Genomic DNA, 128,753 nt, shown 5'->3' with positions numbered 1-128,753 from the left:
CGCTATCATTCTCGAGTCTGAGTTATCGCACACAACCGCACTTACTATGGCTTCCATACGCGGATTTCGATAATTAAGTGTACACCCATAATTATTTAGATCGTCGTATAGTCCCACATAGTTCGTTTCGTTGTGTGGTTTAAAAGACATATTTATTTTGAAATCTTAAACATTAGAAGCGTAAATAAAATCTGTTAAATGTTAACAATATTGACAAACCGATACTAGTGGTTGAACATTTTGTGGTTGACTTTTAAATCGGTAGGAAAAATGGGATAAATAATTAAGGCAACTAAAAATCTTAAGATATAAACCAAGGTGAAAATAATAATTCGGTCTAAAAAAAATAGAGACGATCGAATAAAAATTATTTAGGGCAAACAATATGAAAAGAGACTTGGAGCCGAAAGTCATTAAAGTGAAAGAATAAATAAATAAATAAATTCCATGGTTGAGTCGGGACACTAAATTAGTATAAAATCTGAGAAGTGAAAAATGAGAAAAAATTTCACTTAAATAAGTGAGTACATACGGTTGGGATAAACAAAGATACCATTACAATAACATCGTATGATGAGTTTCACACGTGAACAAACTTGAGGTTTTAAGAAATTGAGAATACTATTGCGTGAAATAACATGAGAAATGAGGTGAGTTCTTTGGGGTGACGCATACATGTATCAAACATAAATAAGATTTGATTTAACTTGACAAAACAATCGATGAATTGCGATAAAACGTGTATACGACCACTATTTTGAATATTTAATCAATCGATGGCGTATTAGAAATTCATATGATAAAATTTGAGTTTATAAATAGTCTTAATGAACAAAGATGGCATATTAGAAATCAGTATATATAGCTCAAAATATATATTATTATTATCATTTTTTTAACTTACATTGAAGAGATCGTATTAAATGAATTTTTTTGTAACAAAATCGCGGTGAAATCAAAGAGAAAATTTGTATAAAAATTTTACCATGTGAAATCCAAAACATACAAGAATGAATCATAACGGTCAAATAGGATTATATAAATGAGAATTTATGTGACAAAGTAAAAGGGAAAAATTGTTTAAATCTTTGAAATTTGTAATAATGTCTTAAGATTTAAAGGCGGAAAAATCGTGCATGAAACACCATGACTCGATATTGCGACACTAAAAACCTTTATAAAAATACCTTGTTGGAGTCTAAACATGTGCACGTACCACCGCGTCTTTTTCATGTTTTCGACTCAAATAACGATTGTAAAAAAATAATAAATTGGAATACAACGTCATGTCAAAACACTAGTCCACGAACCACCGTGGTTCTATTGTTTCAACACCGAAAATTAGGATGGCGACCGGAACGCTCGCGTTCGACGACTTAAAGTGGTTGTCTTATATGAGATAATCTTTTAAGGAGATTTGAAACAACAGGATCCAAGTTAAGCTCGTGATCCATAAAACATAATAAAAACTAATGTTTTTCGCGGTAAGGTAAGGATACCTTAGATTATTATGAAAGTATGTGTATGTATAAAATTAAACGAAAGGTAAGGTAAGGATACCTTAGAAAGTTTCAAGTGTTTGTGTATATTCACGATTTAATGAGATAAATGAGCATATAAATAAATAAGTGCAATAAACAATCGAGTAGGGTAAACACGTATAGACAACATGTATAAGGACCCTAAAGCATAGACTATACTAGGTTGTTACGTCTAACAACCTATCCTATAGTCTCGTGGCTCTGATACCAATCTGTCACACCCCGAATAAAGGCGGCGGAACATGCCGGGGTGCAACGTGATTGGACAAATACACAAGACGCTATTAAAAGCGACAATATTTAATAAACTCATTTTATTACATAAAATCAATAAACAACACATCTTGTTCATACAAAACAAATCGAATACAGGTAAACAATATATATTGTTCGTTTTGCTAATATCTTAAAAGTCTTGATACATTTTTTCGACAAGTCCTCGAGTCAACAAAAGTCAAACCTGTAACATTGCATAAAATAAGATTTGTCAACACAAAGGTTGGTGAGCAATTCATAGTTTTTGAACAAATATGTATATAATAAGAAATGCCACAACTTGTATACGAAACAATAAATAAACGCAATAATTTGGATAATAAAATGAGGTCGCTAATAAGAATACATTAGCGGCACCGTCTATAAGAGAATACCAAATAAATTCGGATTTCATGAGTTCGTTAATAAGAATACATTAACGGCACCGTGCTATTACCAGATAGTTCACGGATTTATGAATCAACCAACCAAAAGCGGTAAACACGTAAGCATAGAACACTAAATCGAGCATTTATTTAAGTAAGGTATACATTGATGCTTGTGGTTTAAGACTCGAGTAAAAATCATTTAGTTTGAAATAAGTATACAATATCACCCCCAAAACGAAAGATGGAAAGCGGGGTATGAAAGTACTCACATTCAAATATAAACTTGGTCGGTAAAAGTCGGGAAATCGGGAGGATGGAGTCTAATGAGCAAGGCCTAAATAAATATAAAAGCCTTGTATTAGAAAGGTTGTTTTATGAAAACTTTAAAATAAAAGTTAAGAAACGTAAGTATTTAAAGTTTAAGGTTTAAAAAGTAACTATTCAAGAAACTGTAATAATAACCCTTTAAAATGTAAGTTTGCTCGAAACCGGGTTAAAGTATCTAACCTTAATATTTACTCAACCTATGTTAAGTAATAAGGTGGGTAAAAAATGCGAGAATGCAAGTCCCTTTGTAATATAGATACTAAAACGGGTTTTAACGAGTGTTTCGGGTTGTTGGTTCGGGTCTTGATAATTGGTTAAACCCAAAGTCAACTTTCCAAAATAATAGATGTTATGAGATAACTCAATAAAATTTAATAAGACTTAACCAAGTATGTAGTTCTATTGTTTTAGAACTAACAACGTCCATTAAGCGAGTGTTCGGTTTTGTCGGTCCAAACTTTGTTATGAGATCAAGTTGCATCCAACATTCCCAAGTGCTTAAGAAGTTAATTAAAATCAGTTTATAAAGTATTTTTAAATATTTATAAAAGTCTTGATAGCTACACTTGTGTGTCTTAAGCGAGTGAAAATCGGTTTAGTTCATTTTGGTTCGGTTTCCATCTCACAATAATTTCATAGATGGTTTCCACATGCCCAAATATCAAAGAACGTGTATGATAGTTTATAAATGAAGAAACTTAAGTTTTACAACCAAAAAGTTAACAATAAAGTCTTTAAACGAAAGTTTGGTTTGGTTCGGTTTCCATCTCACAATAAGTTCATAGATGGTTTCCACATGCCCAATATCTAAGAACTTGTATAATAATGATTTTTAAAACTTAAATCTAACATAAAGCATGTTTAAACAATTGTTTAACAAAATCTAGTAAACAAAGTTCGGTTTACGGTCTAGAGCTATTTATGGTTAAACCGAGGCTAGACTCTTAGAACCCTTAAACATGGAACTTGTAAATATGACAAACAAACTAAAATGAGCAGAAGTTAGTAAGCAATAATAGAGTTAAATGGTTAGATGCAGAAAATATATAACAAGGACCACGAAAGTCCTTCATGTAGCCTTGTCTTACGAGGCCTGAAACTTAACCAACCGGGGCCGGATTAGTAACTACCGAAGGTAACTGTTACACCCCAACCTACGGCGGAAATGCCGGGGTGTGGACTGATTGTCATAGCTCGCAAGGTTACTATCATGCAAATATTAAAATTCAATTATCGATTTATTTAATTCAAATAACACCATTATTCATTACAAAAAGAAATTCAAAGTAAACAAAACATCAAACAATTTAAATGAAAATTCATAGTCTCAAAATAAACTCTTCTATCATAACTCCTTAAAACAATTTTTCTAAGTCCACACTTCACATCAAACGGTGACCTGCATATGCGTTGAAAATAATAAAGTTTGTCAACACGAGGTTGAGTGAGCAACACACCAGTTCAGTTATACATATATAATAAAATACGTAGCTGCAACGAGTCATATGAGATTAACAAATCAACCAATGAGCAAATAAAATGAGATGTCGAAAAGCACAAGGTTGTAATGACTAGCGTATGATCATACTATTTTCTGAGATTATGCTGGATCTCTCCGAATGCGGTTCACATTGAGCACATAAACATATAACAAGTATGGCATGAGATTAGTTAACACATAAGACAACAATTGCAGTTTTGTGTATAGTTAAAGTGTGAAAATATACTAAGTTATGCATATGTCCCCAAAAGTATGTCCCCAAAAGTGATAAAACGAGTAAAAAGAGGGAATGTGGTAATCACCTCAAAGATGAACGAGGATGACTAAGATGATGAAAATGAGGAAAGAGGATCACGCGGCGAACAACATTAAAGCCTAAGAGAATAAAGAATATATTTGAAATGAGGATCTTAATCACGATACGAGTTAAACGATAACCATTTAATATCATAATAATGTTATATTTATAAGGATTTATTATTAACTATTATTTTTTATTTAAGAAAACATAATAACATATTACTTTTAGTTTTATAACGAAAATTGTAACAACTCGGTTTTCCAAAATAATATTTTTATTCATTGACCCGACTCGTTTTACGTTCGGAAAATTTTATCGATAAACGTATCGCGTTATTCAAGTTAATATTGTTTTATTAATATTGTTTATCATATTTAATTAATATAAATATAATTACTTTGATTTATATGCAAATTCAACCCAAACTTAAACTTTTACCCAATTTTGTTTCCACCTTAAACCCTAAGGGACTAAACTGCAATTTTGTTGTAACCCATATACCTTAAACGGGTTATCAAGACCCAAACCCAATCCATTATCCGTTTTTCAAACCCGATTACCAATTTGTTAAGTCTTGTACCTCAATCTTCGCATCTAACATGGTAACTGAATCAAGGACGTATTATACCGTCCATAAACGGCCAAACCGACACTCATAATATGTTAATTGGATCTAATATAATCTGCAGATCGTATACACATAGCCGACCCTAACCCTAACTTCTTATACATACAAAAGATTGTAAAAACTCAATTAAACTTGCAGATCCTATCTATAAACCAACGCCATTCAAACCCCCTTAGCGAATCGGAGTTGTAAGACCTGCTGTATCACATCTTGATCGCGTTTGAGCCGTCCCTAATCCTCTGTCGTTCGCTGGACATCCTTCGTCTATTAAGGTAAATTTTTGGTGGCTTCTGGTCGTCATTGATCAAGGATCGTAAGCCCTAACTTTAATTAATCAACAACTTAACCGATTTCACGATTTGAATAATTAGGGTTCTTGATTTGAAACTGGTTCTTATAACTACTGGTTATTTCTTTTTCTGGTTGTAGTTTGTTACAACTAAATTGATAGAACAGTTGGTTTATGCGTGGGTTTAGTGGTTGCGGGGATGGAGGCGCAGGTTCGATTCCCCTCCAGCCCGTTTTTTATCACATTATTATTTTTTAATTGAATGTAATATTATATACATTATTTAATTAATCATATAAACATTAATTAAGGTTATTAAATCAATAACACATTTATATTTTTCTTAAAAACCGACATTAACTCGTTGCTTTTCCAAGATTTTATTAAAAGTCATTTATATGTATAAATATATATACATATGTATAAGATTCAATTGACTTTTATAAATATCGTAAATATATATATTGTATGCATATATTTTAAATGATTTAAATCAACCTTTTTATATATTATAAATATATAACTTTTACAAAATAATTTTATTTATAATATTGATGATATTAGTTGAAATAGATTTAAAATATATTAAAAGATCTATAAACATAATAAATGTTTTATCAAATTAAGTAATATATATTTATTATTAAAATGATAGTAACGACTCATCAATTCCCAACTTTCTTTCAATCTGTCAATTCCTTATGTTTCCGCACTTATCCTTTTATTAGGCTTTATCGTCAACGCGTGATTTCCACAAATCGTCATCCTTATTGTTATCTATTGCCTTTTTGTTCGTCTACTGAGGTGAGTATCACATTCCCCTATTTTACTTCTTTTTCCACATTTTGGGGACATATGCTTAAATATACTTTCTCATATATACTTATACACAAAACTGCAACTATTGTCTTATGTGTTAACAACTTGTACCTTACTTGTTTATGTGCTTATTTGCTTTGTATGCTTCCGCATTCGGAGAGGTCCAACATAATCGCAGTCTAGTATGATCATACGCCAGTCGTTAGCCTTGTGATTCTCGACATCTCAGTTATACTTGCTCATTTGGTTATTTTGTTATTCACATATGACTTGTTGCAGCTATATATTTTGTTAAATATACTATATTGTACAACTAAACCGGTGTGTTGTTCACTCAACATGTGTTGTTGACAAAATTCTATTTTATACGCTAATTTAGGTTTTCGTAGAAATTTAATGCAGATTGGTGAAGACTTAGTGAAGAATTTAAGTTAGGAAAGATAAAATCAAGAATTTAATTTGTAATTGTTGTTTGTTTAATAAGTTGTATTTTGTACTTGAAGTATTTGTATTATTAAATCGAATTAAATAGATATTGTCATTTAAATAATGTTGTATGATAGTAACCTTGAGAGCTGTGACAATCAGTTCGCGCCCCGGCATTTCCACCGTAGATTGGGTTGTGACAAAAATTACTTGATTTATATATTTTTAAGGTGCTAGTTTTTAAGTTATAATCTCCTTTATTTATACATGTATCTTTATATATATATACGAAAAACGTGCATTAGAAAAGTATATATGAAAACGTGAATTAATGAATATATAAAGGTCGGTTTTTAGTGTTGCAATCTTGTTTAAACATTATCATTATTATTACCATTAATTATTTGAAAATAATAACACCCTATTTAAAAAGAAAGAAGGAAACGGGTGCAGGGAGGATCGAACCCGCGACCCGAGTCTGTTACAGACACAACCCAACCATTTGATATGCGAGATCATATTGTTTATAACCCTGCTCGATTAATTATAAACAACAATCCGATTATGCCCCCATTAGCCAAGAACCCTAGAAGATTCGATTATTCCCCATTAGCCAAGAACCCTATAAACAACAATCTGATTATGCCGGACTTGGTAACGTGAGTCTGTGACCTAAGTTGGGGCATTAAGATGGATTTTGAAGGATTACTTGATATGAGCCTGCTAGTCATTGATGTATTTGCATTGCATTTGCAAGATGTAGAAGGTCGGCCGGTAAATTACTGAGAAATCGATCTCCATCTTACTCCATGACTTAACCAGAGCATAAAACCAACGCGTTTTGGGCTTAACGGTAGTGGACGAGAGGAGAGCTCCACAGTTAAGCGTGCTTAGGTGAAAGCAGTACTAGGATGGGTGACCACCTGGGAAGTCTCTACCTGGGCAACCAAAAACAAAGCCATGAGTTCCCGGTATGGGCAACCCATCGGAGGCAAAGCGGACAATATTAGTGGTACGAGATGTCGGAATGTTACATTAACAAGGGGTGTATATTATATATATGTTGTGTCATATGCTTCAATTATTAATTTAGACTAAGATATTCAAATAAAAAACGAAGAACTAACTTAGTTTGACTTTGGAAGTCGAACTTGACATAAACATGAAAAACAACCTTGAATGTTTCTTCAATATGAGTGAGAAAAGAGTTTATGAGTAGGGAATTATGTTGGAAATGGTTGGGGTATTTATAGGATAAGCTTAAATGGGTTAATCAAGAGGTTTAATGGTTAAAATTCGGATTCGTTTGACAATAGAACAAGCAAGGGAACACAAAAAGCAAATTTGCAGGTCTGAGGCTGCGCTACGCGACCAGCCTAGCCTTCTTGGCCGTGCGAAGCGGCGTGATAGGGAGGTTGGGTTGGTCAGCTCGTCTTGCGTGGTTCGTTTTGCGTCCTGGAAGTTCATTTTTGATGTAATTTGAGCGTTTTAAAGGCGTTTTCGAATCCGTAAAAGGGATTTTTCAAATTGAACAAGTGGGAATGATTTAGTAACAAAAAATCCAATATTTTATATATTTGAAAATGTTCGGGATATAAATCGGTTCGGTTTACAACATAAAAACAAATACAAGATAACCCGAAATTGACGAATGTCACACTACGAGTTATATAAGTGTGATAACCAATATTAGTACCTGAAATAACCTTTACTTTGATAAACGCCTGCCAAAGTTAATTACATGTAATCTAGTTCCACTGCACAAATCGTTCTTCTGATCAATATTTCTTAATAACATTATTGGCACACCAACTTTTAGAACCAATCTATGGTTAGGCATTCCAGACATTTTTAAACCATTTAATAAATCTGGTTAGTGTAATGTTGGATCGAAACCTGGGCCAACACTATCTGACTAATCTATGTTATCATAACTGAGGTATTCAACATCTTCTCCGGAAAATAATGCCAAAAATTTGTCATTAATATCTTAGACAACCTCATTTAAAGGTGCAAGTATGGCCATTTCTTGAAAATATGTAATATCATTACAATTTTCCAATGATGATGGATATACAAAATCAATCAAATCAGAAATCGGATCAAATGAATCAACAATCAAAGATCATCTGGTATATCGATAATGCCTTGACCGTCATTTTGACTACCAAGTTTTTCCTTCACCAAGTTCCAACAACCATTTTGCAAATCTTCTGGTAGCTTTCATATCTGATGATTGACACCCAACAGTTAACCTCATGTTTTTTTGTTAACCTAAGCACCTTGCATTTGGACCAAATGTGGGACGAACTAAGTGAAGCATTAACAATGTCACTCTGTGATCCATTTTGTACTACTGGTAGGATTTGTCTAAAATCACCCCAAAAACAATACCCCCCCCCCAATATATTGGCAAGTGTTACGGCTACCACATTTTAAAACATCTTTTAAAGTCTTATCCAAAGCTTCAAAAGCATGTTTATATGTCATAGGAGCCTCGTCCCTGATAATCAGATCTGTTTTCTTCATTAAATTGCAAATATCTGGATTTCTTGTTATTAAACAGGTAGAATCCTTAGTTAGATTTATAGGAATTAAAAATATATAGTGAGCGGTTCTACCTTCCTCAAGTAACAAAAATGATATACCGCTAGAAACAACGCGTAAAATGATTTTAGCTTTAGATCTTATGAAGCCGATAATGTGTTCCATAAAAAAGTTTTTCCCGTCCCACCATAACCATACATAAAGAAAACATCGCCCTTATTTTCATGAACTGCTTCCATTATTTTGTTATACGCATTACGTTGCTATCTGTTAATGAAAGAAAAAGTTGTTCAAACTTACCTGCCATAACTTGTGTATCATGCGCTAGCTCCTCGTTCATAAACCGATTCGTGATGCATATACAAAAATAAACAAGACTTCATTCAGTTCATTTACAGCCCTGCATACACTTCTACCTATTTTATTAATTTATAGTTTCAACATTTCAGAAAATACATGATTATACATTAAATGTTTAAATAAGTATATATTAGCAAAAGAAAATTTGAGAAAATTGATGGTAACTAAAAGGTACAAGTAAATTGGTATTGGAAGCCTAATAAAGAAAATACATCTTAAGTCTCGATGTTAGATTATTGGGCCGACTAAATTTGAAGTATCTATGCCTAAGTCCTAACAAATTTGTAGTTTAGTTTGACGATATGGCCCGTTTCATATCTGATATATATGAGTTGTTTGTTAGATAATAGAATTAATTACATGGTAATGTTCATATACCGCATATTTGGTTAATTTTTTAAATTACAGATATATCTTGTAAGGAGTGTTAATTATGTTGGGTTAATGATTGAATCATTGATGTGTTGAATCGTTTAACCTAACATCATATATATTTTTATCCGTGTAAAAGATATCAATCCTAACATGCAATCATGCACACTTAAAATCATGTAACCTGAACACGACTTATTTAAATTGTTTATCTAAACATGTCAAACAATTTGACATGCTATTTTTAAGTTGTAAGCGCATTAATCATGTGGATAGGTTGTAAAAAAGATTGGTTAAACAGGTTATTTAGAATATTGACAAGTTGATCGGTTAACTAGATGAGTTAGACAGGTCAATCCGAAAAAGACATGTTTTTAAATGGCTTAATATGAGAACACAAGCCTATTTTTTTTTTAAACATGTTCGTGTTATTATCACTTTTTAGACCGTGTGTATTTAATCCCTCTAGATTATAGGCTATATCTACAATTTTGAAAAAAAAATGTTGTTATTGAACACTTATTATTTTTTTATTGTTCACACATTGTTTTAACATGTGTCTCAAATAAATTTAAATAAACAGAAAATTTAAATTATAATCACCCCTTGACCCCTAGTGAAAAAAGGATTTGGTTTTACACGTTTGATATTCCTTTAAAATAGATGCATTCATTTTGTAAGTTGCAGCAATGGAATATTAGCCTATTAAGGTTGATTCGAGCTTCAAGCATCTAAATTTTATTCATAATTTAACACATGAATATTAGAAGTATTATACTTTTGATATAAAACGTGATGCATTTCTTTGCTCAAGTATATTTTCTTTGATTAGTTAATTTTTATTGACAACGTTTTTCATGATCAATTTCTTAACACTTATCTTCATTTAGTAATATTGCACTTTATAAAAAAACGGGATATAATATTTCTTAATCCAAAAGGACGAAAGCATATTTAGACATTTGTCTTTGTTAAAAAGCAGTTCTTATTAAATAACATAAAATCTCAATTTTATCAACATATCCAAACCTAAGAATAACTTTATTGGCGGGCTACCTAGCCAATTTCTCGCATTTTCCCCCTTCATAATAGTCTATTTGTGGTTTTTAATCCTGTACTTTAAGCGACGAGATATCATATCGTACACAATTAGGCCTGACAAAAAGGCTAGACCAGATCAACCAATTGCGGGTAAAAAATGAGTTATTTAAAAATGTATCGATTTTGTTCATGTCAAAAGGTAAGACCCAAAATGATCTTTAATTACAATAAGTCGTATTAAAGAAATAAAAAACAGAACAAGTATATCCATTATTTTTTATGGCAGCTATTTGGTGACGTGTGACAAGGTTTGTGGTGGAGGTGACGGCGATAGTTGTGTTGGCAGCGGAAAAGGTAATCGACAAGTAGTGGCAGCAAGGAGCGGGCACATTTAAATATTTGTTTAAGTTAACAAACTAAATATATTTTGACTTAGTTGTATAACTTAAATAACTTAAATCAATCCATTTAGCAAACAAAAAATACTCAACTTAGATTTTAATTCACTCACACTCTCCTCTAAACATACTTCTAAAGTTACATCTTGTTAATCATTGGACTAGAATCTTTAATCACTTTGACAAAGAACACCACCTCACACGCATTAGTACAACTAGGTTAGAAGCCCTTTAGTCATAGACTTTGTACTTGTTCTACATAAAGCCACTTCGCCTCTTTTTTATCAAGATCTTAAAACGTATTTTCAGCATCGAGTTTTTAATTAATATTTCTCTGCATAATCGAAATGAACTTGTAGTTACACTTATTGTAATACCTATTAATATTGCAATTTAGGAGATTCTATCATTGTCACAACTAGTTTTTTACGTATATAAATATGAAAACTAATACTCCCTCCGTCCTATTTTAAGTGTCCTAGTTTGATTTTCCAAGTCTTTCTTGTTTAACTTTGACCAACAATATTTTTGTTTGTGTTATATAATACTTGATGTAAAATATATGAATGGATTGGGTTTTAAATGTATTTTACATTGATATAATTTTCATCAATTATTATATGACACGAACAAAAATATTGTCGGTCAAAGTTAAACAAGAAAGACTTGGAAAATCAAACTAGGACACTTAAAATGGGACGGATGGAGTAAATAACAAACGAAATAAGTTGGTGTAGTGGTTAGGTATAATGTAGTTAAAACTTAACAAAGTTGGACCTGGGTTTGATTCACCCATTGCCGATTTAATCCCCCTTTTTTTGTTTCTTTACAACTTTGCTTATTTGGCAATTTCAGTCACTTAAGTTAAACAGTTTAGTTAAATCCTTACCAAACATGAATTAAGTATTTAATAAGGATAATAATTAAATTTGATTCTTAAACAAATTAATACTAATAGTTAAGTTCAACAAGAATTATCATAACTGAAGAAACACTAGGTGAACCCACGGGCAGATTATAGATAATCTGGGGGTTAAGTAATGTTTCCCACGAGGATGAGGTCCAGCAGAGAAGGTTGTTCTTCTGGAGACCTGCAAAACAGACACCGTAAGCTCGTCACTGAGAAGGGGGGGTTCCTCCTTGTGACCACCCTCCGGCGTGAGAATCAGACTAGATTGCTCTGAATATAAGTGTATATTAAGAGATTGCTAGATAAGATTGAGATATCAGATGATGTCCTTACCATTCCAAGGTTTTGGAGTATTTATAGCCGAAGGTAGGTTTCCTAGAAGGTACAGCCGGCTAAATAGTATTCCTGTTCCACCAACAGTGGACTACGCACAGGCCATGCTGGTTGGTGGATAGGCTACGGCCAACAGTAAAGGTCGGCTGTATACTGTTCCTTTACTGCCGGCTACGCACTGTTCCACCAACTGTAGGCTGCGCACGTCCCATCGTAAGGGTTGGTGAGTAGGCAGCGGCTAATAGTGACAAACAGTACTAGAGGGTGCTCCTCCTCGTATTGTTGTCGGTGAGCTGTCACCCTGTGATTGGTTCATGGGCTGCTCTGGTCAAATTGTCTGTTCCGCCCATACCTTAGTAGGTATAGTACGAAAGACCTTCCAGAAGCATACGGACTGGCTCATTTAGGCGGGAGTATTCCCGCCTTGCTCATTCCTTCATGTGACTACTGAAGTGGCTAATGCCTTGTGCGTGTAGCCTTGCTGTTAGTGCGGGTAGCCTTCCCTGATGGCTTGTATCCGCAGCTGCGGGAACAGGCTGGGTACTTCACCATTGGGAGGCTTTCCCTGCGGGTACAGCTGGCGTACTGCGCGTAAGGTTCTTTGAGCATGGTGGGTCCTGCTGGAGCAGTTGGTCATTGCGCAGACGTCCCTGTTCAAGGTGAGTCTTGCGGGTCCAACTGGGCTCTGCTGGGACCTACCTCTTCAAGTCCCCCCAGTCCAATGTTCTTCTCATGAATTATTAATAAGTGAGGTGAACTTTTGGACTTAGCAAGGGGTTTTGAAAAGGGTTTAGTTTTTAGGTTTTCCGTGGTGATTCTTCCCACGGTTTTCCTGATGTCACGCAGAAATTCCTGACTTTTCTGCTTGATCTTTGGGTGTGAAGCGGGTAGGTTTGTAACCTCCTCGCACGTCAGGAGCGTTGAGTCCCACTTGTGTGGATTCTCCATGGGGTCTTGGTAGTTTTCAACATAGTGATCAATTATGCTAAAACCACCAATTCCATCTTGGAGTTTCAAACAATATAGTTCTCGACGTTCCCATCATGCGGGGATGTTATTCCCGTTTTCGCAAGCATGGCCCAGAAGATCCTTCTTGGTTTGAATTCCCTGCAGAGTGCTAAGTATGTGAAGGGTTTTGCCTTAACACTGTACCCGCACTCGTCTTACGGTTACTTTACTTCCAAGGTATTCCTGGCGTCAATTCCCTGCGGGTGCTAAGTATGTGAAGGGTTTTGCCTTGACACTGTACCCGCACTCGTCTTACGGTTACTTGGTTGCCAAGGTAAGGGGTATTTTCCCGCTTACTTTTGAATCTTTTTGAATTTTGAATTTTGAAATTCGAAGGGTTGGTGGAAGGATAAGAACAGTCCAAACCTCTGAAACGTCGTGCGACGGTTTCTTCTGACTGTGTCAGGACGTGCAGGAAGTTATGGCGACGTGACAGTACATGGTCATTCCAGACGCTTTTTCAGGCGCGTGGGCGCGATTTTTCGGGCGCGTGGCCGCGAAATTAATGGTATGCGTCCTGTCAACAGCTGTTGCCAGCTTGCTTTTTGCCACGTGTCATAGTTTCATTGCACCTTCGTTTTCTCTCTCTTCCGCATTAATTGCGATTAGTATATAAAGGGGGAGAGGGTTCTTTGTAATCCACACTTTCACTCTTCTCTTCATCTTCTTTGCGATTTCCGGCGAATACTCATCTTTTCAGGCAAGCATTCTCCCGAAATCGTTTTCTTCTTCTTTTACAAGATGTCTCGTGATCTCGAATCTACAGCTGACGACAAGAGTACTGCTGGCGAGTGCCAGTGTGCTCTGCCTGGCGATCTGTATCGGTACGTCGTCAGGAAGTTTATGCTCGAGTCTCTCGAGCCTGAGTTTCCTGAACCCCACCAGACGGTGTACGATGCCCCCAGAGGCAAGATCGGGGTTTATGCTACATTCTTTGTTTATGGGAATCTTAGGTTCCCATTGACAAAGTTTGTTTACCGTGTCCTTGAGAGGCACGGTGTTCATTTGACCGAGTTGCACCCCATGGCGATCGCCAAGATTCGCCACTTTGAGTGGGTGTGCCGGATTTTGGGCATTGAGCCCTATGTTGACCGCCTGATGACCTTCTACATTTGGAGGTGCATCCAGGGGTGGTATACCCTGATAACCCGAATCAAGGGTTTGAAGATTTGCGCGACCGAGCGCAGTCTTCGCGCGTGGAAGCGGGAGTTCTTCTTCATATCCGCTCGCGCCATCCCCCTTGCCATGAAGTTTAAGAACGGGCAAGCTCTTCCCAGCCTTCACGCCTCCAACTACGAGGAGGCGGAATGGTTTTCGAGGATTTCCCGGGTCCAATCTCCAGTTTACCGGTTTGCGGAGTCTGGGATGGTGATGTTGGGGATGAGCCGGGTGTGGAAGGCGGCGGATGCGCAAAAGGTTCCGATCGTCCTCGAATACGGTTCGAACTCTGTTCCTTACGGTATGCTTTGTTTCTTTTTGTTGATTCTGAATTTCTTCTAACTTTTTTCCTGTTTATTTCAGAGGGGAACGACTTGCAGTCGCTCCTGAACCCGCGGGAGGCTGACGGTCCCGCACGGATGGGTACTCGCGCTCTAGATGAGAACGAGTTGCCCATCCTAGAACAAACGGCGGATCGGTTCGTGGAGGTCTATCCGCTAGGCCATGAGATCCTTAGCGCCCGTCGGCCAGGTAAGGCGCTATTCGATCCTCGACCCCTCAATGTTGAAACCTCTGCTGGAATTCCTTTAATCGTATGCTCTGATGAGGAATCCGCAGATGGTCCTCCGTTGGTGCGGAAGAAGAAGGCTGTCGGCGGGAAGGGGAAGGAGAAGGCCTCCACTGCCGATCCAGCGCCTCGGTCTGATTCGGAGATCGAGAGCGAAGAGGTGGCGGGGAATCCCGGTGGTGATAAGACCACCACTCCGGAGGTTGCGACTGTCACCTCCGGAGAGCCAAAGAAGACGACGGTGACCGGCGCAAAGAGGCCGGCTCCATCGGGTTCGTCCCCGCCTCTCCGTACCTTTAGGCTCAAGAAAACCCGTAAGTACAAACTTCCTTTATCTTTATCTTCATAGCTTATCATTTAACACTTATCTTCTTTGTGCAGGCGTGGATGTTGACGCATTCCAGGGTGGAGCGCAGAGGAGTACCTCCCCGCCAATGACGGTAGGCCCGGTCAGCCTACCTGAGGCGACGACCCAGGCGCCTGCGCCTGCTTCCGCTGGTTCAGTTGCTCACTCCTTTGAGCCGACTGTTCCAGCTGAGATGACGTCACCGCCGGCTGTGAGTGCTATTTTTACAGCATCTTTCACCGAGCCGGCGGTTACTATTGCTGCGGATTCCGCGGCGGCGACCGCGGCGGCTGCCACCATGCCCCCGCCATCTGCAACGACGGCTGATCCATCAGGTACGCATGGGGCTTCTCGCCAATCTCTGCCACCTTCCCATCTGCCTGACCTCTTGGATGGATTTCCCTTGGGTTCAGGTGATGGGTTCGGCGGCTATCGGCATGTTATTGACCCTACAGGTGCGTAGGGTTCTTTTGGCCCTTTTCATATATATATATATATATATATATATTTTTATCATATTTTCCTAACTGCTTTATGTTTTTTGCAGTGTCGGATTCCAATGAAGTGTATGTTCCACGATGGAACATTCGCCGAGGAACAACCCTTCGCACCCCTGTAGAGTGCGTGGAATGGGCTCGTCACGCTGCTCCCAGTGGTGCGTTGGGGGAAGCCATGGCTAGCTACCAGGAGGGTAGGCTAACCAATGAGCTTCGGGTTCTCCTGGCCCGGATGCAGCCGCGCGTCGAGCTGCTTTGTCGTGAAAACGACAAGTTAAAAGCAGCTCGCCTTAAAGAAGTGGCTCAGGCGCGGGCTGTCCGGGAGGAGAACCAAAGGCTTTCCGCAGTGGCTGCGGAAAAGGAGAAGGCCTTCAAGGCCCTCGAGGTTGAAGTTCAGGCTCGACTCGAGGCCCGTTCCAAGGCTGCCCAAGCTGTTAATGAACAGCTTCGGCTGGCTAAGGAGACTGCAAGGAACGCAACCGAGAGGGCCACCAAGGCTGAAGCTGTTGCTGAGCCTCTACGCGTGGAGAATGAAGAGCTTAAAGCCAAATTAGAGGCTCTCCAGCAAGCTCATGATGCCTTGGCGATGGAAGACGCCAAAAAGCTCCAGGAGATCTTGGACCAGAGGGGGGTGCTTGACCATACTGAGCGGAAGCTAAAGGGCGTCGAAGAGGCTGCGGCTAAAGAAGTGTTGCTTGCCAACCTCAACAAAAGTGAAGCCGAACGCGCCCGTAACGAAGCTCAAGCTGCCCTCCAAGAAGCTCTGGTTGCCAAGGAATGGCTTCTTCGAGAAGCGTTGTCTCAGGTATGTTTAGCTTTATGTCTTCACGCTTTTCTTTGTAAAATAGAAAAGGTTCTGATACTTGTATTTTTTTTTCTTTGTAGGTTGTGCATCGGGTCTTCTCAGAGACGTCTTATAACGATGCTATGAGCGCAGCCCTCAACGCTTCTCATGAGGATGGGGAAAAGGCCGGCTTCCTGCTTGGTCTAGGGTTCGTTGAGAAAGGCATCCCGCCTTCCAACTTCCCTTTGTTTGATGTGGATACTGAAGCTGTTTATGACCAAGCAGTGAACCAGTATGCCGCCTTCCCGCATCCGGTGGTGGAAAAGGTGAACGAAGTCGCTGCTGCTGATGATGGGCTAGCTATTCTTAAAGCCTTCCTTGAACCACCACGCTCTACTGATGGAGCGGGTCCAAGTGGAAGTGGTCCTGAAGCCTGATTCTGAAGATCCCTTTCCACCATTAGCGTAGATTTTTGCTTTTGTATAGCTATCTTTGTAATATTTGAATTTGATGAAATAAAGATTGTGTTTGTTCTTTGCCTTGTTTATTTTACGCATGTTTTGATCTAACTTAGTAATTTCTTTTGTACTTAGATAAGTTAACTTTTTAACGTGGTAAATTATAAGTTTGTTTCGCTTCCTCTTTCATGATTGTGCGGGTATGACCGTCACACTTAGTAGGATGGCTTAACTTTACTTATATCTGACCTGCGTGGAAGTTTTCCTCATATTTTCCTTTGAAATTTTCTAAGTGTTCAGAATAAGTTAACCTTTGAACGTGGTAGATGATAGGTTGAAGTTTTGCTTCCTTGTTCGTGATTGTGCGGGTAAGACCGTCACTTGCACTTACAAGGATGGCTAAACTTTACTTACATCTGACCTGCGTGTAGGTTTTCCTTAAAACTTGAGATTTTTAGCGTTGTGTTTATGCGGGTTTTGCCGCCTTCCACACGTAACGACTTACTTCTTCCCCCATTTATGCGGTGAATACCGGCACATCAGTGTGGGAAGTTCATAAGTATAAAGGTAAGGCTATCAACACATTGTGAAAGGAGAATCATTTCCATTAGAAGTGGCTCTAGGCCTTTTCTTTACATGTTTGGAATTGATCTACATATAACATTTGCGTAATTGAGCTCCATTCCATGTTCTTGGGATGGGAGTGCCATCGAGCCTTTCGAGCCGGTATGCGCCCTTTCCCAGGACTTCTTTGATAATGTATGGCCCCTCCCAGACCGGGGCCAGCTTTCCCGGGCGTTCTTGGTTCGAAGCCTCGTTGTTACGCAGTATGTAGTCACCTACATTGAAGTTGCAGAGTTTTACCCGCGTGTTGTAGTACTTTTGCATTTGTCGCTTGTAGTTCTCTTCACGCACTGCGGCTAAGTCTCTGCGTTCCTCGGTTAGCATAAGGTCTAACCGTCTTTCCGCATCATTGTCTTCTGGCTGAATCAAGACCCTTGGTGAGGGTAAACCAATTTCGACCGGGACCATGGCTTCAGTGCCATAAGTGAGACTGAACGGTGTTTCTCCCGTACTGGCCTTCTTCAGCGTTCTGTTTGCCCAAAGGACGTGCGGAAGCTCGTCCACCCAGCCGGATCTGTGTTCCAAGAGTCTTTTCTTTATGCCTTCGACGATGCTCTTATTTGCTCTTTCCACCTCACCATTACCTTGCGGGTGTGCCACTGAGGTAAAGGTGTGGGTGATTTGAAGTTCCTTCAGCCACTGTTGTAGCTTCTTGTCAGCAAAGTTGGTGCCGTTATCGCTCACCAAATTCTGTGGAAGTCCAAAACGACAAATAATAAATTCCCAAATAAATTTTTTGATATGTTTTGCGGTTGTTTGGGCTAAGGGTTTTGCTTCTATCCACTTGGTGAAGTAGTCGATGGCTACCACTAGGAACTGAACATTTCCTGCTGCTATAGGAAATGGGCCTGTCACATCGATGGCCCACTTCTGAAATGGCCATGAAGAAGTGACTGGAACAAGTTCATTCTTCGGGCGGTGCGTGTTGGGTGCGTAAAGCTGGCAAGACCTGCATTTTCTGATGTATGCCAGTGCATCCGTATGCATCCCCGGCCAAAAGTATCCCGCGTTGTTTAGCTTAGCTACAACAGCGCGGGGACCTGCGTGTACTCCACAGATGCCTTCGTGTACTTCCGTTAGGAGGTAGTCAGCATCTTGGTTGTCCACGCATCTTAAGAGTGGGCCAAGAAAGTTACGTCTGTAAAGGATGTCATCGATGAGTTGATAATTCAGTGCTTTACAGCGTAGTTTTCTTGCCTGTGTTTTGGATTCTGGTAGTGTACCTGCCGCAAGGTATTTTATTATTGGTGTCATCCACGTTTCCGTGCCGGTTTGGATGACACAAATTTCCTTGTGCGGGACCGAAGGTGTCTCGAGGAGTTCAATGCGGATATCCTTTCCTAAGTGGGTGAAGGCTAATGATGCAAGCTTGCTTAACGCATCCGCAGATTTGTTTTCACTTCGCTTGACGTGTATGACTTTGCAGTCATTGAAATCGCGCATAAGGGATTTTGCTTGTGCGAGGTACAGAGCCATTGTGTCGTTCACGGCCGTGTACGTCCCGTTGATTTGATTGACTACTAACATGGAATCCACGTGGGCTTCCAAGTTTTTCACTCCCATCTTACGCGCAATTCTCAGCCCAGCCAAGAATGCCTCATACTCGGCTTCGTTATTCGTACTTGGAAAATCCAGTCGAATAGCGTAAGTGTATTCTTGGCCTGCTGGGTTGGTTAGTTTCAGCCCTGCGCCTGAACCCTCGTTATTGGCTGCCCCATCAGTGTAGAGTCGCCAGACATCATTGATGTCTTGTGCTGGAGAGGGTTGAGCCTCTTCCTGGCACTCTTTTTCCCGCGATGCAGGCACTTCTGCAATAAAGTCGGCCAGAACCTGGCCTTTTATGGCTGGTCTTGGCTTATACTTTATCGCGTATTCTCCCAACTCAATTGCCCATTTGGCTAGGCGTCCCGATAACTCGGGTTTGCCTAGAACGTTTGCAAGTTTGAAGTTGGAGAGAATGGTGATTGGGTGACCCTGGAAATATCGTCTTAACCTGCGTGAAGCGTGTATAAGTGCTAAGACTAATTTTTCGAGGGTAGAGTACCGGGTTTCTACGTCTGTTAGGATACGGCTGACATAATAGATTGGCATCTGGATGCCTTTTCGCTCTACTAGCAGGGCTGCCCCGGTTGCTCTATCTGTTGCGGAAAGGTATAGGATTAACTCCTCTCCCGCTTCTGGTGCTGTGAGTGTTGGGAGTTCGATCAAGCGTGACCGAATCTCCTGAAAAGCTGCTTCCGCTTCTGGTGTCCAGCGGAAGTGCGTTTTCTTTAAACAGTTTCTCAACGTTGACACGAAGGGAAACGACTTATCCGCGTGGTTTGCCAAAAAGCGATTAAGTGCCACTAGTCGTCCATTCAGTGTCTGAGCCTGTTTGATGGTAGTAGGTGATTCCATTTTGATAATGGCTTCGACCTTTTCAGGGTTCGCTCTGAAGCCATCTTTAGTGACGATGACCCCCAAGAACTTCCCTTCTTCCATTCCAAAGGCACACTTGCTCGGGTTGAGCTTCATGAATTAAGTATTTAATAAGGATAATAATTAAATTTGATTCTTAAACAAATTAATACTAATAGTTAAGTTCAACAAGAATTATCATAACGAATCGAATCCACCCTGACAATTCCAATCATTTTCCACTTGCAACGTGCGTGTTTAACAGCACCTGGTTACACATAAATCTATATTGTTAAACATATGTGTGTGTGTTTTCTAATAGGTTTGCACCGATTCATGAATATAAAGTTAGGTAGACATAATAAACAAGATTTCCATATATGTATATTGATAGGGGACTATGTTAGTGTACAAGAAGACCATTTTCCGTTTTTCTTGTTTATTAGTTATTACTCGAGAGGCAGTCTGAATTTCCGAATGTGAATCACATGGGATGATTCATAGCCATCTAATTTTATGTTATTAGTGGTTCCAGCCGGCCAAGTTGATGTGGGGTCACTGGGTGCGATTTTGACCCATGACGGTCCATGTGAACTGAATTTGGTGGTGGACCGGGTCCTACACTTGCTAATACTTAAATAAATGCCAACCAAATCACAAGCCTGGTTCCTTGATTCCGCCAAATTAACCGCGTATGGTATGGCTTGTGAATATTAATTGGCTCCTACATAACATGTTACGCGCTAATTATTAATTAATTAACACTAAACCCCTTAAAATATTGACTGTTTACATTTATAACAAAAGAATTTTTTTATTGATAAAAGATTTGTACCTAAATATTGAGTTCGGGTTCGTGTTTCTTGAGTGCGGTTAAACGAGTGTTTAAATGTTTACGATGCCCTAAATCTTTTATCTAAAGACAACTATCAGGGTAACGTAATTGTTTATGATGATTTCAAATATGTGGGATGATAAAAAAAAATGTACACGTATGAACTTTTATATGGATTATGCGAAAAAAGAAAACGACAAAAGATAAGTACACGTTTTAATTTATTAAACTCAAGTAAAAAATGAAATATGCATGGTGTATTTCATCTGGCCTTCACCTTATTATGTTGTTATGTTTGAAAGTGACTTATCTATAGAGAAAGTTTGATTCCCCTCTTCGACTTTTATGACTTGTGAGGTTTTTAGCATTTTCAACCTTTTTTGCAATTTTCAGATTTTTTTTCATTTTTGTCTTCATTATTCTATCTTTTGTTTTCACTTATTTTGTAGATCTATAATCATACAACATAAAATCTCTTTGATATGTTATTATTATATTAAAAATAAGCAGGAATATCAAAAATATGTTATGACAAATGTTTAAAATATATATATATATATATATATATATATATATATATATATATATATATATATATATATAAAATTATTGGCTACCCAAGGTCTAGAAGAGTCAAACTCAACCTTAATCAGGGTTTCAATGAACAACATTCAACAACGCTAGGAATAATGATTATTGAATGTCTAATCACTGATTATTGTTCGTTACAACATAATATTTAATATTTAAGTACATTTTTAAGAGATTCATGAATGATTGATGGTCTCGGTCACTAGTTTGTTTGTTAACCTTCACACTATTAACTTTATTAAGTAGGGTAAGAAAATAAATTGAAAACGACTTAATCAAAACAAAATTAAAAGTATGTACAGGTAGAACCACGACTTGAAACGAATGATGTGATGGTTTTATTTGAATCTTGAACCGGACCCACCCATTGGGGTCTACTTTCATAAGTTTGCTATCTTGCAAGTGTTTTGTGATACATGTTCATTAAATGATGAGTTTAGGATGTTTTGTGATGTATATTCATTGAAGCTACTAATTTAGAATATTTGTTTGTATATCTTGTTTATGGTGTCGACCATGAGAAAAAAATACTGTCATTTTATATACTTGTAACTATTTGTGCCATATAGTCTACACCAAGTATCACTTTAGACATTTTGCTTCATGGTCCTTTGACAACATCTTAATCCCGTCCTACACTCTTACCTGGGAACACCATCTGACATTGTCCAACCAATGATGCAGTTGTTAGGTTTGTGAAAGTCTTTGGACCTATTTTAGTTGACATTTAGAAGGCAAATGGGGGCAGTCCATTTACTTGGGCATTAATAAGAAAACCCTAGTTGCAACCTATGAACGTAGATTACCTTGATGACCCATGTAAAACTTGTGTCTTGTTTACCTTGATCTTTCATATATTTGTTTGAGGTTTAGCAATTGTTATCTTTCCTTTTTTAATTTGGTTATTGAAAATTGTTTCTCATAAAGTTGTTCTGTTTCATATCTTATAGTGTTGAGTAAACTTGTGTTAAGAATTGATTTTATAAATGACACAAAAGGTAAATAAATAATAAAATAAAGACCAGGAACATGCGTAGTTGTGAAGGGTTGTTGATATTTTGGATGGCTACTTATCGGTGTTGCTGTCTCTCGTATCTTTCAATAAATGCACATGCATGCTTAGCTTCTACATGACATCCTATCAAGTATTAATATGAGGCTATGAGCCCCAATCTTTTACCATCCCATTTTTCCCACATGACTTTGGTTACACGCAATCTCCAATCTTAACCTCTAGACGCATCGCATCTTACTTTAATCGTAGAGCACGAGTAATAGTTAATGTTCTTTTTAAGGGTTATTTTTCGTCAAGTCATCATCGTCACTCTTTTTAGCCAAAAACATGTGAAATGAATGCCCCTTAACACATCTTTAATCATTGTCACTTCAAAACACATATGGACGTAATTATAGAAATGATCATGCCCTATAATGCTTCGGAGGTGGCGTGGGGATTTATTCGCTCCTATAATGCTCATATAATGTCTTCTTACACATGGTCTTATGCTTATGAAATTTGATATGTTTATGTGTGCATGCTGATTACTTGTTGACGGGATCTTAGACCCTCTATAGTAGGCGCTTCCAACAAAGCGTTGGATGAAGTGGATGGTGACTGGTGGATTTTTTTGACTGGAAAATTTCTAAAAGAGTCATTTTATAGAAAGAGATTTTAAATCCGTCCCTCCTAATTAAACTTCCGTTCATGAATTTGAGGAAATTGTTTGCTTTCTTCCCAAAATAAATATAATATATTTTATTTTTCACAATATCAAGTTTCAATAACGGTCACCTACTCTTTATTTATTTATTTATATCCCGAGTAGTATCTTAATTCTTAAGTGCAAATTGATGTTTCTATCCAAAAAGGAATTGTATGGCCTTATATACTATATAGTATGGTAAACATGGAAAAGTAGAAAACTGAATTGAGAAAAATTCAAAGGGTAAATAGTGGCAAGTTGAACAAGTTGTGTCCTCGGGAGTTGGGTTGTTATTTGTTATCCAATATTCCTATCATATTCTATGTTGCATCGTACAAAATGGAAATACCCTTAAAATATTTATAAATAAAGGCAAAAATATATTTAAAAAACAAACAAAAAAAACAGAAACTTGTGATCCAAATGAAAACGTACTAATTTTTTTTGAGTGAATAAACAATTAAAAACATAAAACCGTCTAAACATACTTAAATTGATCAGTTTAGGAGATTTAAAAATTATACACATAAAAAATTTAAACAAACCTTATTTTATACTAGCTAAATTCTACAATTAAAATGAGCGCTAAATGGTATGCGGACGCTACCTTTATCTATAATGTGACATTACAAACATAAAACTAAGACGGAAACACCAAACAAAATGTCCCCTCACCTTTAATAAGTTGAGTATATTGTATATCACCACTTTATATCTTTGATCATATGAATCAACTACGAATGTTAACTGATTTTGTGATTATGTGTATCTCTGGTACGTAATTATCAAGAGTCGTGTTGTTCTTTCCACTCAAATATATGTAAAGCGGATAATTTTCGAGTTGATTTAACATATGTTTTCAATTTATGTAGTAACCGCCACCGAATACATGCGTTTTAATGACATACAAGTGAAATTTGGCTTGTAAATGATGTTTTGTGCACGCCACTACTTTAAACAACATTAATGGGGGTTGAGTATGGTAGGTGAGTAAACTACACAAGCAATCAAAATTTCATAACAAAATAACCACCTTGACAATATTGTTTAAATTTGACGTGAGGGGAATCATGTTAGCTTGTAAGGAGAAGGCTAGTGGTGTAGTAGGCATGTGTGGTTCCTAGTTGGTGGGACCATAACCGCAATTTGGTTGCAAATTGCACATGTATTACCCCTATCTTTTGGGCATTTATCAACCAGATTCCTCGCTTTTTGTGACGACTATTATATATATATTATTATGCAAAAAGTCATTACAATTACCAACAGAAATTCACATGACAAGCGACGAGGTTGATGCATTCATATCACACAATTCCGTGCTTCGTTCGTCGTATTTATATATCCTTTTCTTCCAGTTTTAGTTTCGGTTTCACACCCTGTTTTCATAGTGCACTTGCATCATATTATATTTCATATATATATCAGGGCCGGCCCTACAGCCTTGCGGCTAAAACTAAGGCTTGAGGCCTCCTAAAATATAAGGCATCCGTTTAAAACGTTTAAATGCTTGTATATATATCGAAATGCATATTAAAATCATATAGTTGATATTTTTAACAATTTTAGAGATTGGCTTGGTGGGTAAGATGCATGTGTTTCACTTCAAAAAACATTTTTCATTACCCACGTTCGATTCTTCTAAGCTACCTTCTTCTTTTATCTTTTTTTTTTCTATTATAGTAGTTTCTTATTTTCTATTTATTTTGCCCAATATGTCACAAGTCTTTACTTATACTTAGTTGTGTATAAAACGACTCTCCTAAACATATGTATCATTTTTCTTTCTGGCATGAGAAGTTATGGCTAAACACAATTTCTGTTTGTTAATTAATATATATATATATATATATATATATATATATATATATATATATATATAAAATAGATGGGCAAGATGACATGGCGTGACCATATACAGATAAAATTTAGGTGCCGTTCAATTTGAAACAACTATATAGTAATAAATGTTGGTAAGTTTCATTTTAATAGTTATGTCATGTGGATATGATAAGGTTAAATCTATTTGAGTTTGTGTCATTTATTAATGATATATAATGAGTTTTTGTAGTTGCAAAGTTTTATTATATTTGGTGTTACTTTTTGACAAAGTCGTATTACCCTTATAAATACATAACCGTGAATAGCGTTATTGTATAACGGATTATTGAAATCGAGTTTTGAGCTAGCTACTTTCTTGATAATATAATAATACGAGAATTCATCCTAAATTGGGTGTTTGTTTGTGTATTTGATTATCAATTCGTTCTTGAATATAGTTGAAAGAAAGAATCAATATACTAACTAAGCTCATCCTTAAAAGTTAAAACTTTTAGGCCAAAAATGAAAATCATATTCAATGGGTACATTTGAGTTCAAACGATTCATATTTGATGATTATACATGTAAAGAGAACAAATTTGCGAAGTAATTAACGTTTAGGCCAGCCTGTTCGACATGTTTAACTTACGTGTTTGTCCCATTTTCATGAACCCGTTTTACTTGCATATCCTCACTTTTTTCAGAGAACTAATATTGATAAAATTGGTTTAGAATTTCAGATAAAACATGTCCACCCTCACTCACACTTGCCAACACATCCCAACTCCGAGCAAACCTGACAACCACCCTATCAATATATGTCTGCAAACTTATAACAATTAGATAGGTTGGGGAGTAATGTTCCCCATCTTGTGTATCCAATTGTGATTTGTAAAGATGAGTAGTCGCATCTTTTGTTTGGGATTTTATTGGCACATGCATCATGAAGGTTGTAAAACGAGAAAATTCGCTAAAAAATTATGTGGCTTTGGTGATGGGATTTTTTTGTGTTAGCCCTGAAGTCATGAGAATGCGACTACGAGGCATAGACGATTGAAGGAGGGTTTTTGTTTCATTTATTAGCGGTGAAATCTTGTGGCGTGTCGCATTGCGAGTCATTAAAGAGCGAGCGAATAATATTGGAAGCAGGGGCGGACCTACATAGGTCCCATCGGGGTCCCGGGACACCAATGTTTTTTAAAAAATACTTAGAGACGGTATACTAAATTTTGTAAGGACCCCATAAAAATTAATACTTGGAACCCATACTATTAAGGCTAAACTGGTCTAGTGGAAATTCCCTTGTTTTTCTTTGAGAGGTTGCAGGTTCAAGCCTCTCCATACTCAGTTTTTGTTGTTTTTTTATATCATAGTCAATATTAGTTATTTAGTTGGGGTATTTGTGTTTTTTTTAGTTTCTCTCATATAGTCATTATCACCATCCAGCATATATAATAACAACATGGGTTTTACATATTCTTTTATTAATTATCTTATGTATGTATATTATAATTAATAATTTATTTGTGTAAGAGTTAGTTTTTCATGTCTTGATTATTTATGTAAGACCATATATATATATATAGCTTATGTTTATGTTTTTCGAGTATGAATAAAATGAATTAAAAATGTATGTTCTATCTAGTTTCTAATCTAGATTCTTTTTACTTACTCGTTTCCAATGACACCATATTTCCGTGTTTTATTATGTTACTCGTCTCGACCCGACCCGAATAACGACCGACCTGAAAATTTTGTAAACCGAAAAAGTTGGGACCCCGTCGACAAAAAATCCTGGGTCCGCCACTGATTGGAAGAGCTAAAGGATTGCCCAGATATTATCAAATGCTACGGAGACTCAGTTACAGTCAAAAACGGCGTTAAATTATATAATGTTGCGTTAGAGTACGCCTCCGGCGGGGCATTATCGGAAAGAGTGAAGTTGCCGGAAAATGAAGTCCGGCGGTACACGAAGTCTGTTTTAAACGGGCTTCAGTTTATTCACGGGAAAGGGTTTATGCACTGTGATATTAAGCTTCAGAACATATTATTATTCTCGGATAACGGAAACGACGTCGTTAAGATTGCGGATTTCGGGTTGGCGAAAAGGTCAACGGGGGAGTTGACCAAGGGTGAGATTAGGGGTACGCCGATGTACATGGCGCCGGAGACTGTCACCGGCGGCGAACAAGAGTCGGCGTCGGATATATGGGCGGTCGGGTGCTTGGTGTCGGAGATGATCACCGGCGAACCGGTTTGGAAGTGTTCGGAAATTGGCGCGCTTTTGATGAAAATCGGAAATGGCGGGGAAACTCCGGAGATCGCTGGGAAGTTGTCGGATGAGGGAAAGGATTTTTTGGAAAAATGTTTTTTGAAAAATCCGAGGGAGAGATGGACGGCTGAGATGCTGTTACAGCATCCGTTTGTTATGAATAGTGTTTTATGTGAAGACGCGGAGAATCAAATCTCTCCGAGAGATCCATTTGATTTCCCTGATTGGGAATCAGAGGCATCTTTGTCAGTGTTGTTGCCGGAATCTCTCGGAAAAGATGTTGGATTCCGATCTGGGTTGCCGCCGGCGACGAGGTTAGGGCAGTTGCTGACAGCTAAGGAACCCAATTGGTCTGATTCAAACTGTTGGGTGAAAGTAAGATGACGTGGCGGAGATAGATTCAAGAGTTAATTTGTTTTTTAAATTTTGACACGGATTCTTTTATTGATTTAAAAGGTGGATATTTTTTTTCCATCATCAAATTGTAAGTACAGATAGATATGTGGAAGATGGTACATACACATCACTGTCAAAATATGACTTCTGTCACAATATATTATTATTGGGTTTATACTTTATAGTAAATTTCATCATTCGCTATTAATATTTAAGATGTTTTGTATGGTTCTGGTAACGGGTATGTTTCTTTTGGTTAACTGTTTCGGGTATCACGTGATATCATCGGTCTCATACTCAGTGGCGGACCCAGGATTTTTTGTCGATGGGGTCCCAATTTTTCGGTTTACAAAATTTTTCGGGTCGGTCGTTATTCGGGTCGGGTCGAGGCGAGGAACATAATAAAACACGGAACTATGGTGTCATTGGAAACGAGTAAGTAGAAAGAATCTAAATTAGAAACTAGATGAAACATACACTTTTAATTCATACCCGAAAAACATGAACGTAATCTGATGGAAGGTCTTCCAAATCAATTTTCTTAGATGTATTACTTGAAGAAGACGAGGGCTCAAACTTCCTTTTCAATGATTCTTGCATAATTAACCCTAAAGTTCAAGTTTTTAAGAAAACTAAGTCACAATCTAACAACAATATACAACATACAATAACCAACATGAGTATAAATATATAATTATATATAAAATCAATCAACTAATTAGCCCTAAAATTACCTTTAGTTTGAGATAAAATCAGAGGAAACAAAGACTTATAAGACCAAAGAGGGGTGAACGGTGGCTGGAGTGAGGCGGAGGCTGGCGGATATGGGCGGAGATGGGCGGAGGCTGGCCGGAAAAACTGAGAGAGGCGTGAGTTAGGGATAAGCAGTGGGGTTGAGATGTGTGTGGAGGGTGTTACGTTTGATGAGTTGGGTTGGGATATGTTAAAACCCATGGGCCAAAAGTCAAAACTAAAACTAATATAAAGTAAATTTTTAAAAAACGAAATACATAAAAAAACGGGAAAGAGCAAGGCTCGAACTCGGGTCATTCGTGTGGTATTGGAAGGGGGTTTCCACCAGACTAGAATGGTAATATTGATATGGGGTCCAAGTATTAATTTATATGGGGTCCTTCAAAAATTTTCTATATCGCTTCTAAATAAATTTTAAAAAACATTGGTGTCCCGGGACCCCGACGGCTACTATGTAGGTCCGCCCCTGCTCATACTAATGAAATAAGCTAAACTTATATCAAATATTCACCCCAAATGCTTTGAATTTACATGTTAGATTCATATTCTTTGCCACTTGCCAATATGCATGTGATAAGTGAAATTATGTAACCAAAAAAGAAACCAGTTTTAATTAGGAAAATCCTAGCCAATGAGCTTGAGCTCAGCCAACATTGAAGGGAAGTGAAGACTTGGCTACAGACAGCAAGTTTGAATTAGATTTCAACTGGGTATTGTCGCAGTGAGTCATCAAGAGACGGGTTTTCCTGAGAACAAGAAATGGTGGGTTTGGACTAACTAGCGTTGTCTGTGATCGTGGGCGTACATGGTTGCCTTTTAGCATTGGGTTACTCTAAGTAGCTAGGCTTTATTCATTGGTCGTTCAAAATAACAATAAAAATAAATTCTAGAAAGTTTTTTCGTGATTACGTAGAAGATAACTCATGAGAATTATGCGATAACACATGATTAGCAAATCATTATAAGATAACCCAATCATTTGGAAACATGAATCAGGGTTTTAATTACAACTAATTATATTATAATTATTCATTAAAAAAGGGAGATGCATGTAACTTGCAAGAATCATTTTAGGTTTCTAAAGCAAAGCAAAGGCTGAAAACAAAGATCTTTCGGTCACGAAATTTGCTGTCTTTTGCAGGCTTAGATCTTATTACCTCTTTAAATTCTTTTTATTATTATATTTATATTCTTTTTATGATTAAACCATATTCCGAGCACCATGCTTGCTTTACCACCCAATTAGGTGTCTTCCCTATATAAAGTATATAGATTTCAATTTATTTTTCTCATAATAAGATGAAATAGGTAATTTACTATATCTCAAACTATAATTTTGAATTTCATTTATTACCTTTTATTTTTTAATTAATATTCTATTTAGAAAATAAAATGACTGCATCTAATAGAGATGTATATGCATTGTTGCAAAAAACGGTGGTCGGGCGGTGGGGTGAGGACTAGCGATTAATCGGGATTAGTCGGGATTAATCGGGATTAATCGGATCGAACTTTAATGTATGTTTCTCAGTTTTATACACACACACATTTTTATATGTAATTTTCAGTTTTATATATACACAAACATATTTTGGCCGGAAATTGGCTGGAATCTCGCTGGAAACAACTAGTTTTTGCTGTAATCTCGCCGAAAATAGTTGATATGGGTCGGAATCTTGCCGGAAACCACTGATTTTGGTCGGAATCTCGCTGAAAGTCGTCGATTTTGGCCGGATTTGACCGTTAACCGATTAATTGACTGATTAGCCCAAAATTAATCAGTGAAGTGGGGACTAGCGATTAATCAGGGATTAATCGGTGACTAGTCGGGATTTTTGCAACACTGTGTATATGGGTTAGTTTCAGGATTAAACCGAAACTAAACTAAAATTTCCATTTTTAGAAATAGATTAGTTTGGTTATGTTATGAGTTGATTTTTAGTTTTATAATTGGGCTTAAAATAATTTGGTTTAAAAAATGAATATGAAGTTTAGTTCAGTGTGGTTCAGTTTTAAAATGGTGTATGACCGAAACTGAACCATTAAATTTCGTTGCAATTTTGTGTTTCGGTTCGATTAATTGATTTTTTTTACTCACCCTGCTGCATTAGATTGTCAATATAAGTGTTTAAATGGCACACACAAAAGTAACTATATTTGTATCTGAAATACGCTATAACAAAATATCAAATAAAACTATATTTCAATTTTGGGCTTTTCTAAATCATTTTTTTCTAAAAGTTTGGTGTTGCTATTTGCTGGTTAAATTCCCTCTCTCACAGACACATAAAATGTAGCTTTTGAGTATCCCTGATAGGGACAGGGGTGAGCAAATTCAGTAATGGTATCAATTGGTGCCGGTACCGAATCGGTACCAAAGTTTTGAGTTTCGTTATCGGTACCGGTACTGGTATTTCCCGATATTTTACCTTCAATACCGGTACCGTCCTAGTACTGATAAAAATTTGCGATTTTCGGGACCGGGACCAGTCGGTACCATTACCGTACCGATCTCATCCCTAATCCCTGACAAAAAACAATTTCTGATGATGGCTCAATTTGAAGGTTTAGTGGCCTAATATGGACAAAAAATGCACGAGTGACTTAATTGTGATAGAATCATAACAAAGAGAGAGAGAGGAAGGTTTCAACCAAATCAAGCGTAATCCATTATGACCGTTCTATTCGTTATTATACAAACTCATTTGTTAACGACCTAACGACTAACAGCTAACAACCCAACTAACTCTTTTACAAACAGACACCAACTAGTCGGCAATTACCAAAATGACCCCTGTCATAACTATCACGAAATTACAAAGTGACCCCTGTACATTCTATACTCGTAACCAATTGAAACAGTTACATTTTTTATTTTTCTTGAACTAAAACACGAAAATTATCAATACATAAATAAATTTCATGGAACCTTCAAAATTCGGTATGTTTACGGCCCATTACTCTGGACTACAAATGGGCCTGGTAGAAGCAACTCAGCAAGCATGAAGCACTCAGTTAAGATAAATAAAATAACAATAATAAAACGTTAAAAGTAATAGAGGAAATGTGTAATCTTTATACTAGTTGTAGTGTATGGCTGTATATGCCATCTGTTTTTTCAAAATATGTTATTTGTCATAATTTAATTTAAAGTTTTCACTAAAGTTGAAAGGATCAAATCATTAAAATAAAATGGAAAAAAGTGGCTCAACAAAATATAATTAAGTTCATTACCGTTGCTACAACAATTATAAGACCAATGATAGTGAATATACTTGTTAGGCTAACAGGCTTCAAAAGTTCCGGTTAACCTAACGCAGGTTGTCGGGTCCCTCTACATTTGCAAAACGTAAAGAGAGGTTCACTAGTTTAGTTGTTATTTGTTATGGTTCACTAAGGATCCAAGACCGAGATGCAAGAGCCGGTTCTTGGATGTAGATTCTTAGTGAAGTTATGTTATTTTTGAAGTAAGAAAGAAACATTCAAAGTGCAAGCTCTCAAGGAAGAAAAGAAGATCAAAGAGTGTAAGTTAACTCCCAGATCTGGTGTGTTTGTATGACTGAGTTACATTCCTTTTATAGAGAAGGAATGTAAGGCTTTTGTCCAGTGGTTATACTAGTGAATTTCTGTTGCAGTTGAGGACTGACCCTTTTAGGCGCATGAGGTTATCGACCTGTGGTTAATAGTATGTTTTCTGAGCATGTTTCCTTTTTTCGGCTGAGAGACAACTAAACAGTGATAAATTTTATAGCTACTAAGTAACGCATTTTCCACATACTCCATGTGTTCGATACCCGCTTACCGCTATCTAATTAGTTGTAATCGGTTTATTTTTGAGTGAGTCTTCGACCTCACGTCATCTACAAACCTAATTAGTTAATTTATTGTGTCCGTTCCAAATCCAATAAGGCATCTGATGTCGTCCGACTCAATCCAACTTGGCATAGATTCATCGTTTAGCTCAATTTCTCTACAATACAACCAAACAGAACAAGTATTGTATAATATTTGAGAACGTACCAGAAACCTCAAACCGATTCCTGCTTTCTCTCTATATTATCGCTTTCTCTCTTTGACTCTCATTTTAACTCTCTTTAACCATCTTTGACGGGAAAGAACCTGCTATAACTAAAATAAACTCAACCAATGGATCTGGAATCATCAGTTTTGTTCTTGAAAACAACATTTAAGAAATGGAGCAGCAAATCAAGAAGAATAAATCAAACCTGGGTCCTTTGAACCATTAAATCAAACATTAGAAGTTAGAACCAAGCCAACGAATACCTGATTTTGATTTAGGAGAGAGAGAGTGAGAGAGAGAGAGGATAAACTTTCTTAAGGTCTGAATTTCAAAACTTCGTTGCGATGCTTTTATGTTATTCATGGTTTTTTGAATTTTGAATTAGCCACAAATGGGATGCGCGAGATATAATGATTTTTATGCTTTATGCATTACAAACTTGTATATTATGTATCAGGAGTAGTAAAACTTTTATTTTAAAGAGTTTTTGTTAAATTACTATTTTGCCTTTCCTATATGTATATTAATATAGTGTATATATATATTGCCAGCTATAAGAGAACATAAGTAGCAATTCAGACACAATGGGACAAACATTTTTTACTAAATGTAACAAGTAAAATGGGTAAAACTAGTTGTGAATATCTAAAGTTTGTTTTTAGTTAAATAATAAAAACGCCAATCTTCTAATTGTTTTATCCTTTAGAAAATTGTTAATATAATATTCTCTAATTAATTTTCAAAATCATTTTACGATCCAGTGTTGTAGATAAGGTTATTATGGATATGTAACATAATTTGTTTTAAGTGGCATGTTAGTGAGTCAAATATTGATTTAGTTAGATATTGTTTCCAAGTCTGAACGAAAATCCCAACTTCAAAACCAATATAACTAAATAAATTTGACATTATTACGTCTTTCAAATATCCTTATCTGTTTATGTCAAGCGAAAAGTTATCGAAATATCAGAAGAGTTAAATAGAAACTCTTAGTTTTTCTATCAAGATACAATTTTAAAGAAGTTTACGATTCTTTAGTAATTAATATGGTAGGTTACACAAATTTATTATTGTTTTAATTAGAAAATTAGAAGTTTTTAAAAGTTGAATTATAAATTGATGGCACTTTCACAACAAGGGTTATGTAATTGTCACATGACACAACTATTGTTTTTGTTTATAATATAAAGGATTGTATCGAGTTTAGGTATAACCGAGTATGGGTACAGAGTATGACTGGTTTCAGGTATTTACATGTATAATCGGGTACGATTCCGGGTACTGCTATCGAGCTCAAAATGCATATCATATTCGTACCTTGTAGGTTTCGGTATAGAATACCCGGTTATAAAAAAAACCGGTTTAGAGTATTTTATCAGATTCGGTTCTGATTACAGGTTTTTTTTGCACCTCTAAATGTGGTAGTGAAGTCCAAGTCGAGTAGACATTACTAACAAGCAAGTTTATACATATAGTCAAAATCGAAGCCAAAATGTCGGATAACATACCTCTCGAAATGCAAGTGGAGGTCATGAAACGGCTTCCTGTGAAATCATTGCTTCGGTTCAGAACCGTTTCAAAGCAATGGAAGTCGGTCATCGACAGCTCTCGCTTCGTCACCGCCCACGGCGTCAACCAAACTCAGTCGCATCTTCTGCTGCTTGCTCTCAGCATTGACTTTGAGGATAAGTTTGTTTCCATTGTCGATGATGATACTCTCTCCCACCACCACAGCATTAACATACCAATTTACCCTGCCGCAATGCTCGGTTGCTCCCACGGGTTGGTGTGTTTGTCATCTTTTGATCCACACACTCAAAAGGATCTGGTCTTTCTTTGGAATCCATCAATTAGGAAATGTGTCGGTATCACGATACCGAATAAGTCATATTCGTATGAGCTTGGTTTTGGGGTTTGTCCTAAAACTAATGACCCTAAGCTCCTCAGGATTACAAGGCCTACGCCCTAAACCGATACCATCGGAAGGCTGATGTCTACGCATTGAGTTCGGGGGTCTGGAAAAGTGTACCCATGAATCTGCATTGGCCTCATAAACAAATGCGCTTTTCACATTATCATGTAGTCATTGATACGGCTATTCACTGGGTTGCTTATGATAGGATAACTAACTCTCATCATGTACTTGTATCATTTGATTTGTCAACGGAACAGTTTGAAGAGGTTGATCTTGATTTAGCTTTACCACACCATCAAGTTTTATCCATCTCGAAGCTTAATGGTTCTCTGGTTGTGCTGGATCTCAAGCCGGATGCGATGGTTTATGATGTGTGGGTGATGATGAAAAATGGTGTTGGTTCAAAATCTTTGTTTACAAAACTATTCACTGTTCGTTTTAATCGGACACCCGAGACATTGTATTATGGGATAATTGGATTTAGGAAGAATGGTGAGCTGATGGTGGAACACATGCGTAGGCATGATGGAGTATTTCAAACAACACTTGGAGTTTATGATACAAACTCTAAACAGTTCAATGAAATCGAGAGGGATTTATCTTGTAGAACGTCTTTTTCAATGGCATCCTACACAGAGTCACTGCTCCTGCTTAATCACTGTGATTCAATCATTGAGTCATAGACGGTATATCGTCATGATATATGTTGGGGTAATTGGTATTTTCATCTATATATGATGTGGTTTTCTGCTGGTATTTATTAGTTGCTAATATTTTCTTAATGTTTAAAAGAATGTGTCTTTGTTCTGTTCTCTTTTCTCTTAAGGATACATCTCATTACAATTTCCAGTATGCATGTTAAGACATTTGTTGCTTTATATCTAGTTATTTTCTAGCATGGTATATATGTGGTTGGGTTGATTGGTTCTAGCCTTTTCAAATAATCTCGTATATCATGATAGGTTTTTGAGTGTTAGTGTCACTTTTTATACGTGTCGCTATGTAAGTGTAGATAGATGTGCCATTGTGCTCGGTTATATTCACCGGTATAACAGGGTTATTTTATCGTGATATCCCTTGAAAACGTCGACTTTTTATGTATTTAAGTTTTTGATATTATCGTATAGTCTTTTTAAAAAAGTGAAGTATACTACAGATACTCGAGATTTGAAAACGTGGTTAATGCTATCTTTTTTAGTTTTAAAACTATCTTTGGACCAATATATATGAGTAGATGATGAGTTCCTGGAATGGCGTCCCGGTGGGACTTAAAACAGGTGTTGAGTAGAACGAGTTGGTGGTCTTTTCACCGTCGCACGTGACGGACTTTGACCATAGTACACCGGTAGCCTAGGTGATCGGGTAAGAGATGATGCTGTCTGGCTGGTGACCTCGGAATCGGTCTTTGTGTGCGTTGATTGACATTGTTGGTTACTTCACTTATGGCTTGAGGTTTGAAGAGATGTCTGGAATCTTGAGGATTATTATTAATATGGACAAAATGAAGGTGAAGTGAAGCCAACTAGTGATAACAATCTGGTAATAATTTAGAGGATTATGAAAATGTTACTGCCGCTTAAGTGCTTAACTTTAAGTTGACGAAGTGGAAGTTAGGATCTTTTGGTTGGATGGAGTGATTTAGAGCATGTTTGGAATTGAGTTTCAAAACAACTTATTGTCTTATTGGTTGTTTCAAAAGGCAATAATTAAGTTCAAAAATGTTTGACAATCACAAAACCTTTCATATTTTAGTTTTTTAAAATGGTTAAAAAGTTGTTTTCTAAAAGCCACAAATCCTGATTTTTTAAATTAGTTTTTTGAAAAAGACAATATGTCAATAAGTTGTTTTGAAATTCAATCCTAAACATGCTCTTAGCGGTGTTAGTGTTTTTTTTTTTTTACACAGCTAAAGATATTATATAAAGTTATACACCACCTCTAAAGAGGATCAAACACATGACCTCTAAATTCGCATTAAGCCAGCATTACCACCACATCAAATGGTGGTTTCGGTTTTTCTTGCTTCGCTTTTTTTATATTTTTTGATAGATGATGAAGAAATTGGGTTCATTGTGAAAAAACAAGAATTTTAACAACCTAGGTATTTATCGAAATGTAATATGGCTTCTCATTTTAACTGAGTTGAGTTTTATAGAACCTAAAACTGATTAGTTATTTTGTGGCGACCCACCACCGTCCTCGTCACCACTAGGGTGGTGGTGGTTGAAGGTTAAATGGTGGTGGCTGGGGCACTTGTGGTTGAGATAGGCGGCGCCGACAATTGGGTGTGTGGTAGTGGTTGGTGGTGTCCGGGGCGGAGGTGGGTGGTGACGATGTGGGGTTGTCAGTTTTGGGGGTGGTTGGTTGGGATGGGAGTGGTAACCAGGGTGACCGGGTAATGGATGCGGGCTGTGTGTGAATTTCTTCACATTTTGAAATTGGTGTTGAATTCATTTAAATAAATAAATTTGATGGAATTAATTTCTATTCGAGTTTAATTCAATAGTAACCAAACAATTAACTATGAAATTGAGATTCCTATTCCAACAAATTCAGCAATCCGAACACATTAAGATGTGATATTCAAATTTCTTGAATTCCATTTAATTTTTTGAATAGAAATTATAATCTTGTATGTAATCTTTTTATCACACCCGCACACATTTTTAACAAAAAAGGTAAGCAAATAAACAAGAAATTATATACTCAAAATCAAAACGGTAAGAAAACGACATAGAGGTTGTGTGGACATAGTGGTTAGTCAAATAGAGGTGTGACATATTTCAACACAACACACAAATTGTCAAACTGTGGTTTGTCATATCTAACACCATTAATAAAAGATCGTGTGTGTATGAATTAACCTGTTTAATGTGTTTAATTAAATAGGTTGGTCCACCGACCCATGTAATTTACCTGTTAACCCCTTTTCGACACGCTTAACCTACTTTTAAAATCCGTCTATTTGATTAGCGCGTTTACAACTTCATTATTACCAACCAACACTTAAAACCGGTTAATCAATATCATTTTCTAGTTAGGTTAAAAGGTGAATAGGCAGGCTACTAATATTAACTAACCGTCATCTTGAGTTATCGCTAGCTATATCTTCTTCTACGGCTGTTGTGTTGGTAATTACATTACAGGTATCTGCTGCTTCTTATGATCAAATAAATACTAGTCATAGGTATGTATTCGTTTCGATTCGATTCTCTACTTACTCAGTTTTCGCACAATTAGGGCTTCATTCTATAATATCTTCTTTCTTGTTGAATTTACTTTTGATTTAACATAATTATGCCTCAATACCAGCAACCAGTATTTGTTTAAACCCTAATTTTAAAGCCAAACTTGAGCATTTTCACCATTATGCACTAATTTAATGGCTCAAGGTTTCATTTCGGAGTTTATTCAGCCTCTTTAGACTGTAGCTAATATCAATTATAATATTCTCCGGTAACATCATCACTTTTACTTATACAAATCAGTTTAATAAGTTTTTATTTTGGACTAGTATAACATTAAATTTTAATGTTTCATATAAGTAACTGTTTCTAGTAAATAGTTATATCATAGTTGTCAATAGCGTTAGCTATAGCGCGCTACGTAGAGAAGTGGCAGTTCTCCGCTATATGATGCTTATAGTGACCACAAACTCACAATGCGTAAAAATAGTGACTGCTCAGTTTTTTTTTTTAAATATAAATAGCGTTTTTAGCCCCCCCACCCCATCCCACCACAAAACCAATTAGCACCTCAATTTTAGGTTGGCGTTTCTAAACATGAAATAGCAGGTGCTATCTCGTCACTATTGCTACGTATCTTATAGGTAGCTTGTTGCTGTTGACCACAATTCTCTGTTGACAACTATCAAGTATGAACTATATATATAAACTTTTAGTTTGATAAATTTATATTTATTTTACTTTCATAGGTATGATTAGTGAGAAAATAACGCATCTAGGATGGTTTTATGGAACTTCTTTTACAGCAACCCTTGCACGAAAGCCCCTTGCTCCGATAATTAAAACCACCATCAAGTTAAAGAACCCGAGAACTCAGATCTTGTACCGGTGTTGCAGAACAATGTCAAACACAAACGGGACAACTTTATCATCATCAGCATCAAGTCAACCAGTTATGGTTAAGGAAAACATTGATTTAACCGATAAGGAAAAGCAGATATTTGATCATCTTCGCCACGTTCTTCGTCACTTCAATCTTGAAACCAAGTTTCGTGTTGCTGGTGGGTGGGTTCGTGACAAGCTGTTAGGGAAGGAATTTTATGATATTGATATCGCTATTGATAATATGTTGGGACGAGAGTTTTGTGAAAAGGTGAATGAGTTTTTAGTATCTAAAGGTGAACAAACGCAAGGGATTGGTGTTATTCAAAGCAACCCGGATCAATCTAAGCATTTGGAAACCGCAAGGATGCGTTTGTTTGATGTTTGGATTGATTTTGTGAACTTAAGATCTGAAGATTACTGTGAAAACAGTAGGATTCCGACAATGCAATTTGGAACCACGGAACAAGATGCTTATCGAAGGGATTTGACGATTAACTCCTTGTTTTATAACATCAATACGTGCTCGGTTGAAGATTTGACTGGTAGAGGGTTGGATGATTTGAAATCTGGTAAAATCGTGACACCATTACCACCAAAAGAGACGTTTTTGGATGACCCGTTGAGAGTTCTTAGAGCCATTCGGTTTAGTGCTCGGTTTGAGTTTGAAATGGTGGAAGAGTTGAAACTTGCAGCTGCAGACAATGATGTGAAATCTGCTATTTGTGATAAGTTTAGTAGAGAACGTGTAGGTCACGAGGTTGATCTTATGGTAGGTGGGAACCAACCGGCTAAGGCAATCGCTTGCATATCCGAGTTAGGGTTATTTTGGGTCGTCTTCACACCACCCAAAAGTTCTGACCCATTGACCTCAAAAGATCATGATCGGGTTTGGGTTGATTATATGGATTTAGCATGGAGACACATGCATGAAACGGGATGTAGTGAAATTTTTAGTGATGAACAACGAAGGTTATATTTGTATGCATCATTGTTTCTTCCGTTTAGGAAAACCGTTTACTTAGATAGTAAAAAGAAAATCGTACCTGTAGTGAACTATATTATTAGAAATTTACTTAAGTTGAAAGCGAGTGATGCTGATGATGTCATGAGGTTGCACGCGGTAGCGGAGAAGATCTTGTCTTTGATTTCTTTTATATTATCTAGTGACGATATGCAAACTGGTGAAATCGGTTGGGAAACCGAGGTTATAGATGTTGACGTGTCATTGAAATTAAGAATCTTGTTAGGTTTGGTGGTTAGGGAAATTAAAGATTTATGGAGGGCTGCTTTGATGCTTTCTACTCTTTTGTATAACAATGATTCTTCTGGCGAGGTTATTGAACTGGATTTGGAGCAAAGAAGACAAGTGAGAGTGGTTGAGGAAGAGATTTTGAAATTAGGGCTGGATAAAGTGTGGGAAATGAAACCTTTGATTAATGGGAAGGAAATAATGAGAGTTTTGGAGCTTGAAAAAGGAGGTCCGGTTGTTAGCGAATGGCAACGGAAGTTGATACAATGGCAGCTTGCTTATCCGTCTGGATCTGTTGAGGAATGCGTTGATTGGATGACACAGTTGAAGCGTGCTAAAACATAACGCGACTCAAAATACCATCTTGTAGTGTTCTTGATGGTGAGTAGATTCTTAGCTACTTGCTTTTGTTTAGAATTTAATTTCCACCATTAAAATACATAGAGTCATAGATCATTGTACTGTTATTGCTTGGATTTATCTTCAAAGTTTTGAATGGAATTGAAAATATAGTGCAATGATTTGTGTAAGTTTGCAGATATGATATGGGTCAGTGGATCAATTATGATAGGTGTCAAAAGTGAACCAGAACTCTGGGTGGCAATCTGGACCCGTTCCAGTGATTTTAAAACCGGATCGTACGAAGCGTGAAACGATGGTGTTACCGCTCCGGTTTTGTCACTTAAAACCGTTTGTCTAATAACAGGACGAGTATGTTTTTGTCACTTAAACCGCTCATCTTTGTCACTTAAACCGCTCGTCTAACAGGCTGACTGTTTTTTATCTGAACAAGAAATTTGGATATTGTTGGAGTTGGAAGGTTCTATAAATGGTTTTCTATGGGATTGGACTCAGGAACAGTTGAATAAAATCATTTAAATTTACTAAATTAGTTATTACGACATCAGGTTTATACATCCAGTCTAACCGATCCGACTAATGGACCAGTAAAACCGCCGGTTGGATGTCTGGTTCAATTTAGTAAACATTGTCCATTTCTCAAAGAAATGGTTGATTTGGGTAAAAAATAATTCGTAAGTGAGTTCATTTGGGTCAGCTCAAGTTAGTCAATTTCGGTCTATAAAAATAAATCAACAAGTCAAAACAACATGTATATCAAACATGTTAACTTAAAAAGGGTTCAGATAGGTTAGTATCACTCATGACTATATCGTTTGTCTCCACCAGATGTCACCGATGCCATCAACGCATGACACCACCACAACCACCGTGGCGCTTCCACCACCACAACACCTCCATGGTCGCTACAAATAATATGGTGGGTGAACCTATTTTTATACCCTTTTTTTTCTTTTTTTCCTAAAATGGCTCATTTTAGCCCGGCTTCATTTTGCCTACAACTCGGTTTGACATGAACTCATTTTGGTTGGAACTCGTATCTACCCAAATCCGTTCAGATCCGTCACTAGAACGGACCCGTTTGAACCGCCCAGCTTCCGATCTTAAATATCACCAGTTTTCTGTGGCCTAAACCATATGTGTCGTCTCTAATTAAATATATATATCACCAAATTCTACAAACTTTAGAGCAAGAAATGGGGGATACAAGATAACTAGGCCACCTCCTAACATGTAACATCCTGATTTCTTCTGCTTTTTTGACCAAAAACCCTGGGGAGCATTAAAATGCATCTTAGTATATAATCTATAATGCCATGAAGATATATATATCTATATATATATATATATATATATATGATAATACAAAACATACCTGAAACTGTAGCGGCTCATATTCTTTAATTCAACTGCCTGATCTTTAACCATGTAAAGTATACTTACTCCAAATATATATCTATTTCAAATAAAATACCAACAATGTAAATAAAAAATAAAATCCGTAAACAACCACGAGACTTGAAAGATTTATTCGCGAAGCAGAAGCCATCAGTTGCACGTTTCCCGAGAAACTTCCAGAAGGACCTGTTGGTGACGTGGAATTACGGATCTCATTGTTTCTGCATACTCCAAAAGGTGCCCCAGCCTGCAAAAAGTCAAAAGTCAATCAAGTCAACACATGTTACATAGGAAAAAGAATTGTAGCTAACTCAAAGTCAACAAAAGTCAGCACACTAATAACGAACCTGACACGCAGTAACCGAAACACACCCGCATAACGTATGACCATTCATTCTATCCAAAGCATCAAAGACACCTCCTCCATCACTCCTCTACAAAACTCACCAAGTTAAGAGTATTATGCTAAGAAAATAATTTACTATTTTACCCCTGGATCTTATAAGTGTGAATACCATGTAGAAGTTGACAGCTAGGAAGTTGGGCATGGTATTCCCAGCTGACTTGTAACACGTGGCAACCATATTCATCAATGGAGCTGAATTTTCCTTGCAAGCTTCGGCCTGTACCGGCATTGTTGGGAAGTAGTTTTGAAGGAAAAGAGATGCGGTTTTTGAAGTAAGCGGTTTTGATTCTTTTCGGTTCGGGCAAGAGCCTTGTTTTACTCCCGGGTCCCCAGCTGACAGGTGGTTACATTTAAGTTTTTATGATTGACAAAACACAAATAATATACACAATAATTGCTACTAGGGGTCTGCATAGGTTGGTTTGATGGCCAAAACTGTACCAATAACCGAAATACAGGTTTTCGAGTTTTTGAAAACCATCGGTCCAACATATTGAATTTGGACTGAAACTTTGTGCCTAAACATGTTTGTTAATTAGTGGGTAAATGGTTATTAAACATTTGGGCCTAAAATTTTTGGCTACACGGTTTGTTATCTTTTTTAAAAGTACTGAACATTCAAATATAAAAATTATAATCCATAAATTCAATAACAAAACTTGGTTTTTTAGGTTTTTACAGGTTCGGTTCGGTTTTTGGTGCACGCTAAACCATAACCAAGCCGTAAATTCGGCTATCGAAATCACATAAAACCAAACCGTCGTTTTTGGACTGGTTCGATTATTTCAGTTATTTCAGTCACGAGTCGGTTATTTCGGTTTTATACACACCTCTAATCGCTACTTCTACAAAGACTGGTTGACAAGTAATACGTGTAACTTACGTTCATTTTCCACCATGTATCTCCACTGATACGCGATACCTTCAGTAGCTTCCTTTGAAGAATCAGAAGTAAAAACCAGTAACCTGTGATTATCTTGTGCCATATTAGTCACAGTTGGCCAATCCTCACCCTTTTTAGGCATCCTGGAAACCGGAAACCAGTACTTGTCCAAACCCGCATCCGTGAATAGTTTAGTCAATCCTTTAGGCGTATGCACGTAATCCTCGATTATAATCGTGACAATCTCACTAGGATTTGAACTTAAGAACGCCTCCACTTCCCTCAATGTGTTAATTGCAGGTTGCTAAACAAAGCATAACAAGTATTAAGCAAGTTTGACTTTTGAGGTAAAACATAAGCTACAAATATCATATTAGCGGGTCGGTTTTTGACTCAAACCGAACTATAACTAAAATTCAGTTTTTGGGGTTCAAAAACCATCAGGTTTAAGTTTCTTCTATTCACCATTTCATCTTGAAATTTTTGAGCCAAAAAAATAGCCCAAAATAATGAATTTGGGCCTAAATTCTTTTTGTTAATTAATGATTATTATTATCAGTTTGGAACTAAAATTATTTGGTTATAGAGCTTAATAATTTGCTGTACATTACTTAAAATTCGTTTTTTTTTTGTTTCAGTTCTGTTCTTTTTTGGTTGGTGGAAAAAGTGAAACCAAACTGAAAATTGGTTTATGAAAAAACATAAAACCAAACCGTCGGTTTTATGTTCGGTTTCTGTCACATCAGTTATGCTGGCTACGGTTCGGTTTTTTATAGATAGCAAAAGCGAAAGCAACACTAAAAACCAGTTTTTGAAAAAACATAAAGCAAACCTTCAGTTTTATGTTGGGTTTCAATTACTTGGGTTATGTGACATTGACTATTCCGGTTACAATTTGGTTATTTTGGTTTCATGCGCACCATACAAAGATAGAAATTGTAGAAAACATGCTTACGAAGGCGGTGATGTTGTAACACTGGCCATGGAGCGAGTGACAGAGCCAGATATCGTTCTCAAAATCATACATATCCAACATCAGTCCTCTAACTCCATTCTAGCATAACACCAATTCAAACAGACACATTAATCAGAAACTAAGTTCAGCAACAATAAAAACAATAATTGGATAAAACATATACATACTCTTAATTGGTTGGTGACAGAGTCTTCTTGATTGTAAAATGTGATCCTCTGAGGACCAGATAACAGGGGAGCATCCAAAATTGAGAATGCATTATGTGCTACAAGCCACGTGTACTTGTTGAATGGCAATCCATTAATCTGAAAGTTGAAGTTAAAAACTGAATTTTGATCAAACCATTGTGAATTAATGAGTGATTATAACGGGAAATACTTACAATGGCAGTGGGGATATTAGCTTGGCCTCTAATGCACAAGGGTTGATTTTTACCCAGTTGAGGGCAATTGCCGCAGTAGAGGCCAGGTGCACAATCAGTTGCGGCAGAGCATGATTGTAACATCTGTTGATATTTTGGCGGTTAATTCGGTTACAAATTGTATAAACTAAAGGGAGAAAAATGCGGCTTGTTCAAATTTATTTTATTCTAAAAGTTTCAATTTGCTATTTCCGTCCATAGAGTTACATTTTTGGTCATGTGGTTTGTCAGGAGTAGGACGAAAACTGCAATGAAAATGAAACCATAGAGACGGAAATAGCAAATTTTAAACTTTTAGAATAAAATAGAAGTAAATTTGAACAAGTCACATGGACACGAAAACCACATTTGTCTCTAATAGAATAAATGTATAGAGATTGAGAAACCTGGCAATCGCCTGAGATGAACAGCAGAAGAAGAATAAGAAGAAGTAATGATTTCTTCATGAGATGTGCTCTGCTCTGCAAAACCCAAAAAGTTTAAAAGAAAATGGGTGGGGATTAATTAAATTAAAGAGAGAAAAAGCAAAAGTTGCTTTATTTTAGGAATTGGAATTTAGAGGAAAGAAGAAGGCTTGGTACAAACAAGGGAAAGTTATGAGGTTCCCACCACCCTCCATAACTGTTTGTTTGTTTTTGTGTGTGTTATGTGGTCATAGTTTCACACACAGTAGTGTATGTGTATGTGTATGTGTATGTGTATGTGTATGTGTGAATGACAATGGTGGACTGATTATTGTTTGTTGTAATTATTAAATGCATGCATGTTCGCATGTCTTGGAAATAGGTCACCAGAAACCATTTATTTAGATCAAGTGTAGTGGCAACGTTGTTACTAACATTATGGACAAAAACGCGGGGGTACACCGCCCCCCTCCCCCGGCGTTATGGGATATTTTTTTTGGCTGCGTTGTATATAAAACGCGATGAAATGGCACACAAATAAAAAAAAGAGCCGTTGGGCCATTTTGGAGCCGTTGGGTTTTTTAAAAAAAATTATATTAATTATATTTATACTATATAAACAAACCAAACTCATTTTTTTAACACATTCCTTCCACTTCTATACCAATTTATATCTTTTATACAAATATTTATACCATCATGTTTCCGAATAACAACCAAAATATTTTCGGTTTCGGTCAATATGACCGTCAAGGTAACCAAAATCCACAACCGAACCAATCTACCGCCCCAACGCCAACCGTACCCGTCCCGCATATGTTTGACCCGCAAATGGCCGCGTACTTCGCATATCTACAAAACTCTATGCCAAACGCGGTGCCCGGTTTCCAAAACCCAACGACAAACATTTTTGCCGGTTCGGGTTCCCAACCCGCCCCGGAGACCCAACCCAAGGTCGAGTTCGTGCCGGAGACACAACCCGTCCCGGAGACCGTAGGCGGTTCAAGCCAACGCGGACGTCCGAGAAAACACGGAAAGAAGGCCGCCGGCGAACCTCGGGTTAAAAAGACGGTGATAGCGTGGAGTATCGACAAGTGCGTACTATGTGCTCGTGCTTGGTGCGCGATATAGGAAGATGACAAATGCGGTAGGTTTTTAAAATACATATATATTTTTTTAAATTTCTTATAACAAACATTAAACTTGTAATGTTTTTATTTTTAGCGAACCATAAAAAAATGGGGGTATTTTGGCACAAAATTATAGAGTTGTTTCACAACCTTGGCGGGGACTCACGTCGAGAAAAAAGATTCGTTACTATCGAAATGGGGCGACATAAACACCAAATGCTCGGCTTTCCATACGGTTTTCTCTCGGATGAATCGAAATAGGAGTAGCGGTGTCTCGGACGCGGAAGTCATGGAAAACGCGTTGACTGAGTTTCAACATACGATCGGCGGGACCTTCAACTACTTTGGCATTTGGAAAGACCTATTGAGGTTTCACCCAAAATGGGGCATGGTGTTGGATGCCGAAGCCGAAAGTGGTCCGCGTAAAAAAAGTCTAAAACATCGTCTTCAGTTGATCCAGACATGCCCCGTTCCGACGCTCGAAACTTCAACTTAAGCGATAATTATGCCGTGAATACTACCGAGATGCCTCGACCGGGGGTAGAAGAACCAAAGGCAAAGGAAAGGGGAAAGGGGTCGCTTCGTCGTTGGCAACGTGTTCGAATCCCGAATTGGAAAGCCAATTCAAATTAATGAACTCTCGACTCCAAGATTTACACGAACTTGGAACCCAACGACTTCAAGTAAATTTGGACGCCGTTGACCTACTTAGAAGGAATTAAATGGATAAAGACATCGAGGTTTTATCAAACGAGCTATCCCAAGACGACCCGATAGTCCAATCTCTAAAAGCCACTCGACGAGCGAAAATTTTAGAAAAATATAAATAAGTTTAGTTTTATTAGTATTATTTATGTATTTTTTTAATTTGATGTTTTTTTAATTTAGTTTTTATTTGGAAGTTTAATGTATTTTTTAATTTTATGTTAATTTATTTAAATGATTTAGTATTTAAAAAAACAAATAAAATTAATAATGATTGGGGGCCTCGTGGCGCATAATGCCTAGGAGTAGAGAGTTATGAATACAGCCTGTTTTTGTAAAAAATCATAACTCTGACTGGGCGCCACGTGACGCACAATGTCTGGTAGTGAAGCTTTATGACTACACATGGTCTATATAGGTGAAACACAGACAGGTTATAATTCATTAAATTAAATTATAGGATAATTCTCATATCGACCATTTTGAGAGACAGGGAGAGAGATAAAATGGCACTATAGATTTGGACTGTAGCAATATTTTGGTAACGTTTCAACGAGATTTCTCTGTCAATTATAGACTGGCATGTGTAAATTAACTCACAAGACCAAACGAAAAGTTGAAAATGTAGAGGGAGCCGTCCAAAATTTTCCATTAAACGTTTAGCTCAAAAGGAGTCGTCCCCGACTGTTTTTTTTTTCTTTCTACCCGATCCGTACAAATTCCCAGCCTTTTGAAATTTGTGCCTTTTGAAATCCGTATGCTAAGGCGCATTTAAGAAGAATTTGTTCCAAGGAAACAAGAATCATTATTTTTGTTCTTATAAGTTTATGTTTCATCTACATCTCCATTTCTTTTCTGTCATCCATTTCTCTTCAAATTATCATATTCATCCAAAATAATCAAGTTTAAGAGGGGAGATTGTGTAGAGGTTGCTGATATGGGTCCTGGATTCATTGGTTCCTACTGTGACGGCAACATAATCCCAACGTTCGGAAACGACTACATTGTTCAATTCCGTACCCTACTCAAATTACGACACTAAAATTAAGTGTTACGTGTTTCTAATGTAACTGTTAGATGTTATGTATTTCTACACTAAGTGTTCTTAGTATTTTGTTATTAAGTGTTTTATCTAGTTATGTGTTTCTTCTTGTTTTTTCATAGTTACTTAAGGGTCGTTAATTGAGTTTTTGCATAAAAATTATATAGAAAACAGAAAGAACTAAAGTACATTAAAAAGGATTAATACATTAAAAAGAAACAACAAAATACAACACTAAAATGAAAATTCCATCAATTAAAAAGGGTTAATACATTAAACAAGAGAAACAACAAATTTCAACACTGGAATTAAAATTCAATCACTTGATTTCCACAATTATTAACTAATATTAAATTAGTTAATCACAATTACTAATATATATAAAAAAGAAAATTTGGTGACATTGATACACAATTGGTCCACTTGACAATATTTCATTAGGCCATTGTTTTTTATATAATTTTTGTTTTTTTTGGTTTTGCTTTTCTTTTTCTAAATTTTTGATAATTATATTTCTAACTAGTTTTGTCATATTTTTTATTTGTTTTATTTTAGTTTCGATCCGTGACGAAGGTGATGGAAACTGACCTAATTTGCGTACACTTACCACATTTTGTTTTAGTTCTAGTACCGTAACGAATAACGAAAACCAACCCAATGCCAATTTTTTTTTAGTTTCCGGTTTCGTAACAGAGATGAAAAACCGACCGAATTTGCATAAACTCACCATCTCAACGTCATGGATCAACAACACTCGAGTTTTACCAACCGACGCCACCCCATTGATCCATCTCAATTTTTATAACTTTTTGGTTTTAGTTCCCATACAATAACATACATAACCAAAACCGACCATATTCACGTCGACTTACTTCCTCAACACTTAGGACTTGTAATGCTTGGGTTTACCACCGTCCAGATTTACCGACCTGCCCGGCGCAATGCGCCAGGTAAAAAACTAGTTATTTATATTAAGCATGTCGGATTCGACATAATTATTATTTAATTTAAGAAGGCAGGGTCCACCTTAACAATATTTGGAGAAAGACGTCAGTGTGGACGGGATTCCAACCTCATAAACTTATAAGAACAAAAGATATGAATCGCGTCTTCTTAGAACAAATTTTTTTTTGAAAGACGGTATTTTATATAAATAAAAAAACAGTCATAGCAAGTAGCAAGAACAAAAAACACAAAACATTACAAATAAAATAGAGGGTTCTTAAGCCACTTGATCCTATAAATATTACATTTACGATTTCTGCTACTATACCATGAGAACGAGAAATGTAAAATTTCATCAAATATCGTTTCTTTGTTATGCCGGGTCTTCTCAAATACCAAGTCATTTCTGAATCTCCAAATAATCCACCAAGTGACAAAAATAATCATCCCGATCAAATCTTGGAACAAATTCTTTTCAAGTGCGTCTTGGCAGAAGGATTTGTACGGACCAGGTAGAAAAAAAAAACAGTCGGGGAAGATTGCTTTTGAGTTGAACATTTAATGGAAAATTTTGGACGGCTACCTATGCATTTTCAACTTTTTGTTCGGTCTTGTCAGTTACTTTACACGTGTCAGTTTATAATTGACGGAGGAATCTCGTTGGAACACTATCCCAAGTGTCGTCTCAGTCTAAATTTCTAGTGACATTTTTGGGAATATTAAGAACTGTGGGTCATTTTCTTTTCTCTCTCTAAAAATGGTCCATTTTTAGAATCATCCCTTAAATTAGACTATATGGATGGAGCCCCTATAAGGGCTGTTTTGCGTCATATTACGTCACATAATCATAGAGTCCTCTTACAATAAAGTGGTGTAGTTGATTGAGCCCCTTCAAATAATTACCTTATTATTATATTAGTAAAAACAAACAAAAAAGCAACCAATTACCTTCATCTCCTCCCTTCCTACGCTTTGTGGAAACCTCCCCCCCCCCCAACACACACACACACACATCAAAGCACCCCAATGCGTCCAGCGGTAGTGTTCCCGACTCTTTGGAGACATTTTGGGTGGGAAAACGCCTCACTACACATGGTCTTATAGAGTTCCTGTGTTTTTGAAACAAATACAGAAACACAAAACATTCTAGGACAAGTAAAGTATATGTCATGTAAACGGGCATGAGACTAAGTGTTGGATTACTTTTGAAACCATTTGCGGTTATGAGATTTGATGATATACTCACCCGATAACATAAATTTGTTTGCCCAATTACATACCTCACATGATTTCCATTATTATTTTTATTTATGTAAGTATAACTACTCTATTTATTTTAATTGTCTTTCCAAATCTCGAAATTATCACCATCCCACGCCATTCCCAAATGTAACTGATTAATTCTTTCCTAATAGATACCCGACGGGTATACTTGAAACCCATAAGTATACACGATACCCAATATATAATTACCCCCGATAAATGCCCAACGGGTTATAGGTCAGGTCAAGCATGAGGGATTGGAGGAAGCATACACGATTTATTACATCAGGAGTCTTGGATTGTCAATTTCTTCCTCCTCTTCTTCAATAATCTGAAGTTGAGGTTGTATCACCATTTATGGTGAAACTGTGGTGAAAATTGAGGTGGTGTATAGGAGTGAGCGTTGTTTGAAGGTGTTGAATTGTTTGGGGCTTCACTCGCTTCAATGTTGGTGTTTTGGTTGTCGATGGATTGCCATTGGTTATAATAATTATTTAGAAGATGATGGTTGACGTAGCTCGTTTGAATCACAATGTACACTAATATAAAACTGATATAAATCTTGAACCGAACAAATGACAATGCACACCAACTTTATGATTAACGTTCGTAAAAGTTGACCATTGATGGACATCTTTTGCCTTTATACTAGCTCAACTTTGAAAATTTGAAACTCTATGTGCATTACTTAGAGGCTGTTTGGTAGCATGTTAATTGGTTATTAAGAGGCTACATATTAATGATTTATAAGCTCTTAGTGGTTAAAATGAAACCTTAAATATGAATGGTTAAAATGTAACATAACCATTCATAGACTATAAACTATTAAAATGCAATCTTTTAATGACCAACCAACGCTTTGATATAAGAAACTAAATCGATGTAAATTGACCAATTCAAGAGTTAAGATTGTGTATCGTGACTTTAATGTAATATTTATGTACTTTAATAATAAGTTTGTGTTTCTTGTTATTTAAATTGAAAGATAAATAAATATAGTTTGAAGATAATGTTGTTACTTATGATAAAGTGATAAAGGTACTTTTGTAATCTAGTAAAAGAATTGTAACATTGATATATCCAATAGCATTGATATGATCACCGGACTCACTACTCCATCTAATATTAATATATATATATATATATATATATATATATATATATATATATATATATATATATATATATATATATATATATCCAGGCCTACCGTGGCGTCACACCTTATTCCGGCCACGGTCGATCTGTGTCTGCAATTCCGACCCATCGGAGGCTAATCAGTCAAGTAAGTAAGCATCACTCAGTAACCATTTGCTTTCTTTCTCTAATCTGCCATCTGATCTCTTTTATTTTATTTCATTGCTTCCTTCAGTTCATGCCAAAATCTATAGGTTACGGATTATTATGTTTCCTTTTGGATTTCCAAATTTTCTTCTTTTCTTTGGTAAATAAAAAGTATTCACTTTTGAACATACGTGTTCGAAAATTGGATTAAATGCATTCATTACCAACTTATTATCATACTGCACTTAGTATTTGATAGTTTTGAGTCTCACAAAAGAAACGGTAATCTCTATTTTTAATTTTTAAGCATGTGTATGAATGATATTGCAAAACTTGAGCTTTCATGTAAATGTTTCAAGGATGATAACACATCATAACCTATTACTCACCTTTGTTTTAGTTTATTTTTTTTTATTATGATTGTTCTCTTACATTATACCAATGGGCTCTATTTGTTTTATGTTGTTACGTAGGTAGAACTCGATGGCTTATTCTTCATCTACTCAGTTGGTATGTATCTCTTCTTCTTCATTTTTTGTTTCTTTACCTAATTATGTTATGTTGTTACTGAATTTTCCAACTAACATTGTTGTTTCAGTTGCTATATGGTTGGTTTTAAGGTCTTAAACTGTTATCCATATAAAGACTTAAAGGCCAAGTATTCTAAAACTTGTAAGTGACCCTCATTCCTCTAGTATGATTCTTTCTTTTCAGCCATATATTCATTATCACCAAAAGATACATATAAGATTATCATCATGTTTTATATAATCATAGTGATTCCGTTTCCTAAGGGGAACTAAATTACATTAACTACTTATTTTGTTTCTTCTGCAATAGCATATCAGGTTCTATAAATGCTCTTCAACTACACAATGTTTTATGCAGATGGTATTTGACAATGCCTTATGTTTGATAAAAGGAAAATCCTGTGTTCGCTTAAGCAGACATTTCATCTGGATGAGATGTTTACTTGCAGAACCAACTGTTATAAGTTGCATAACAGGTGCAAAGTTTTGAGGTCTGTCATAGTTAGATCAGAAATTGCTGGGACTGGATCCCCTGCAGCTGCCTATAAATATCCAGGTTCTTCACATTTTCCCTTTTCATGACCTTTTTTTCAATTGGATGCTGCTAATTATAGTTATTAGCGTGTTATTGTTACGGTTTATTATAATTATATGCCCCCTAGGCCCAAGTTTCTAGGTTTCCCATAGGCCTGTAAACGAACCGAACTTTCAGTGAACCGTATGTGAACTGATCGGCCGAAAGCCTGTTTATGTTCATTTAAATAATAAACGAATGAACATGAACAAATGCCTCGTTTGTTTATGTATGTAAAAGTGAATGTTTGTTTATCTATGTTCGTTTATGTTCTTTAGTTTAGATTTGTTTAAGCTTGTTTGCTTACACATTTATTATGTTTCTTAGGCCCATCATGTTTATGCTAGTGTTTACTTTTAAATTTTTATTGGTGTTTACTCAGTTGTATTTGTTCATCTGTTTTCAGTTATGTTCGTTCGTTTACATTTGTGAACCGTTTGTTTATACTATTAACATGAGCACACTCATGTTCTCAATGAATGATACGAACAAGAACAAGAAAAATCTTGTTCATTAATTATTTATGTCTGTTCGGTTAAAGTCAAATGATCGAACACTAACATGATCTGTTCGTGTTTATTCGGCTCATTTACAAACGTTTTCACTTGTATATATTGGAGTTTCTCCTCCATTCTAATCACAACATTCCATTAAATATTAATTCCAGTCTCTTTTACAGACGAAGAATTACAGTTGACCTCAAAACTCAAAGGAGTTTGTTTCTATGCCGTTACATCCACCGTTGCCATATTTTTATTTATCTTGATGGTATTGGGGCATCCGTTCGTGCTTTTAAAAGACCGTTACCAAAGAAACTTTCATCATTGGATAGCCAAGTTATGGGCTTCGATGACCATCTTTCCGTTTTTCAAAATAAAAATCGAGGGTTTTGAGAATCTTCCTCCAAAGAATCTTCCAGCTGTGTATGTGTCCAATCACCAAAGTTTTTTGGACATATATGCCCTTTTGACACTTGGCAGAAACCTTAAGTTCATTAGCAAGACTGCAATTTTCCTCTTCCCTATTGTTGGTTGGGCCATGTTTATGATGGGTGTTATTCCACTTAAGCATATGGACAGCAGGAGCCAATTGGTATTGTCTTTAAAAAGCATTATTTGACCCTAATTGACACAAAATAGTTTATAAATTTGACTTATGTTTTATGAATAATAGCAAACTCTAAGAAGATGCATGGAGATCGTCAAGAATGGTGGATCTGTTTTCTTCTTTCCAGAGGGTACCCGCAGTAAGGATGGACGTCTTGGGACTTTTAAGGTGAGACTGACTTACAGGCGTAAATGAGGCGAGCCGAGGCCGTCTAGGCTCAAGCCGGGCATGCTTAGTTTATGAGAGTTCGCGTTCGACCTCGGCTTGTTTAGTGCTCTAGTTCTAAAGCTCGAGATCAGCTCACGAGTAAATTTTTAAGCTCGAGTTCGCTCGTTTATTATTTATCCAATTAGCTTAATTTTATAATTATTTCAATATATAAGTATAATTATTAATTTTATATATAACAGAATATATATTATTTTAATTATTTTTATCATAATTTTAATATATTAAATGAAACTTATATAAATAAAATCTCGATATGTGAAGCTTGGGCTCGTTTATTAAACGAGCCTCAAAAAAAGCTCGCGCTTGAGCTTGATTCGAGTTTTTAACAAGCCGGCCTCAAGTAGCTCATGAGCGGCTCAACTCGCTAGTGGTTTATCAAGCTCAAACTCGTTCATTGGTTATTTCATAGTTAATTATTTTATTTATATACATGTATAATTTTTTTATATATATTTATAATTTAATCATTATATAATAAAGTCTCTTTTATCTAGTTATTTTAAGCTTAATAATCTCTAAGCTATCTTGAGCAGCTCATGAGTGATTCAGCTCGTTTACACCCGTGATCTACTTCAGGGCCTTTTAGGAGCTAGATTTCTTATTCTGGAAATGACTTGCACCTACTGATTACAAAATTAATATTGCAGTTTGTTGCGAACATACTGAAGAGTAAGATTTGTTTTTGTGTAGAAAGGTGCATTCAGCATTGCTGCGAAAACAGGAGTACCTGTGGTTCCCATTACTCTTGTTGGAACAGGCAAGATAATGCCAGCTGGAATGGAGGGTATATTAAACCCTGGTTCAGTCAAGATTGTAATCCACCAGCCAATCCAAGGAGATAATTCCGACACACTATGCAATGAGGCCGAAAAAGTAATTTCCAATGAGCTTATTCACCAAGGTTAATGGTATACCTCAACAAATTTTGTTCGATTCGGATCTGGTATGATAGCCTGCTTCCCTGCATATCTTTTAGTTCTTGGTTGCAAACTTATTGTAGTGATGGTTCCTGATAGACAATTTGTACTAGACTAGACATGCTAGTTAAAAAATATCTGAGCTTACTTTAAGTGAGAAAGAACATATTAAACGTTCCTTTTATGGTGAAGCTATGGGATACGTGATCACAGCTCGTGTAATTCTTATAGTTTCGTGTATGAACGCCATATTTTTGTTAGAATTTGATACTCTTTTGTTCTAGCCATCGTTCATATTTCTTTGTTTTTCATCTTCAAAAGTTCATAATTTGTTGTTACCAGTATATAGATGTATAACTATACATATTCAAAAATTACATAATCGAACGTAAACATAATGGATCAATGAGAAACCCAAGGTCCGGTTGCTTTTCAAACAATAAAAAATGAAAAAAATAGAAGGTCGATTACTTACTAATCACCGATTTGACCGACCATAAATTAATAGGTCTGATTAGGTGAAATTGCATCTGTCTAGGGCCAATTACTGATTAAAAGCATTCTATATTCGATTTTTACAACACTACTATCAACTAGGCATATATTGTTACAATTGGCAACTTATTAGGGTCAAAACATGTAATGTAAGACGAGATGAGAACATGTGCCAGTAATATTTTTACCAAAACATCGACAATGTACACACCATTTGAAATGCATGCTTGGTTGGATTTGACTCATATATGCGTTAGTCTTTTGGTAAGCAAAAGCGTGGTCAAGTAGGAACGCAAGTGGTTAATGTGGACTCTAGTATTGCCATGGATCTTCATAGTGTTGAAGTCCAATATGAGGTTAAGAAGAACGTGTGGCGACTGACGAGCACATAAGTCATCTATGAGTCTTGCTATTGTATGTGTAGAACTAACCACAAGTAGAAGGTGACAAACAATCCTACCATTTTTGGTAACTCATAAAAGTCATAATACTAGAATCTGATAAATATAGTCGCCTTAATTATCACCTAGTTGCTAATCTCATATCAAGACCTATCATCACTACCAGATCAATGTTACATCGATACCTTGTTATTTACATACTTGATTTCCATCGTTGTATGGCAAATCGACCCAGTTAAAGGTCTTTAGGGAGGATTAAATATATGAAGATTTCAAACACCAAATATTTGTATTTAGTGCAACTAGCTTTCGAACCCGTGTATTACACGGGATTTGTCAAATAATAAAAATAATTTAGATCCTTTATTTCAATGGTGATTCTCAAAATACTTATAAATTAATTTAATATAGATTTAATAGAAAAAACAAACGGATGATTAACAAAAAGTACTAAGAGAGCATGGTTATAATGGAAACATCAAGAAATTTTTTTAAAAAAGTACTAAAGTTGCGTAATTGGTCAAACCTCAGGTATGAAAATGAAACTTAATTCAATAATGAATAAAATTCACATGATGTTATAACCCATTTGACAAAATGGTTTAGACCCATGACCCATGAATAGCTAGAATGAATGAGATAAGATTAGGAATTAGAAAAAATATGGGCTTGACACCTAAACTTCAACATTTTCTTTTATTAGTTTTGTTAGATGTAAGATTGGACTAATTAAGTGATACTTAAACCATGTATATATAAACTCAAACAATTAATTAAGAAAAATAGATATTTTAATTGGATGGCTGGTTTTCACTTGTCAAAACTGTGTCATATGAAATATCACGTCTCTTTCTTACAACTCCACCAGTTACCACTTGCTCATTGGCATGTTGTTTTCCCCCTTAATATATAATTTTTTTTATTTTTACTAATGACTACTAAAAAAAATTAATAATAATAATAATAATAATAAAATGGGTAAAAAACATGGGCCTTAGGATCCATGCAATAATTCACCCAGAAGGAACACAACATGAACATATTTATGGTCTTTTATTATCCACACACACAAACACAAAAACCAACACTTGGTTGTGGATTCAATTCAAACAAATGAAAGCCGGCGGTGGATTGGTGTTCGGAGTTCCACGCGCCGCCGCTCTGCCCACGCTACTCCTCCGCCGCTCCACATTCCGATGCTACTCTTCTTCTTCTTCTTCTTCCGGTATGGTGATTCTTGCTCGTCTCAAAACATCTGATAAATATAGTCGCCTTAATTATCACCTAAGCTAAATTATTTGCAACTTTAAGGTAGATTAAGACCATGTCTTATTATAGTACATGATTCAATGTACCCCAAAGAATGTGGCCTTAAAACAGTCAAGAAAACCTGACATTAACAATTTTTTTCCCATGCATGCATGTGTATATTTATTTACTACAATAACAATTTCATCACATATCCCTTTCGTTAATGAGTAAGTAGATAAAGTGTTATAAGAATATGTTTCTACTTGCATGTATAGTCGTATTGACATATCAATTGTACTCCCCTGCATCCAAAATAATTGTACCCGACATGCACAGGAGGTAATTAACTTGGGTCCCAAAGGTAAGGATAGTTTTATGTACATGTAGGATGTTTTCATTTCAACTATTATATAAAATCAATTTTATGTAATTTTGTTAGAGTTTATTAAATAAGTTTTGAGAGAATTATATTATTATTATTAATTATTTATTTTATTATATTTTTCGGAAAGAACATTAAAATAATATTGCTTTTTACGTTCAATTTTCCTTATAAAATAAAAATATATGAATATTAAGGTTACGGAGTGTGGTCCTCGCTCAACATGATAGTACATGGTCCCTTTTTTGTTTCTACCCACGCTTTCTATTTCATTCGAGTGCAAACATATATTCAAGTTACGATTATTTATTTATACCAGGTTGCATGTTATTATAAAGTGAAATAATGTTTGTTCCAAAACTATTAATTACCTTGAGAAAGTGTTTTAGTTCTTCTTAAACATAACTCAAACACAAGTAAAATTGGATTTTAATAATTCGAATTTTAAGCTATTCGTCACGCCCGGCTCAAGGGAGGGGTAAGGTGGGCCAGCCCAATGCCCACTCCTTCTTGAGAGCCTAAAACATTTAGGAAAAAATGTATATTTGTTATGAATCACCGATAATATTATTTGTATGACATCAATTATATGAGTTCACGGACAATCTTTTTGTATGACACCAATTATATGGTTTTGTCTCCCCTAAATAGTGTTTCTAAATAATGTTTTGACATTATAAATATGATGTATCTATAACGAGTAAATGTATCCAGGAGAATTTACATTCTCATTTTCCCTTTAGCCTCTTGTTTCTTTATTCAAATATCACTTCAATAATCTTGTTACAATTATGGCTAATATTATAACACGTTATCAGCACGAGCCGCTTATATCCTAATCAAGAAAGGTAATAGGCACAAGGGTATCCACATAAATATCATAAACGCTACTTTAATTATGTACATTGGAAATATATATATGCATATACATATATTAAGTAATAGCAATAATGTGTATAAACATTGTTATTAAAATTTGATAACTATTCTAACTTTTATTTATATATACACACTAATCTTTCATTTAGAAGTTAGATTTATTTACACTAAAAATTCTATTCTTATTATTGTGCATACTAATTATATATTTTATGAAATAAACGTTATTTAATATATAATTTATTATCTTACTTAAAAATAAGTAATATTACACACACACAAACGGTAATGTTATCGTTATAAAACGGTAATATAACCGTTGTAAAACGATTATAAATTTTCAACTATAAATAACCAATTATCAATCTCAAATCTTCCACAAATACAAAAACTTTCTTCTCGGGAATACTCAAGATAATATTTGGAAAGATGATTCACCTAGTTTTAATGTTAACTACCATAATTCTGATAATCTTATTGTTCTTAATTTGTAATATCACACATAGAGATTTTAATATTTTCTTTTTTCTTTATCTATTTATAGCTCTACCTTTGTATTTTCTTTCAATTTTAATAAGTATGTAATCCTGATATCTATCTTATTTGTGTTTAGTAATAAAATGGCAAACATCGCAAAACTTGAATTTTCGGCTCTTAATATCACCGGAGATAATTATATGTCATGGACGACACATGTCAAACGACATCTCAAATCAATGGGTGTTTTGAATACGATAACAGTGGGAAATAATTGCGAGGATCAAGACAAGGCAAAAGCTGATGTCTTCCTCCAAAAACACATTAATGAGATGTTACAATTTGAGTATTCAAATTGTGAGGATCCATGCATTTTGTGGAAAGATTTAAAAGCAGATTTGATCATCAAATGGAAGTTCTACTTCCCACTGCTAGAGATGAATGAAACAATCTCAGGTTCCAAGATTTCAAAAAAGTAAATGAGTACACCTCTGCTTTGTTCAGAATATGCTCAACGCTCCGATTTTGTGGGAAAACTGTTACTGAGGGAGATATGTTGGAGAAAACTTTCTCCACATTTCATGCATCAAATATAACCTTGCAAACGCATTATTGATTTTAAAATTTTAGGAGATACTCTGATCTAAATGCATTACTACTTGTAGCAGAGAAAAAATAATGAATTATTGATGAAAAATCATCAATCTCGTCCCAAAGGTTCATTAGCATACCTGAAGCAAATGTTGCTCACAAAAATTCTCATAAAAATCATGGTCATAAATGGGAACAAGGTCGTGGACGAGGCCATGGACGTGGCCGTGGTCATTTTGACAAAATGCATTTTAATGATCGTGGCCGTGGTCATTTAAATGGAACACTAATTCTTACGTTCGTGGTCGTGGCCGTGGCCGTGGTTGTAGCCAGAGAGCCAATAATTATCATGTTCCACAGAATACCAATTCCAACTAACACAATAAATGGAATGAAGCTGGTAGGTCCGAAAACAATGGCGCACCTTGTTTTAGATGTGGAAGTACAAACCACTGGGCAAAGGCTTGTCGCACAGCTCCACATCTGTGTGAACTATACCAAGCCTCTCTCAAAGGAAAAGAGAAAGAAGTGAACCATGTTGATAACTTTAATGATCTCAATGCTGAGCTGAGCATTGCAAACTTTGATGTGGATCTCTGAAACAAATGTTGCTTAACAACAATAATTATATGCAATAATTAAGTGTATTTCTCATTTTCTTTAGTTATGTAGTTTCCTTCATGTACTGTTTTTTAATCAATTAAATAAAGTTCTTATTAACATATCACAATGTCTTCGTTATACACTTATTATTTTTCTTAATATTTTCAAGATTTAAAATGAAAATCACTAGAGCACAAGATCAAACAAATGAAGAAGATATATGTATATTGGATAGTGGAGCCACGCATACTATACTTAGATCTAAAAAATATTTTTATAAACTGAAACCAACAAAAGGGATCATCAATACAATATCAGGTTGTCACACCCCGACTTAGGGCCTAGGCGTGTGACCACAAGTTGGTACCTGTTTTGTAAATACATCAGAGTTGCGGTTTAGTTTAGCGGAGTCTTTAATAAAATATTATTATATTAAAAACTTATTAAATTCCCGGGTTAATATATCCGTTTGATATTTCATGTAACATCCTGAATATTATAATGATAAATAAAGAAAGTTACTTTTAGTGATTTCGCGTTATTAATTAAGTAATATCGAGTAAAGAACGGATCATGGACTTAGATTAATTAAGGTGGGTTAAATGGGAATGGGCCTTAGGTCCATGGGCTTTAAGGGATATAAATATCCCCTAAATCAACCTAAAACCCTAAACCCTCATTCATTTCCATCTTATTCTCTACACACTCAAAACACACACACACACCCTACACCACCATAAACCTTACGGCCGAGAGGGAAGAGGGAAAACGAGATCGAGCGAACATCCGTTTGTGGTAGATCTTTGCTATAATAGCCATACACGAAGATCTAGAGTCCATAAGCAAGCTAACCGAGACCGAAAGGTAAGCCGTTTTACTTTAAAGTTTACGTTTTTAGTAATGTTTAACCTTGAAACTTAGAACGGGTATAGATCGGATACAAATGAAACGTAAGGTTGCGAACTTGATGCTAAAACGAACTCGTTAGACCTGCAAACATGTGCGGCTCGTGTAAAATGAACCCTAGATCTAGTAGTAAACGTTTAAGCCTTAAAGATTCATGCTTTATGCTGTTACGTGTTAAGTTTTATCCGAAAATGAACATAAGAATGTTTACGGGTTTGGTTAAACTTGCATTCAAGGCTTTCGTGATGAAACGATGATGATTATGGGGTTTGGGGACGAACAGTAGGCCGCAGCTGGATAACTTCGCCTAAGGCCAAGTTCGCTGTCAAGGTTAACTTCGCCTAAGGCCAAGTTCGCCTGGCTTAAAGTTCGCCATCAGCTAAGTTCGCCCTATATGTTCGCTTCCTAGTTAACTTCGCTAGATACATAAGTTCGCTGGTTATATAAGTACGCTGCTATATAACTTCGCCCAAAGCTAAGTTCGCTTAAGGATTAACTTCGCCTAAAGTTAAGTTCGCTTAGAAAATAAATTAAAAACCTAATGGAAAATGTGTTAAGACAGTTAATGTCCCTTGGACCCTGCTAGGGGCTGCCGCCCCTAGACCCCGCTGCCAGGGGCGCTGCCCCCGGACCCCCGTTCGTTGTGGGTTATATAAAGATAGAAATACAACATGAGTAGTAGTAGTTAATTGATACATGTAAATATTATACAGTTAGCCGTGCACAGCTCAAGAAGGGAATAACGATTAACGGAGAGCATAACAGGATTCAGGTGAGTTTCTAGCCCCACTTCTGTGTTATGTTTTCGGGGCTGTGTGCATACTCGATATGTTTGTTAATACACTTATCCTAAGTGATAAGTGTATGCCTTATATGAATGATGTGAAATGTATGAATGATTGCTTGTTAGTACGTGAACGATCTTCGGATATTGCACATACTGTCAGGTTGTAGTGTTACGTATAAGGTAAGTATAATGTATTTGATATATGTATGAATGCGATAAAGTTAACAAACGAAGGAAAGACATGGTTGTATGGTAACGAAGAGGGACCAGACCCTAATAATATCTGTGATGTTAGGGACCAGACCCTAATAATATTTGTGATGTTAGGGTACAGACCCTAATAATATCTGTGATGTTAGGGACCAGACCCTAATAATATCTGTGATGTTAGGGACCAGACCCTTATAATATCTGTGATGTTAGGGACCAGACCCTTATAATATCTGTGAGGTTATAGGGCGAAAGGCTCTTTAAAACGTATGATTATGTATGTAAAGAAAGTATGAAGGTAAGAATGAAAGTATATGCACTTATGTGTGTATGAAAGAAAGTTAAGAGGTTAAGTATGAAATGTAAGAAGGTATTGTATGATTATGTGATTAACTAGAACTCACTCAGCGTAGCTGACTTTTAGTATGTACGCAGGTGAGTAGAATGAGGCAGGTAGCTTGAGGAGGACACATGGCAGAGTTGGACGAAGCTAACATCTGAAGATTTTGCTATGATGTTTTAATGTAAAAGACTATGTTTTGTTTTTAAATGACTATGAATGCTCGATAAGACAAGAATTATGGTTATGAAATGTAATGGTTTGAATGTTTTTAATATTCCGCGAATGTTTTAATTAACTCTGATATTTAGAACTGCGTTTATTAGTAAATCCAACACGAAAGTAGGGCTACCGGTAACGGGGCCTTACATTTCAAATACATTTCTTTGAAAAACATAATTCTTTATAATACATTAAATTATCTGAGCCACCAGATAGCATCTAATGACTATAACTCCAATCTTTTATTCCTTCTTGTCTGTTCTAACTTTTCTTGTTTTCCTGTAAAATGGGTTGGAAAATACGTCAGCACACAGCTGGTGAATTACGCTGACTCTAAAAATATCTTTTCAATACCTTTGTGAAACCAACAATAATACCTTTGTGACTACTTATTAGGCACCCAACTAAATTGGGATCAAATTACCCTAAGTAACTTGTACAATTAATTATATACACTATATCATTTCTCTGAACAGTCTCGTAGACCTTCAGAGGCATGTTGATGATATGCATGGCCTCGGGGAAATGCCAAGTCACCATGTATGAATGGATCCAGACGCATGTATACTCTTAATCAGAGTGTTCGTTTCTTATTATTGTAACACAAAGTTTTAAGGATTCGTAAATCCTATGCAAACATTCCGACTCAATATAAAAGGTTTGGGGCGTATTCACCTTTTTTGTTTATAATCAGTTTCTGATACTGATTCTTGTTTTCTGAATCTGCTTCTTGTTTTGTTACCTCGGACCTATAGTACGAGAATAACATTTTGTATAAATAACTAGATCATCGATCTAGCTTCAGACCTTTAGTCCGTTTTGTATAGCTTTAACCTTGATGAAATCATTTGTTTATATAAAACATTTGGACCTTTAGTCCCTTTCTTTATTTACCAACTATATGTTCGTTTCTTCTTCAAGAAGAAACATCTATACTGAGTTTCTTCTTCAAGAAGAAACACTAATTTCTTAACTATAATCCCTTGTATAAATATTATATTTCTTAGTCATAAAGAAATACTATTTTAACTATAACCTTCGCTTAAGAAAAGTTATATGATTCTTAATCATAATGAAAGGTTCGGGCTATACCCCCGACTATGGTCTAAGCTATTTATAATAAAATAATAACTTAGGCAAAACCCCTACCTCGCACGGGTATTCGGAGTTAGATATTCCTAAGTTTATAAGGGCAGCACTTCTACTCTATATCGCGTATTAAGCATAAACCGTCAGAACTTCGGAGCTTGGCACGTACTAGGTGACTGGCACGCAAATCGAGGCGACATCCGAGGTTGCTGGGTCGTGCACGTACTTCGAGGAAACGTCGAGTTTTGGCACAGATTTCGAGGTAATATTTATTGGGTCGGTGCCATGTAAAACGGTGTTCGTCACGTAAAACGAGGTAGAGAGAGTATAATTTCTAGAGAGAATGGCTGTGGGTGTGAGAAATGAGCCGTAGCCCCTCATATTTATAGCTGATTTCTGGTCCCATCGCGATACGCGATGGGCCCCTTCTTCAATGGCATCGCGTATCGCGACGCCCAATTTTCCGAGATCACGCCACGTGTCGCCACGTGGTCTGCACGCCTGCCACGTGTCGCCACGTGGCCTGACATGTCTGCCACATGGTCTGACACATCTGCCACGTGTCGCCGTGTGGTTTGACACGTCTGCCACGTGTCCTGCCTTGCTGCCACGTGTCACCTGGGTGTGACACGTGTACCTGAGCCATCACAGGCATAGTCATAAGGATCGCTAAACTTGCCACGATTTTCGTTCTGGATCGGCTGTACCGAAACACGGTACGAACACGACCCGGGAATGCCTTGGATCGAGATTCCGAGATTGAAATTGATGTTACGGATCTGCGATTAAATGGTGCCAGATGCGTTTAGGATCGCGAACCGGTTCAATTTGAATCACGAACCGACTCAATTAAAACTTCGAACGGGATTTGGAAACTTATAGAATTTGGATTTTGGCAAGTCGCAAGGTTTCCTAAAATTCAACAATGGTGCAATTAGGGTTTACACATATATTATGTTTCCAATTTCCTATATTATGTTTTCAATTTCCATTGCTGATCTTGGTGATGATAGATGAGGAAGACAACTACAATGCGTCTCATATTGTTAAGGAAGGTAACTTTGTTGATCTTGCAATATTTTATTATTATTTTTTTGTTTATTAGTAGTTATCCTTTTACTTTTTTACTTTTGTTTATTACCTTTTTAATTTTATTTATTTCTTTTTTTTTGAACGGCCTTATTAATTAAAATATTGTATTTGATGTTAATTTTTTCGTTTCTAAGTATTATCACTTTGTTATTTATTTTTTTAGTACTATTAGATTTTATGACTTTTATCATTTAAGCTATGCAATATATATTGAATTTTGAACTAACTATTTTGAACTTAATTCTTGAATTTATTATGAAATTTCATGTACAAAAATAGCACCTAGTTTAATCGGTACATCGTATCAAATAATATGGTACACCGTACCAAAGTGATCCGAAATGAGCCTACCCCCCATCGTACCGGATTTTAGCGACCTAGCGAATTGCGATCCATGTGACTATGATCACGGGTCATCGCGATACGCGAAGCCCGTTTTCTTGGACTCATCGCGTATCGCGATGGGTCCCTGAATATTATTTTTTCGTTTTGGTATTTTGTCTTTAGTAGCTTGTCATATCTGGGTTTAACTATCGTTGTTCAAAAATACTAAGGCGTCTCTCAACGCGGCTTGCGGCGATGCGAGCGTGCGAAGTGCGCCATCAAAGCGCCACATTGCGCCCAACGCCCTTCGCCTTCGCCTTCGCTGTAACATCCCCAAAATTTCGATCCATATTTGACAACTTAGGAAAGTTGAGGGATCAAAAATAATATCAAGACAAGTCATGAGAAAATATTAAATAAGGAAATATAAGAAAAAAATAAGGAAATAAAAATATATCTTAAGTTTGCCCACATAAAGAAAACAATAAAAAGGAAACTTCATCCCACATGGAAGGATGTAAGAAAGTGCAAGCACTTTACTTGGTTGTAAGTAAGGAATATAAATCTCATCCCACATGGAAGAGATTTTCCATAGTAATATTCTTTTATGCATATCATGCACCAAGTGGTCCTAGCGGAGGCTGCGTAGCACCCGACGCGCACGGGCTCGGGCTCAGTCGAGGGCGAGGACGATGGCGAAGGCGATGACGACGGCGAAGGGCGTTGGACGCAATGTGGCGCTTTGATGGCGCACTTTGCACTTCGCAAGCTCGCATCGCCAAGAGCCGTACCGCGATGACCCGTGATGACTCAGGGACACGTGTCACACCCAGGTGACACGTGGCAACGTACCAGGACACGTGGCAGATGTGTAAGGCCACGTGGCGAAATGTGGTAGATGTGTCAGGCCACGTGGCAACACGTGGCGTGATCTGATAAAAGGGGGCGCCGCGATACGCGACGCCGGAAAAGTAGGACCCATCGCGTACTGCGATGGGATCCAAAAACAGCTATAAAAGGGTGAGAGCTATAGCTCATTTCTCACACCCACATCCACTCTCTCTCTAGAAAATTACTCTCTCTACCTCGTTTTACGTGACGAACAACGTTTTACATGCCACCGACCCGACAATATCACCTCGTAATCCGTGCCAAAATCCGTCATTTCCTCGAAGTACGTGCATGACCCGGCAACCCTGGATGTCGCCTCGATTTGTGTGTCAGTCTCGTAGTACGTGCCAAGCTCCGAAGTGCTGACGCTTTATGCTCAACACGCGATATATAGTAGAAGTGCTGCCCGTATAAACTTAGGAATATTTAACTCCGAATACCCGTGCAAGGTAGGGATTCTGCCCAAGTTATTATTTTATTATTATATATAGCTTAGACCATAGTCGAGGGTATAGCTCGAACCTTGATTACGATTAAGAATAATATAATTTTTCTTAAGTGAAGGTTATAGTTAAAATAGTATTTCTTTACGACTAAGAAATATAATATTTATAAAAGGGATTATAATTAAGAAATTAATGTTTCTTCTTGAAGAAGAAACTCAGTATAGATGTTTCTTCTTGAAGAAGAAACGAACATATAATTGGTAAATAAACAAGAGTACTAAAGGTCCAAATGCTTTACATAAACAAATGTTTTTATCAAGGTTAAAGCTATACAAAACGGACTAAAGGTCTGAAGCTAGATCGTTGATCTAGTTATTTATACAAAATGTTATTCTCGTACTATAGGTCCGAGGTAACAAAACAAGAAGTAGAATCAGAAAAAATGAATCAGTATCAGAAACTGATTATAAACAGAAAAGGTGAATACGCCCAAAACCTTTTATATTGAGTCGGAATGTTTGCATAGGATTTACGAATCCTTAAAACTTTGTGTTACAATAATAAGAAACGGACACTATGATTAAGAGTACACATGTGTCTGGATCCATTCATACATTGTGACTCGGCATTTCCCCGAGGCCATGCATATCATCAACTTGCCTCTAACGGTCTACGGGACTGTTCAGAGAAATGATATTGTGTATATAATTAATTGTACATGGTACTTAGGGTAAGTTGATCCCAATTTAGTTGGGTGCCTAATGATTAGTCACAAAGGTATTGAAAAGATATTTTTAGAGTCAGCGTCATTTACCAGCTGTGTGCTGACGTATTTTCCAACCCATTTTACAGGAAAACAAGAAAAGTTAGAACATACAAGCAAGAAGGAATAGAAGATTGAAGTTTTAGTCATTAGAGGCTATCTGGTGGCTCAGATATTTTATTTCAATGTATTATAAAGAATTTTGTTTTTCAAAGAAATGTATTTGAAATATCAAATGGGTATTTTAACCCGAGAGTTTAATAATTTTTGAATATAATAATATTTTATTAAAGACTTTCACTAAAACTAAACCGCAACTCTGATGTATTTACAAAACATGTACCAACTATTGGTCACACGCCTAGGCCCTAAGTCGGGGTGTGACAGGTTGGTATCAGAACCATCAATCTTAGCGAATTAGGTATTTAATTATACCTAGGCTTTGATTAAGGATAAGTTTTGAAAACTTATTATACAAATATTGATTTATATAGACTAGATACTTAGTTGAAAAGTATCAAGAAATTATCCAAAACTGATACGGATAAAATATAAATAAAATGAATAAGATATGAGCGTCTCCTATCCCTAAATCAAACCTCGCACAGATGTCCGATTCTCAATCTAGTCAAGGATCATGTCAGCCTCGATCTGGTAAAGGAAAGGGATTTATGGGAACGTCTTTTCTCCCAATTCCTATATCTAGCAATGAAAGTACATGCCAAACAAAAATGGAGGAAGATTCAGATTCATTTGATTCTGACATTCCACTAGCTCAGATAATTCCAAATCAAAACACATATGAAGCAGGATCAAATAGATCCAAGAAACCAATGATGTCAAGAGAAAGAGAAGTAATGACTTATCCGGAAGAATATCCTCACGGACAAGAATATTTTCCGGCAACACAAGAACCTTACCTTGCTTGCACTCAAAATGAAGAAACAATGAAAGAAATGGAAGTAGAAGAAAAAGAAAAGGAGGCTAGTAAAAACATCAAGAAAGATAGCAAGATTAAGAAATTAGTCATTCGTTGGAAGAAAATAAAACCTTAGTAATTGTAGAAAGTACAATTGTAACAAATAATATGCAATCTTGTAACTATAATAAGATGAATAAATATATGTTTTGAATTCTTCGAATATTGGACTTATCTTTTTAAATTTTATTGTGGTATGTCAAGAGAAGAAAGTGCAAACTCCCACAACAGTCCTCCCAAGAAAACCTGTTAATGAAGAAAACGTTGAAAATAAAGATAACGAAATTCCCGTTCAATATATAGATAGAATTCAAAAGATGATTAAGGAAGCAATGAATCCAGTTATTGACGCAATCAAGGACATTTCTACAAGTCAAAGTCAACCAAAATCTAACAAGATAAGTCGAAGTAAGTCCGTTCATTCAAGAAAGGAAGAACCTCATGATAGTTCCACGTCTGTTAATAATTCAAGAAACAAGAATCGAAAGAAACGAAAGATCCAAAAAGTATGTAACTTTAAGAACTTTAAAGTTTACAATCCTAAAGAATTTCATGGAGACTCGGATGGTATAGCCGCTATGAGATGGCTAGAAGAACAAGAATCAATCGTCACCATAAGCAAATGCACCGGTGAGGAAGCTATCCAGTATTCCTCACAAATGTTCAAGAGAGAAGCTCTTGAATGGCGGAACACCCTGATTCAAACCAAGGGTTGAGAAACAATGTATAATTTAAGTTGGAAACATTCAAAGGTCTTATATTAAAGAAATTTTGCCCAACTCATGAGATGGATCGAATTCAAATTGTGTTATTGAATCACAAGGTTGTTGGCACAAATCTTAGGGAATATAACACTAAATTCCTAGAATACTGCCGAATGGTTCCACATCTAGTAACTTCGGAATATAACAAAGTAACTCGTTACATATATGGACTACCAAGTGAAATACGAGACATGGTACGATCCAATATACCAGAAACAGTTGATTCAGCTATGGAATTGGCCGGATACTTTATCACCAGTATGATAAGGAATCAAGAAGAAGAAAAGAAGAAAGATAAAGAAATTAAGAAACCAAAAGATTCTGAGAAGTTAGGAAAAGAAGAAAGTACTACCAAGTCAGCATGTAAGACTTGTGGAAGAAAACATATTGGAAAATGTCGACTAGAAAATACAAACAATTATGCATACTGCAAGAGAGCAGGACACACAATAGATGAATGTCGTAAGAAGCTAGGAGTATGTTTTACATGTGGAGAAACGGGTCACTTTAAGACTGAATGCCCGAAAAGAAAAACTAGTCAAGACTAATGAATGACAAGATCATATCAAAGAAATGTCAAGATAGATTAGCTAACTTTTGTATATTAATTGTAACTCGTTCTTAAACAAGAAGTTTTGTAATTAAAGAAGGGTATTAAATTCCCTAAGTTATAAATGAAATATTAACATATAGATCGTGTTAATACACAATAATGCTTATATTCATAACCTCAAGAGGTTTAGACACCAAAAAGTTTTTATCAGAAACTTAGAATGAAAAATGTTTAAACCTGTCATCTGGGAAGATGATTCATCAAGCATTAGAAAATATCGTTCAAGAAATACAAGGACAATATATCATCGAAAAGAATTTGTTTAAGAAATACAACCGATGGAATAATATACTACCTACCTAGTAAGGTTGATCAAAAGTCAAAGAAAAAGAGCTCGAAGATATTCAAGAAATACAATCGCTAAGTATAGCAAATGAAATTAAACCAAAGTATAAGAGTACTGTTGAATATAAAGAACATCATTGATCAAGATCAAGGATAGAATGGATTCGATAAACTGAATCTAAAACAACAACTTAGTGGAATATATTCAACAGACTGAATCCAAACAACAATGTAGTTAACATCGATAAATGTTTAGAATACAAACGGTAAGATAAATAGTTAAACACAACTGATCACTGTGTTTATCAATTTATATTTACTAATGATATTCTGAATTATTGACTGGTTATATCATTCAAGGATGTAAGTTAGCAACAGAATAAAGACCCTAGTCATTCTGCATACGGATTATAACAACAAAAACCAGATTAGATAAGAATGTTATCAAAAATCAAAGAGTAAGAACCCTGCACTCTTAAGACAACGAATCTCGAGGACGAGATTCATTTCAAGGTGGGGAGGATGTAACATCCCCAAAATATCGATACAAATTTGCAACTTAGGAAAGTTGAGGGATCAAAAATAATATCAGGACAAGTAATGAGAAAATATTAAATAAGAAAATATAAGAAAAATAAGGAAATAAAAATATATCTTAAGTTTGCCCACATAAAGGAAATAATAAAAAAGAAACTCCATCCCACATGGAAGGATGTAAGAAAGTGGAAGCACTTTACTTGGGTATAAATAAGGAATATAAATCTCATCCCACATGGAAAGTGGTAAAGAAATGGAAGCTCTTTATAAGGAAGAGATTTTCCATAGTAATATTTTTTTATGTATATCATGCACCAAGTGGTCCTAGCGGAGGGTGCGTAGCACCCGACGCGCACGGGCACGGGCTCGGGCTCGGGCGAGGATGATGGCGACGGCGACGGCGACGGCGAAGGGCGTTGGGCGCAATGTGGCGCTTTGATGGCGCACTTTGCACTTCGCAAAGCCGCCTTAGTATTTTTGGACAACGTGAGTCAGACCTAGATATGACAAGCTACTAAGGACAAAGGACCAAAAAAATATATATATCCAAGGACCCATCGCGATACGCGATGAGTCCAAGAAGATGGGCATCGCGTACCGCGATGACCCGTGATGGCTCAAGGACACGTGTCACACCCAGGTGACACGTGGCAACGTACCAGGACACGTGGCAGACGTGTCAGGCCACGTGGCGTGATATGATAAAAGGGGGTGCTGCGATACGGGACGCCGGAAAAGTAGGACCCATCGTGTACCGCGATGGTATCCAAAAACAGCTATAAAAAGGTTGAGAGCTACGGCTCATTTCTCACACCCGCATCCACTCTCTCTCTACCTCGTTTTACGTGACGAACACCATTTTGCGTGCCACCGACCCGAAAATATCACCTCGTAATTCGTGCCAAAATCCGACGTTTCCTCGAAGTACGTGCATGACCCGGCAACCCCGGATGTCGCCTAAATTTGCGTGCCAAGCTCCGAAGTGCTGACGGTTTATGCTCAATACGCGATATAGAGTAGAAGTGTTGCCCATATAAACTTAGGAATATTTAACTCCGAATACCCCTGCGAGGTAGGGTTCGTGCCCAAGTTATTATTTTTATTATTATAAATAGCTTAGACCATAGTCGATGGTATTCTTTTATGGATATCATGCACTCTCCGCTAGGACCACTTGGTGCATGATATCCATAAAATAATATTACTATGGAAAATCTCTTCCTTATAAAGAGCTTTCATTTCTTTACCACTTTCCATGTGAGATGGGATTTATATTCCTTATTTATACCCAAGTAAAGTGCTTTCACTTTCTTACATCCTTCCATGTGTGATGGAGTTTCCTTTTTATTATTTCCTTTATGTGGGCAAACTTAACTTTATGAAATATTTTTATTTCCTTATTTTTCTTATATTTCATTATTTAATATTTTCTCATGACTTCTCTTGATATTATTTTTGATCCCTCAACTTTCCTAAGTTGTCAAATTTGGATCGAAATTTTGGAGATGTTACATCCTCCCCATCTTGAAATGAATCTCGTCCTTGAGATTCGTTTTCTTAAGAGTGAATGGTTCTTACTTTTCAATTGTTGATTAGATTCTATCTAATCTGGTTCTTGTTTTATAATCTGTATGCAGGATGACTATGGTCTTTATTTTGTTTCTAACTTACATCCTTGAATGATGTAACCAGTCAATGGTTCAGAATCTCATTAGTAAGTGTAAATTGATAAACACAGTGATAAGTTGTTGTTAACTATTTACCTTACCGTTTATATTCTAAACATTTACCGATGTTAACTACATTGTTGTTTGGACTCAGTCTGTCGAATCTATTCCACTGAGTTGTTGTTTTAGATTCAGCCTATCGAATGCATTCTATCCTTGATCTTGATCAATGATGTTCTTTATATTCTAACAGTACTCTTATACTTTGGCTTAATTTCATTTGCTATACTTAGCGATTGTATTTCTTGAATATCTTCGAGCTCTTTTTATTTGACTTTTTTATCAATCTTACTAGGTAGGTAGTATATTATTCCATTAGTTGTATTTCTTGAACGAATTCTTTTCGATGATATACTGTCCTTGTATTTCTTGAACGATATTTTCTAATTTTTAATGTATTATCTTCCTAGATGATAAGTTAAAGCGTTTTTCATTCTAAGTTTTGAATAAAACTTTTTGGTGTCTAGATCTCTTATTGTCTTTTCGAGGTAATGAATATAAGCATTTTTGTGTATTAACATGATCTATATGCTAATATTTTTTTTATAACTTAGGGAATTAAATACCCTTCTTTGATTACAAAATTTCTCGTTTAAGAACGAGTTACAATTAATATACAAAAGTTAGCTAATCTATCTTGACATTTATTTGATATGATCTTATCATTCATTAGTCTTGACTAGCTTTTCTTTTCGGGCATTCATTCTTAAAGTGACCCGTTTCTCCACATGTAAAACATACGCCTTGCTTCTTACGACATTCTTCTATTGTGTGACATGCTCTCTTGCAGTATGCACAATTGTTTGTATTTTCTAGTCGACATTTTCCAATATGTTTTCTTCCACAAGTCTTACATGTTGTCTTGGGAGTATTTTCTTCTTTCTCTAACTTCTCGGAATCTTTCGGTTTCTTAGTTTCTTTGTCTTTCTTATTTTCTTCTTCTTGATTTCTTATCATACTGTTGATTAAGTATCCGGCCAATTCCATAGCCTAATCAACTGTTTATGGCATATTGGATCGTACCATGTCTCTTATTTCTCTTAGTAGTCCATATATGTAACGAGTTACTTTGTTATATTACGGAGTTACTAAATGTGGAACCAGTCGGCAGTATTCTAGGAATTTAGTGTTATATTCCCTAAGATTTGTGCCAACATCCTTGTGATTCAATAACTCAGTTTGAATTCGATCCATCTCATGAGTTGGGCAAAATTTCTTTAATATAAGACCTTTGAATGTTTCCAACTTAAATTATACATTGTTTCTCGACCCTTGGTTTGAATCAGGGTGTTCCACCATTCAAGAGCTTCTCCCTTGAACATTTGTGAGGAATACTGGATAGCTTCCTCACCGGTGCATTTGCTTATGGTGACGATTTATTCTTGTTCTTCTAGCCATCTCATAGCGGCTATACCATCCGAGTCTCCATCAAATTCTTTAGGATCGTAAACTTTAAAGTTCTTAAAGTTACATCCTTTTTGGATCTTTCGTTTCCTGTTTCTTGTATTATTAACAAATGGAACTATCATGAAGTTCTTCCTTCCTTGAATGAACGGACTTACTTCGACTTCTCTTGTTAGATTTTGGTTGACTTTGACTTGTAGAAATGTCCTTGATTGCGTCAAGAACTGGATTCATTGCTTCCTTAATCATCTTTTGAATTTTCTCTATATATTGAACGGGAATTTCGTTATCTTTATTTTCAACGTTTTCTTCATTCACAGGTTTTCTTGAGAGGACTGTTGTGAGAGTTTGCACTTTCTTTTCTTGACATACTACAATAAAATTTTAAAGATAAGTCCAATATCCGAAGAATTCAAAAACATATCTTTTATTCATCTTATTTTAGTTTCAATAGTGCATATTATTTGTTACAATTATATTCTCTACAATTACTAAGGTTTTATTTCTTTCAGTGTATGACTAATTTCTTAATCTTGCTATCTTTCTTGATATTTTTGCTAGCCTCCTTTTCTTTTTCTTCCACTTCCATTTCTTTCATCGTTTCTTCATTTTGAGTGCAAGCAAAGTAAGGATCTTGAGTTGTCGGAAAATTAAAATATTCTTGTCCGTGAGGATATTCTTCCAGATAAGTCATTACTTCTCTTTCCCTTGACATCATTGGTTTCTTGGATCTACTTGATCCTGCTCCATATGTGTTTTGATGTCAGAATCAAATGAATCTGAATCTTCCTGCATTTTTGTTTGTTATGAATTTTCATCCCTAGATATAGGAATGGGAAGAAAAGACGTTCCCATAAATCCTTTTCCTTTACTAGATCGAGGCTACCATCATCCTTGACTAGATTGAGAATCGAACATTTGCGCGAGGTTAATTTTTGGGATAGGTAGACGCTCCTATCTTATTTGTGTTGTCATATCTTATCCGTATAAATTTGATAATTTCTTGATGCTTTTCATTAAGTATCTAGTCTATTTGAATCAATATTTGTATAATAAGTTTTCAAAACTTATCCTTAATCAAAGCCTAGGTATAATCAAATACCTAATTCGCTAAGATTGATGGATTTGATACCAACCTGTCACACCCCGACTTAGGGCTTAGGCGTGTGACCAATAGTTGATACCTGTTTTGTAAATACATCAGAGTTGCGGTTTAGTTTTAGCGGAAGTCTTTAATAAAATATTATTATATTGAAAACTTGTTAAACTCCCGGGTTAAAATACCCGTATGATATTTCAAATAAATTTCTTTGAAAAACATAATTCTTTATAATACATTAAATTATCTGAGGCACCAGATAGCATCTAATGACTATAACTCCAATCTTTTATTCATTCTTGTATGTTCTAACTTTTCTTGTTTTCCTGTAAAATGGGTTGGAAAATACGTCAGCACACAGCTGGTGAATGACGCTGACCCTAAAAATATTTTTTCAATACCTTTGTGAAAACCAACAAAAATACCTTTGTGACTACTCATTATGCACCCAACTAAATTGGGATCAAATTACCCTAAGTACCTTGTAGAATTAATTATATACACAATATCATTTCTCTGAACAGTCCCGTAGACCGTTAGAGGCAAGTTGATGATATGCATGGCCTCGGGGAAATGCCGAGTCACCATGTATGAATGGATCCAGACACATGTATACTCTTAATCAGAGTGTCCGTTTCTTATCATTGTAACACAAAGTTTTAAGGATTCGTAAATCCTATGCAAACATTCCGACTCAATATAAAAGGTTTGGGGCGTATTCACCTTTTCTGTTTATAATCAGTTTCTGATACTGATTCCTTTTTTCTGATTCTACTTCTTGTTTTGTTACCTCGGACCTATAGTACGAGAATAACATTTTGTATAAATAACTAGATCATCGATCTAGCTTCAGACCTTTAGTCCGTTTTGTATAGTTTTAAAATTGATGAAATCATTTGTTTATATAAAACATTTGGACCTTTAGTCCCTTTCTTTATTTACCAATTATATATTCGTTTCTTCTTTAGGAAGAAACATCTATACTGAGTTTCTTCTTAAAAAAGAAACATTAATTTCTTAACTATAATCCCTTGTATAAATATTATATTTCTTAGTCATAAAGAAATACTATTTTAACTATAACCTTCGCATAAGAAAAGTTATATGATTTGTAAGGCCCCGTTACCGGTGCCTCACACTTGGACGTTGGATTTACTCATTCACATAGTTCTATTAATCAGAGTTAAATAAAAGACATTCGCGGAAATTAAAACTTTCATAAAACATTTCATAACAATCCAAGGCTTGTCTTAAACAAACAACTTGTCTTTCAAAAACTAAGTAATTTAAAACATAACACGTCTTGAGTCATCCGATGCCAGCCTCTTATTCAATGCCACGTGTCCCCTAAAGCGACATGCCTCATTCTACTCACCCGCGCGCATACTAAAAGTCAGCTACGCTGAGTGAGTTCTAGTTAATCAGGCAACATACAATACATTCACATATTTACCTATGCACCCGAAGGTACATGCCTTCCTACTATCTTACATACTTACACACTTGCGTACTTTCATTCATTCTTTCATAATAACATACGTACTTTCGTTTCATACACATAAGTTTCAAAGAGCCTTACGTCCTATAACCTTCGCCGATATTATTAGGGTCGGTCCCCTACATTCGCCGATATTATTAGGGTCGGTTCCCTACATTCGCCGACATTATTAGGGTCGGTTCCCTACATTCGCCGACATTATTAGGGTCGGTTCCCTCGTTCTATCTATACCTTTCGTACCTTTCTATACATTCATAATTATAACTTTCATACGTCCATACATTATCTATACATCATATCTTTATACTATCCCTTAACGGCACATGCAATATCCGAAGATCGTTCATGCATCGTCAAGCATTCTTCATACATAAATCATATAGGGCATACACTTACCACTTAAGGTAAGTGTATTAACTAATCACATCGAGTATGCACACATCCCCGAAAACATAACAAGGAAATGGGGCTAGAAACTCACCTTTATCCGGTTTCTTTCTCCGTTTATCGTGATTCCTCTCTTTAACTGTGCTCTGCTAACTGTATATGGATCACACGTATCAAAACTCATCCTGTCGTATCTGTTACTTTAACTTAGTGTTAAGCGAGTTTAATCTATGCGAAGGTAAGCATTTGGCGAACTTAGCTTAGGCGAAATTAAGCTTGGCGAAGTTAAACATTAGCGAACTTAGCCTTAGGCGAAGTTATCATTAGACGAACTTATCACTAGGCGAAGTTACAGTTTGGCGAACTTTGCTCAGCGAACATGCTTGGCGAACATACTGGGGTGAAGTTAATCGGCAGCGAACTTGGCTGCGGTGAAGTTATCCAGCTGCAGCCACTGTTCGTCCCTAATCCCCCCATACTCATCATCGTTCGACATGAAACCCTTGGGTATGACATCTAACCAACCCGCGATCATTCTTATGGTCGTTTTGGATATTATTTGGCCCGAAAATGCATAAAGTTTGGACCTTTAAGTTCGAAAACGTTCAATACAAGATCTACGGTTTACCTTAAACGAACCGTTTAAGTTCACGGGCTCATTAGGTTCGTTTTAGCATCAAGTTCACAACTTTACGTTTCATTTATATCTGATCTATTCTCGTTCCAAGTTTCAAGGTTAAACGTTAATAAAAACGTAAACTTTAGGGTAAACGACATACCTTTACGTGCTCGTTTGATCTAGGTTAGCTTGCTTACGAGCTATCGATGTTGTACATATCTCGTGTAGTAACGATTTACTCACCAACTCGTGTTCGATTGGACTCGGATCTCACTCACCCTCTCGGCCGTATATAAGGAATAGGTGTATGTGTGTGTTTTGAGTGTGTAGAGAATAAGATGGAAAGAAACGAGGGTTTAGGGTTTAAGGGTGGTTTAAGGGGTATTTATATCCCATAAAGCCCATGGACCTAAGGCCCATTACCCTTTAATCCTAATTTATTATTCAAGTCCATCATTCTTCTTTATTTAACACTAGTTAATTATTTAACACACGATAATTAAACGCGACTTTCTAAATTTAATATTAGGATATTTTAGGATGTTACAAGTCTTCCCTCCTTAAAGAGGTTTCGTCCCCGAAACCTAACTATTACTTAAACAAACTAGGGTAGAACTTGCGCATCTCATCCTCAGCTTCCCAAGTAGCATCTGAACCCTTGCGATGTTTCCATATCACTTTTACCAATGGTATAACCTTGTGACGAAGCTGCTTCTCCTTGCGATCAACAATTTTTTTATCGGTTGCTCGATGTAGTTAAGTTGTTCATCAACCTCGATGTCCATCAATGGCACGTGAGACGTGTCATCAGCTAGACACTTCCTCAGATGAGAAACATGGAAGGTTGAATGAATTCCTTCTAACTCATCGGGTAAATCCTGCTTATAAGCTACTTCACCCACACGATTTAAGATTTTAAACGGTCCAATGTACCTTGGACTCAACTTTCCCCTCTTTCTAAAACAGATAATTCCTTTCCAAGGCGAGACCTTAAGCATCACGTTGTCACCAACGTTAAACTCAATCGGTCGTCGCCGCTTATCCGCATACGACTTCTGCCTGTCTTGAGCGGCTTTCATTCTTGCTTTGATCTAATCGAACTTTGAAGACGTTTCTTGAACAACTTCTAAACTTCCCATTTTTTCTGGCCAATCTCACCCCAACACACCGGGGTTCTACATCTTCTACCGTAAAGCATCTCAAACGGTGGCATGCCAATACTTGAATGGTAGCTGTTGTTATAGGAGAACTCTGCTAGATGTAGATGATCATCCCAACTCCCTCCAAAATCTTGAACGCAAGCACGTAGCATATTCTCAAGGGTTTGGATCGTCCTTTCAGACTATCCATCGGTTTGAGGATGATACGCCGTACTGATGTTCAATCTCGTTCCCATGGCTTCATGGAACTTCTTCCAAAACCTCGAAGTGAATCGAGTATCTCTATCAGACATGATCGATAACGGCACTCCATGCTTGGCCACAACCTCTTTTATGAACAAATTTGCTAACGTTTCTGACGAGATGGCCTCTCGTATAGGCAGAAAGTGAGCACTCTTGGTCAAAAGGTCCACAATCACCCAAATGGTATCATGATGCTTAGCTGTACGAGGTAGCTTAGTTATGAAATCCATGGTGATGTGTTCCCATTTCCACTCAGGTATCTCAAGCGGTTGCATCTTCCCATAAGGCTTCTGGTGTTCTGCTTTGACTTGTAAACAAGTTAAGCACTTACTGACATAATCTACTACGTCATTATTCATTCCCGGCCACCAATAATCTCTTTTCAAATCTTGGTACATCTTAGTAGCTCCTGGATGAATCGAATATCTTGACTTATGAGCTTCATCTAAGATTTGACCTCTGAGATCTCCATGGCGTGGAATCCACATTCGGTCAAATCTAGTCTTAACACTATGAGTGTTTTCCATCAACTCATCTTGCTGACCATAAATCCTTTCTTTCTTAACTAACCCTTCATCTACTAGCACCTCTGACTGTACCTTGACAATCTCTTCAAAAAGTGTTGAGTTCATAATCAGCTGGTATGACTTCACTGTTGCAAGGACTTCTTCGTTCTTACGGCTTAGCGCATCGGTGGCCACATTAGCTTTACCAGGGTAGTACTTAATGCCGTAGTCGTAATCTTTAATCAATTCTAACCACCTTCTCTGCCTCATGTTCAATTCTTTCTGCTCGAAGAAGTACTTTAAACTCTTATGATCTGTATAGATGGTACACTTAGTACCATACAGGTAATGCCTCCATATCTTTAAGGCATGCACTACTGCTGCTAGCTCTAAATCATGCGTCGGATAAGTACTCTCATGGACTTTCAACTGTCTAGACGCGTAAGCTATCACTTTCCCTCGTTGCATCAACACGCAACCTAACCCATGATGCGAGGCATCAGTACAAACAACCAGATCCTCGTCACCATCGGGTAAAGCAAGGATTGGAGCTTGCGTGAGTCTCTTCTTTAACTCCTGAAAAGCCTCTTTTTGAAACTCACCCCAACTGAATACTATCGACTTTCGGGTCATACCGGTCAATGGTGCGGCTATCTTGGAGAAACCTTCGATGAATCTCCTATAGTAGCTAGCTAACCCTAGGAAGCTTCGTATATCAGTCAGATTCTGTGGAGTCTTCCAATTCGTTATTGCCTCAATCTTAGCTGGGTCCACGGTAATCCCTTCAGGATTAATCACGTGACCTAGAAATTGCACTTCTCTTAACCAAACACACACTTCGAAAACTTAGCAAACAACTTCTCTTTCTTCAGAGTTTCCAATACCTCTCTCAGATGCTCTGCATGATCAGACTCGCTCTTTGAATAAATCAATATATCATCAATGAAGACGATAACCGACTTATCCAACATCGGCCGACACACATCATGTCCATAAATGCTGCAGGAGCATTTGTTAAACGGAATGACATCACGAGGAACTCGTAGTGTCCATACCGCGTCCGAAACGCTGTCTTTGGGATGTCTGCCTCTTTCACTTTGAGCTGATGATAGCCTGATCTGAGATCTATCCGTGAGAACCAACCTGAACCTTGTAGTTGGTCAAACAGATCATCAATCCTTGGCAAAGGATATCTATTCTTTACCGTAAGCTTGTTCAACTCGCGATAGTCTATGCACATTCTCATATTTCCATCCTTCTTCTTCACGAATAACACTGGTGCACCCCACGGGGAAACACTTGGTCTAATAAAACCTTTGTCGAGGAGTTCTTGCAGTTGGGACATCAATTATTTCATATCGAACGGTGCTAGACGCCAAGGCGCTTTCGCGACGGGCTGGGCTCCTGGTACTAAATCTATCTGGAATTCTATCTCTCGCTCCGGTGGCAACCCCGGAAGATCCTCTAGGAATACTTCTGTGTAGTCTCGCACAATAGGAACATCTTTCATTTCTTTTGACTCGACCGTAGCGTTGACAACATACGCCAGGTAGGCACCAGACCCTCGCCTTAACAATCCTTCGGCTTTTATCATCGAAATGACATTACGCCCATAACTTTCCTTATCACCATAAACCGTCACCGCACTACCATCCAAGGAATTTAACCTTATTATCCTACTCCTACACACTATCTGAGCTTCGAACTCAGATAACCAATCCATTCCCAATACCACATCGAACCCTCCTAAGGTCATTACATACAAAGTAACAGGGAACTCATGTCCCTCTAACTCTATCTTACAGTCCTTAACCATTCTCATTATTTTAACCGAAGTGTCACTAGCGGTTTCTACTATAAAATTTTCGGACACTCGGCAACATTTCATTTTAGCTAATTTACTAAATGGTGTGGCTACGAAACTTTTGTTCGCACCCGAGTCAAATAATACTGAAGCGGAAATACCGTTTACTAGAAACGTACCTGTGACGACGTCCTGAATCTGCTTGGCTTGTTCCTGAGTCAGCATATAGGCTCTAGTTCTTGGCCTAGATTGATCGGCATCCTTCTTCTCACTTCCACCAGCTTCATCGCTCGTACAAGCCCTCGCCAAATGACCTATCTGTCCACACTTATAGCATGCGGTATTTGCATGGCAATCCTGAGCAAAATGCCCCACCTTGCCGCATTTGTAGCAAGCATTCGACCCTGATCTGCACTCCCCACCATGGGACTTTCCATACTTATGGCACACATCAGACCCAGTGCCCCACTTGCATTCTCCAGCGTGCATCTTCCCGCATGTCCTACATGACCTCTTCTCCCACACTTTCTGCTTCTTTTCCTTGGAGTTCCACAACGGAGTACCGGGTCGTTTGACGTTGACCCACTTCTTATCTTTCTTCTCTTCCTCCACCACAATATCATCCGCAGCCAGGTTCGCATAAACCATCTCTGCGAGCTTGACAGCAGAGTCAAAGGTAGCAGGTTTACTTGTCCTGACTAGCGTGCGGACTTTCTGTGGAAATCCCCTCACATAGCACTTGATCCTCTTAGCCTCAGTGTTAACAATATCGGGTACCAACCTAGACATTCGGTTGAACTCGGTGGTATACTCACGATGTGTCATCGTCCCAGCTTTCAGGTTCAGAAACTTCATCTCCGCCCTCTCAACTTCTGCGTCAGCACATAACTTCTTCATAACCAGTTCTTTCAGATCCTCCCACTTCATCGCTTTGAGCTCTTCACGGGTCTTCCTCTGCTCCACACTCTCCCACCTATACATAGCTTCCTCTTCAAACGATTGGGTGACATAGCCAACAGCTTGATCGGGACGGCACTCGCTAATGCGGATAATTTAATCCATGGCGGTTATCCACTGAAGGGTAGCGATTGCGTCTCCCAAACCGGTCAGCTTTGGCGGGTCACAACCCTTAAAGGACTTATAGTTGCAACCACCTCGGCCTCTTTTCCTATCGTCAACTTTCACAGACTTAACTACACTCGAGGCCTCTCTTTCTTCCTCATCATCTTTCCTACCACCTCCTCCCGCTCCTTCAGCAGTTCTTTCACGGTCTCCAGCAGACCTCTCTGGGTTCATGTTCTTCACCGTAGTAGCTACAGCTTGTACAATAGCTGCTTAGATTAAGGGATCTAGCTGAACCACTTCATTGTTGTTAAGATTTCCTCCAGCTGCGCTTCCTTCTTCTTCGGTGTTGGAAGCTGTTTCTACCGAAGGTTGTTGGGCACGACGAGGCCTGCCACGTCGTCCAGTGCGGCCTCCAGCTCCAACAACTGCCCTAGATCCAGCCATCGTATTCTGGAAAGGAAAACACAAACGTCATCACTCAAGGAACTATTTAGTACAAGGATAGTAAGGCTAACAGGTAATAACAGTGGCAAGTTGTGATTAGCTGATCACGTTACTTTCCGTGTCCTATACACTTCCTCTTATGAGTCTATTTGTGCTAGTTCTACTTCTAAACAGTCAATCAATCAAAACAATTAATTAATCCTATCCCTAACGTTTACATATCCTTCCTTTATCATTTAACATACATTATTTAACTATACACTTACCTTTACTGAGCTTGCTTGAGTGACACATGGCTATCTTGAACTGACATCTTCTTTCTTTTCTTATTTTAATCTCATTCTCTGTTCGAGACTAAGCATGTAGGATGCTTAAATCTCTCGAACTTTGCTCTGATACCAACTTGTAAGGCCCCGTTACCGGTGCCTCACACTTGGAAGTTGGATTTACTCATTCACATATTTCTATTAATCAGAGTTAAATAAAAGACATTCGCGGAAATTAAAACTTTCATAAAACATTTCATAACAATCCAAGGCTTGTCTTAAACAAACAACTTGTCTCTCAAAAACTAAGTAATTTAAAACATAACACGTCTTGAGTCATCTGATGCCAGCCTCTTATTCAATGCCACGTGTCCCCTCAAGCGAGCTGCCTCATTCTACTCACCTGCGGGCATACTAAAAGTCAGCTACGCTGAGTGAGTTCTAGTTAATCAGGCAACATACAATACATTCACATATTTACCTATGCACCCGAAGGTACATGCCTTCCTACTATCTTACATACTTACACACTTGCGTACTTTCATTCATTCTTTCATAATAACATACGTACTTTCGTTTCATACACATAATTTTCAAAGAGCCTTACGTCCTATAACCTTCGCCGATATTATTAGGGTCGGTCCCCTACATTCGCCGATATTATTAGGGTCGGTTCCCTACATTCGCCGAAATTATTAGGGTCGGTTCCCTACATTCGCTGACATTATTAGGGTCGGTTCCCTCGTTCTGTCTATACCTTTCGTACCTTTCTATACATTAATAATTATAACTTTCATACGTCCATACATTATCTATACATCATATCTTTATACTATCCCTTAACGGCACATGCAATATCCGAAGATCGTTCATGCATCGACAAGCATTCATTCATACATAAATCATATAGGGCATACACTTACCACTTAAGGTAAGTGGATTAACTAATCACATCGAGTCTGCACACAGCCCCGAAAACATAACAAAGAAATGGGGCTAGAAACTCACCTTTATCCGGTTTCTTTCTCCGTTTATCGTGATTCCTCTCTTTAACTGTGCTCTGCTAACTGTATATGGATCACACGTATCAAAACTCGTCCTGTCGTATCGGTTACTTTAACTTAGTGTTAAGCGAGTTTAATCTAGGCGAAGTTAAGCATTTGGCGAACTTAGCTTAGGCGAAATTAAGCTTGGCGAAGTTAAACATTAGCGAACTTAGCCTTAGGCGAAGTTATCATTAGACGAACTTATCACTAGGCGAAGTTACAGTTTAGCGAACTTTGCTCACGATAATTAAACGCGACTTTCTAAATTTAATATTAGGATATTTTAGGATGTTACATGATTCTTAATCATAATCAAGGTTTGGGCTATACCCCCGACTATGGTCTAAGCTATTTATAATAAAATAATAACTTAGGTAAAACCCCTACCTTGCACGGGTATTCGGAGTTAGATATTCCAAAGTTTATACGGGCAGCACTTCTACTCTATTTCGCGTATTAAGCATAAACCGTCAGAACTTCGGAGCTTGGCACGTACTAGGAGACGGGCACGCAAATCGAGGCAACATCCGAGGTTGCTGGGTCGTGCACGTACTTCAAGGAAACGTCGGGTTTTGGCACAGATTTCGAGGTAATATTTATCGGGTCGGTGTTCGTCACGTAAAACGAGGTAGAGAGAGTATAATTTCTAGAGAGAGAATGGCTGTGGGTGTGAGAAATGAGTCGTAGCCCCTCATACTTATAGCTGATTTCTGGTCCTATCGCGATACGCGATGGGCCCCTTCTTCAATGGCGTCGCGTATCGCGACGCCCAATTTTCTAAGATCACGCCACGTGGTCTGACACATCTGCCACGTGTCCTGCCTTGCTACCACGTGTCACCTGGGTGTGACACGTGTACCTAAGTCATCACGAGTTATCGCGATACGCGATGCCCGTTTTCATACGCGATGAGTTCCTGAATATTATTTTTCGTTTTGGTTCTTTGTCTTTAGTAACTTGTCATATCTATGTTTAACTCTCGTTGTTCAAAAATACTAAGACGGCTCTCAAAGCGGCTCGCGGTGATGCGAGCGTGCGAAGTGGCCATCAAAGTGCCACACTGCGCCCAACGCCCTTCGCCTTCGCCTTCGCCATCGCCATCGCCAGCGTCCTCGTCCGAGCGTGTGCGCGTCGGGTGCTACGCACTCTCTGCTAGGACCACTTGGTGCATGATATCCGTGAAAGAATATTACTATGGAAAATCTCTTCCTTATAAAGAGCTTCCATTTCTTTACCACTTTCTATGTGGGATGGGATTTATATTCCTTATTTATACCCAAGTAAAGTTCTTCCACTTTCTTACATCCTTCCATGTGGGATGGAGTTTTCTTTTTATTATTTCCTTTATGTGGGCAAACTTAACTTTATGAAATATTTTTATTTTCTTATTTTTCTTATATTTCCTTATTTAGATCAAAATTTTGGGGATGTTACACTGAAAGGTCAAAAGATCCACAAAACAGATAAAATGTCTCAATGTACATCTTGTTTCGTTGGCAAATTATTTACAAGACCTTCGCCATTAAAAGTCGATAAAGAAACACCAATGTTTGTTGAAAGAATTCAAGGTGACATATGTGGACCAATTTATCCACCATGCAGACCATTTAGATACTTCATGGTCTTAATAGACGCATCCGGTAGATGCTCTAATATCTATTTATTATCGACTCGTAATGTTGCTTTCGCAAAATTTCTTGCTCAAATTATCAAATTACGTGCACATTTTCCCGATCATACTATTAAGAGAGTAAGGCTTGATAATGCGGGAGCATTTACATCACATGCTTTTGATGATTATTGCATGTCTGTGGGGATTGTTGTAGAACACCCTGTTGCTCATGTACACACACAAAATGGCTTAGCCGAGTCGTTGATCAAACGCCTACATCTAATAGTTAGACCATTAATAATGAGGACGAAACTCCCTGTTTCTATTTGGGGTCATGCAATTATGCATGATGGATCATAAATTCGTGTGAGACCAAGTGCAAATCATAAATACTCCCCCCACACAACTTGTTTCCGGAAATGAGCCAAACATCTCTCACCTTAGGATTTTTGGGTGTGCTGTGTATGTTTCTATTGCACCACACAACGCACAAAAATGGGTCCCCAAAGAAGGTTGGGAATATATGTTGGATATGAAACTTTTTCCATTATAAGATACATTGAATCTTTCACAGGTGATGTATTTACAGCACGTTTTGCTAGTTGCCATTTTAACTAGACATTGTTCCCGACATTAGGTGAGAAATGAAAAGGAGAGAAAGAGATATATCATGGTGTGTGCCATCATTGTTACACCTAGACCCAAGATCAAAACAAAGTGAGACAGAGGTTCAAAAAATAATACATCTACAAGAAATTGCCAATCAGTTACATGATGCATTTACTGATATAAACAGGGTCACTAAATCTCATATACCAGCTGCTAATTCTCCAGCTAGAGTTGAGATTCCAATCAAGCAAAACCATAATAATGAACCTCATGAATCCCAAAAACGTTTAAAACGTGGAAGGCCAATCGGTTCAAAGGATAAAAATCCTCGAAAAAGAAAGGGCTCTGAAAAGGATATTGGCCCTAAGGAAGGAATGATTAAGAAAACCTTTCATTAGGAAAGAATAAATAATATAACATTCCCTCAGGAAGAAATAAATGATTCCAATAAGGAATTGTCAATCAACTATGGTCAATCACATATAATGTGGAATCGAGATGAAATGGAAAATATTGATGATATATTTTCTTATATTGTGGCAAGTGATATCATGGAAGAAAATGATGACCCTGAACCAAAATATGTAGATGATTGTAAAATATGTTTAATGACCCTGAACCTACTAAAAGACATTAAAATGGCATAAACATATTTTTCGGTATTTAAAAGGAACTTCTGATTTAGGTTTATTTTATCCTAACGATTCAAAAGAAGGGTTAGTTGGTTATGCAGATGCAGATTATTTATCTGATCCCCATAAAGCAAAATCTCAAACTGGATACATATTTAAGAATGGAAGAACTGCGATTTCATGGCGTTCTCAGAAACAAACACTCGTTGCAACATCTTCAAATCATGCTGAAGTCATTGCATTGCACGAAGCCACAAGAAAATGTGTATGGTTAAGATCTATGTCACGACACATATTGATTTCTTGTGGACTAGAGAAAGATCGAATTCCAACTCCTATCTATGAAGTTAATGCAGCTTGTGTCTCGCAAATGAAGGAAGGGTATATCAAAAGTGATAGAACAAAGCATATACCACCAAGATACTTTGAGTATACTCGGGACCTTATTAAAGACAACCAGGTTGAGATGAGATATGTCCAATTCAGCAACAACTCGGCTGATCTTTTCACAAAATCACTTCCCACAACAACATTCAGGAAACATGTTCATGATATTGGCATGCGCCATGTACGGACAATGTAACGACCTGCAATTTGAGGGGGATCTATATACTGCACTCTTTTTCCCTTAGCTAAAGCTTTTTCCAATTGGGTTTTTCTTAAGCAAGGTTTTCAATGAGGCAGTACTTCAAGACCCCAAAGTTTTGAAAATGTGTCATCCAAGGGGGAGTGTTATGAATCATCGACAATATTATTTGTATGACACCAATTATATGAGTTCAGCGACAATCTTTTTGTATGACACCAATTATATGGTTTTGTCCCCCCTAAATAGTGTTTCTAAATAATGTTTTGACATTATATATATGATGTATCTATAACGAGTAAATGTATACAGGAGAATTTACATTCGCATTTTTCCTTTAGCCTCTTGTTTCTGTATTTAAATATCACTTCAATAACCTTGTTATAATTAGGGCTAATATTATAACAATATCATGTATATATAATATTTATTTATATAAATAGTTCAATTAAATACAAATGGTAGAGTGAAAAAAAAAACCCTTATTTTGTTTTAAGAGCTTGCGTCTTGCACATGCAGGTTCGAGTCTTCTAATTCACTGACTATGACAATGGGATCAATTACTCTCCGAACCCGGACACTCTGGTTCGTGATGAGATTTTGGTGGCTCTCCGTGCTAACTCTCAAGCTACCACACTGCTGCTAATACTGTTGAAGCCTCACAAGCTCCAAGGCGTAAAAGGAAGAAGCTTCACACTATCAGCAATCGAGCTAGCCTGAGAGATCGACTATATTCATACTTGGATGATTCTCTGATCGTGTACTGCAAATGACATCCAAGCAGCGAGACATGGGACATCGTCGAGCTAATGGAGATCTCACGTATATGCATATCACTGACATGCATACTCTCTCCCAGCTCGACATGAACTTTTTTAGAAGAATCGTGGGCCATTATGTGACATGGAAGTAGCTCAAGGGTTGGTTTAACAGGTTTTTGAGCAAGTAGTGGCAGAAGGATTACCCTAATTTCAAGCTCAACAAGAGTGAAGCCTTTCATCATCATACAGAGATTGATCCAGCCACTGGTAAGATGAAAAAGATGTGGCGGTACAAGACACACAAGGAGGGGAGACCAATCTACCATAGTGAACCATTTCTTCCCAACTTGTTTGAAAACTTTATTTGTTGGGAGTTTGACAGTGACACTGGAGAAGCGGTGATACACTGCATGGAGATGCACCATCTCCGATTCCTTAACGAGCATGAGCTTGCATCGCTCAGTAAAGAAGACCTGTTGAGGCTCTACAACTCACCGCTAGGAACTGTTGATGACGTCCATCGCGTTAACACAAATGATATAGTTGAGAAGTTCAACAAGTTTGTACGTTATTTTGTTGACAATCAACTATACAACTGCGAAGACGGCTTCGACTATGAAACCGACTAAAGACGAGAGCTAACGGATTAAATACTAAAGACTAGAGGGAGATGTAGGGTCTCGTTATGTATATTAGTCTTTTGTATTTACTCGTGTTGTAAACGTTTATATTAGTTAGCTTGTTGGTTTATTTCCTTTGTATGTTTGGGCCTTAGGCCATGTAAACAAAGCCCATTGGGCCCAAGTTATGATATATGCATGATATACTTCCACATATATAAGGTGAATTATACTCATGCAAACACAAACTTTTTGGAAATAATCTTATCCTTTCACTAACTCTCTCATTCTCCTACTTTCCTCTTCTGGTTAATAAAAACCAAATAAGATCCGAGATCTCGGTTCCTCACTAGTGATCTCCGCTAGCTAGTGTTGAGATTGATCCAAGTAAACTAGTTTGTTGTTGTTTGATCCGTCCATATGACCTACACTACCCATGAAAAAACATAATTACCCGTGAAGAAACTTAATTCCACGCGAAGAAACATAATTACTCGTGAAGAAACTTAATTACGCATGAAGAAACATAATTACATATAAAGAAAATTCGGCAACTTTTAAAGTAGTAATGCAACCTATATATGTTTTTTCATGTATTTATTATTATACCATTACGTTTTTTAAGTGAAATCAAAGATGGTCAGCCTACATACATTTTTACATAATAACTCATGTACAAAATGTTTAGTCAATTTTTAAGAGAGAAAATGAGAGAGCGATGGAAAATTACATAATTGTATTATTTACTACAGTTAAAAAACAAATACAAATAATGGAGCGCGATAAATAATTATATAATTTAGTAATTTACCTTGCTATATATTAAAAGTTAAATAATAAAAATTACAAGTTATGTTTCTCGTTTGATAATGATTCATAAAACCAAATAATGATTGACGTAGACGTCACATAATGCCGTGGTAGATTGAATAATTATTTAAAGACCTAAAGAAAGAAAATATATCTCACTTGTTTATTATTTTACTAAATATGGAAGGGTTTGTGGGCAAACTACGTTGGATCCACGAAAATATCATTTCAATAAACAAACCATGTGGATATCTCCCTTTACATGTCCTTTTAATACTTGGTTTATCATGATAATTTAAAATCCATCATATGTTAGTATAACTTATTACATATAATGATTTTAAAGGTAACAAGGAGTATATAAATGATTACTTGATTTCATTTATTATAACAGTTATTATATGTTGGTTGATTTGGCATACTAGGAATGATAGGATTTTCAAGAATAAATCGGTTTTGTGTATAAAGTGGTACACAAAATCATTTCATCAAAACAACTTCCTTCTTTTGAGTTAAACATAGGTGACGAAGTTTGAACTTGGACTTGGAGTGCATGTTTAACTTAGTCAAATTCCTTTTATAATTTTCTTTATCTTTGTAGTGTTTAGGTTTGTGTTTGTGTTCTTGTATATTCGGGTTTCTCGTGACTTGCTAGTTGTCCTTTTTTTATTTTTTTTAGAATTTGGCCTTTAAAAGATATATAATTTTAAAGATCGATTTTCTAATTCAGAATAGATGTTAGTATAGCCAGAAAATATGTGAAAACGAAATGACCTTTTTTTATTAAATGAATTTAAATTATTTGATTTAATGATTGACGTGACATTGCAATTATATACAAAGTCTTTCTGGACGTGATAAGTGATGGCTTAACAACATACTAAATATATTTAGTCTTCTGGTTTTTAGGCTAAGGGGTGTGGGGGCTCCAGCCAATAATATTATGACGTGTGGCAGAGAGAGAAACTGGATAAGGGGGGTGTTGGAGCCCCCGTTGGAGCCCCTGGCCCTGGTGTGGAGGGGCTCCAGCGAATTTTTTTTTTATTTTTTTATAAATATATTCAAACAACGTATTATTAAAAAAACCTATAAATTATTAAAAAAACACACATTTTTTTTAAAATTCAAATTACAAAAAAAAACATACTAAAAATTAAACAAACAATAATACTTAATAATAACACTAATCTAATACAAGATCATCGGGTCGCCTCGCCCACAAATGTTCAACCAACTCATGTCGAAGATCCCCGTGTATCTCACGGCTCTTGATATTTGCTATGTTATGAAGTCTTTGTTGATCACTGATTGTGGACGGTTGTGGCGGAATGTCACCTTGGTAGTTTTGGCAGATAGCTTTGCCCTCGTCTTCTAACGTCATGTTGTGTAGGATCAGACACGTGTAGACGACGTTCGTTATCCTCTCCCGAGTCCAATAACGTATCGGGTTCGCCAGAACATAATATTGTTTTTTTATAACTTCAAAAGCTCTTTCAATATCTTTTCTAGCAGACTCTTGCTTCTTCGTAAAATACTTCCGTTTGTCGGCGATTGGATCTGTAAAAGCTTGAACTAACAAAGCCCATTCGTTGTAAATACCATCGACCAGATAGTACCCGTACTTGAAGAGTTCTCCATTTGCAACAAAAGATTGAGGTGGTTCAACCCCGTCGATAAGGTCGTTGATCAAATGTGACTGATCGATAACATTAAGGTCGTTATTTGACCAGCAACACCAAAAAAAGCATGCCAAAACCAAAGATCCTGTGACACCGCCGCCTCAAGTATAAGGGTCGGCCCTTCATGATCACCACGGTGGAACTGACCTCGCCAGGCCGTTGGACACATAGCCCATCCAACATGCGTACAATCGATGCTACCTAGCATCCCAGGAAAACCATGTTTTTCTGCGTGCACCTCATATATGCGTTGGATGTCATACATTGTAGGTTTACGCAGATATCTCCGAGCGTAAGTCGATATGACTCCTACGTATATAAAATAATCTATAAACATATAATATATATTACAAAATGTAATAAATATTTAATAAAAAGTAAAATTAATGTTTTTTATCTTGGCAGAAAAAATGAAGGGATTCACGTGCAACCCTTTTCGACATCTGTAAATACTCATTCAAAGCGTCCGACGAGATGCCGTACGCTAATTGACGGATAGCAGCCGTGCATTTTTGAAGAGGGGTAAAACCGGGGAGACCCCTAGCATCCTCCCTTTGTTGAAAAAAGGGATACCGTGCCTCTAAATCACTTGCTATACGCATGAACAATTGTCTTCTCATTCGGAAACGAGTTCGAAAATCCGACTCCTCATATACCGGTTGAGGGCTAAAATAATGCCTAATCAAAGTATCGTTAGCACCCGATCGATCACGATCACGAGGTGGTGCTCTAACCCTCGGGAGTCGAGGTTGATGGGCTTGATTTTGCAAGAGATCGACCACGGTTGCGGTCAAAACTCCCCCTACATGAAGAAGCAAATCATCCTCTTCGGAGGAGTCGGAATCAGACGAGTACGGCGACATTATTTTTAAAAAAAAAGTTGGGAAGATGGGTTGATTTTGGGTTTTATTTTGAAGTTGTGGTGATTGATATGGGTGAAATGGGGTATTATTTAGGTAAAAAATATTTTTTTTTAATTTAACCGTGTCCCAACGACTATTTCTCCATTCCCAACGTCCATTTTCTCTCTCTTCTCCCGCGACCAGGCTCACGCCTGCCTGGATTTCCGCGCTCGCGCCCCGCTCGCGCCCCGGTGGTGTGGGGTTAGCGCCCCGAGGCGCGAGCGGAGGGGCTCTAGCGCCCCGGTTAGCGCCCCACACCCCTCATCCTTATATATTGCCAAATGTGGAAAGGTCTGTAGGGTTGGTTATGTCTGAATTGTATAATCTGAATAACATATCTGAACCACAAAGAATGTTTCTTAAACTATCAAATGTTATATAACATATAACTTTTCTTTAACCTGTTACGTAAATATGCCAAAGTTATCCTTTATAATATACATATGTTTAAAGAAATATACTTCCCCTGTCACATTAAAAATGTCAACATTTCTTTTTTTATTTTTTCCATTACAAGTGTCTACTTTCAAAAATTTTTAGTCAATTTCCAAATTTACCCTTAAACACACATAACTAACATTAATAAATAATATTGATGAACCCACTTTCCAAGGGCATTATTGTCATTTAGTAAGCAAAAAGTGTGATCATTCAATTTACCTTAAACTTTGTGTTTTCAAACCATGACACTTATAATGGGACGGAGGGAGTACGTAACTAAAAAGTTTTAAGAATAAATGGTTGAATAAGAAAACTAATAAATTATTTTATAAAAGGTTAAATATTTTAAGGTAAAATAGTCTCTCCTACTAAAATCAATACTTATTACGGATATTGTTTTTACCCGAACCTGATTCGAATTAACCTGAACCCGATTAAATTGAAGCCCGAAACTCAAAGGTGGTACTCGGTTTGGTAACTAGGTTAAAAAAAGGCAGGCCTAGCTCCGAGAAGGCAAAAACAATTTGAACTAAATACGAAAAATATTTTGAGCCTCAAGTTAATAAGTATTTTGTTGGCTTTAAACAATTTAATTTTTAAATGTGCATACTTGGTTACGATTTAGGTTGTATAAAAAACTTTTGTATAAAAATTAGCTTAAACAGGTCTCAAATGAAACTAGAACCCACAACCTTTTGGTTGGGAGTCATACTCCTTTGCCACCAAGCCAAACTAATTGTTATGTAATTGAGTTTAAATATTAAATATACATATTGTTTTCATAGAGGAAGGTTAAAATAAAAAGCCAAACTTTTGTAAGAAGTGTATGAAAAAATATGAACCATTGAATTAATTAAAACAAACAGGGGTATAATCGTCCATAATTCTTTTATTGTTTTTGAAATGAATTCATTTATTATTTTTTAGAATGAAGTTATGCATCTTCTCTCTTTCAATACACCCTTTCAATATCACCTATTCAACGTCTTCGGCCAACATCACCCCGTTCATCGATCAGCTTCATCATCCAACATCACCGATCAACATCCATCTTCTACCCATTATTCCGACGATCGATTCATGGCTTGAAAGAAGTAACATAAACTAATAAATCTTCAGATCTGGTTATGAACAAGGAGCCGCAAACAAGATTCACGTGAGCAGCGAGCCTTTGATGGATGTTCCTGTTACAAAAGAGGTTAAGGATACCTTCTGTTACAACGAGAAACAAATGAGGAGTTATATACAACGAATGAGAAACATATGCAAAAGAAATTAGAGGATCTTATTGGGAATATATATATCCTATCGGAGCATGGGTGGAGGGATTAACATCCAATGTTTTATATTCTAAATTGTTGTAAGTAACTAGAAATTTTGGAAACCAATTCTTCAAATTTCGTGAGTCAACAGTGGCCGGAGATAATTTTCGATTTTCATTTTATTAATTTTTGTTTCTCTTTATCTAACATTCATCCTTATTTATTGGCGTGTTTATGCTATTATTGTGATTTTATTATTGGTGTTATGTCAAGAACAATATTTTTGATGTTCATTATTGGTGTGTTTTTAGTGTTTATAGTTGATGTTTTAGTATGATGTTTATTGTGTTTTTGTACATCATGTTCAACATAGTGTGTTTTTGTTCTTGGTGTTGTGTTTCAAAATTTCGATGAGAATTTGGTGTTGTATTTTAAGCACATTGTAAAATAGATTATGATGTTCTTGGTGTTTTGTTTTAATTTTAGATTAAAATATGACAATCACAGATATAATATAGTGTGTTTTTGTTCTTGTTCTTGGTGTTTTTTTGTAAATTTGGCATAAAATTTGGTGTTATATTTTATAACACACTGTAATTCAGCAAGGTTTTACGTTATGTGTTTTTGATGTTCTAGTGTGTTTTTCTGGTAATTCAACAAGGTTTATTTATAGTATGTATCATGTTAATTTTGGATGAAAATATGATAATTAAATATTTAATAAATATTTCCATATATAATATAACACATGAGACGATTGTGCCTTTTAACACATCTTTATATGCCTTTAAAATAAAACACACCCTCAATTATCTAATCTTTCCATCTTAACCGTTGATTGCTAAGATTCAATGCTTCAGATTTCTTCCTACATTTTTTAGACACTCTCATTGTTTTAGAATAACCTCTCATTGTTTTCATAAAAGTATATATATATATATATATATATATATATATATATATATATATATATATAAATATATATATGTATATATATATATACTTATTTAAAAAAATTCGGGCCAAACGTGGTGCCAGGCTGGGGGCCGTGAACCACCTAGCCCTCCCTAAAGGCCGGCCCTGAAAAAAGGTTTAAACGGGTTTAACCATATTAATCAGAATTTGCATTTACAAAAATGTCAATTATAAATAGGAAAATAGGTTTTTATTGGTTCCAACCATTTTATTTTTTCCGGCACTGGTTCCAACTATCATTTTGGCTGGCAACGGTCCCAACTTTCACATACATTGATTCCACCAGTCCGCGACTAACGGAGTACTAACTCCGTTAGGTAAAAGCTGATGTGTCGTCCTAGTTGTCAAAATCAGATGACATGGGCATCCTACGTGGACCGGCTGTGTATTATAACTAACGTTTTATACTTAAACATTTTACAAACATAAATTCCCAATTATACACCACCCTAAATCCCCAAATTCTCTCAACTCGATAACCCTAATTGCACATTCCAGTTGATTGAAAGACGAACAAGCCCAGCAATTAGGTTAAAAAAATCAAATTACCCTAAAAAACAAAGAAATCAAGAAAATTAAAATTTAAAATCTAACCTTAAAATTGATCAGTTTCCAATCAATTCACAGCTGAAATCCAAAAACCCAATTCGATTAAACCATAATTACACGCAAACATCATCTCAATTCATTGATTTCACATGATCAGAAGGTCTGATCTTGTAATTCAACCCATGGAAAACAGAGGATAATAATGATAATAATAAGTGAAATTGAAGGTATAACTTAAAGGAACATAAAAGATATAGATCTATTGGATCTATGAATACACGAGGATTATGATTATAGTTTGATTCGTTATCTGGTTGTAATTAGAAGCCGCATGGGCAGTGTGTTGATGGACCAGTGAATACAAGATGGGAATCAATTGGAAGGTGCAATTAGGGTTCTTGAGTTGAGAGAATTTGGGGATTTAGGGTGGTGTATAATTGGGAATTTATGTTTGTAAAATGTTAAGTATAAAATATAATACACAGCAGGTCCACGTAGGATGCCCATGTCATCTGATTTTGACAACTAAGATGACACATCAGCTTTTACCTAACGGAGTTAGTACTCCGTTAGTCGCGGACTGGTGGAATCAACATATGTGAAAATTGGGACCGTTGCCAGCCAAAATGATACTTGGGACCAGCGCCGACAAAAATAAAATAGTCGGGACCAATAAAAACCAATTTTCCTTATAAATATATATACATACATAATCAATAGAAAAGTCTAGTTTTCTTCTCATATGCGTTGTTTTTGTTGTTTGTATGTATACATAATTATATATGATTTTTTTTTGGGTAGTGAACATGACGATTTAATGTTTTCTTATTAGTTTATACAGTAAATGGAAAATACGCGTGTGGCTTTGTACTTATTTTTTGACGGTTTTTAGTTAATACTACGTGTTTAGTGCATGGGTTAGAACTAGAGGTGCACAAACCGGTTTTTTTAAAAAACCGGTTCGGTTATTAACCGGACCGGTTTTTTTGGCCCGGAAAAAAACCGGTTCGCTTAATAACCGGACCGGTTAATAACCGGTTTTTTGCTGTCAAAACCCTAACCGGTCTAACCGGTTAGGACCGGTTTAGAAACCGGTTAGAACCGGTTAATAAACCGGTTTTTTTATTAACCGGTTTTTTTTATTAACCGGTTTTTTTTTTTTTTTTTTTTTTTAAATTTCGCGGTTTCAAATACGAATATTTGTTTTTTATATTTTGTACTTAATGAAGACCATTATTTTTTCACAGTATAAACAAACCGGTAACTACAAGGCAAAACGGACTGACCGAAGCCATTCTTTGCTTTCGTTGTTAGGGTTCTTTGCTTGGAAGATGAGTATGAGTGTGTGTTGGTTAATGTGTTTTCAACAAACCAAAGATTAAAAACACATAACTTTCATTTATAGTTTTTACATTAAAAATACAAACATTAAATCGTTATCGCATATTCGTAACTCAAAAATACAAACATTAAATCATTAACACTGAAGAAATCTCTGCCAAGAACTGTTGTTCATGATTTAACTCAAAAATACAAACATTAAATCGTGAACTAGCAGATGCTCCTGTTGTTCCCAATCGCAGTTTGTTCATGATTTGCCTCCATGTTTACTGTTTCTTTAACTAAATTAGAAAAATCCAAATCAACAAGTAAATAAGAGCACATATTAGGAAAAAGAATGCTTAGACACGATTACATGAGCAACTTGCTGTTTCTTACTCATGATTTGCCTCCATGTTTGCTGTTTCTTTAACTAATTTTCTTCGCTACCCGATCCCGAGCTATTTCTTAGGTAATCGTCGTACGCGGCTTCTTCATCGGTCATTGGTTGAGTGTGTCCTTCATTGACCTCGTCTTCATACAAGCCCGCTTCATACTCCATTTCCCCCTCGAGTGAGCGTTGATGTTGTGCCCTATCTAAAGAGTCCAAGTAATCCTTGTAGCAAATCGACATCTCTATAGCTGGTGCAGTGAGTCGAGTCCTCCTAATCGATATAACCCTGCCAGAAACAGAAAAAGCAGACTCCGAAGCTACCGTGGAAGCTTGGACCGTTAGTAAATCTTTGGCCATGGCGGCGAGGATCGGAAACTCATCCTCCTTACCTCTCCACCAAGCCAGCAAATCAAGACTTCTAAATTCATCCGGAGTCATGTGTTTCACAAAGTTGGTACCACCATACCTTCCAAGTTCACTGTTTGGGGTGTTTACCTTTTGACGTTTACCGGCGTCTTCCCAAATCATGTAGTACATCCCCATTTCAAGGTCGGTTTGGGATTGGGATTGGGCAACAGCTCTTAACGAGTCATGAATTTGGGAAGACGACCCGTATTTTGTAAGGTAGACATCATACATGTTTGACAAGGTGGTGTTGAAAGCATTCTTTAAAGTTTGGCTATAATAGGGGTTTTGATCGTCGTTTAACCCTAGCTCATCACAAATTTTTTCTATTAAAGCTTCAACACCACCAACATTGATGCAAGGGTTTAACGCAGCAGCACATGTCAAAACAGCGGGTAGTTCTTGAAAATATTTTCTAAATTTTTCTTTCATTTTTACACCCATATCAAAATAAGGTGCACCCCTACAATGAAGTTCACTCAACTTTGTGCACATGACAATAATTTTTGGTAAAGCAATGGGGCTTGTTGGATAGTAAACCCCGGATAAACTAGTTGTGCAAGATTTAAAAATTTGAAGGACCTCCGTAACGATCTCAATCAATAACCAGTTTCTAGGATCGTACGGTGCACATTTACCCCTACTTGACAAAATTTGATGAAACGCAATTAATGATTCTTTTTGTTGGATGACTTTCTCAAACATATTACAGGTCGAGTTCCATCTTGTTGGACAATCCCAATTTGGCCCCAACCATTGACAATTAGCTTCTACACAAAATTTTTTGTATCTTGAAAATGTTTTATTGTTGCTAAAAACATCTCATAACATTCTTTTAAAATTGTTTCTTTGCGTTTCGATCACGTTTAACCCATCTTGCACGGCCAAGTTGATAATATGTGCAATGCATCGGCTATGAAAAAACGCTCCATCACAAATAGGTTTATACTTTAATTTTAAATGGCCAACCGCGGCCGTATTGTTGGACGCGTTATCAAACGAAATTGAAAAGATTTTATGTTCAATCTTGTATTGTCGAATGACTTTATCCAAGATTTGAAAAATATTTCTACCCGTGTGCGGGTAATCAAACAATTGAAACGCAACGGTTCGTTTCATCATTTGCCACGACTCGGGGTCAACCCAATGAGCCGTCACACAAATGTATGAGTCGGGCGAACCATGAGGTACCGACCACACATCCGTTGTTAAGTTTACACCAGTTTGTAAGTTTGAAAAGTATGAAATTAGTTCGGATTTAGCGTTTTTCCATGCTTTAAGACAATCTCTTCTAAGGGTCGAATGACTTACGTGTTGGTAGCGTGGTTGAACATAGTTTTGCATCATCTCCGTGAATTGAGGGTTGTCGAAGTAGTTGAAAGGAAGTGTTTGTTGAATCACAAAGTTTGAAAACTGTTGACGTACCGCTTCAACGTCGTACGTAAACACCGCTCCTTGATTCGTCATCTCCGGCTGCGAACTACTTCCCGATTCGTCCTTCAAGGCCTTGCAAAAGGGCCTTTGTACATGCGCTTTTAAAGTGGAGTTTGCATCTTTGCCATAAAACTTCAAACAATGTTTGCATCGAGCTTTTTGGCTACCGTTAGACATTTCGCATAGGTCGAAATGTTGCCAAACATCATGGTTTCGTTTCGTGGGGATGACCCGAACGACCGTTTCTCCCGTGTTCGAGGCACCCATGTTGACGGATGAAGCAGCACTTTGGGAGGCCATGATAATCGACTACGAAATAAGAGTGGTATACTCGAGTATGAAATAAACGACTACGAAATAAGAGCGTATGGAGTGGTAATGTGGTATAATTGAGCGTGAGATAACAAAATAATCGCGTATGAAATAAACGTTTAGAGCGTTTGGAGTTGTATAATCGAGTGTTATCTAACCAATACCCAACCTAAACTATATATAGATGTTTGTGGGGGTAAAATGGTAAAAAAAAAAAAACGGTCCAAAAACAAAAAAAACGGGCATATAGCCGTTATAAACCGGTTTTTTTTATAAACCGGTTAACCGGTTAATAAAAAAACCGGTTTTTCCATTAACCGGTTAACCGGTTTTTCCATAACCGGTTAATAAAAAAAACCGGTTTTTCCATTAACCGGTTCGTTAACCGGTTTTGGATCTAGAACTTGTAACCGAAAGACGAACCGGCGGTTTCTAAACCGGTCAAACCGGTTATTAAAAAACCGGTTTTCGTAAAAACCGGTTTCCGGTTTAAACCGGTAAACCGGTTCCCCAACCGGTTTTTTTGGCCATCTCTAGTTAGAACGACTGATCATATTGGAAGTTTTTATATATTACATTTTATATGTTTATTATTAAATGAATACCATGCTAAGTTAAATTGTAAATGCATTCTAATTTATACTTAGAAACCCGAATATCGATTAACCTGACCTCAGATAAATCATTAACATGAATCTTATTTGAGTGAGTAAAAATATATAACATAAAACCTGAATAACTCAAAATTCGAAAGAAGTAAATCTATACCTGTACAACTTGTTTATAAATTTATGTCCAGATTTCCATTAGTTGTTTCTATTTGCCATTAAAAAGGATCCTTTCAACGTGGAAACATATGTTTATTTCAACTGACCAAAACTTTTGGATCTCAATTTTTTAATAAGTAAGCAAACAGAGAACGAAAGGTTGTTTAAATTTTATATTGGAACGGTGACGCACCACATGACGAAATTGGATCCCAATACCTGTAAAATGGTTCCGATGGTAATCATTTAAAAAATAGGATGTGTTATTGGGTTATCAAGTATTTAATTAATTGAAATAAAAATGTCAATGATAGAAAAAGAAAACAACGGTTGAACTATAAGGATGTTGTTCACGAATCGATCGGTTGAGTTAGCTAGTTCGTTCTTTCAACATTTTTTTATTATTAATACCGACCATATAAACAGAACCAGCACTACATGTACTTGCCATTATCATTTTGATGGGGGTGGTTATAAGGTTTTCTTTATGGAATCCTCCAAAGGGGTTTCGGGTTCGAATCACGGCTCATGTGTGGGCTCTAAAATATGAGCAACACAATTGTAAGGGGATTCGAACTTGGGTAATGAGGTACGACAAATGTTATGACCAGTGACGAAACTTGGACAATTGTAATGTTAATTTATTTAGGTAAAATTATTTAGAAAAATTATTTAGAATTTTACAATTGTGGTGATTATAATTTATTGTCATCATTCGGTGATCATTGCTTAGAAGTATATATGTGCACTTAGATTTTTCACCTTGATAATTACTATAAGTTGATAATCCTTTAAAAGTTTCGATATACATTTAGTATAATATGAATTTTTAATCAATTATGCATAAATATTTTAAAATTCTGGTATAAAAAGTTTTAGTATCGAACCCACCTGACATATGACATGTTTACACGTAGAAATAGTTATCCATTTAGTCGGATACGATCTTCCCTAATTTTGCCACTGAAGAAACGTGGATCTACTCACTGGTAGCAGATCTACTTTCCTCGGGTTTTGATTGTACTATTTCACCGATGGTTCTTCTGGATCTGTGTTCTTCCACCTACAAAATGAACAACGCCGTTAACTTACCCCTCAGAAAGGGACAGAGGGGTCCTCTTTGGGGTAACCCTCCGGCGTGAGAATAAGTATATGTAGGAAAAGATAATAATGTGAGCGTAAGGGAATCTGGAGAGTATTGCTTAATAGCTGAATACTGTATGATTGTGTGACTGTGTTTTTGTGTCTCTTTCCTTGTGGAGTTGATGCTGTATTTATAGTGCTAGGGTTTCCACTGATTGAGCTGGGACCAAATTAGGGTTTTGTTGGCCTCCTCCAATCGATTTGCGCCACGTGTCCTTGGAGACACCTGGTGCTTTTTCATTGGTTATAATCACGTGGTAACCCATGAGTCATGCTGAGCTGTCCACCTTTCATTTAGCAGCTGTCAACAACAGCATATCCTCATTCCTTAAAAAGATGCCTTCTGGAAGGTTGTCTGACGTGCACAATCAAGGTTGCCCTAATCCTGATTTGGATAAGGACGAGGTTGATTATGTGCATGTGTGATATGCGCCCATCCTGAGGATGCGCGAGGTCTTCTCTTTATTCTCACGCGCAGATATTTCATGCGCAGATGTGATATGCACAAGCATGTAATACACGTCACGCGCGGATGCCCCACGCGCAGCTGCGCCATGCGCAACTGTGATATGGGTGGGCATGTATGATGCGCGAGTATGTGATATGCGCCGCGCGCGGATGCGCCACGCACGATGTGATATGCATAAGCATATATGATGCGTGAGCATGTGATACGCGCGAGCATATGTGATGCATGAGCATATGTGATGCTTGAGCATATGTGATATGTGCAAGCATGTGATGCTTGAGCATATGCGATATGCGCTGTGCGCATAAGTTTTGGCTTTGTGCCTTGATAATATCTTTGATTTCTAATGTCTTGTATATATCTTGTGGGTTGACCCGCCCCGCTCGATGTTGAGGCGGGTACATACCTCTTCAAGCCCCCCCCAGTATAATGTCTGTCTTATCTCGCGCTAGCGCGGTAAGATAGATATTAGACTTACTGATTTGGTCTTTTTAATGGGGTTTTGTCGTTTTCTTGGTTGTTTCCATCGTTGCGCGAAGTTCTATCCATTTGGTTGAAACGAAGGGTCCAAACACGTGGTTGGTTGGTGGTGACGTGCGCCGGAAACGTGTCAGACGTTTCGTGTGCTCGAGGTGCTACAGTTGCCTTTTATGTCCCCTCGCACAGCTGTCTGGAACACGTGTCGCGCTCACATTGGTTTGCACCTGCGAGTGGGGGCGCGTCTCTGCTCCGTGGCAGTTCCGTTACGTTTTTATGTCCCCTCAACAGTGTTAGGGACACGTGCCGCGCCCGCGTTGGCTTACACCTGCGAGTGGGGGCGCGTGAAATCCGATCAGTTGCCAATTTTCTCTCTCTTGGGCCTATAAAAGCAGGCCCTTAGGAAAAAATTTTTATCTTCATCTTCATTGTTGTGTACTCCAAAGCTTCTATCTTTCCGATTTTCTGGTTATTGCTTCCAGATACCCTGTTATCTGTTGCTGTTGTTATTGTATGTCTGATAGCTCAGACTCCTCTAACCCCTCAATCACCTCTATTGCCTCTCGAAGACGCCGTGTGAAATCTGTGGTGATGTCGACATTGAAGCAAAAGGGCAAGGGGAAGAGGGTTGTTGAGACCACATCGGAGGAAGTAGGGAGGACCAAGGCCACGAAAAGGTGGAATGAAATCCCCTGCAAACTGAGGCAGGCCGATCTCGACAGCCTCATCTCGTCACAGGGTTTTCTCCCTGTGTTTGGCTGCATGTTGCCTGTTGCCGGGCAAACGGCGGCGGACCCGCCTCCCGGCTATATTTCACTGTACACCCATTTTTTCACCCACTGCAACCTTCGTCTTCCGATGACAAGGTTTGTAGGCGCGGTGTTACGGTTTTTCGGGATTCATATATCCCAAGTCCATCCGTTTGGACTTGTGCGCATGACTCATTTCGAGTTCATGTGCAAATCACAGCGCGAGGAGCCCACCCCTCGTCGCTTTCAATTTTTTTACAAGCCCAAGATCCAAGATTCTTGGATCTCATTTGTTCCTCGCAGTCAGAAGGTTAAGTGCAGCACCGTGTCATTCAAGAGCCTTCATGACTGGTCTGAGAGGTTCTTCTACATCAGGGCTGGTGTAATCCCCATCCGCATGACGATGCGCGCGATCGATTCTGCGCCCGCGGATGCGGATGTTATTAAGAACCCAACCAGCGCCTGGGTTAAGAAACTGACCGCCGAACCATCCCCCGCCAAGAAAATTCGCGAGGAGGCGCTGGTGGGGGTCGGCATGAGTAAGCTGTGGGCCGACAGCGCGGCGGAGCCTGTCATCCAAGTGGACGGCTTGCGTAAGTTATCGCATTGCTTTACTTCCGCGCTAATAAAATTTGCCTTTGCTGATATTATTTGTCTTGTTTTTGCGCAGTAACCAAGGAGTTTGTCCACGCCGCCTACGACGATCAAGTGGAGGGTGGCTCCGTCCCGCTGGGCGCTGGGGAGGTGGGCTTCCCAGATCGCTTCGATGACATGTTCATCCCTGTGGATCTGGAATTTGACTTTGATAGCGACGCGCCTGGTAAGCCTTCGCACTTATGCTTATTCCTTTAGAATACCAAAGTTTATTAACAGTTTTGTTGCTTGTATTTGCAGATGCGCTCGAAAACTACGAGCTGGAGCTCGCGGAAGAGGAGGAGGAGGAAGAGGAGGCGCCCCTACTAAAGCGCAAAGCTAAGGGGAAATCTGGCGCAGGGGGCAGTAAGAAACAGAAGAAAGATGACACCCCTGTCGCTCATCCCCATGCTCAAACGAAGGGACCTGAGGAAACCCAGGTGTTTACCACCAAGGTTTCTTTAGCTTCCCTACCTGTGAAAGTGGGCAGACCTTATGTCCACTTGAGGTATGGTGGCGTGACCTCCTCCCTTCGCGCGACTGAAGAGAGAAGCAGTGTCGCGCCTGCGAAGGGTATACTTTGCTTACCCATAATGGTTCAATGAGGGCGATTCTGATTGAATTATTATTAAATCTTTTCGCATTTGAATGTTTGCAGGACCGGCGACGGTAGCAGATCAGCCGCAGGCGCAACAAGGTGCTGAGGCTGCGCCGGGGGCTGCTTCGAAGTCCCCTGTTCTACCCTCAGAAAAGGGTAGAATGAACTTTATGGCGATGTTCGCCGCGCGAACAGAATTGCGCGAAGGTATGTTTTGCGCCATTGTCTTCTGAATTTTTTGTTTTGATCAAATCATAAAACCCTTTTTTGTTGTTGATTTGTTCATAGGAGTTGTAGCTGGCGTACAAGCTGGTGGTGACACTCCTGGCGCCGTTGCCGGCGCCGCTGGTTCTGCTCCTGCTCCTGCTAGTGCTGAGTCTCCCCTTATTGGGATTACAAAGGAGCAGGAAGCCGTATTGCGCGCCGAACTGGCGGCGTCGAGACCTCCCTCGCCTCCTCCTACGCGCAGCCCTCTCCGCGAGGCTGGTTTGGAGCCCTCCAGGTCGCAGGAGAAGAGGCCGATTGAAGAAGATGAGGAGGATGAGGGAGCTCAAGCTGAAGACTCCTTCGTAGTCCGTGCCAGCCCTGCGATGCCACAAGACTTCGCAGCGCATACTTCTGGTGGGGCTGGCGCTGACTTTTCTGCTTCATCCCCGCAGGTGTGTTTTAATTTGTTGCTCCGCTGCGCGTACTTCCATATAAGTATGTTTTTATGACTTAGAACATTTCTTGTGTTTTGCAGGAAGGTGACCACGTTTACCGCCCGAGATGGAATATTAACGAAGACAGTTCCTTCCAATCCATGGGTGTATGCGAGGACTTCTGGGCTCATGCCGTGCCTCCTACTGAAAGGAGGTATCAGGAGGGGCGCACCCGCGCTGACTTGCTCAACGATCACATTTTCGCTGGGTCGGCTTTCTTTGCTGCCTCCCAAGAGCTTCATCGTGATTATATTAAAGTACGCGATGCTCTTGTGGAAGCCCAGCAAGAGGCTAAGGTGGCTGCCTGGAACCTTTCTGATGCTCGCGCACGAGCTGAGAAACTCCAGGCGGAGCTCAGCGAAAACCGAGCAAGTGCCAACACCGCCTTTATTAAGCGCGGGCATGAGCTCCAAGCTGCGCGGGAGAAGCAGCAGGTGGCGGAGGCCGAAGTTGCCAAGTACGCGCGGAGAGTGCGTGACTTGGAACTGGAGGCGGAGGCGCGTGACCAAGCTATCGTCCAGAATATCACTGAGAAATCATCACTGGAGAGTGAGGTTGCGCGCCTGAAGAAGTATTTGGCGGCCGCGCAGGCCGATAGAGATGTGGCCTTGGCGACGGCAGCGTCTAGCCAGGAAGCACTTGATGCTGCGCAGGCGGAGAAAGAAAAAATTTTGGCGGCAGCAGCGTCTGATAAAAAGGAGCTAAGAAAGACCAAGGAAACTGTTGAGTTATTAAACTCCCAGGTTCCTGCCCTCGAGACGTCTGTTGCTGGCCTCGCGCAGGATCGCCAATGGCTGGTGTCACAGGGCATGACTCGTTGCGCTTTGGCGATGAAATATTCCAGCGAGTTTCAGGCCCTTGTGATGGACTGCAATGCTGCCGCGCGCTTGGTGGGTCGAGCTTAAGGGTTTACGGATGGCTATGAATATGGCATGTTGAAGAAGAACCCATCCGAGTACCCTTACAAGAGCGACGCGGCCTGCGCGGACATGGCCGCGGTGGGGGAGAAGTATATGAATACTCCCATCCCCATCCTTGTGCATGTACCTTGACCTTAATGAGTTTTTCTTGATTAATTTTCCAAGTGTTTTGTATTCAATACTTTTCTAATGATTCGCAGATAGCTGCGCTTGCTGACCAGCCCGACCTCGGCGCGCTAAAGAAGTTGCTCGATGAATGCGAGGGGGCTGGTGGCGATGATGGTGGCGCGGGGGATGTTGCCCCTGCCAGCGGCTCTGGCGCGGCGAAGGAATCTGCTCCTGACACCGTCGTGATAGAAGACTCAATTGAGGAGGAAGAACTTGACTATGGTCAGTTTGGAGATGAGGAGCGGGCCGCGCCAGATGCTGCGGGAGATGATGAGGGTGATGAAGTGGCTGACGTCGACGTGGAGACTTGAGAAGCCCTTCATCTTTCTAATTTTTTTTTTTTTTTTTTTTTTGTTATACTTGTAATTTGTAACTCGTCACACTTGTAAATTTCAATGCTATTGAATGAAATTTGTTTTCCCTTTTTCACATCTTGCGCATTTCCATTCATCTCTTCATGTTTGCTTGTATAGATATAAGATATGCTTGCACGTTAAAATAAGAACAAGGTTGTAAGGAAATTATTTACTTAAGCATAGTCCTATTTTGTAAGTGGTTTCGCAGTATCTTGTTTATGCTGACACGGGCGATGACTTTTCACTATTCCTTTTTTGCGCGTCGTTTTCGCGCGTTTTTTATATGGAATTATGAGTTTTAGCCATTACATGTCAGCATGTGTTACTCATATATCCACTATGATTCCGTGCGCGACCCCGACCTGAGACCTTAACAACTATGATTTGGCATGTACTTTGCCTTAGTTGTGTTTAGGGATTTTTATGATCAGGCTGCGCGGGATGTAAGATGGATGTTTGTGAGTGTTTTGAGCTAAGGCTCTTTGTTTTGGGCTAAGGCCCTGACGTTTTTAGAGTTAAGACTCGTTAACGTGTTTGAGCTAAGGCTCGTAGGTTTGGGCTAAGGCCTGACGTTTTAGAGTTAAGACTCGTTAACGCGTTTGAGCTAAGGCTCGCGCATGTATGTTTTACTTCGTTTTATTTTGTTTTGAAGTCAATATAGTGTTGTCATATTGCTCCAAATTAATAAAGGAAGTGTGAAACATGTATGCAAAGGTAATAGAACAAATATTGAAAGATAGCGCGAATCATCATTCATGATGGCTTAAAAGCCTTGATTACATATTTGAATCTTTACATGAAGCATTTTCTAAGCTGTGCTGCGTTCCACGCGCGCGGTATCTTTTTTCCATTCAAATCTTTGAAAGTGTACGCGCCTTTCCCCAATTCTTCTGAGATTTGATAAGGTCCTTCCCAATTGGGGGACATTTTTCCTGGGGGTATTGCGCGGCTAGCTTCATTGTTTCGAAGGACAAAATCATTTTTCTTGAAGTGGCATTCTTTAACGCGTTGATTATAATATTTTTCCAGCTTTTTCTTGTATTTGGCTTCATTTATGATAGCCGCTTCTCTGCGCCCTTCAAGCAAGTTGAGATCTACCCTTCTTTCGCGCTCGTTATCAGTCTTGCTCATCATGAGCACCCTATGGGATGGGCATCCAATTTCTGCTGGGATCACAGCCTCTGTCCCATAGGTTAGGCTGAACGGAGATTCGCCATTGCTAGTTTTGCTTAGTGTTCTGTGCGCCCACAGGACATTAGGTAACTCTTCGACCCAAGAATGGGATTCTCCCTCCAACCTTTTCTTCAGCCCATTTAACAAACTTTGATTTGCGCGTTCCACTTGTCCATTCCCCTGAGGGTGATAGACTGAAGTGTAAATTTGGTTAATGCGCAATTCTTTGAGCCAGCTGGAAATCTTCTTGTCAGTGAATTGCTTGCCATTATCGCTCACAATTTCCATGGGCAAGCCAAAACGGCATATGATGTGGCTCCAGATAAACTGCTTCATCGCTTCGGCTGTTATTTTTGCTAGTGGCTTGGCTTCAACCCATTTTGTAAAATAGTCTACTGCCACAACCAAAAATTTTACTCGCCCAGGCGCCTGCGGTAGGGGACCCACAATGTCGATTGCCCATTTGTGGAAAGGCCATGCTGAGGTTACTGGAATCAAGTTGTTCTTTGGCCGCATGGTGTTTGGCGCATAGCTCTGACATGCTTTGCACTTTTGGATCTCTTTTAAAGCGTCCAAGTACATGCCTGGCCAATAGTAGCCTGCGCTCATTGCCTTGGCAACCACCATGCGCGGGCCAGCATGAATTCCACAGATTCCTTCGTGTATCTCTCTGATCACATAGCTTGCTTCCTCAGCATCCAAGCATTTCATGAGCGGCCCAAGATAAGAGCGTTGATATAATGTACCGTCAAGCAGTTCATAGTTCTGCGCCTTGTGTCTTATCTTCCTCGCTTGTGCGCGATCATCTGGTACCTTTCTCTCCTTCAAGAATTCCGTTATTGGAGTTATCCATGATGAAGGGGTTGTATGGGTTACCAAGACAGACTTCACTACCACCGACGGGTTGCTCATTACTTCTACCCTGACATCTTTGCCAAAGTGATCAAAACTGGTTGATGCCATCTTACTCAGCGCGTCTGCAGATTTGTTTTCACTGCGCGGAATATGAATGATTCTGAAGCTGTCAAATTGCTCGGTGAGCTTTTTCGCCTGCTCTAGATATAGAGGCATGGTGTTCTCCTTGGCATCATAAAGGCCATTGACCTGTGCTGCTACCAAGTATGAATCAACATGGGCCTCTAGCTTCTTAACTCCAAACTTGCGCGCAATGCGCAGACCAGCCAGCAGGGCTTCATACTCAGCCTCATTGTTGGTACTCTTGAAGTCCAACCTAATAGCATAAGTATATTCATGATTATCAGGGTCCACCAGTTTGAGGCCCGCGCCGGATCCTTCGCTGTTGGAGGCTCCATCAGTGAATAGCCTCCAAACATTTTCTTCATCATTTGCTCGCAGAGGATCTACCTCGCGCTGAGCTTATTCAATCTTTCCCTCTGAGATTTCCGTGATGAAATCCGCCAAAACTTGACCCTTTATTGCTGGACGGGGCTTATATGTGATCGTGTGTTCACCTAATTCCAGCGCCCACTTTGTCAGCCTTCCGGAGAGCGCGGGGCGTCGCAAGACTTGCTGGATGTTGTAACCAGTCAGAACTTCAATAGGATGACCATTGAAGTATCTATGAAGTTTGCGCGACGCGTGTGTTAGTGACAAAACTAACTTTTCCATGATGGAATAGCGCGTCTCAGGGTCTGTCAGCACCCGACTCACATAGTATATTGGCGTTTGGATCCCCTTGCGATCCACCAATAATACTGCGCCGATGGCGCGGTCTCCAGCCGACAAGTACAATGTTAGGGTTTCGCCAGGAAGTGGAGCTGTGAGCGCGGGCAGCTTTATGAGACATTCTTTTATCTCACTGAAAGCTTGCTCAGCCTCAGGCGTCCACTTGAATTGGCTCTTCTTCAAGCAGTTCCTCAAAGTGTTAACGAATGGAGTAGATTTGGTGGCGTGGTTCGCTAGGAACCTGTTGATTGACACCAATCTACCATTCAGCTTCTGAACCTCTTTCATGGTGGATGGTGAAGGCATGTCAAGGATGGCTTCCACCTTTTCAGGGTTCACCTCGAAACCATCCTTGGTGACCATTACACCAAGAAATTTCCCCTCTTCCGCGCCGAAAGTACATTTGCTCGGGTTGAGCTTCATGTTAACTTCCGTTAGGCGCTGAAGAGTTTCCTCGATGTCTTTGAGCATTTGTCTCTCCTCCCTGCTCTTGATCACCAAATCATCAACGTAGACTTCTAGATTTCTTCCGATTTGTTCACTGAAAACCGAATCCATAAGTCTCTGATAGGTGGCGCCCGCATTCTTTAAACCAAAGGGCATTTTTGTGTAACAAAAAACACCCTTGTCGGTTCTGAAGGCAGTCTTGTCTTCGTCTTGTGGTGCCATTTGAATCTGGTGATAGCCTTTGTAGGCATCCAGGAAACATTTGAGCTTGAATGGCGCCACGGAGTCCACCTTTGCGTCGATGTTTGGGAGGGGGTAACAGTCTTTCGGACATGCTTTGTTGAGGTCCTTGAAGTCAATACACATCCTCCATGACCCGTTGCTCTTCTTTACCATCACAGGATTGGCTACCCACGTCTGGTATCGGATCGGGCGGATGATGTTTGCGCGCAACAGGTCCTCAACTTGCTCATTCATGGCCTTCGCCTTTTCATCCCCCATGATTCTCTTTTTCTGAGCAATTGGCTCCACCGACTTGAACGTGTTAAGAGAATGTTGCGCCAAGTCTCGCGGGACCCCAGTCATATCGGAGTGTTGCCATGCGAAGACCGACGTGTATTTTGTGAGCAACCTTTTCATTCTCAATCTCGTTTCGTCTGAAATGGTAGCGCCAATTGTGACCGTTTGCTCTGGGAATTTTGGGTTTAAAATCCACTTCTCTGGCGCATTGTCCGCCATTGGAAGTTTCATTCTCCCTTCCCGCGGCGTCCTTGTCACTGCGCACAAATGATCGCGGTAAACAAATGTTACGCCTGTTGGTGTAGGGAACCCCAATGCGCCGTGCGCTGGCGACGGTATAGCATTAAATTGGGCAATCGTTCCCCTACCCAGGATCATATTGTGGCATGACGTGGTGGGCAAGACCAAGAAGTTGACAACTTCGGCTCGCTTGTGCTCATCATCCCCCATAGTTAGTTCAAACTGAATCTGACCTAGGGGATGGATGATTTCATTTGAAACACCACAGATTGGTGCGTTCACAATTTCAAGCCGCGCTTGGTCTGCCGGGTCTAACTTTCTGAAACATTGCTCATACATAATGTCATATTCGCTTCCAGTGTCCACCAGGACTTTTGACACTTCGTAATGAGCAATGTGTGTGGTGATGACGAGAGGACTGCTTATTGAAGGGCCTCCCCTGATTCTTGGGAAGATAACTTGCTGCTCGCGCCAATCTCCTTTGATTTGCGCGCTTCTCTTTTTTGACGTCTGCCCTTGTCGTCCCCCCTCAGCCACACAGATTCTTTTGTATTTCTTGCTGGCAGAGGCTCCTTCCGGTTGCTCATCTTCTATTCTTGGGTTTTTCACCAAGTGAGCCAGCCTGCCTGATTTTACATCCTTCTCGATCGCATCCTTTAAATGATGGCATGCGTCGGTGTTGTGGCCCAGGGACCTGTGAAATTCACAATATTTGCCACTGTTTTGCGGTCCCTTGTAGTGTAGTTGTTTGGGGGGCTTGAATTGGACATTCTCAGTACTTAACACCTGTGAAGGTGTTTTAGTGAGGGAAGTCCATATTCTTGGCAGAGGTCTGCTAGGATCTCTGCCGCCCTCCCTCTTGTCACCCTCCCCGCGATTACGAACATCTTTTTGGGGCTGGGGTGAGCTTGGTTGCGCTTGCTTTTCTGCGGAAGAAAAACTTGTTGGCTGCAACCTGGACCATACAGAGTTCTGTTTGGCCCTCTTCTCTTTGCTGCGCGGTGATTCAGCCTGATGCGTTCTTTCTCTTGCCCTATCTTGGGCAATCTGTTTCTCATTTCTCGCGAAAACTCACGATGCCTCCATTAACTTGGCCCACGTGGTGGGCATGCTATCTTTGCTTACGAGAGCTCGGCGGAGTTGATCACTGCGCGCGCCTTGTATAAAGGCCACGCGCAGGAGTTGTTCGGTTATACCTCCAATTGCCAGGGACTCCTGATTGAACCGAGTGATGTAATCTTCAATCGTTTCATCATTCCTGCGTACGCAGTGCATGATGTCATCAGGATCGCGCGTGTGCCTGCGCTGCTGTACGAAGTGGGCTTGGAACTTTTCTAATAGCTCCTCGAACCCATCAATTTGCCCAGTCGGCAAGCTCTCGAACCATACCCGCGCCGCGCCCGTGAGGCAGCGAGCAAACATATGACACCATGTTGGCATCGTCCAGCTCTCTAGGTTTCCCGTGTTGTAAAAACCTTGCAAGAAATCGTCTGGATCTGTCGTGCCGTCATATTTACCCAAACCACTTGGCATCTTGGTCTTGTGCTGGATGGGAGCCTGCGCGTTGCGCGCAGTGAACTTTGAATGTTTCACCAAGATGGCTGGTCTGTAGGGTGTGGTTACGTCCACTTGCCCTCTGACCGGTGGGCTGTACGGCATGTGGAGATCCAGATCGGCTCTGGCTCCAGGCGCCATGTTCACAGGCGCGCGGAGCTGTGAGCCTCCTGCATGAGTATCCCGCGTCTTCCTCATGCTATGCACTTCTTCATCACTGAACTCAGTGTGTGCAGTGTGAACAGAATGTCCCTCTTCCGGCGCGCGCGGCCTTTTTGTAGTCTGCTTATCAAACGCTTGCCTTTGTGTTTGGTCGGCTAGCTTTTTCTGTTTGATCATTTCATTGTACTTTTCCATTAGACGTCGCTGCTCGTTTATGAGCCATTCATTCGGATCATTTGTTTCTTCTTCTGGACCCATTGGTCCTTTCTGTTTCGCGCCGGCGAGATTTTGTAACGTGAGATCGTCTGGAGGAGTTTCAGTCTGGCCGTGAGGGGTTGTGACGAAGGGACGGTTACTGGTGGTACGCGTAGAATCACGCGGAACCCTCAGAAACTGTTGTCCGTCGTTAACACCCTCACGTTCAATATCCTCCAGAGCTTGATCAACGTTACGAATGCCAGAAACCATGGTGAAAGATTTTTTTTTAACAGATCTGATGAGATCTGGTTGCCGTTTGTAACAGTGGATGGCGCCAATGAAGAAACGTGGATCTACTCACTGGTAGCAGATCTACTTTCCTCGGGTTTTGATTGTACTATTTCACCGATGGTTCTTCTGGATCTGTGTTCTTCCACCTACAAAATGAACAACGCCGTTAACTTACCCCTCAGAAAGGGACAGAGGGGTCCTCTTTGGGGTAACCCTCCGGCGTGAGAATAAGTATATGTAGGAGAAGATAATAATGTGAGAGTAAGGGAATCTGGAGAGTATTGCTTAATAGCTGAATACTGTATGATTGTGTGACTGTGTTTTTGTGTCTCTTTCCTTGTGGAGTTGATGCTGTATTTATAGTGCTAGGGTTTCCACTGATTGAGCTGGGACCAAATTAGGGTTTTGTTGGCCTCCTCCAATCGATTTGCGCCACGTGTCCTTGGAGACACCTGGTGCTTTTTCATTGGTTATAATCACGTGGTAACCCATGAGTCATGCTGAGCTGTCCACCTTTCATTTAGCAGCTGTCAACAACAGCATATCCTCATTCCTTAAAAAGATGCCTTCTGGAAGGTTGTCTGACGTGCACAATCAAGGTTGCCCTAATCCTGATTTGGATAAGGACGAGGTTGATTATGTGCATGTGTGATATTCGCTCATCCTGAGGATGCGCGAGGTCTTCTCTTTATTCTCACGCGCAGATATTTCATGCGCAGATGTGATATGCACAAGCATGTAATACACGTCACGCGCGGATGCCCCACGCGCAGCTGCGCCATGCGCAACTGTGATATGGGTGGGCATGTATGATGCGCGAGTATGTGATATGCGCCGCGCGCGGAAGCGCCACGCACGATGTGATATGCATAAGCATATATGATGCGTGAGCATGTGATACGCGCGAGCATATGTGATGCATGAGCATATGTGATGCTTGAGCATATGTGATATGTGCAAGCATGTGATGCTTGAGCATATGCGATATGCGCTGTGCGCATAAGTTTTGGCTTTGTGCTTTGATAATATCTTTGATTTCTAATGTCTTGTATATATCTTGTGGGTTGACCCGCCCCGCTCGATGTTGAGGCGGGTACATACCTCTTCAGCCACCTTATTGAAAATAACAATTTCACTTTTGACTTCAAAAATAATATTGTTTGTGTATAATAAATTTACAATTTCTATTTTATTATTTTATTGAAAATGGTATAAATCGTTTCGAAACAAACATAAATGAAAATCCATAGTTGAAGCAATTAACTACTTTTTCATTATCGTATCACATTATTATCAGAAAGCATTATTTAGTAAATGAGTCGTACTATACTTTTGAATTATTAAAATCCAATTTACCTTAAACAGAAAAAAAACCGAATTCTTTGCTTTGATTTTCTTTTTCGTAAACTGAGCACCCATATCCAAAGGATTCAATGAAACACAATTGTTCTTCCTTTGGTCACATTCTCTAAGATCTAGAACCCCAGCTAGATAGAAGTTAATTATCATAAAACATTGATCTTCACATTTATGCTTACAAACCAGAAACTGAAACAGAAAATCGATCCGGTTCAAGAAAGAGTGGTACTATAGCCACTGTTGTGCAACCATGTTTGAGCATGGGGTGGGGCTGCTGGTTGTCTCATGTTAAATCTATGTTGTGCGAATCCTGATGATGCTGCAGCAGTACTGTTCGCATACATATGTACATTGTTGTTGTTGTTGTTGTTGTTGTTGTTGTTGTTGTTGTTGTTCCACTCGTTTCCTCCTGCAAGCATCACGCTGCTCGACCACTGAGTCTACAAATATTTCATAAGAAATTAAACTTATTAAATCAATGCTGGATAATAGCAAACAAGAAAGTTAAGATTAATGAGTCATCACTCACTTGGTGATTCAAAGAACTGAGGAGCGGTTGGCGTGGCATATGAAACGTACGTGGGTCAACCGCTCTTGTTTGATGATCATATCCGCGTGAGTCATAGTTAACTTCGTGTGATCCAGCGGATTGAAGGTGTGTCTGATTTAGGAGCTGCAATGTCTCTGTCTCATTATACCTTTCCCTTCGACTCCCTCCAAATGCCTAAAGTTACATAATAAATATGAGAAGAGGTTTTCAAGCTTGTGCTCAAAAACTTATAACAAGCTAAAATTTGAGATGAAAAAGAAAAATAATTTTCAAAAATATATTTTTTATTTGTATATGATGAAGATAGCAATAAAATGAATATTTTTTTTTCATATATACATTTAAAAAAAACTTGATGGTACTTTCTTTTCGCTATAAAATTAGGATTTTTATGGCACCTGTTTAACTTGAGCGAACCAAACAAGCGAGCTCATCTTGGCACGAAAGTTTTTGAAAAAAAACTAACCTAGACTCGTTTATTTACGAGCTCATTTCAAGCTTTTCCACATGATCTCGAGTTGCGAGGTATTTGAACAATACTACTCACAAAAATTATTTGAATAAAACAAATAATTAAAGCATACCGCAGGTCGAAATCCAACATCACGATTATGTTGCCTATTCGGGGCCGAATTATGACCTAAGCTCAAATCAAGGTTGTGATCCGAAGACGCGTTCTTACCATGATCGTTACTATTCGAACACTCTACATTAAAGCAATAATCTTTTTAATCCACAAACGAAAATATTGAAAAATACAAAATACATAGAATAAAATGAGTTGCATTATACCAGTGTTATTGGACTCATTTTCATAAACCGCGGGATCAAAATTTGTGACAGCATCCTTTCCATTGTACTTGATGGCAGCCTTATCATACGCCCTAAGTAGAATATATTTTCATTCAAGCCCTTATAAAATGAACATATGACACACCAGTCCTTTAAAAAAATTAAAAGTACTCATATTTACCTGGCAGCTTCAACTTCAGTATCAAAGAGACCTAGATACACATACCTATAGAGCCAAAAATAGAAAAATATCTAAGTGTATGTTTTGAATAGGGTGTGTTGAAGTGACTTAACTTGACGAAACGAATACAAGTAGGTGGATAGGTGCAGCCATAGCCCGCTGGTAGCTACTAGCCAGCTTTATATATAAATGGAAAAACAAGTACATATTCTTTATAGGGTTGGTTTTTAAATAATTTTCTGGTTATCATTTATTAACTTGTCTTTAAAAGACAAGATAGTTCTAGATTTTGCTATTTCAAATGTTAATTTTATATAATAATAATAACGAACACCCACACTTTAGTAAGAAAGTTTAACAACTTTAAATCTCTTAAAAAACATTCTGAAAATATGAATACCCTTTTTTTTTATTTTTGCAAGCATTACATTTTTTATACATCACTTTCTAAACCATTTTCTTGCACAATATATCATTTTTTTTTCTAAATTTTGTTAAGGCCAACTTTTTGTGTACACACAATTTTTAAACTTTGAAAATTTTTTGGTAACCAAAATGAGATTAGATAAATCCCAGTTTTTGATTATATTATACAACTTGCTTTCAAGTAGTTATATTAATTTTAAATGATAAACAAGTTGCAAGAATTAATTAAAGAGATGGAAGAAGCTAGATGAAGATGATGAATAGAAAGTAAGTAGTTACTTTTTGCCTAAGAATTGGCCCATTCTTGCTTCCCATCTACCGCATTTGTGTAAAGTAACACCTCTATATTTTGAACTCCCTCTTGGAAACCCTGTACTTTGTCTCCTTAGTACATGCACAAATTCCTCCTTGGTCAGATTGTTCATCTGTTAAATTAATGTTGTTTTCCAAACAACAAAAGTCAGAACAAAAACAAATTATAACACAAGTTGCAGCTTTTCTTCACATGGTGTGTTCTTACTTCAAACAACAAAACCCTCTAAAACACTTTTGTTGAAGTTTTTTTTTTTTTTTGACTTAATCAAGAGTAATATATATTTGTGGCCATGTGTTTGTGTTTTCCTTTAAAACACCAACAACAAAACATGTTTCAAGATAAGCCAACAAATGATCACTGTTCAAGATAAGGTATACTATATATAAAACACACACTAGCTTGAGGTGAAAACACACAGTGACTTAACAACTTTATATATAAGTATAACAACCACCTGTTTCAAATCGTCTTCATAATCTTGTATGCCGAAATTTATGTCGGCTTCTAATCCCCGGAACTTGATAGCTGCCCTATCGTATGCACTGCAAAATCACAAACCCTAATTAAGGAACATATTGTTTATATAAAAATAAATTAAACTTAAAATAATAAAATTAACCAAAAAGGAAAATAAAGGGTTTTGATTGTCCCCTCACCGTGCAGCTGCATGTGCAGTGTCGAATCCACCTGCGTTTTACCACAAAGATATAATTAATATCCAGTAAATATATATTTTTTCCATTAAATTTGGAGAAATTAATTCAAACAAAATGAAATAACATACCGAGATACACCTGTTTCCCACAGTCCCTAAATCATGAAAATAAATTTTAATTAGAAAAAAAGTAGTTTTTATTTAATAATTAATAAAAAATTAGGGAAAAGTTAACGTAACAATTAAATTAACGTGTTAACTATACGAATTAACTACACTACACTATAATTACTATATGTTATATATAATTACATTACTTGATTCGTACAGTTAACACGTTAATTTAATTCGTATTTGATCGCGACTTTAAATAATTAATACTAAGCAAAAGAGGAAAACAAAATATAATTAATAAAATAAACCATATATGTGATTCCCATCGGCCGGTTCGACGGTAAAAGGTGACTCCACGATACTGTGAGCTTCTAGAACGGGGCCCACGGCGGCTTTTCTTCAGTGGCTGGGGGGCCTCCGGAGCTACGGCGGCGTTCCCAACAAACCCACCCAGTTGAACACCGCCCCACTGAGCCGGAGCTGCGAAATAATTAGTACAGCCAGTTACCACCGGAGTATTCGTGGGACCCACTTGATCATCAACCGGAAAGAACTGATGGGTCACCGGCAGCAGCTGATCACCACCAAATAATAATAATCCGCTGCTCCGTTTTCTTGTAACGGAGTCATCATCGTCGGATGAGGTGGAGTTTGAACCGGCTGATCGAACCGTTTTGCCTTTACTTTTGTTTTCATTTTCAGAATAACAATCGTCTGAATCTTCGTGTTCGGTTCTTGGATCCGGTAAGCCGTTTAGATCCCACATTTTTCCGGTCAAAAAACACAAAGTGTATCTATTTGTTTGATATATATATATGTAGATAATAGTTGTTTTTGTTTAGAAAGAAGAAGTGTTGGGAAGAAAAAGAAACCTAGGATTCATAAAGATAAATATATAGAAAGATGGTGGTTATAGAGAGATGGATACATGTATGTGTATCTATCTATGAAAGTATAGATTGTGGTTTGGAGCTAGAGTGGGGTTGAGTTATGGTTTATCAGCAGCTTCTCGTGATCACTAGATCTTGTCTAAAATTCTCTGTCAATTTATATACACCTACCTTCTCTCTCTATATGTATATATATAGATGTCTATATATATAGATGTCTATCTATCATATCATACATGTGTGTGTGATTTGGGTTAATTCATTTGAAATCTAGCTACCTTGTAATTTTCTAATTAGACTCACATAGTTACACTTCCATTGTGTGTGATTGAAATGATGTTCAAGGAAACAGGGAAGGGGGGCTAAATATATTTGTTACAGAACTGATCTCATTAATAAGAGAGATGATATGTACTTTTAGACATTTATGTAATTTTTTTAATTCACATTGAAAAATAATCATACATCTAGAAAGTCTTGTATAATATTTAAGTTGCATTTAAATGAATAAAGGAATTTGGAGGATAAAGCCGTATACAAATAAATTATAAGGCAACATGTCAACAAATACAAATACAACTTTTCAAAGTTTGATACAATTATATAAATGATTTTTTAAGTTAGGTACGTTTTAGAAAGGGATAATGTAAAAACTTTGAAAAAAGCAGTATTAAAGAAAACTATTATTATTATTATTATTATTATTATTATCAAGTTTTTAAAACTATACATTTATTAAGATATAAACTTTGAGAAGGTTTGTACGCCTTTAATCAAGATAAATCAATAACTACGAAGAATATGATGGCATGTGAAATCAATTTATATGAGTTATAAAGCTCGAAAGCAATAGGTTTTTTGTCGTCGTTGAATTTTATGTCGTCGTTGAATTTTATGTAATTCAATAAACTTTTCTAATGTAATTCAATAAACTTTTCTAATGTAAATAAAATTTTATTCATAATTTTAAAAGAATGTATTGTAAAATTAATTACTTTTTACCCCTTAATTTTAGTATAATATTGTTGTGGTTTAATTAAAAAAATAAACTTTTAAGTGTGTTGAAATTAGGGCCTATAACGGTACTTCATGAATATTATAAAAAAACTGGATGTGTTTATCGGTTAACCCCTTAACGTATGACGACTCTCTATAGCTTTTTTATATTATTTTAAACACAACACACAATATGTGTGCTTGTAAATTGATGTGTAATTTTTGCTATTCGATCTAGTCCAGTTTTGCTGTATTTCAATTACTTTATTTATGTGCTTTTTTTTCTTCAATTCGTAACGTTCAGACATTAAAAATCCTTTGTCCTGGATTTCACCTATACATATAAGTACGTGTGTGTACCGATAATGGATGGCTATTTTTATTTTGGTTTATTGGATTTAAATAAACCAAACTTTGGTCAATTGGCCAATATTAATCCCAACTTAACAATTGGCCCATGTTAATCCCAACTTTTACTGTGTTGGCTGTCAACGAACATTTTCCTAACGGAGTCTAACTCCGTTAATTTTTGCTTACGTGGCTGCTTATGTGACACAAAATAACATTAATATTTTAAAAACACTCTTTTAACACATATATTAAAGTTCATGGAACATTTGTAAAAATTATCCATCACCATCTAACATCTTATACCACCACCACACCATTACTACCAGTCTACCACCACCACATCAAGCTACCATCACCTCACCATTATCACCGCCATCACTACATAAGCATGGCCACCACACCATTCTATTCGGAAAAATCAGAGTATGTGGATCTGAACGAAATTTGAACATTGACAGAAATTTGATCGGAACAAAATAAATATGTTTTGTAGAGTTATTCTGCCGTCGTACAATTCGTAACACATTGTTTTCTTATACAAACCCGTTGGAAAACTTAATCATGGCCGGAAAAACGAAAATGACCGGAAAAAGTAGTTAGGCCACCAGAACAACAATTTTCTTCACCGGAGAAATCTGTTACAGTCGGAACTCGATGTGTTATTACTAAATCAGAAAATGACACTAATATGGCTTGCCGAAAACGCGTCCTCAGAATGGCCTCACCGGAATATCCAGTTTCTTGCCGGAAAGAAAAACGGTTACGAGATCAATTAACACTCTACAAATCATCAAACAATTCTGATCATGCTCACATCCATGGCATGAACGTCGCCGGAAATTTCTGTTGTTACAGCGAAAAATATGGTTACCTTGCCGGAAAACCGTTTCAAGCCGAAAATCTTGCCGGAATCGTCAAAAACATCACCGGAAAATATGGTAGCCTGATGTGGTAGTGGTGGTAATGGTGTGGTGGTGGTATAAGATGTTAGAGAATGATGATGGTGATGGGTAATTTTTATAAATGGTCTATGAACTTTGATATATATGTTAAAAGAGTGTTTTTAAAAAATTAATGTTTTTTTGCGCCACATAAGCAGCCACGTAAGCAAAAATTAACGGAGTTAGACTCCGTTAGGAAAAGGTTCGTTGACAGCCAATACAATGAAAGTTGGGATTAATGTGAGCCAATTCTTAAGTTAGGATTAATATTGGCCAATTGACCAAAGTTTGGATTATTTAAATCCAATAAACTTATTGTTTTTAATTAAAAGGGATGCTCTACGTACAACAGGAAGTATATATGTTTCATTGGTATTCTATCAAGTATTGGGAAAGCTTCACTTGGTGGGGTACGTCACTTACGTATGTTTTCTTCTTTTATCAGTTTAGGTATATATAATAATTGTAAGCATTTCGATTAAGGAAACATGATAGAACACTAGACACTGATTTACATTCATTGATGGAACTAAATGGGAACTAGATAGGATCTAAAAGGAATTTGATATCTATGTTAAAACGTTGCTATCGAGATTAACAAACATTTTAGCATCTTCTAATTTTTACTCATATGGGATGCGTTGAGGGCACGTTTAACTTCACTCACATCTTATAATTGTTTCTCGGTCGAGTAAAATGCAATTTTAAACGTCTTTCCCATTTAGTTGTATTCTTTAAATTAATTATCATAAAACTGTTCTGGGAGTGATGGTAATTTTGTTCCATCAATGACATCATGGGACCGATACCTAAGATGCCAACACAAAGGAGGATCGATGGTATTTAAAGATGGTGGCTTCTTTTGTTTGTGGTATGCAACGTCTTAGTGGTGGGCATGGTTTAAGTGACGATGACACTTATGAATCTATAATCTATATAAACGAGACATAAAAATCCAACGTGTCGCGATGTGGTCGCCCCCCCCTTTTTTTGGAGTCACCAGATTTGCTTGATTTTTAAATGGAGGCTTCTCATGTATTTGACCTGAATTCATGTGTATGAAGCTTACCAAACCCAGATATTCGTTAAACGGGTTACATCTCATTAAATTTAAAATTATTCTCACCAAATTATTGATGTAAAAATCATATAAAATAGGATATACTAAAAATTAATATCTTATTTATTTTAAAAAAGATATCTATATTATTTAAATTAAAAAACTAATTTTATAGTCAAAAAAATAAACGGGTTTTGAGTCTCATCAAATCATAAGTATATTATTAACTTTCATAAATATTATTTATAATTATTTGTAATTAAAAAAACCAATTTTATAGTAAAAAAATAAACGGGTCTTGGGTCTCATCAAAACCATTTAGCTTTTAAACCGGGTTATAACATCTCATTTATTTGTGAAACAATTTATCATCAAACCATAAGTATATTATGAACTTTCATACAATAAAAAATATTAATTCAAAAAATAAATAAATATTAGAACAAACAATATAAAACAACTATAATATATATAAACGAAAACATAAAAATCCTAAGTGTCGCGATGTGGTTGTTCCCCCTTTTTTTGAAGTCACCATATTTGCTTGATTTTTGAATGAAGGCTTCTCATGCATTTGACCCGAATTAATGGGTATGAGTCTTACCAAACCCAGATATTCCTTATAGCTTTAATTAAACCGGGTTATAACATCTCATTTATTTGTTAAACAATTTATCATCAAACCATAAGTATATTATTAACTTTCATACAATAAAAAAAATATAAATTCAAAAAATAAATAAATATTAGAACAAACAATATAAAATAACCCCCGTAATACGGGGGATAAAAACTAGTTTAGTTTATAAATTTTAAGTTTCTTATATGTAGTAGCTCATAAACTGACATAATGGTTTTACTTGTAGGGCTGTTAATCGGGCACTTGTTCGAGACACGATTAAACTTGTCAATAAAAAAGTACAGCATGTAATATTTTAAAAATTATAAATAATTAAAATTAGTAGCCTAAACTCCATCGTTTCTTCTTATCACGTGAAACTTAAAGCTATATTATAGACATATATGGTTTATAAATAGTTGAACGAGTTGTATTCATGTTTAATATCTATGTTAATTAAGTGTGTCATCTCAAACATGTTTAATACAATAAGACATGTTTTGTCAGCCCTACTTAATGGACAGTTGGATAAAGATGAGCCACGTAGTGCATCTTGCCCGTAAAAGTCTAATAATTGCGTAACTTTAAAGAATAATGAAACAATATCCACTTATATGTCATCTAAATATTACGCCTGCTTGGAAATATCAAAATTAAATTGCCTATAAAACTTTGAAGAACGCATATGTTGCGCCGAACATGTAAAAGTCGAATAATTGCATAATTTTGAAAAGTAATAATGTGATCTCGAACATTAAATTTCATCTGAATACGTTAAATCTTTACAAATAATTAAATAGGTTTACTTTGTTAGGGCAAATAGGTCGTTTGTCTAAAAGAGAGAGAAAAACGTTTACATGATATTATGAGATTCTCTAAAAATGTTATGATACAAGACAACAAATAATAACATTCGGGTCGAATACACATGTGCATGGATTCAAACGTAAATGACAATTACTATGCACACTATGCGTCAATATATATCAACCAGTACTCTAACGGGCAAAACACTCGGAGAACCAATGTATTGTGTGTGTATGGTAGTGGAAACATCTCAGGGAAAACAAATCAGATATCCTGCTAAGCTGTCTTGAAAACTATTTTGTATAATAACAAATTTTTTTTTAACCTGTCAAAGGTTCACCGACATATTTTCAAACATTTCAGGTAACTAAGCTTAAGCGGCAAATACGGTGATTAGGCGCCATACCGGATGATAGTCAAGCATGTACAGATGGCCCCGTTTTGATAAATGAAATCCTTGTATTTTCATAAAGTTAAAAAGATATTATATAACAACATTTGGATATTTGGTTCTAAAAATTTTTCAATGTAAATTAATATTTTAATTTAAAAGTCTTCAGCTAAAATAAACGTTATACTCAGATTATCAACCTACACGGTAGCATACTTACAATGGAATATAACATACCACACACTAACATAAAAATAACCTTCTTAGTAAACTAAACCCCTACACAATTATATACTCAAAAAACCTTGTGAGAGAAAACAAAAAATAATGACTACACATGCATACTTATCTCCACAATCTGCCTACAAAACTGCTTTGGCGTACATCCTTCAAACAAAAAAAATACATATACCACATGATCAAACTGTTTACTTACAATTATTGTCCATACGCAAAACAAACCCAATATAATCTATTGTTTACTATATTAATGTACAAATATACAATCACAAAAGGTACAAGCATTGTAAACCACAATATTTATTCCTACATTGTTACATAACAAATCATACATTTTTAAGCAGTAAGTCCTACACTCGAAAACATAAACTACCAACAACTAAATAATCACAAACAAAAAATCTTTTTAGATGATATGTTTATAATCGCATACATCCACCATATACAGTAACTATATTCACACCTATCACCAAAACAAATACGAAATCATTCTGGTATATACAATGGTTTCATTACCCGCATAACATACCAAGATCCCCTACACAACAAACCATATTACCCTACAAAACCAACCAACTTCCCTACATCAGTACACCACTAAAAAATGTTGCCTACACCACAAATAATATATCAGAGATGATGTGTGAGATTGCTTAAACAAACACAAAAAAGTTGAATCACCATGTTCAATTATTACGTAACTGAAGTATGAAATCTTGAAAAATACCCAATTTTGAGCATGCCAGAAAGAAGATGACTAGTGTTGCACGGATAATGTAGGTATTCAGACTTTTAATTAGTGTTACACATTCAATTAAATAAAAAAAAAGATAAATCGATCAACAACATTACACAAACCTTCACAAATCGTGGCCTACTACACCGGCAACTTCAAATACAATTAGGGTTCAAGCAATAAACACCCTATTATATAAACTTGATGATTAATCTTCAATAGCCTCAACGAAGATTGCTCAAATCAGGAACCAATTTGTGAAGATTGTGTTGTGGTTTGTTATTTTAGAAATTTTTGGCGATAAATGAAGACGGGAATGAACGAACACAAGGATTCTCATTGACAAATATGGAGTTCTATGTTTACCACAATAACAAAATTACAAGATAATCGTTCTTTATTAAAAGACATTAAAAACAGTTACCAATAATTATAAAAATGCAACGATCAATGTAGACCATAGATCAACATTAATCAAGGATTATAATTCACTTCTCGCATTAAAATGACTTCTCTATAAACCATCTCTTATATATATATATATGTGTGTGTGTAAATTTATCCGTTCATATTAATACAGATATTTATATATTTTTTAATAAATAAACATATATGTTTACTTAACGATTTTATTAATTTCCTCCCGTTTAATACATAGGTTAGTAACATAATATATGTTACAGTTATTAGAGCATTCCCAACCCATCCCTTAAAATTATGTGAGGAGGGTTCGTAAATTATAGGGTGAGGTTGTGAGTGGTTGTGAGAGTAAATTATAGGGTGGAGAGAGAAAATGTAGTGATTTTTTATAAATTTGGGGAAAAGGTAGTGATTTTTTGTAAATTATAGGGTGGAGAGAGAAAACTGTAATGAAAAAGATATAAAAAATATTATTTAATTGAATATGAGAGAGAAATATAGTGTTTTTTAGTGCAATTATATGATATATATGAATATAGGGATAGGGAACGGGATGAGAATGCTCTTAGAAAGCTAGAATATTGAAAAGGGGGCACAATAAAATAATAATAATAATAATATGTGTGCAGAATTGAAGATGTCCAGGAAAGGAAAGAGACAAGACGAGCAGTAGAAAGATGACATTTTATTTAATTTCCTTATTTAGGCTACTGTATAATTATTATCAGTCATTCACTTTCGAGTTTCAACATCACTCTTCCTTTTTACACTTTTGTCCTTTCCATTTCTGTCCGGACTTATAATATTAAGTTTTTTTTTTTAAATCAAACAGAAAAATAATTTAATATAAAATTATTTTACAAAAAAATCATTAGGGAAAATTCCCAAAATGATCCAAAACAAGAGAGGAAAAAAAATCCTAATTATGTCAAGATTCCCAAAACAACCCAATAAATATGTACTGGGGCGACGCATTGGGAAAATAAACGACGAGATTTAAAAACCAATCAAAAGTTGACATCTGGAAAGAATCTGACACACCAGACGAGATTTTTAAAAATCTCGTCTGTTCCGACCAAATTTTATACTTAACTCACTTTTAAAAAACCGTCTCGGTTTTTTTATGTTTCTCGCCTGGTCTATTCATATTAATTATTTCTTGAAAAAAGAGCTTTCTGAATCTCGTCTTTCAAAACGCATTTATATTGAATTTCGTCTTCCAAGTTCATATTCCTAAATTTCTTATCTGGTGGTTATAAAACTTTAAATATCGTCTGGACCGATAGGATTTTTCGTATTCCGTCTTGACCGACAATGTCTTTTATTATTCCGTCTAATCCGATGGTATTTTTAATTATGTTTAAGGTAGACCCCACTTTTCTAAATTAAACTATCATCTTCATCTTCATGTTTCATCTTCATGTTCTTCCATTTTATCTTCAACTTCTTCAAGTATTTATCTAGTTAGGTTTCAATTAGGTTTTATGGAATTTGATAATATTGTTGTTTGTTATGGTGGTAAATGGCAAAACAATGATGATGGAAGCTGTGAATATGTTCCAACAAGCTGTAAACGGGGAGGTGTCAATCTTGATTCAAACATCAACCATTCGAAGTTGTCGTGTTTACTTGAAGCTAGGTTTAAGGAAATTTTGAGCTAAAACTATTATGAGATTGATGGATCGTTTATAGAAATTTCGATATAAATATAAGAAGATATAATAAGAGAATAAAATAGGATTTGAACTTAAAAGATAAGAAACTTGGGAATATGAACTTGGAAGACGAAATTCAATCTAAATGCGTCTTGAAAGACGAGATTCAGAAAGCTCTTTTTTCAAGAAGTAATTAATATGAACGGACCAGACGAGAAACATAAAAAAAACCGTCTGGATAGACGGTTTTTAAAAAAGCGAGTTAAGTATAAAATTTGGTCGGAACATACGAGATTTTTAAAAATCTCGTCTGGTGTGTCAGATTCTTTCCATATGTCAACTTTTAATTGGTTTTTAAATCTCGTCGTTTATTTTCCCAATGCGTCGCCCCAGTACATATTTATTGGGTTGTTTTGAAAATCTTGACATGATTAGATTTTTTTTTATTTTCTCTCTCTTGTTTTGGATCATTTTAGGAATTTTCCCAAGTCGTTCTCTATACACTTTTCTCAACTCACAATCAATCACTTATATATTATTAAAAAATTATACGGTGTAACAATGAACCCCAATTTAACTTAACCATATAATATTTTATCTCTGCTCTAATCACAACAACTTATAATCATACAATATAATTTACAAAACAACTCATAAAAATATAAAAAAATAGGCCAAGAATGCTCTTAACAGTAACATTTTCTCACTTATTCTCTTTGTAACCACACCCTAAATTATTAAAGGGAAAATTCTCAAAATAGTCCATTTATAGAATGTGGTTTCAATTTTGTCCCTCTAAATTCAAGTTTCCAACTTTGTTCTTTTGGTATCTCGTCGCCGGCGATATGTTAGCGAACACCGACGATGTGTTAACATAACATAGGGTTGACGATGCGTTATGTTGCTAACATAGGGTAGCAGCGATGCGTTAATGTTTAAAGTAGGGGTTCCTCGATGCGTTAGTGGATAACACATCGCTTCTACCCTATGTTAGCAATATAAACGCATCGTCAACCCTATGTTATGTTAACACATCGTCGGTGTTCGCTAACATGTCGCCGACGACGATGTACGTTTATGTTGCTAACATAGGGCAGCAGCGATGCGTTAATGTTTTTTAAACATTAACGCATCGCTGCTACCCTATGTTAGCAACGTAACGCATTGTCAACCCTTTGTTATGTTAATACATCGTCAGTGTTCGCTAACATGTCACCGGCGACGAGATACCAAAGGGACAAAGTTGGAAACTTGAATGTGGGGGGACAAACTTGAAACAACACTCTATAAATGGGCTATTTTAGGAATTTTCTCAATTAAAAGCCACTCACAATACATAGGGGAAGCGGTGTGAATGCTCTTAAATACCTCTCAATGGGAGCACAATGTAATCCGAAAGAATGTGTATTGTTTTTTATTTAGTCAATTAATCAAAAAGTGTGTTGGTTTTAGTTCAAGATGATTTACATATACTTCAAAATTTGTTGTTTTTAAATACCGGGTTGAGTCTTGGCATTATGCTGTCTAGTTCAGAATATGGAATTTTTTCATACAATTATGCTATAATTTACCACTATAGCGGAAATTGTGTTGTTTTATCGATGGTACCATTATAATAGTAAAATAACACATATTTCACTATAATGACAAACCAACACAATTTGACATAGCGAACAATGAAGAAAAAAGTGTTATCTAGAAAAAAATATAGAAGTACTATACTCAAAATAAATATAGAAGAAGTTTTTCTTTTTATGATCTAGTTATTATTAAATAGGAAAATTGGAAATAAATAATTTTACATTTTGTGTATTTGTCGATAATATTCTATATTTAAATATTTCTGTCAATGATCCAACCTTTCGATTACTTTTCTCTCAATGAACCTCCCATAAAACACTTAATGACGTTAATCATTAAGTTTTTTTTTTCTAAATTCTAAACATATGTTTAGGATTTTGATTGGAAGAATGATACAAGTCGACTGATATAAAACTTATCTCGCAACTGAGATTCAAGTGGATTGTTTTTGTTAATTGAAAATTCAAACACCCGAATTGAAATATTGTTTCGTCGTTTGGATCACCGTTTCGTGACAAGGTTTTACATTAGTCAACTCGTATCATTTTTCATATTAAAAGCCCTAAAATATCGGTTTGAAATTCGGGAAAAAAACTTAACGATGTTAGGTGTTTAAAGGAGGTTCATTGAGAGAAAATAGTCGAAATGTTAGACTATTGACAAGGATTTTTAAAGATAGAATTATTATCGAACAATACATAAAAGATATAATTATATTTTTTCAATATGCTTATTAAATAACGTTATCTAGACAAGTTATGAATGGCTTCTTCATAGAACCACACCATGCGTACAGATCTGTACACATGCATATAAAGGAATCAATTCAATAGTTTTTTTCCATTTTACTTGTGTTAATCAAATTAGAAGTCATTTTTTCTTGTGAGGATTTTTAAACAAACTCACATTGTTTAACTTATATTGTTTAATCACAAAAATTAAAAAGTAAATATAAACATTATAAAAGGAATCAGTTAAATAGTTTTCCTTCCAATTTAATTTTTTAAACGGTTTTTTTCGAATTTAATTAGGTTTCCTATCATCCTATCGCGTCAGTCATTTCTTGCAAGATTCTAAGGACATATGTATCGTCACCTTTTATTTTTCTTAGTCTTCTTAATTCCTTTGTCTCTCTTCCTTGTTAGGTTATGGGTATTTGAAGAGGTAGGTCCCAGCAGAGCCCAGTTGGACCCGCAAGACTCACCTTGAACAGGGACGTCTGCGCAATGACCAACTGCTCCAGCAGGACCCACCATGCTCAAAGAACCTTACGCGCAGTACGCCAGCTGTACCCGCAGGGAAAGCCTCCCAATGGTGAAGTACCCCGCCTGTTTCCGCAGCTGCGGATACAAGCCATCAGGAAAGGCTACCCGCACTAACAGCAAGGCTACACGCACAAGGCATTCGTTACTTCAGTAGTCACATGAAGGAATGAGCAAGGCGGGAATACTCCCGCCTAAATGAGCCAGTCCGTATGCTTCTGGAAGGTCTTTCGTACTATACCTACTAAGGTATGGGCGGAACAGACAATTTGACCAGAGCAGCCCATGAACTAATCACAGGGTGACAGCTCACCGACAACAATACGAGGAGGAGCACCCTCTAGTACTGTTTGTCACTATTAGCCGCTGCCTACTCACCAACCCTTACGATGGGACGTGCGCAGCCTACAGTTGGTGGAACAGTGAGTAGCCGGCATGAAAGGAACAGTATACAGCCGACCTTATTACTGTTGGCCGTAACCTATCCACCAACCAGCATGGCCTGTGCGTAGTCCACTGTTGGTAGAACAGGAATACTATTCAGCCGGATGTACCTGCTTGGAAACCTACCTTCGGCTATAAATACTCCAATACCTTGGAATGGTAATGACATCATCTGATATCTCAATCTTATCTAGCAATCTCTTAATATACACTTATATTCAGAGCAATCTAGTCTGATTCTCACGCCGGAGGGTGGTCACAAGGAGGAACCCCCCCCTTCTCAGTGACGAACTTACGGTGTCTGTTTTGCAGGTCCCCTGAAGAACAACCTTCTCTGCT

At 37.3% G+C, this 128,753-nt stretch overlaps 5 protein-coding genes and 1 pseudogene across 6 annotated transcripts; 4 read left to right on the top strand and 2 right to left on the bottom strand.

The window, feature by feature from the left end:
* Positions 1–7,166: 7,166 nt before the first annotated feature.
* LOC143585555 (mitogen-activated protein kinase kinase kinase 20 pseudogene) lies at positions 7,167–27,969 on the top strand (annotated as a pseudogene).
* A 6,192-nt stretch (positions 27,970–34,161) lies between these two features.
* LOC143585553 (putative F-box only protein 11) lies at positions 34,162–34,638 on the top strand. The gene has a single exon (XM_077067313.1). It carries the CDS (start codon positions 34,162–34,164, stop codon positions 34,636–34,638), a length of 477 nt encoding a protein of 158 aa, XP_076923428.1.
* A 3,839-nt stretch (positions 34,639–38,477) lies between these two features.
* On the top strand, positions 38,478–40,409 carry LOC143585562 (tRNA nucleotidyltransferase cca2-like). Its single transcript, XM_077067319.1, has one exon. It carries the CDS (start codon positions 38,521–38,523, stop codon positions 40,246–40,248), a length of 1,728 nt encoding a protein of 575 aa, XP_076923434.1. The 5' UTR covers positions 38,478–38,520; the 3' UTR covers positions 40,249–40,409.
* Positions 40,410–41,702: 1,293 nt separating this feature from the next.
* LOC143585560 (PI-PLC X domain-containing protein At5g67130-like) lies at positions 41,703–44,431 on the bottom strand. Its single transcript, XM_077067318.1, has 7 exons — positions 44,309–44,431; positions 44,094–44,231; positions 43,906–44,004; positions 42,951–43,254; positions 42,177–42,400; positions 42,009–42,095; positions 41,703–41,908 (listed from the first exon to the last, which is right to left on the bottom strand). Exons 1-7 carry the CDS (start codon positions 44,429–44,431, stop codon positions 41,720–41,722), a joined length of 1,164 nt encoding a protein of 387 aa, XP_076923433.1. The 3' UTR covers positions 41,703–41,719.
* A 7,645-nt stretch (positions 44,432–52,076) lies between these two features.
* LOC143585559 (1-acyl-sn-glycerol-3-phosphate acyltransferase BAT2, chloroplastic-like) lies at positions 52,077–54,960 on the top strand. The gene is made up of 4 exons (XM_077067317.1): positions 52,077–52,206; positions 52,904–53,316; positions 53,398–53,499; positions 54,253–54,960. The coding sequence occupies exons 1-4, from the start codon at positions 52,086–52,088 to the stop codon at positions 54,466–54,468; spliced, it is 852 nt and encodes a 283-aa protein (XP_076923432.1). The 5' UTR covers positions 52,077–52,085; the 3' UTR covers positions 54,469–54,960.
* Positions 54,961–113,033: 58,073 nt separating this feature from the next.
* Positions 113,034–116,842, bottom strand: LOC143585556 (floral homeotic protein APETALA 2-like). 2 transcript variants are annotated; one of them, XM_077067315.1, is made up of 11 exons: positions 116,330–116,842; positions 116,037–116,062; positions 115,909–115,939; positions 115,707–115,794; positions 115,216–115,361; positions 114,511–114,555; positions 114,330–114,421; positions 114,122–114,243; positions 113,517–113,711; positions 113,383–113,427; positions 113,034–113,346 (listed from the first exon to the last, which is right to left on the bottom strand). In XM_077067315.1, exons 1-11 carry the CDS (start codon positions 116,785–116,787, stop codon positions 113,200–113,202), a joined length of 1,395 nt encoding a protein of 464 aa, XP_076923430.1. In that variant the 5' UTR covers positions 116,788–116,842; the 3' UTR covers positions 113,034–113,199. The 2 variants fall into 2 exon arrangements, with proteins under 2 accessions (XP_076923430.1, XP_076923429.1); XM_077067314.1 differs by having other exon boundaries at positions 113,034–113,427.
* Between the last annotated feature and the right edge of the window lie 11,911 nt (positions 116,843–128,753).

This window comes from Bidens hawaiensis, unplaced genomic scaffold (assembly GCF_021521415.1).
Source record: "Bidens hawaiensis isolate Kalapana, Puna unplaced genomic scaffold, B.hawaiensis_p1.1 tig00033889_1, whole genome shotgun sequence".
In the NCBI taxonomy this organism is placed as follows: Eukaryota; Viridiplantae; Streptophyta; class Magnoliopsida; order Asterales; family Asteraceae; genus Bidens; species Bidens hawaiensis.
Note: the sequence above shows the minus strand (reverse complement) of the source record. Positions and strands in the feature narration are given on the sequence as shown.

Bases quoted from the DNA above. Each gene is read 5' to 3' on its own strand.
- LOC143585553 (XM_077067313.1), top strand. From the start codon at position 34,162: ATGTCGGATAACATACCTCTCGAAATGCAAGTGGAGGTCATGAAACGG.
- LOC143585559 (XM_077067317.1), top strand. From the start codon at position 52,086: ATGTTTACTTGCAGAACCAACTGTTATAAGTTGCATAACAGGTGCAAA. The intron at 53,317-53,397 runs GTATTGTCTTTA...TATGAATAATAG, and splicing joins TGGACAGCAGGAGCCAATTG to CAAACTCTAAGAAGATGCAT. The intron at 53,500-54,252 runs GTGAGACTGACT...GTTTTTGTGTAG, and splicing joins GACGTCTTGGGACTTTTAAG to AAAGGTGCATTCAGCATTGC.
- LOC143585560 (XM_077067318.1), bottom strand. From the start codon at position 44,431: ATGTTACAATCATGCTCTGCCGCAACTGATTGTGCACCTGGCCTCTAC. The intron at 42,401-42,950 runs GTAAGTTACACG...ACCACCTGTCAG, and splicing joins ATACATGGTGGAAAATGAAC to CTGGGGACCCGGGAGTAAAA. The intron at 42,096-42,176 runs GTATTCACACTT...TGAGTTTTGTAG, and splicing joins TAGCTGTCAACTTCTACATG to AGGAGTGATGGAGGAGGTGT.
- LOC143585562 (XM_077067319.1), top strand. From the start codon at position 38,521: ATGATTAGTGAGAAAATAACGCATCTAGGATGGTTTTATGGAACTTCT.
- LOC143585556 (XM_077067314.1), bottom strand. From the start codon at position 116,787: ATGTGGGATCTAAACGGCTTACCGGATCCAAGAACCGAACACGAAGAT. The intron at 115,362-115,706 runs GTGGTTGTTATA...TTAATTTAACAG, and splicing joins ATGAAGACGATTTGAAACAG to ATGAACAATCTGACCAAGGA. The intron at 113,428-113,516 runs GTGAGTGATGAC...AAATATTTGTAG, and splicing joins TCAGTTCTTTGAATCACCAA to ACTCAGTGGTCGAGCAGCGT.